This window comes from Manacus vitellinus, unplaced genomic scaffold (genome assembly GCF_001715985.3).
Source record: "Manacus vitellinus isolate BGI_N305 unplaced genomic scaffold, ASM171598v3 scaffold_0_pilon, whole genome shotgun sequence".
Classification (NCBI taxonomy): Eukaryota; Metazoa; Chordata; class Aves; order Passeriformes; family Pipridae; genus Manacus; species Manacus vitellinus.
In genome coordinates this window covers 40,613,570-40,754,927 of record NW_021938789.1, presented here as the reverse complement: position 1 = coordinate 40,754,927, position 141,358 = coordinate 40,613,570, and the positions used below count along the sequence as shown (strand labels likewise).

General features: G+C 42.2%; 7 protein-coding genes across 15 annotated transcripts in view; 6 read left to right on the top strand and 1 right to left on the bottom strand.

The window, feature by feature from the left end:
- Positions 1-691, top strand: part of LOC112841036 (sulfotransferase family cytosolic 1B member 1-like) — a 2,681-nt gene extending 1,990 nt beyond the window's left edge. For both annotated transcript variants that reach the window (XM_025894995.1, XM_025894994.1), the window contains exons 6-8: positions 17-111; positions 189-369; positions 442-691. In XM_025894995.1, coding sequence (XP_025750780.1) covers positions 17-111; positions 189-369; positions 442-554 — 389 coding nt within the window. In that variant the 3' untranslated portion in view covers positions 555-691. The remainder of the gene's footprint in view (positions 1-16; positions 112-188; positions 370-441) is intronic.
- A 401-nt stretch (positions 692-1,092) lies between these two features.
- LOC103765186 (sulfotransferase family cytosolic 1B member 1-like) lies at positions 1,093-3,452 on the top strand. Of its 2 annotated transcripts, none has more exons than XM_018072077.2 (8): positions 1,093-1,191; positions 1,695-1,843; positions 2,060-2,188; positions 2,290-2,387; positions 2,565-2,691; positions 2,778-2,872; positions 2,950-3,130; positions 3,203-3,452. In XM_018072077.2, the coding sequence occupies exons 2-8, from the start codon at positions 1,696-1,698 to the stop codon at positions 3,313-3,315; spliced, it is 891 nt and encodes a 296-aa protein (XP_017927566.1). In that variant the 5' UTR covers positions 1,093-1,191; position 1,695; the 3' UTR covers positions 3,316-3,452. The 2 variants fall into 2 exon arrangements, with proteins under 2 accessions (XP_017927566.1, XP_017927573.1); XM_018072084.2 differs by having other exon boundaries at positions 1,096-1,191; positions 1,692-1,843.
- Positions 3,453-3,881: 429 nt separating this feature from the next.
- Positions 3,882-6,214, top strand: LOC103766237 (sulfotransferase family cytosolic 1B member 1). Of its 2 annotated transcripts, none has more exons than XM_018072094.2 (8): positions 3,882-3,952; positions 4,456-4,604; positions 4,821-4,949; positions 5,051-5,148; positions 5,326-5,452; positions 5,539-5,633; positions 5,711-5,891; positions 5,965-6,214. In XM_018072094.2, the coding sequence occupies exons 2-8, from the start codon at positions 4,457-4,459 to the stop codon at positions 6,075-6,077; spliced, it is 891 nt and encodes a 296-aa protein (XP_017927583.1). In that variant the 5' UTR covers positions 3,882-3,952; position 4,456; the 3' UTR covers positions 6,078-6,214. The 2 variants fall into 2 exon arrangements, with proteins under 2 accessions (XP_017927583.1, XP_017927591.1); XM_018072102.2 differs by having other exon boundaries at positions 3,913-3,952; positions 4,453-4,604.
- Positions 6,215-10,269: 4,055 nt separating this feature from the next.
- On the top strand, positions 10,270-22,940 carry LOC103766162 (UDP-glucuronosyltransferase 2A2). 3 transcript variants are annotated; one of them, XM_018072071.3, is made up of 7 exons: positions 10,270-11,029; positions 12,891-13,513; positions 17,408-17,556; positions 18,870-19,001; positions 19,425-19,512; positions 20,127-20,346; positions 21,578-21,854. In XM_018072071.3, the coding sequence occupies exons 1-7, from the start codon at positions 10,290-10,292 to the stop codon at positions 21,852-21,854; spliced, it is 2,229 nt and encodes a 742-aa protein (XP_017927560.1). In that variant the 5' UTR covers positions 10,270-10,289. The 3 variants fall into 3 exon arrangements, with proteins under 3 accessions (XP_017927560.1, XP_008931424.2, XP_017927553.1); XM_008933176.3 differs by lacking the exon at positions 12,891-13,513 and having other exon boundaries at positions 10,270-11,025; positions 21,578-22,939; XM_018072064.2 differs by lacking the exons at positions 10,270-11,029; positions 12,891-13,513 and adding an exon at positions 14,714-15,495 and having other exon boundaries at positions 21,578-22,940.
- A 1,574-nt stretch (positions 22,941-24,514) lies between these two features.
- On the bottom strand, positions 24,515-45,696 carry YTHDC1 (YTH domain containing 1). 4 transcript variants are annotated; one of them, XM_018072030.2, is made up of 18 exons: positions 45,587-45,696; positions 41,559-41,660; positions 40,608-40,936; positions 40,121-40,475; positions 38,766-38,855; positions 38,202-38,255; positions 37,513-37,607; positions 35,577-35,685; positions 35,360-35,477; positions 34,184-34,268; positions 32,126-32,292; positions 29,575-29,657; positions 28,116-28,152; positions 27,984-28,023; positions 27,818-27,880; positions 26,147-26,281; positions 25,309-25,516; positions 24,515-24,914 (listed from the first exon to the last, which is right to left on the bottom strand). In XM_018072030.2, exons 1-18 carry the CDS (start codon positions 45,612-45,614, stop codon positions 24,865-24,867), a joined length of 2,148 nt encoding a protein of 715 aa, XP_017927519.1. In that variant the 5' UTR covers positions 45,615-45,696; the 3' UTR covers positions 24,515-24,864. The 4 variants fall into 4 exon arrangements, with proteins under 4 accessions (XP_017927519.1, XP_017927527.1, XP_017927533.1 ...); XM_018072038.2 differs by having other exon boundaries at positions 24,515-25,516; XM_018072044.2 differs by lacking the exon at positions 38,202-38,255.
- A 28,519-nt stretch (positions 45,697-74,215) lies between these two features.
- LOC103766160 (transmembrane protease serine 11B-like protein) lies at positions 74,216-89,902 on the top strand. Its single transcript, XM_008933174.3, is given in 10 exon segments — positions 74,216-74,312; positions 82,405-82,524; positions 83,773-83,888; positions 84,316-84,383; positions 85,943-86,106; positions 87,097-87,135; positions 88,178-88,358; positions 88,586-88,851; positions 89,196-89,338; positions 89,741-89,902. Coding segments are annotated over 10 exon segments (1,356 nt in total).
- An 8,260-nt stretch (positions 89,903-98,162) lies between these two features.
- On the top strand, positions 98,163-137,184 carry LOC103766236 (transmembrane protease serine 11E). The gene is made up of 10 exons (XM_018082077.2): positions 98,163-98,350; positions 106,506-106,627; positions 107,332-107,450; positions 120,240-120,307; positions 123,522-123,685; positions 132,779-132,817; positions 133,685-133,880; positions 134,698-134,957; positions 135,732-135,874; positions 137,023-137,184. The coding sequence occupies exons 1-10, from the start codon at positions 98,187-98,189 to the stop codon at positions 137,182-137,184; spliced, it is 1,437 nt and encodes a 478-aa protein (XP_017937566.1). The 5' UTR covers positions 98,163-98,186.
- Positions 137,185-141,358: the final 4,174 nt, after the last annotated feature.

Genomic DNA, 141,358 nt, shown 5'->3' with positions numbered 1-141,358 from the left:
TGCTCTCCCCATGCAGTGGCATATGGCTCCTGGTACAACCACGTCAAGGGCTACTGGGAGCGGAGGAAGGATCACCCCATTCTCTACCTCTTCTACGAGGACATGAAGGAGGTGATGGACTGGGGTGAATGGTGGTGTGGCAGCCGGGGGGGTGGCAGGAGGGGTGAACATCAGCCTGTGTCCCACAGGACCTCCGCCGGGAGATAGTCAAGGTGGCCAAGTTCCTGGGGCACGAGCTGTCGGAGGCGGCACTGGATGCCATCACTCGACACACTTCCTTTGAGGCAATGCGGGACAACCCCACCACCAACTACACCAAGCTGCCCTCCGAGATCATGGACCACAGCGTGTCCCCCTTCATGCGCAAAGGTGAGCAGCTCTGGGGGCTGCAGGTGCCCTGTACCCCTGGCCCCTGCTGAACCCCATCTCACCCGGCCTCAGGCACCACCGGAGACTGGAAGAACCACTTCACCGTGGCCCAGAACGAACGCTTTGACCAGGACTATGCGCAGAAGATGTCGGGCACTGACCTGCGCTTCCGCACTCAGATCTGAGGAGACACTGCCAGACACCCCCCAAATCCGACCCATGCTGGTGGCACTGTTCCTACACCAGGGGCTGCTTCCCCTCCTCTGAGACTGCTGGAAAGTAATAAAATGTGCTTCCTGACCCCTGCATGGGGTGCTCACTACCCTGTGCCTGTGTGGACCCAACCCTGCCATCCCCCTGGGGCTGCTGTCCTCTTCTTGGGCTGGGGACAAGCAGGTGTCACCCCTCAGCTGCCATGGTGGGGGGATTGCTACCAGCAGCTCGTGGGATTGCAGAGGGTTGTGGCAAAACTGCATGTGGGGAACCTGTTGGCTGGATATGGGCAGTGAGGGGTGGCCTCCCTGTCCTCCCTGTGGGGAGACACAGTCTGGGACCTGGGGGTGGGAGGCAAGACCAGCGAGGCTAGAGATGTCCACTGTGGCCCTGCCTGCCGGTCAGTGACTGGTGGCTTCTCCCTGTGTTTGCTCCTCCCTCCCGGCAGCTGCAGGGCCGGAAAACATTGCTGCCCTTGCCGCCCTGCCTTTTCCTTCTCCTCCCTGCAAAAACTGCTGCGGGGCCCCGTGTCTCCCTGTCCTCTGCCGTCACCCTCGTGGTGTCACTCTCCCAGCGTCACTCTCTCGGCGCAGAGCGGCACTGTATTAGGTGAGAGGGGTGTCCTAGAGTGCCCTGTGGGTACTCTGCCCATGCATGCTCAGCCACACAGAGCTGCATGCTGTGGGGTCCGGGTTGGTGGGTTTGGGGTACTTTTGGGTGTAATCAGCCACCTTAAAACCTTCCCCTGCAGTGAGGTATGCTGCAATAACCTCTGGGATCCAGCTTCCTGCTCCCCCGTGGTGCTGAGGCAATGGGAGAGGTGCTTGGTCTGGGTGATATTGGTACCCCATGGGTACCCCCCTCCTTGCTGGGGTGCTGGGTGTGCTCCTTTTCCTGCAAAGGGGACCCTTGATCCCCAGATGGGCCCCCTGTCCCCAGTGGTTGGTGCAGCGATGGCTGCAGTGACCTCTGGTCTGTGTGCCAGTGCTATCACTGCCACTCCCTGAGCAGGCACTGTGCCAGTTGCCTGGGCTGCTCTGGCTGGTGACTGCCCAGTGAGGGGGGGCCCCCCTCACCAGTCAGCCTCCTCCATGTGTCCCCCTCCCCAGCAGGATGGCCGATCCAGACCCCCACCTGCGTCAGCCCTGGCCCACAGTGCACGGCATTCCCATGGTCAAAGCCTTCACCCACAACTGGGAACGTGTCGACACTTTTCAGAGTCACCCTGAGGACATTGTGGTGGTCACCTTCCCCAAATCTGGTGAGTATCCCTGAGTGTACCAGATGTGCTGGTACCATGTGGGCAAGTGTGTTGTACATCTGAGGTGGGGGAAATGCAGCACATTTGGTGGCAGTCGGGACAGAGCTGTGTGGGATCCCCTTTGCCCTCTCAGTGTCTGGTTAAAGTCTGAGGGGTTGTCAGTGATCAGACACCCAATGCCACCCTGGCTGCCCCCTGATGAGTTCCTTTCCCCAGGCACCACCTGGGTCAGCGAGATTGTGGACATGATCCTGCAAGGCGGAGACCCTGAGAAATGCAAGCGGGACATTATCAGCAAGAGGGTGCCCATGCTGGAGTTCTCTGTCCCTGGGAAGTTGCCAGCAGGTAGTGAGGGGTGGGGGCTTGACCATGGACACCCTAACAGGGGCTGAGTCCTGGGAGTCTCTGCCAAAAGCCCACTGAGGAAGTGCTTTGGGATTCCCCAGGGACAGACCTGCTGGCCACCATGCCCTCACCCCGCGTGGTGAAGACCCACCTGCCGGCAGATGTATTGCCAAAATCCTTCTGGGAAAACCGCTGCAAGGTAACTCCCAACCCTGGTCTCTGCCCTGAGGGGCATTTAAGTCCCCCTGTTCCCATGAGACAGGACCCCCCATTGCTCCCTTGAGCACACTAAGTGGGCATGGGAGTTCTGGGAGCTGGAGCATCCTCCCTGTTAGGGGTCCTGCGACTGCTCTCACACCCTGTCACCCATCTGCAGATGATCTATGTGGGGCGCAATGCCAAGGATGTGGCCATTTCCTACTACCACTTTGACCTTATGAACAAGTTACAGCCACACCCTGGGACATGGGCCCAGTACCTGGAGGAGTTCATGGCCGGCAGAGGTGGGGCAGGGCACCCCTGGGTGAATGTGGGGACCCTGTGGGGTGCTGTCAACCAGTGACATCCCCTGGCTGCTCTCCCCATGCAGTGGCATATGGCTCCTGGTACAACCACGTCAAGGGCTACTGGGAGCGGAGGAAGGATCACCCCATTCTCTACCTCTTCTACGAGGACATGAAGGAGGTGATGGACTGGGGTGAATGGTGGTGTGGCAGCCGGGGGGGTGGCAGGAGGGGTGAACATCAGCCTGTGTCCCACAGGACCTCCGCCGGGAGATAGTCAAGGTGGCCAAGTTCCTGGGGCACGAGCTGTCGGAGGCGGCACTGGATGCCATCACTCGACACACTTCCTTTGAGGCAATGCGGGACAACCCCACCACCAACTACACCAAGCTGCCCTCCGAGATCATGGACCACAGCGTGTCCCCCTTCATGCGCAAAGGTGAGCAGCTCTGGGGGCTGCAGGTGCCCTGTACCCCTGGCCCCTGCTGAACCCCATCTCACCCGGCCTCAGGCACCACCGGAGACTGGAAGAACCACTTCACCGTGGCCCAGAACGAACGCTTTGACCAGGACTATGCGCAGAAGATGTCGGGCACTGACCTGCGCTTCCGCACTCAGATCTGAGGAGACACTGCCAGACACCCCCCAAATCCGACCCATGCTGGTGGCACTGTTCCTACACCAGGGGCTGCTTCCCCTCCTCTGAGACTGCTGGAAAGTAATAAAATGTGCTTCCTGACCCCTGCATGGGGTGCTCACTACCCTGTGCCTGTGCAGACCCAACCCTGCCATCCCCCTGGGGCTGCTGTCCTCTTCTTGGGCTGGGGACAAGCAGGTGTCACCCCTCAGCTGCCATGGTGGGGGGATTGCTACCAGCAGCTCGTGGGATTGCAGAGGGTTGTGGCAAAACTGCATGTGGGGAACCTGTTGGCTGGATATGGGCAGTGAGGGGTGGCCTCCCTGTCCTCCCTGTGGGGAGACACAGTCTGGGACCTGGGGGTGGGAGGCAAGATCAGCGAGGCTAGAGATGTCCACTGTGGCCCTGCCTGCCGGTCAGTGACTGGTGGCTTCTCCCTGTGTTTGCTCCTCCCTCCCGGCAGCTGCAGGGCCGGAAAACATTGCTGCCCTTGCCGCCCTGCCTTTTCCTTCTCCTCCCTGCAAAAACTGCTGCGGGGCCCCGTGTCTCCCTGTCCTCTTCCGTCACCCTCGTGGTGTCACTCTCCCAGCGTCACTCTCTCGGCGCAGAGCGGCACTGTATTAGGTGAGAGGGGTGTCCTAGAGTGCCCTGTGGGTACTCTGCCCATGCATGCTCAGCCACACAGAGCTGCATGCTGTGGGGTCCGGGTTGGTGGATTTGGGGTACTTTTGGGTGTAATCAGCCACCTTAAAACCTTCCCCTGCAGTGAGGTATGCTGCAATAACCTCTGGGATCCAGCTTCCTGCTCCCCCGTGGTGCTGAGGCAATGGGAGAGGTGCTTGGTCTGGGTGATATTGGTACCCCATGGGTACCCCCCTCCTTGCTGGGGTGCTGGGTGTGCTCCTTTTCCTGCAAAGGGGACCCTTGATCCCCAGATGGGCCCCCTGTCCCCAGTGGTTGGTGCAGCGATGGCTGCAGTGACCTCTGGTCTGTGTGCCAGTGCTATCACTGCCACTCCCTGAGCAGGCACTGTGCCAGTTGCCTGGGCTGCTCTGGCTGGTGACTGCCCAGTGAGGGGGGGCCCCCCTCACCAGTCAGCCTCCTCCATGTGTCCCCCTCCCCAGCAGGATGGCCGATCCAGACCCCCACCTGCGTCAGCCCTGGCCCACAGTGCACGGCATTCCCATGGTCAAAGCCTTCACCCACAACTGGGAACGTGTCGACACTTTTCAGAGTCACCCTGAGGACATTGTGGTGGTCACCTTCCCCAAATCTGGTGAGTATCCCTGAGTGTACCAGATGTGCTGGTACCATGTGGGCAAGTGTGTTGTACATCTGAGGTGGGGGAAATGCAGCACATTTGGTGGCAGTCGGGACAGAGCTGTGTGGGATCCCCTTTGCCCTCTCAGTGTCTGGTTAAAGTCTGAGGGGTTGTCAGTGATCAGACACCCAATGCCACCCTGGCTGCCCCCTGATGAGTTCCTTTCCCCAGGCACCACCTGGGTCAGCGAGATTGTGGACATGATCCTGCAAGGCGGAGACCCTGAGAAATGCAAGCGGGACATTATCAGCAAGAGGGTGCCCATGCTGGAGTTCTCTGTCCCTGGGAAGTTGCCAGCAGGTAGTGAGGGGTGGGGGCTTGACCATGGACACCCTAACAGGGGCTGAGTCCTGGGAGTCTCTGCCAAAAGCCCACTGAGGAAGTGCTTTGGGATTCCCCAGGGACAGACCTGCTGGCCACCATGCCCTCACCCCGCGTGGTGAAGACCCCCCTGCCGGCAGATGTATTGCCAAAATCCTTCTGGGAAAACCGCTGCAAGGTAACTCCCAACCCTGGTCTCTGCCCTGAGGGGCATTTAAGTCCCCCTGTTCTCATGAGACAGGACCCCCCATTGCTCCCTTGAGCACACTAAGTGGGCATGGGAGTTCTGGGAGCTGGAGCATCCTCCCTGTTAGGGGTCCTGCGACTGCTCTCACACCCTGTCACCCATCTGCAGATGATCTATGTGGGGCGCAATGCCAAGGATGTGGCCATTTCCTACTACCACTTTGACCTTATGAACAAGTTACAGCCACACCCTGGGACATGGGCCCAGTACCTGGAGGAGTTCATGGCCGGCAGAGGTGGGGCAGGGCACCCCTGGGTGAATGTGGGGACCCTGTGGGGTGCTATCAACCAATGACATCCCCTGGCTGCTCTCCCCATGCAGTGGCATATGGCTCCTGGTACAACCACGTCAAGGGCTACTGGGAGCGGAGGAAGGATCACCCCATTCTCTACCTCTTCTACGAGGACATGAAGGAGGTGATGGACTGGGGTGAATGGTGGTGTGGCAGCCGGGGGGGTGGCAGGAGGGGTGAACATCAGCCTGTGTCCCACAGGACCTCCGCCGGGAGATAGTCAAGGTGGCCAAGTTCCTGGGGCACGAGCTGTCGGAGGCGGCACTGGATGCCATCACTCGACACACTTCTTTCGAGGCCATGCGGGACAACCCCACCACCAACTACAGCAAGGTGCCCTCTGACCTCATGGACCACAGCGTGTCCCCCTTCATGCGCAAAGGTGAGCAGCTCTGGGGGGCTGCAGGTGCCCTGTACCCCTGGCCCTTGCTGAGCCCCATCTCACCCGGCCTCAGGCACCACCGGAGACTGGAAGAACCACTTCACCGTGGCCCAGAACGAGCGCTTTGACCAGGACTATGCGCAGAAGATGTCGGGCACTGACCTGCGCTTCCGCACTCAGATCTGAGGAGACACTGCCAGACACCCCCCAAATCCGACCCATGCTGGTGGCACTGTTCCTACACCAGGGGCTGCTTCCCCTCCTCTGAGACTGCTGGAAAGTAATAAAATGTGCTTCCTGACCCCTGCATGGGGTGCTCACTACCCTGTGCCTGTGTGGACCCAACCCTGCCATCCCCCTGGGGCTGCTGTCCTCTTCTTGGGCTGGGGACAAGCAGGTGTCACCCCTCAGCTGCCATGGTAGGGGGATTGCTACCAGCAGCTCGTGGGATTGCAGAGGGTTGTGGCAAAACTGCATGTGGGGAACCTGTTGGCTGGATATGGGCAGTGAGGGGTGGCTTCCCTGTCCTCCCTGTGGGGAGACACAGTCTGGGACCTAGGGGTAGAAAGAAGTTTACTGTGGCCCTGTCTGCTGGTCAGCAAATGGTGGCTTCTCCCTGCACTTGCTCCTCCCTCCCAGCTGGCAAACATTGCTGCCCTGGCCACCCTGCCTCTCCCAGTAAAAACCGCTGCCGTTACCCTCGTGGTGTCACTCTCCCAGCGTCACTCTCTCGGCGCAGAGCGGCACTGTATTAGGTGAGAGGGGTGTCCTGGGCTGCCCTGTGGGTGCTCTGCCTGTGCTCAGCCACGCAGAGCTGTGTGCTGTGGGGTCCGGGTTGGTGGGTTTGGGGTACTTTTGGGTGTAATCAGCCACCTTAAACCTTCCCCTGCAGTGAGTTATGCTTCAATAACCTCTGGGACCCAGTTTCCTGCTCCCCCGTGGTGCTGAGGCAATGGGACAGGTGCTTGGTCTGGGTGATGCTGGCACACCATGGGTACCCCCTGCCTTGCTGGGGCACTGAGTGTACTCCTGTCCTCCCTAATGGGCTCCCTCTCCCCAGCAGTGGGTGCAGTGATGGTTGCAGTGACCTCTGGTCTGTGTGGAGGTTCTATCACTGACGCTCTCTGGGCAAACTCTGTGCCGTGTGCCCAGGCTGCCCTGGCCATGGTAAACTGCCTGTTCTTTGCCCAGCTCTTTCGTGACTCAGCAGCAAACTAACCTGCTGAGGCAAGCTGACTTGTCACAGGGAAAGGCTTACCATGGGAGCATGAACACCAAAATGCATGAAAAGGTGGAAGGGAGAGAGCATCTCCTCCTCTCCGGGCTGATGAGCTGTTAGATGAGTCCATCATGTCTATACCCTCAGGATTTGCAAACTTGCCCATCAGTACAGAACAGAGCTTTCCCTGGGGATTCAGATATATGCTGGCAAGACAGTGTACCATATCTGCAGGTAGCTTTGGCAAGTCTACTACTGCCCTTCACTGTAGAGCTGACGACAGCTGCAGTACCTATTCTCCACCAACAATGCACAATTCCCAGCATGGACATAAAGCTTGGCATAAACCTTCTCTGATTTCTTTAGTGTTTTGGCTTGCAGAGTGGAAATGGCTCCAGTGTGAGCCACCTTGGTGCCTGTATGTTTACATGCCCAGGTGCCCCTGCAGCTTTGCAGCAGCAGTGAATAGAGTTCATAAAATCTTAAGCTGAATCAAAAAATCCAAGTGAAATACTGTAAGACTGGTATTTTTGTCCTGCAGCTGCAGGGTAGAGCTATAAAGATACTTTTGTCTGAGAAAGATGGTCATGGTGAGGCTATTTCAGCTCATTAACTTCAGCTGGAGCTTCCCTGTACCCTGGGGCTTACATGGAAATGGGTGTTTTACTGAGCGCATGCACACCCGGCTCTGCAGAATTGCTCAATCTGCTCACTTCTGCCTTCTCCCCTCCCCTTCCCCCCCACCTCAGAAACAAAGATAGTCAAGACAAAATTTTAAGTCTGCTTTCAGACCAGAAGCTGCTTTATTGCATTAAGTGAAAGGGAAAACAGAGAGTCATTTGGTGCCTCTTCAGGGCAAAAGCTTCCCTCTTCCACCCTGGTTCTGACTTTTTGAGGTTCTGGTTGGTATCAAGGTTTTCTAGAAATAAAGGTGCCATGCACACCATAATTCCCATCCAGACAGCACAATAGTGAAGAGACCCGTAAGAAAACACTAGTTTGCATAAGGGCCTTAGCCTTGAAAAGCCTGTTGTTATTTAACAAGGCTGGAGGTTGCATCACTGTCTGCAGCACTTCTACTTTGTAATGTTAGATGTATGAAATACAGGCACTTAAGACCATTTTTCTTCTGCCCCACTTCCCACTCATTTGCTGGATTTTGTCCTTTAATCCTCTCAAAATTCTTATCTTCTCTGATCTGAGTAATCTGAGTATCATCTTTAAAAGCTGGCCATGGAAACAAGACAAATTTAATCCTCTGGTTCCCCTAGTAATAGCTCTCATTTGCTACGGAGGAATTCCTTACTAAGGGATTGGAACAAAAACCTAGTTCCCATCCAAGAAGTGATCACAGCACCAAACCTGACAGAGCTCAAGAAGCATTTGGACAATACTCTCAGGCATATGGTGCAAATCTTGGGGTTGTCCTTGTGGGTCCCTTCCACCTCAGGATAATCTATGATTCTGTGATCTGCTCTAGCCCACATGAACATGGCCTTTCCACAGTTGTCGGAAAAGCTGTAAGTTTCTTATAGGACTTTACAAGATAAGCTAAATTAGCCTGAAAAAAAATATTATCTTGGATACAAAGGTCTGTGAAGAGACTGTAGTGAAATTCCTGGCTGTGAGGCCAAACTACTGGTCAAACATGGTGGCATAATTGCCCTGGATTCTGAGGGTTTAGAAAAAGCCTGGTTGAATGTTATGGATGATATTTAAAGACCTTGAAGATGCACCTTTAGATTCCTATATTTTCAGGTTATTAAAAACTTGAAAAGATCTTCAGAATCAAGAGCCACACAGCCAGTACAGGTAACATACCAACTTTAGAAAACCTGTGCAAACAAACCACAAGATTCTCTCCTTATTCCTGTTGACAGTTTATAAACAAATCTATTACCTAACAAACAATTTTGTTTAGCCACCTGGGACCTTACAGGGAGTAAAAAAATCTTTTTAGCAGTCAGACATCATATTTCTGAGCTACAAAATGCAAAGTCCTCTTGAGAATCTGGCTCTGTAATAACATTATAATATACCCTAGCATGGGGAAGACCATCTCAACTATTACAGTCCCAGAACATAACAAAGCAATGAATAAACACAGAATACATGCCTTGTTGCCACCATCCCGTATTTTATTACTTCCTCCTTGTGAAAAGTCCAGTTCAGAGGGTAACTTACTTAAGCTCCTTCTGTCTGATAACCAGTGCCACTGGAGCAGCCCAGGGACAGAGCAGGAGAGTGGCAAGGAACAGACGCAAACTGGTGTAGCAAATTGCACCTTGCAACTCACAGTATGATGCTGATGTACCTTGGAAGACTACGCTAGGTAAGAGTTTTTTGCTGCACGGCATTTGTTCCCCAAATTGTGTTGGTTTGAGCGTATCATTATCTGTGTGGGTTTCAGTTGTAATTCTGGGTCCTTGTGGTTAAGAGCTCCTTCCAGGGCATAGTGCTTACATTCGAAGGACAACTTTCCAAGTGAGAGCCATCCCAGAAGATGTAGGTTATGCTCTGAGAAGCACCTTGAGGGGCCAGACCCATGTTTGACACTTGAACTGAGCCAACAACGCAGCCAGGTTGATGGTGATGTGCCCCAGGCACTCCCTATGTTAAGAGTTGCCTGGGAGCAATTGGAAGCCACCTGTCACCTATCAGAACAAAGTGCATGTTATTATTTGCATTATGATCAACCAAATGAATGATTTGTTGCCTTCTCTCAGCATGGGAAATATCAGCACTTCCAGCATCTCACTGTGAAAAAGGATGCCACTTCCAAGCTAGCCCTGTGACGTCTCCTTCCTTGTCCTGCCTCTGGCATTGCTAGTTTATGGAAACAATGCAAGGGATTTTTTTGAGCCTCAGAGCTGGCATCCCGGGAACTGGATCCTTTCACGGCAGTGAGGATTGCTGCCACCCTGCTAACCAGGGAAAGGAGCTCCCTCAAGGGAAAACTAACTGGGTAGAAGGCAGAAAGGGAAAAATGATTCACCAAATACCTTTTCCTGTCTTTTCAGACCTGAGACCAAACGTGGGTTATAAAGGCACCACCTGTGTGACAGCAAACTCTTGCTTTTGCTAGGAGTGCTAGTAAGGAGTCATCAAACACAACACAGAGGTGCAGCATTCCTAACCGGAAGGGAAAATTCTCAGGCTATCTAGTCCTTAACTCTGCCATGGCCACAAAAAACACCGGCTCAAAGAAATATGTCCAGCTGCTCCTTCTTCAGGTTGCTCTTCTAGGGCCTGTTTTCTGTGGGAAGGTGTTGGTCTGGCCAACGGAAGGCAGCCACTGGCTGAACATGAATGTAATTATACAAGAACTCATCCACCGCGGGCACAGCGTTACCATCCTGGTATCCAACGCTACCCTCTTCATTAAACCCAAGGCTAACGCCAGGGAGAAGATTGAGGTCTATAACGTGCCCTTTGAGAAGGATCTCCCTCAAAGCGTGATTAATGGAATAGTGGCACTGTGGCTCGATAACAGGCCAACCATCTTGACCTTCTGGCATTTTTATAAGGAGCTGGGAAGAATGATCGTAGACTGGCAGAAGATGAGCAAGCTGATGTGTGACTCGGTGCTAGCCAACCCAGAGCTGATGTCTCGCCTGCGGGGGGCTGGCTATGACATGCTGCTGTCAGACCCGGTGACCCCCTGCGGGGAACTCATTGCTCTCAAGCTGGACATCCCCTTTGTCTACTCTCTACGCTTCTCTCCAGCCTTCACCATAGAGAGGCACTGTGGCAAGATCCCAACCCCACCGTCCTACACACCTGCATCCCTGTCTGAGCTCACTGACCACATGTCCTTTGTTGAGAGAATAAAAAACTTTGTGTCCTACCATCTGCAAGACTATGTTTTCCAGACCTACTGGGGACATTGGGATACCTACTACAGCAAGATCTTAGGTAAGTCTTCTGATACTTCACTTCTCATTATATAGCCTCCATCCTTATGACCTGCAGAGCTAGGAACCTGGCAGGGTCACAAAGTCAAGGGAGAGGTCTGCAAGAGGTTTGTCATTATGCCCCAAAAAAGGGAAGGAGCCACCAGGGTCCATCAGTTGCACCCACTCCGCTGTCAGGGTGCTGTGCTGCTATGCCATTGCATTGAGGCAGGATCAGGGTCTTCCCAATAGATGGATTTGAGTTTTGTCATAATTCATTTTAATGTGGAGGTTCATACAGTTTCCACACCATGAAGGGCCCTCAGCAAAGGAGTCTCAGCTTACACATTTCTCCCTCCAGTGACTGCTTGCACAGAAGGCAGCCAGGAACAGAGTTGTTTTCCTAGTCCATAGTACCATATCAAGGAGGGGGGAGCGGGTGAATTGCAAGCCAGCCTTGCCGCTCTCTGTAGCAATACTGAAATGCATTGTGGCTTTGTAATAGAGACTTCACTTATGTCACTGGTCATAGAAAACCGATCCTCTCTGAACAAAACAAGTTTTATTTAAAACATACCCTCCACCCACAAGCAAACAGTGAAAACAACAAGTCTTTTTCTCTGCAGACTTTTCTCCTGGACTGTTTTGAGTGAATATGTAGAAAAATATGCTTGTTATTAATCACATGTAATCAACAAGCCATTTCTACTACCCTCGCACTAGGCTCTTGAAAAAGACCACTTGCAAGTCTCTCAGTGTTCAAAAAACGTCCTCCGTATACCTCCATGCTGCAGGACTCCAGAAGTACACCAAATTGTGGTCATGTGCACAGTAGATGAAGTACCTCAGCTTGGCTCCTCACAGTGCAACTGTTTCCATCACCCTCATTTTCATCCCAGAAAGGATGCTCTAGGCAGCATGGAAAACATAGCAAAAGCCTTGCACAACAACATTAGGAAAACATTGTGGAACAGAGCTGGTTAGAAACCCTGTAAATAATGATTTTTAGCACAGTGAAGAGGACTTACATTATTTCTTAACTGTACATCAGAAGGGACCATAAATAAAACTGTTTAACAGGTTTTCTACTTCAACTTATAGTGCATAATTGGAAGTTAGTGGCAGGCAGGGGGCCTACAGGATCACCGACTAGCTCTGGCCTCCCACAATGGATGCTCTGGAAGAGGCAAGTTCCCTCGAGGACAGTCTTACTGGAGTCATTTACTGTGTAGTTTCATCTACTTTGAGATGCAACTCTTGAACTGCAGCCTGGGATCACCACTTTAAGTGGGCTGTAAAGGGACACTCAGTGGCTTCATAAAAGCAGAAGTGTGCCCACACAGTCAGTGAACATCTTTGCTGTGTATCCAGCTGTGCTTAAAAGAGCCAGAAGAATGAAAAAATCACCTCTTCTACCAAACAAATAACACAGAGACTGTAGTTAGACAGGCAGGAGCGCTGGGATTACCAACAGGATACTCTTTGGCTCCTCTCTGGAGCCAAAGCTGATGGCTCTTGCGCTGCTCCTGGGGAAGCAGATCTTCCGGCTTCAGCAAGGTGTTTACCACCAGAGGGTGCTAGATGGTGCCAGCCACTTATTGCTCTCCCCGCCCTCCCCCTCTCCCCCCGGAAGACATGCTATTCTCCAGCACAGGATTTCACGGCACGTACCTTGGCTCCCTGCCCTTGGGACCAAGGCAGTGTCACACGTGCCCAGCCCAGCTGAGGAGCGCTGCTGCTGCTGCTGCTGCCGGTGAAGGAAGGCCGCGGGTGCACTGCCACACAGGGCAAGGCTATGGCAGGGAAGGAGGTGGCAGTGCTGTGGCTGCTGGGCGTGCTGGGCTGGGCCTCCGGGGGGAAGGTGTTGGTCTCGCCGGCTGACAACAGCCACTGGCTGAACATGGAGTTCATGCTCCGGGAGCTTGTGCTCCGGGGCCATGAGGTGACTGTGCTGATGCCTTCATGCTTCCTCATCTTCAACCACACGCAGCCCTCACCCTTCCACTTCGAGGTGATTGAGGTGCCGATCACCAAAAAGGAGATGGCTGCCGTACTGGATGAATTTTTCTATTTTTGGTTTTACGAGGAGAAAGTGCTACCATTCTGGAAAAGTGCTTACAAGATAGCTCAACAATTCAAAAAGCTGGAGAATGTAACCAAAACCATTTGTGATGGGGTCCTGAAGAATGAGACGCTGCTGGAGAGACTGAAGGCATCTGCCTTTGATGTCCTTTTGGCAGACCCACTGGCACCCAGTGGGGAGCTGTTTGCTGAGAAGCTGGGTATCCCCTTCGTGTATACCATCCGGTTCTCCTTAGGCAACACAGTGGAGCGGCTCTGTGGGATGCTCCCAGCACCTCCTTCCTACGTACCAGCTGCCCTAAGCAGCCTAACAGATAGGATGACCTTCTGGGAAAGGCTAAAAAACATCTTCAGCTACACTTTGCAGGATATCATGTATCATTACCTTCTCTGGGGAGGCTGGGATCAATACTACAGTGATGTTTTAGGTAAGGCTGCTCTCTCTCCCAGAAATTAGATCTGCTGTACACACAGGAGTAAATACCCAGAGCTGAGAGGTTAAGGCACAAATTAGGAGCAAGACAGCCCTGAACTCACTCTTCTTCCTTCAAATTCCTGTGTCAAGTCAAACAATCCAGGCAAGTACAAACGTTGCCCATTAATCCTGACCTGCTACACTAGTTCAGCTAAGTCCATACAGGCACTTCTAGGATAGGTAAAACAGTGCTAAAGCCACTTGAAACAGAGCTCATCAGTCATATTCATAGATGAATCATGACAAATACTAACAGAAGCAAAATAATACTGTATACCCACCAAACACTAGTACTAGGTTTGGAAAGCTATGCAAGAATCCTACCTGTTTTCTCCTGGCACCCTTCTTGCTTGCCAGCTTGTCTCAAAATGAGAGATAATGGCCTCCTCTGGTCTTTTAAAGGCCTGGGATTTCAGATGAACTGCAATTTGCAGTGATAAAATGACCTTTGCAGATACATGGTTCTTTGCTTTTCTGAAAGTATCTAAAAAAATACTAGAGGGTAGTTGTATTTATTTATTAGGTGTTTTAATTATTTTTGTAAATAATAGTTGCATAATTATTTTCCCATTTTTGCTCTAAGTAATTATAGTAACACTTAAAAGGAAACAGGCCAAACATATATGCATTACTGGTGGGCAGATAAAATGGTATTATTTCAATATGAGACTTTAAAGTGTTTTTATTTTTATTTCACTAGTAAGGTGAATTCTACTGAGAGCTAAGCTGTTAAGATATCCTACTATTAGTATCTAGCTGTGTGTTTTTGATGCTTATCCTGTTTGACATGATACGAAAATCTTGTGCTGGCAGAAGCATGGTTTGGTGATCTGTTGTGTAAGTCTCAGAGATGTTTGGATCTTGTGGTGCCTTTTTTATTGTTAAATGTGGGGTTTAACATTTAAGGCTTCATGTGCAATACCTGTTTTGTTAGTTTGCGTGGGCTACATGATGGATTTGTGCTGAAAACAGTGTTGACAACACAGGGATGCTTTAATGCTGTGGCTCTGCAGGAGACTCCAGAACGGGATTTGCTGCTTGCCCAATCCTCCTCCTATGAGCGTTGTGTTAGGACATGCCCTCTTGCCACGCTTCCCACTCTTGTCACCAAATGTATGCCACTTTTATTGGTTGGCTCCAAAGTGTTTGCACAGTGAAGCAGTGAACTGCTTCCTGTTCAGTCAGTCCAGAGTTGTACATGGAATGCTGAGATGATGAGGCCAAAGTTCCCCTGGCTGCTCTTGGCCTATGCATGCTGCTGGAGTACTGGCTTTTGTGGGAAGGTGGTGGTCTGGCCCACTGATGCAAGTCACTGGATCAATGTGAAAGTGCTGCTGCAAGAGCTCGTTCTCCGGGGTCATGAAGTGACTGTGCTGGTGCCCTCAACCAATCTGCTCATCAACTACCAAGACACTTCCTCCCCCTTCACCTTCGAGGTCCTGCAAGTCCCCTTTAGCCAGAAGACCCTGGATGCTCTCATGGAGGACTTCCTCAATTTCTGGCTGAACGAAGTCTCTAATGCCTTCCCCTGGGAGGTCATGTGGAGGATGAAAAAGGACCTGGAGGAATTTATCAATATGTCAAAGCAAACGTGTGACACCTTGGTGACGAACTCTCAGCTGATAGCAAAGCTGCAGCAGGCCAAGTTTGATGTTCTGATTGCTGACCCCCTGTCTATAGGTGGGGAGCTCGTTGCAGAAATCCTAGGCATCCCTTTTGTCTACAGCTTCCGCTTCTCTGATGGGAATGTGGTAGAGCGGCTGTGTGGTGGGCTCCCATCCCCACCTTCCTATGTGCCTGCTAGTACAAGTGGGCTGACCCACCACATGTCCTTTATGGAAAGAGTACAGAATTTCCTCATTTACTTCTACACGGATTTATTTTCCTTGAAGGTTTGGCGTGATGAATTGGATGAGTACTACAGTAATGTCTTAGGTAAGGCAGCTGTTGAGTGATTTCTTCTCTTGCATAGGTTGTGCCTTTTGAATGGTTTGGGACTTCAATGCTGTTGTGTCAAAATACTGTTTCTCAAAGGTCAGCAGAGGTGGCAATCCTGTTTTGTTCATAGAGGCGCTGCTTTCCCTTTTAGGTCTGATCTAGTCTATCAGACATGAGAGCAGTTTTGCTCTAGTTCCTCTTGAAGATCTACAGAGCATGTAGTTCTAATTTCTGTCAATGATGATACTGCTGGCGAATACTTGCATTGAGATGTATGTTCATTTTAGAGCTTTCAGAGGACAGTTGCTGCCTCTTCATCTTGATGACGCCAACTTCTACAATTAAGGATGGTAGAAGATAAAGGCTGGAGGGCAAAATCATTAAATGTAAGGCAGCGGTGACAGCTCCATTAGCACCACTGGGATGGAGTTAATCCTGTTGTAACTGGGAACACTGGCTGTCTCTGGACAACTGCAGAGCAAAAAAGCACCCTTCATTCACATGAAGTATCTTGCAATGCTGCATAGTGCAGGATATTGAGCATGAGTTCAGATTCTTGAACAAATAATACTACAAACTGTCATCTTTCCCTTTCATCCACCATTCAGAATTTGAAATGGTCTTCTTAAATTACATGCATACCTGAAAATTTCGTTCCAACACAGTACAACTCGGGCATGATTCAAAGTCTATTAAATAGACCTTTTAGTTAATGGACTTTGAATCTTGTCCAGAATATCTGCCAGTTTAGGCAGATAACGAGTGAACAGCAAGCACAAGGGCATCTCTTCTGTTGCCGTCCAGTCTCTTCCTGTGTTTGCCAAGAATGCCTCTGTGCTCTGCAAACCAGTCCTTCTTCTCTGGACTGATTTTTCTTCTTAATACCACATAAGACTAAATTACGCCTTTATATCACTCTACGTGTAATACAGACTTAATTTTCACTTCAGCAACTTTGTAACTCACTCATTATTCTTTATAAAGAAAAAAAAACTGGTGTAGGTTATTACACTAATCCAGGAATATAAGAAGATGCCTGACAGATAACTTTTATCTTGCTGCTTATTTTGCTTGATTCCTGCTTGTATTAGGCTGGATTTGGGCAATAATTCATCAATACTTCTAACACTTTTACTCCCCAGTTTTGCTTTACGTAGAAAATACTGCAAAGACAACTTGCAACATGTATCTAAGAATATATATTTTTTCTGAATGGGAAGCTATAAAACATTAGATTACCATTAGATTTTTCTCTGTAGATGGATTTCTAGAGACAATGTATTTTGCATAAAAAGACATTCAAAGCATCTATGGATTTGGCCAATTTTTCCCAATATGTGTGAAAAGCAGCTGACCCAGTCCTCAAGAAAACTAGGGATGTCTGTACATGTCTTCTATTGTTGTCTGAGCAGCCACTGACTGAGTCACCATTTAAAAAATGCTACAGCACTTCATTTAAAAACTTTCCTCCTCCCTGACAGTTGATCATCACTTTGTGATTCATTTATTTTTTATTTGGAACTAAATTTTCTGTGATTGTTCTCTTCCCCAAAATGCATTTTTATGCACAGGTAATGAAGTCTTTCAGTGGCAAGAATTACAGCAACAAGACTGCATTTCTATATTACAGATAATAAATGCTTCCCACTTGTACTGCTCTAAATTAATCCTGAAGGTTCAAAATCCTTTTAAAGATTGTATTGCCTTGTTCGTGGCCACCTGCCAAGGCTGAACACAGGACAGGGCAAGGAATAGGTCCAGATTTGTGAATGTTTTCATTTTATGCGTGGTTTGATAGATTACACTGTTTGGGAGTTCCAAAAGACAAAGGTAAGGCTCCTGTTTTGCAATCTACAGATAACAAGGTCACTCCCGTGCATGTTCTAAACCTCTTGTACCTTGTCCGCAGGAAGACCCACAACGCTGTGTGAGACGATTGGGAAAGCAGAGATATGGTTAATCAGAACTTACTGGGATTTTGAATTTCCACGCCCTTTCCTGCCCAACTTTGAGTTTGTTGGAGGACTTCATTGCCAGCCTGCAAAGCCACTACCAAAGGTACTCCAGCTTTGCTCTACTGTTGGCTGATTGGTTGTGCAACAGAACAAAGACTCTCCCTGATCAACCATGCAAGCCATGTCCTGAGAAAGTTCATTCTTAAAGAAATACTCTGCTGCTGGTGGGGAGCATGGAGCTATTTAGCATCTGTCCATGTCCTTCTAACTGAGGGCTGGGGTTACAAGGTTACAGCCTGCTGTCTTAAAAGAGGATAGCAGACTTCAGCATGCGGGAACACAGTGTCTGTTTTGGGAAAAATAGGGGCTACCTCAGAGTAGTTAAGTGTAAGATTTAATTATAAGATACAGACTTGCAGCCCACAATAACATTGAAATACCTGATGCAAAAAGGCACTGTGACAGGACAAATTCTTTAACTAAAATGGGGTCAAGACTTGCAGAAAGAGATGAGTGAGAAACACTTTTTCTATTGTACTTAGTTTAAGACATCTTAAAGGGAGTAAAAGACCTGATCATTTCCAGCCTACACTCTGCTGTGAATGGCCATATTCCATTGGAATTTAAAACTCCCAGATACTGATGATGGCAACATGACAAGCTCAGGTCTAGATTATCATTCCTGTAGGAGCCTCAGAATATGTAGGCCATTTTCAGTGCAAGTTGTCTACTAAAAAAAAAACCTTCTAACTCTCTACTCCCTTACCACTCCCCTGTAGCAGGGGTTGAGACTGGGGGAAATGGATAACCATTCTCATTTGGATATTACTGCCATTTCACATGACACTAACTAAAAAAAAGGAACAGGAAAACCTATTGGCCTGATTTGTAGAAAATCTTCTGAGCAATGTGGTGTGTTGCAAGAAATAAGAGAACTGTCTTGACTAATGAAATGATGGCAGTGACTCAATGAGTCTGTGATCAGGATGCTGAAAAACCGTGTCAGTTTTTAGCATGGTCCCTTCCTGCAGTTATGTAATGCCAAGTACTTGTTCTAGGGAAATCCAGAACCATGACTATGCTACGGAGGGGGCCACAGGGTGTGGCTGGCTCATGATGGTGCCAGGATCCATTCCTGGTGCTTGTGCTCCAAAAGAAATGCGTCCTGAAACTGGTAGATTTTCTTTCCAAAAGACAAAGCATCTGTCACCTGTCTCAACTTGTCCTGCTCATTCTTGGGGAGAAACTGTTTTGCTCAGGGCCAGGTCTGTCTTTGTAACACCCTTCTGTCAGTGGAGGTGCTCGTACACCATGACCATCTCCCTGATAAACTAAAAAGGTTATTCCCTTTTTTCACAGAAACCTGTGCAATCTGCATGGCATAATTACTCTTGGTATGTTTTCTGCCTCTCCTAGGAAATGGAAGAATTTGTTCAGAGCTCCGGGGAACACGGCATTGTGGTATTCTCTCTTGGGTCAATGGTCTACAACCTAAGTGATGAAAAAAGTAATGTGATTGCCAAAGCCCTCAGCCAGCTTCCACAAAAGGTGAATTTCCTTTCAAGCTTAAAACAACTTGCCTTGTTTTTTTCACTCCTGTTGCCTTCAGTGAGACTTTTAAGTTTGAACTGGCCTGTTTTTTATCTGCATCCCTGCTGGATGTGCTACAGCCGGGACACTGGGCTCTCTCTCAGAGAGGCAGACTGCTGAGCTACCTCATGGGGAGTTCTGGCGTTTGACCTCTGAACCAAATTACGTGGAGGTGTGTCCATAGGCCAAAATACAGAGATCACTTCAGTTGATTTTTATAACATGCACATAATAATTAATCAAAGAGTTCAACTGGAGCCGAAGCTATTTGAATTACTGGGAAAAGGCACATGGGTTTGAGATAAAGCCCTACATTACATGCAATAATACATAATGGCACATTGCAGGCACCGTGTTTATCTTATTCTTCCTTTGTTCAAGGTCCTCTGGCGGTACAAAGGGAAAAAACCAGAAACTCTGGGCTCCAACACCAGGATTTATGACTGGATACCCCAAAATGACCTGCTTGGTGAGACTGATTCTATATAGGATGGACTGTATTCTTGGAAAAACTGTTTGTTTTTCCACTGAAATGGGTAATTCAAGACCAGAACCACATAACACTTGTGGATACACTTAGTTTCATAACTTAAGCTGCAGAGCTTTGCTCTTGGGAGCCTTAATTTCCTAAAAGGCTCTGACTTACAGAGCTTAGTGGCAGTTGTCTGGAAAGGCTCAAAAACACCTGTAGGCAGGAGTAAATACCAAAGTAGAGATGTACTCTGGAGTTGGATTTGGCCTCTGCAGTTAATCTCCAAGGCTTATTCTTCAAAATGCTTGACCTAAGCAAGGCTGAAGCAGGAGGCTGTTGTGAACCTGATACCATGTGAAAACTAGAACTGCACAAGAGCAGGAGGGCTGAAGTAACTGGGGTAGTCTGGCAGGACATGATGATTCACACACTGCATTAAAAAAGTATGAATGCATGAAAGCTCAGTGTGCAAGCTCTGCTGCTGAGCCAGAGATCAGGGGCTGTTCCCTTCTCTGGCAGTGCATTTGCCCCAGTGTTCTGCAGTGCTCACATCCCAGTCAGTGCAGTCTGCCACAGCTGCTGTTACATGCGCTTCTCCTTCCCTGTTCCAGGACATCCCTCCGCAAAGGCCTTTATTACTCACGGTGGGACCAACGGGCTCTATGAAGCCATCTACCATGGGATCCCAATGGTTGGGATTCCCATGTTTGCTGACCAGCACGACAACATTGCTCATGTAGTGGCAAAGGGAGCTGCAGTTCAGGTGGATTTCAGCACACTGAAGACTCAGGACCTGGTTGATGCACTGAATACAGTCATTTACAATACCACGTGAGTTTTGTTCTTGCCTTACAGTAGGCTGAGGTTATTAAAATCCTGTGCTGCTGATGTGAGAAGTTCTGCTAGCTCTTCTTGGATGGAAAATGCAGAGTAGCTGAGTTTGGGTTTCAGAGGAAAACCATCCTTCATTTCTGAGAATCAGCATCTCTCAAATAGGAGAGATCAACAATTTGATTTTCCTTATATTTTATGATCCCTTCAAGAAAAAGTTTTGGAAAGCCCAGAGCAGCTCTTGAGACAGTTCTCTGCTAGAGTAAATCCTCTGGAGGCACTAGCTGTATTAGGTCTTCTCTGTCTGTAGTCACAACAGTTCTTTATCCTACCCCTGACTTACCAATATCCTTAGGTTACCATACCTATCATTCAGGACTTAAGAGGGTAAGGAAGGCCAGCAGCTTAGATCCCATGCTAAGGCTAAGGCCATTGACAGAGAGATTGGAAAAAATGCAGAAGTCCTCAGTCTTTAGTAGCAACTCCTGTCATGTGTGAGTGACAGGTGTTCCTTCAATATGAACTTTCAAATTCCTGAAGCAAATGGACCAACACTGATGGAGGTATCTAGTATCTGAGGGAGTTAGCCATGTGGGAGGTGACCTGTAACAACCTGGATGATATCTTGTGTATCCAGCCTCCCTACCTTCCCCTTAGTTTTATTGGTGAACATGACGCCATATGACCTGGGATATCCCTTGGGTGAGTTGGGGTCAGCTGTCCCAGCTGTGTCCCCTCCCAACTCCTTGTGCACTCCCAGCCTCCTCACTGGTGGGGTGGGAGGCAGAAAAGGCCTTGGCTCTGTGTAAGGGCTGCTCAGCAGTAAGGAAAGCATCCCGATTTTATCAACTTGTTTCCAGCACAAATCCAAAACATGGCCCACACTAGCTACTGTGAAGAAAAAGCTAACTCCATCCCAGCCAAAACCAGCACACCATATTACATTGGTGCATAAAATGCTGCAAATGTTTCCATGTTGCTTTTTTTAAGGAGTATCTGTAATAATTTCTGATAACATTTCTTTGCAAAATATTGGCTTTCTCTATTAGTACTTTTAACCCAATTTTATGCATACGGGAATAAATTGGACCAGTCTCAAATATATTTAAATAAGACTGATGAAAGGAAAAGTAGGGCTGTCTACCTTCCTCAAGAGGACTGCCAGGTGCTGAACAGGTTGTTTCAGGAATCACTGAGAAATCTCCTTGGTTTCTTCCTTTTTTCTCCCCAGCTATAAGGAAAATGCTCTGAAGTTATCCAAGATACAACATGACCAGCCAGTTAAGCCTCTGGACAGAGCTGTCTTCTGGATTGAATTTGTCATGCGCCACAAAGGAGCAAAGCACTTGAGACCAGCTTCTCACCATCTCACCTGGTACCAGTACCACTCCCTGGATGTTCTGGCATTCTTGTTCACCTGTGTAGCCATTGCTGTCTTCATTCTTGTTAAGTGTTGCTTATGTTGCTGTAGAAGATGTGGCAGGATTGCAAAGAGGAAGACAGAATAGACATCTTGTTCTCATCAGCACTTTTTCTTCTCTTAGGCTGATTCAGCAAGGCATTTATTAGGATGTGCTTTAAACTGGGCATATCATGAAGTGCCCCACTGAACAGGGTCATGATACAAAGCTGTTGTGGGGAAGAGCTGCTTGCTTAGCCAGCAAATTCCTTCTGGCCTAAATAAAATTGAATTATAGTTGCTTTAGCCCTTGGGACCATGTTAGCTGATCATACATGGTCCCTACCATGGTAATTACTGCTCTAACTTTTTAAATTCATTTGGGTATATTCCATAAATTCAGCCTTCCTCTGTGTGGTACTGTGGGTCTGCAACTAGTATCCTTACCTTAACTCTGTCCTCTCCTCTAGTGTCACCCAGGCTCGATGATTCTCAACCATAATGCCTCTCCTGTCAGAGTCTCTCCAGACAGGACAGTGAGGCTAAGATCACAGGCTTCTAAAAAGTGCCCAGCTGAAGGGCTGTGATCCTAAAAATTGGGCACTGCAAGTGGCAAATGCACTGACTACTTGGCGGCTGAGGGGAGACCAGAGTCCTAAGACCATTAGAGAAGTTGCTTTTCTGGGAACCATTTATCTTTTCCTTTCAGTCTGGAGTCCTGCTGCACAGGCCATCATTCTAACTGCAACACTGCAGGGATGTGAAAACCACCTGTCAGGAACTTGCCCGTTTTAAACCCCAAATACCTCTGAGCCATGCAAGAAAAACTCTAGAGAGGGAACTTGCAAAGCAGTAACATTACAAGTGGGAACGGTGCACTGGTCACTTGCCTTGCCTGCAAAGTTTGAGGGAAAATAATGCTGCTCTTGGGTCAGGTAAGACTGGTACTAAATGCAGTACTTCTTCAGTTGTCCAGGGTGTCTACTAAAATGCTGCTAGTTAAGGCCTCCTGTTCTAGGTAAGGTTATTATGTGCCAGCTTACTTGAGAAAGAACCTGCTCCAATTTTAACTGATATTTGCTGTACTCTGGAATTGTTTTCAAACAGAACCGGCTGAGAAAACATGATTATTTGTTTACATAATAAAATTCCTTATATCTCATCAACTTTTTTATTAGCATTGTCATGTTTCAATGTGTGACTAAATCTCTTCATACTACAACATGTACAAAAGCTCAAGTGAACTGTTTCCAAATTGAAGAGGGGTTAGAACAAGACTACTGTATCTCATGGCAATTTTTGGTACACTGTTCCTACTGTCATGATGGAATGATATGCAGGAATATGCATATTAAAATATGCATAGTGAACAGAAAATAGAACAGTGTGACATCCAGGCCCCAGATCTGAAAGAGTTTGCTGTAACTGTTCACAGCTGGGTCCCCAGGCACAGCTCCATCACTAACAGCCCCAATCACCCAGTTGCTGAGATGTCAGTTCAGATGCCTGAAGGCCAGCAAGCCTTCTAGAACACTCCATAGGCATTGGTCAGACAGGGCTAACAAAGGACACTGGTAACAGGATAGCTGGGAAAAGTCAGAGAGAGAAAGTGCTCCATAGTCACTGTAAGGAGAGGTGCTTCTTTTCAGTAACCTACTCAGAAAAATTCAGCTTATCTAGTACTGAATTTAAAAAGTAAAAAAAAAAAAAAAACCAACCAACCAACCAAAAACCAAACAAAACCAACCCCCCCTCTTCATTTTTTCATTTTAGAATCTGCATATAAAGCAGAGAAAGATATCAAAGTAGGAAGGTGGTCTATGATGCATTTCTCCAATTAGACACAGTATGTATACTAAATTTGTCACACTGATCTGACCCTACAGCTAGCATGCACACCTCTCCGTGAACAATAAACTGTTTTGAGGAACCCAAACACGTGCAGCTTGTTGTGCTGCTTAAAGAATCCACACGTACTTGCACGTTGGAGGTCTAACTTTTTGCTTAACACATGTAGATTTTTACTGGAATTGTAGACTAAAATAAACAGAGCCCAAATTATTGCCAGATCTAAAAAACACATGCTTCCACAACTGCCACACTGTGGCCAATCCTGTACTGCCATTTATAAAAACATCTGCAGCACCTAGCACAGTGGAGCTTGGGTCTTTAAAACACATGCTACAGTTTGGTTTTGCTACATGATCAGATGATGAAGAAAGTTTATGAAGTCCACCCAAGCAGTGCTACTCTTACAAGTTTTGAAAATTTGGAAATTGCTAAAGAAACTGAAGAACTTTCACTACAAGTTTTACTTTTCTTCCTCCCCCTGCACCCTCCCCCAGTTTTACCATTGGCATTTTGGTTAAAATATTTCCTATCTAAGAGAAATAAAAAGTGATGCAGTTTTCACTACAAAGAACACATGGGGAGCATCTGGATCTTGCAGAACTAACACACTTCTGAGAGACAGATATGACTGTGGCCAAGGACAGCCTCTCAATAGCTTAAAGATCGTATGATTAATATGAACATGTAGGGCCTTACTAACTCTGATGAGCTGCAGGAATTGTAAGCTGACTACATCACTGTGGAAACAGAAAAGCAATTACCTTTTATTTCAGCAGTCCTTTTCCTAAATTCAGGCTTCAAATCAACTTCACCTACCACATGAACATTTAAACTGTTTTTGAACACAAATGTTTTCCTAGAACTGCCAGAATCTATCAAATCTAGCAAGCTTAGAAAATAAAGAAACCTGATGTGACGTTTTAAACATTTCAATAGTTACCAATTTATTTTTATAAAAAAAATGGTAGCAATGTAGAATACAGCAATATTTTCTGGTTCCACACACGCAGGTTGTGAACATTCCAAGCAACGTGTACATTTTGGAAGGAGACTAGACAAGAGAATTGACCAAAATGTTACTGAACATGGGAAGATTTTTAAAAAAGGCTAAAAATTAGATATCAATAGTGTCTTCTTAATATTGCTTTTATTACCGAAGACTGAAAAAAACACTTGACTTTACAGATAGGGTTAAAAAATGGGGTGGGGGAAAGAAAAAAAAGGCTGCTACAACACTGCCATACAGTCAAAAAAAAAAAATTCAAACTTCAATATTTGCATACTTGATAGCAGCATTCTCCCATCGAACCATATGAAACTACAGGAAGAAAACATCAAAGCAAAAAAAAAAAAAAAAAGGCAGTTATCCATCAGTATTCAAAAACCTAGAATGAAGTCACTAAGTAGATGAACACTTATTGAGAATTAATGAATCAATATCTACATTCTTAGCTGTTTCCAACTCTGTTCCAATAGAAACGTGAAGTTGAGTGTCAGCTTTGCGTATTTTATTTTTGGCCTATTTGAGTTTTTTCCAGTTCATAATTCATTGCATGCTTGGAATAGAGAGGGTCATTATAAATCCTTCTACACAATGAACTTTAAGTAGACAGCTGAAAATAAAATGTACTACTTGTAAACACACAAAAAAATACAAGCTTTTTTTGTTTCAAGTGAGCACTGGTTCCAGATAGATTATCTTCGGTATCTACCTCTTTCACCTCTGTCTCTGTCCCGGTCACAAATCCTCTCTCTCTCCCTTTCCCGATCACGGCCTCTGTCGCGTTCTCTGTCTCTTCTGTTGTCTCTAGGACGGTCCCGTTCCCGCTCCCGGTCCCTCTCCCGTGGCCTGCTTCTCCGACCACTGACAACTGCTTGTGTGCGGCGAAGAAAGTCGTCTACTCTCATGTCATAGTCATGCTGGGATGAAAAAACAGCTCTGTTTATTTTCTTTCTCATATTAAAAGTCCCCCCCTTATTCACAGGGCTGGCTGTACCTCTGCAGAAAGCCCAGTATTTAAAAAAACCCAAACAAATCCAAAGTGTCCAGCATCCATGAGCAGAAGCTGGGGTTCAAGTGCCAGATATCAGCAAGAGACCTGAAAGCTAAGCAGCCTTCTAAGCCAACTGACAGAAATTTAACCATCTGCCCTGTTTTCTAATGTGCCTGTAAAAAATAGCAGAACACAAACTTCTGCCGATAAAGTAATTTGTTGTGCATGAGCACAGGCAATGTGACAGGTGTGTCCTTATTCAAAGTGGGCTTCAGCATGAAAACATTCAGAGCTGGACAGCTGGAAGCCAATTTAAAACACCCCTCAGTTTAAGAGTTTGAAAATGTTGTGCTTCTACCTCACCTGGTAGAGAAAAGGTTTTCAAATTTGCTGGAAGTGTCAATCTAGATAACCGATCTTTCTAAGGAACACTACCACAGGTCATAAAAATGCAGTTTATCACAGTCAACAAAGCTCAGGTTAGGCTATAACTGGACCCCAGATTCCTACTCTAGCCTGCAGACTTGCATCCCCCTCTGTCTCTCTGGCCACTCACCACTCGTTTGTCTCTGTATCTCGCTTCATGTGGTACAGGATGATGTCCTGAGTATGGAGGATGAGCTTGAGGTGGAGGTGCATGGTGCTGATAGTAAGGGTGGTGTGGTGGTTGTTCCATACCTGGATATGGTGGCTACAAGAAAGTTACAGGAAGTTTGTTAGTGTTTCAAAGCAAAGGAATGCACACAAGGCTGAGCGCTGGTAATTAAAAACACAGGTTACTTTCAGATGGAGAACACAGCAACTAAATATATCCGATTACAGCCTCCTAACTGAATGGTAGACTACTTCCCACTAAGTTGGCATGCTTTACTACCTCTCTACCACTGCTTTTAGAAGTTTGGTCAACACACTCCCCAAAACCAAACATGCCCTCCCTCCATATCTGCCTCAACATGATACTGTACATAAAACTTCTGCTTCTTAAATGTGGTGGGTTTGGCTTTTTAAACCTATGCATATGGAATATGAATTCTGTCCAAACCAGCCAGCTCTTACAGAACGAGTCTTTTCAGTGTCACTCCTTATGAATACGTTTCTATTTTAACTGAAAAAAACCTTACTTTGCAAGACAAATTATTTGACAAATGGCAGATTTTTTTTTTTTAATAAGACATATTTTGGCTGATTTCTTCCACTTCTTCAATCAGCAAGGCCTTCCTTTCCCATATTACCAAACCATCATGGCTTACATTTTTGTTACAAAGAAAGTAAGTGGAAGTGCTGGATTTTAGGATGACTACTTGGAGACCATGTAAAATAGGGAAGAGAGGAGGGAAGAAAAAAAAGTTTCCGGAGGTTTAGCTGTGTTTGAAAAATCATTTTTCTTCCCATCTGACAAGCTCATTCACTTCCTTCAGTTATAAAAAACCATAGCTGTGTTTCAGCTGAGAAAAATCAGAGGCTACAGGAGCATCTCTACATCTGGCACTGCTTTTTGCTCATTGCCAGTATACACAAGAGCCAAAAGACTCATTACAGTTACGCAAAATCAGGCCAGACTTAATAGATGTAATCAAAATAACTTGCTATAATGACTACTCCTCCTGACACACTATCAGTTAATTTCTATCTGCAGAGATGTAGATATGTGCACTCAGGTATCTGCTCATCTGACTGGGAAAAGATTGCATTTCAGTGGAGGCTGTATACGGGCAGACTTATTTTAACTATGTTGCTCAGTCCACTTTGCTACGTTCCTGCATGCTTCACTGCCAGAGCCAAAAGCAAGCCACTGCACAGCACTAGAGCACATCAGCTCATTCCATCAGCCTCTTCAGCAAGCCCACCTGTTCGATGCATTTGCTGTTTGAGAGAAAGCCAATTACTATGGACATTCAGCAGAATACAAAATGTTATTACACCCTCTTGGTAGGCTAAAGGAGGGTTCTGCTGTTTCCTCAGAGCTTTCAGTTTCTTGTACATTCAAACCAAGGCAGAGTCCAGCTACCTTATTGTTTACTAGAATGCCAGACTACTGCTGAGAGCTAAGTGAATTTCAAAATACTTGATATTAATATTTTCCCTAAAATGTTTACACAGTTACAGCAAAGATACATTTTAGGAAAAGGGGAGAGTTGAATGCACACTGAATATGCCAGGCTCCTCTAGAGGGAAACAAAAATAGCCATATTCTATGGAGAAAAATCGAATTCAACAAGACACAAACCATTCCTTGCCACGGTGGTGGTGGTCCCATGTTGTGAAATTCCCTCACGTAATCATTGTAGGACTAAAACAAAAGACAGTAACATTAAAATTTGTGATAATTGTTCTTTGGAAGCGCAGAAAGTTGAATATAAAAGTTCCCCAAAAATCTGCATGCACCAACTTACCCCATTTAAAAACACATCTCGTCGAACTCCTGAAAATCGTCTGTTGGGAATAAAAATTTATAGAACTAAATCCAATTTATCCATATAGACAAGTTAACAGGGCATAAAATGAGTAACATGAACACACCTTACCTGTCTACTTCGGGATATCTGGGGTCCTTTATATACCCTGTTCGAACATCAAGCAGTATTAATTCAATTTACCATCTCACGTTTACACTCTTAAAAACATACTCAATAGAAACTATCCTTTTATTTTGTGCCAGCTATGAAATTGTGTCTACCTGCTATTACCCTCACTTTTAAACTAACTCTCAAAAACTCTGAACTTCTTATAGAGAGTGAAGACAAATAGTATAATGTAATACAAAAAAGTGGCACAGATAAACCCACAGGAATCTGCACATAGTACAAATAAATATGCAAGGGGGTAACTGTGCAAATAAAGACTTGAAATTTAGTCAAATGAATTGGGAATGCCGATGAATTTGAAGAGTACTGTCTCTTGGCAGTTAGTATGTAGCTGTTACTATTTACTAACTGTGCAGTCAGTAGAAAATGTTCTTGTGGGCAACTCTTAAAGCTGATTTCTTAATAAGTTTTGGGAACAACGCTACACAGAAAATTAAAAACAACCCAAGAAGCATCTGGAAAAGCCCCACAGGGAAAAGAATTCTTACAGCTTTGGTAAATCCAAGGAAGTAAGCTTTAAAGAGCTCAGTGAAATGGTGCAAAACACCAGGCATGCTTGTGCTAATAAAATAATGCTTCTGAGCTTCATTATTTTTAAAGTTTTTTTTCCTTTAAACAATGGTCTTAGAAAGAGCAGCAACAACACTCTTTTTGGCATCAAAGAAGACAGGCTTGACAGATAAATGCAGGTTCTTATGAGATTTAGAAATCTACCACTGAAATAGTGGAATACACTTTTCCAACAGCCATGAAGCAGGATTTGGTAGATTAAAAGTAACAATTTCTTAACAGCTGCTATCTGAAGAGGAAAAAAAACCTTGCACTATGACCAGTGCTGTTGCTGCACTGCCATTGCAAACATTTCTCTCTGGACAACAATACAATTCCTTTCTCAAACTCATCATTAGATCCTCTTGTAAAATGCAGGGAAATTTCCCCCTCACCTCCTCATGTCAAGGTTGTAAAAAAAACTCTCTCTGAAAACAAAACTGAACATCTACTGTCATCTCTGAACAGGGGCTGCTAGTCATCTCAGCTGACTTTCCCAGCTGGAAGTTTCTGATAAACATCTTCATGATTAGCACCTTGACAAGTAGGTCAGACCAATTCTTGTGCCCATATTAACAAAGCATTTGAGAGGATCGTTCACAACAGTGTACACATTTCTGAGGCTCTTACAAAGGGCTCAGCATAGGTTAACTCAGCTCTCTCTCAAACCAGTGAAACAGTGTCACTGACTTGTGTGAGAGATGGGTTAAATCAGCAGGCAGCACTTGGGACAAATCACATTTTTATATCCCAGTTGTATCAATATTTTACTTTTGAATGAATGAGGACATGCTAAAAGAGAAAACATTTGTGAACTGGTGCACACAAATCTTCAGAGTAAGATATTAACCTGGTCTTTGGTGAAACTCAGGGGCATAGTCAATCCTTGGTTTCTTTCTGCTGTTATGAATATCATAATCTTCTGGTCGACGCCTACACAAATTAGATATCAAAGATTAAACAAGGTTGCTTGAAGCGTTCGTCACAGCATAGTTTGAGCTACCCAGGATCTCAATTTAATAATTCTGAATTCCATTTGCTTCAAAATATTCTACAGCTTTAAATCTGAACTGATATAATCAGGAACAGCTCAATTACATACCCTCTACTGTTACTTTCTGTCTACAGGAATTTTGGTAGTTAAGGAAGGAACTCTACCCAACTATACCTTCATATCAAACAAAAGGTAACAAATTTGTCTAAACCAAACTCAAACTTAGGCATTAACATTACACTTTTCACATTACATTTTGAAACGACCTATCGGATAACAAAAGAGTTCACAGAACATTGCAGTCAGAGGGCATGGAGACTGCTGCATTTGATAGCTATGGGGTAAAGAATTCTATGAAAGGTCTATTTCCATAACATTTATAAACAAAACTCTGTATGCTGTGTGAAATTGCTTCTTTCACTGTAACTTTCCTAATTGGGTAGGCCAGTTAAATTATTTCTAATAATTTCTGTTCTAAGCAATTTACCAGGAATGGATTGGTACATTTTACAGAGTTTAGGAGTGCTTAAGCTTCCTGATAATTAAAATAATTACGGCTCCTTTCTATACAAAAGTTCTTTGACAGAAGAGATGTTAAGAACTCTTCCTTATAAAGGTACATTCCAGTTGCTGTTATGTTTAATAAAGAACTGAAAAAGGGCTGCTAATTTTGTTTCGTCAAGGTACATAAACATTAATGGGAGACTCCAATTCTAACATAACAGTGTTTCTAAACACAAAGCAGCTAAAAATCCATTCCTTCCCCCACCCCAGCAATATAATTTCTTAAGACAAGACATTAACACTTTCTTAAATCACTTAATTACTGTGCAACTTGCTGGCTGAGTAACAAGCTCATATAGCTTTTAGTTATAAATAGCATAATTTCTTCCCCCCTCCCCCACTTCCCGACTTCTGTCTTTAAAACCCACCATACCCAGTTACTAAGCTTTTTAAAACGGAAGCAGATTCTTTACTATAAGCAATAAGCCCAAAAACCAAAGCAGTTGCATCTACAGCAAATTCAGATCAAAGAAAATAAAAGCTGGTGTAAAGAATAAACATACCGCTTTCTTGTAGTTTTGAGAGTGCATTTACGACCGGTATAAAATATGATAGAAACAGTTCATATAGTAGTCCAACTACTGACTTTAAGCTGTAAGCCACATACATAAATGGAGGCCCTGGCAGGCTTGAGAAGGTGTGGTGGTGTTATATGTATAGTTTGCAGTCCATTGCAAAACCTTCACTTGTATATACTTTATTGCACTGGAAACCTCTTAGCTTAACTCCAAAAGCCATCTCGGTGTTCAGTCCTTTAAAGCCAAAAATAGGGGGGTGCTGCCAGGTTTCCTCCTACCTACTCGTTACAATGTCCTTTTTTTTTTTTTAAGCTCAAGGAAATGGGGACTCTTGTTGGGGCTCTGTACCTACCACAGGACGTTTCCACAAAAAGGAAACTTAACCAAAGGTTTCAGCCCAAACCATACATCAGTCTGTATGCAAAGTGGCTACCACGGGGAAAAGGTGTTTGGCAGAAGGGCTAATATCAGTTCTTTGCCAAGACTTCTCCAATTCTGTAACAAGTTATACCCCCTTTTTTCTGGAAAATGATGTTAAGTTCATATAGCAGTGATCAATAACCATGTCGATCCTCTAAAAATATTTTAAGTCCACAGGTACTGCCAGCATCTGGAAAGGTTGTAAATACAGACACAGCAACAGCCATTCTTTTTGGTTTGTTGCCGGGTCTCCAAGGGCCACTTGATCCCTTTTGGGAAGAACCTACTGTTTTCAGAAGCTCAGCAAGATGTGTGAATTCAGTGGTTACATGTTAGAGAATATTTGGCAATGGGGTTAACACATCACGGTGACACAATTTGAAACAGTCCCAATAATGCTCCTCTTGAATATCAAAATAACTTAAATATTTTATCCTCAAAATGAGGCGGCATCTTCTGCAAAATTCTAAGTGATCCTTATAAAAGTCCCATATTTGATAAGGTTTATCCAGAGACACACCTGAAAGAAAAGGCTTTTACAAGATATTAACACATTTTTGGCATATAAATATTTCCTCCTCTCCATCTAGCCTGCTCATAATCAAGCCGAGCTTACCTACAGCTAGCATTACATGTTGCATTAGCTCAATAAATGATCTAGTCTAAACTAGAGACAGCACTTTAAGAGCTTTTTTCTGCAAAAGCAAAGATCCCCATTTTCCTCTTGAAAAATGACAGACCGGGGAACCATGTGAAATCCTCAATGAAGCCACAAACTTGTCCATGCAGCTTGATTTGAGGATTTTCTCTCTTCTTTATCGCAGGGAAAGCTTTGACGAATGACATTCCTCCATCACGTTATTCTGATACATGTGCCTATTATCAGTCCAAAGAACGTTTCTAACCTTCCCACGTCCCGAACGGGGTCTCGACGGGATGGGCGTCCTCTTGATCGGGGTTGTGAGTGCATTCTTCTCTTGTGCCTCATTTTATGAATGACTTGATACAAGTCAATACTTTCATCGGGAGGGAAGAGAAGACAAAGTTGGGTTCCACATTCCGGCTCAATTTCCTAGAATTAGTTAGAAGTTCAGTAGTGGTTTATAAACTGAAGAAATGAAACTCTCCCCAAATACACTGACAACATACACTTAAAAAAAAAAAAGGACACTTTGAAGAGATTTCAGTATCTCTAGAGACAGCAAAATTCACTTACATTACCTTTCACTCTTTAGCCACTACTTAGAATTTTCATAAATTAGTCCAACACTTGGGGCAATCATATCTTCCCATGAGACATACAGGCCACATCACTGTTTTGCTACAAAAATCAGAGGACTGTTTTTCATCACAAAGAAAATGATCACCTATTACAGAAAGAAAAGTAACAGACGTAGGAAAAAAATCCACTCCAGCTTCACATATAAAGCCGTGGCCTGATGAAGTTGACTATTACCACTCAAAATGAGTTCTTTGTATGATAGACAGGTCCATGAGAATACCGACTCAGTGTTTGACATCAGTTAAAACAAGTAATTTATGTGTTCAGGATTATTAGGAAAGGAACACAAAACAAGAAAATCATTATACCACACTGGAAGTTCATGTTCCACCCACACCTTTAATATTGGGTGCAGTTCTGATCCCTGCATCTCAAAAAACAGGGGGACAGTAGAAATGGAAAAGCTTCAAAGCAGGGCACCAAGAATAACTGAATGAGTGTAACAATTCCTACATGCAATGACTGAGCAGGTCGTTTCTCTTCAGCCTGGATTAAAAGAGAAATATGTGGTGTATGGGGAACAAGGTGGATATAATGGGACCGTTGGACACCACAAGTTATTTGGAGGAGAGAAGGAGAGAGATCAACTTGCTTATTCTCTCTTCCAGTACAAGAACTTGAGGCTATCAAATGAAGCTAGCAGGAGCCAGGTGCAAAACAATCCAAAAAAGTGCTTCTTCAACCTGGTGACTAGCAGGCCTGCGTAATGCCTTCCCAAATGATGTTGTAAAGGCAGAATTTCAATGTACACATCCTCAGAAAAGAGATCCATTCAGAGTTACATAAATGTAAATGGATAAATGACAACCGCTTCAGGAAATAAGCAGAGCTGAAATTAGGGAGAGCAAGCATCAGACAATGCTTGTCCAGAACTAACAGTATAGTAATCTTATGAAAAAAGATGAAACCCATGTCCAGATTGTAACGGTACTGTGAAGTGGACAAAACATCCAAAAAATATATTTCCTTGACCATTTAAAAGAAACAAAGCTAACTGAAATCTTTTTTTTTTTTTTTTTTTAAATTCACACTAAACTAAAACCAAGACCAATACTACTGTTTTACTTCTGCTACACAACAAAGCAAACGCATGTAGGGGCAAAACAATGCAGTACAGAACTGACATTTTCCTTTAAATATGGGGATTATACAACTCCCATCTTGTTGCAAGAAAGCAGAACCCGTTATTTTACCCAAGGCCTGGTTACTTGATGACAGCAGCTACATATCACACTCTGATATGTCTGACAAGACAAAGAGCCACCCCCACTTAAAATTTGCTTAGCATATACTTTTTAATGGCAGTCTACCTCCTAAGCAATAGTTCATATAAAAAAAAATTGCAATGCAGAACACAGCTGGAAACACCAGAACTTGTTCTTAAAAACTGATGCTATATGGTTTGCACACCATACAATGCAAGGCACGTTACATTTCAAATCCAAAATATCACATAGTTTTGAAGTAAACACTGTTAATCACAAAGATGACAACAGAACTGGCACCATATTGTTTTCTTTTTCCTTCTTCCACAACAGCATTAGAATGAAGCAGAGTGCCTTTGCTACAGCACTCTACTGCAAGTAACAACTGATCTAAAACACTCCTAATCTGCACATACAAAGCTGAAAGCAAGCACTAGAAGATACAGGTTATAGAAAAAAAGTAATAATTAACAAACCTGTCCATCGCGTCCAATCTTTACCGGTTTATGTTCGTTCCAAGGATTGGTCAGGTGAGCAGACTTAGTGAACGGCAATTCCCGCCTAAATATGCAAGTGGCACCATTTATAGTTTTGCCTCTGTTTTTCATTACGGAAAGATTTAAAAACGCATACAGCAGGGTATTACATACAAAACAGCATTGTTATCCTTTGCACTGTCAGGTCTCTGAATGTATTCTTATGTATTATGCATTGGTAACTAGAGATTTCACTTCGACTTCTTCCAGTATTAACTAATATAGTCCATACTATGTCAGACCATCATTTCAAAGAAAATTCTTTTGGTCTTTGTGCACTATCGAGATTGTGCTTGTTTATTATCTCACCATCTGATTACACTGACCAGTCTCTATGTGATGTGGTAACTCATGGTACCTACTGAAAAAAGTCTCTGAGCATGTGACGTAACTGTGAAGCTAGAACTGCTTTGAGCTGGAGGTGGGAGTCAATAGCTTCCAGAGGACATTTCCAACCTAGATTTTTCTCTGATTCGAAGTCCCACTTTAGTCTTTCAGGTAGTCTGAAGTGCTTGTACAACCATGCTACTATGGATCTCACAGGACTACTATAATTTTTTTCTTTAAGAGAGTTTTAAAACCTTTTCTGTGAAAACATACTCGGTTACATCAGTGAACATGCTGCTCACAACTATTGTACAATAGTACAATACCTGTACTATTTGTTATTTTACAACAGTAGCATTTTCTTTGTTCAGTCAGATAAAGACAGATTTGTCCTTAAAGGATTTTTTCCCTTATATTCACTGCTGTCTGTTCAAGTGAGCAGTTATTTTACTCAAACACTTAGAATACAGTTTTCTGGTTTCAGTGCAAAAGATCAGTGAAGGAATGCAATCAAGTGTTAAAAAACTGTTTATATTTTAAAAAAAAATATTCTTTCTATAATGCATTGTCTATATTAAAAAAAAACCATGTACTTTCCATTGCACATGCCAGGTACAGACCTGAGTCTCAAGGAGAGTAAGATGGAGGCATGGTTTGGGGATATTGGAGGACACATCTCTGGTTGAATCGAGTTTCAGAAGGATACGGTCAGCACTTGAGTGAGTAACATGCAGAAGTGGTATTATAATGCCTTGTTACTGACAGCAACATAAATGAACAGTGATTTACCTGCAAATCCAGTCAATTTTAAAGACACCTCCCAACATTTTTGCATTCATTCCTGCAGGCAGCACCCAGTGTATAGGTGATCCTCCATGATGGGACTCTGAAGACAATCTTGCAAACCCTAAAGGATTTCATATGAATTGTAACAAAGATACAACAAAAATCTGTGCCACATAAAACTCACTTTCACTTACCTTGATAATAGATCACTTTCCCTTACCTTGGAATTTGCCACTCTCTCTTACAGAAAATATCAAAATAACACTCCTTGCTGATCTAAATGCAGCATTAAGCTTCTTTTCATTCACTGGAAGCGTTGACCATACTCCCTAAAACAGAACAACACCTGCCTCACCACCAAAACATAAGAGTTCATCTCAAGTGATTTAGCTAACAGAAATTATAGTGCAGATGAGGAAAACAAGACCAAAATAGTGTACTGGGATAGAAGAAAATGGAAAGAGAAATGTATTGCTAAATTCATGTCCTTCAGGAAATATTTTTAGCCTGTCTTGTGCTAAAACTTTTAGAACACTGGCTTTTCAATGTTTTTTCAACTTTTCTTGAAAGATGCTTTGAGACCATCTGTAATTACAATGGAAACATTATAATGATGGACAGATACCTTAAAAATACTAAAGGCAAAGGTTTTCATGTATGTTTTAAGTGACATTGGGAGTTCATGTATTATATAACACACACAAATTATGAAAAACCAGAAGCATATATACTTAAAGGTGGGCAGACAGACATTGCAGATAGTATTGCAGATTTGTTGAGGGCAGTTTGCAGACTTTAGAACTGTTTCAGTGAAAGGTCAGCAACATGAAAGATACCAGAGTAACACTTTAAACTGACAATACAACCACTTGGTTCAGCCTTCCACATCTACAACTATTAGCTAGCTCTTCCATCAGCCATTATGTAGTCATGCACGATAAAACCCAATCTGTTTTAAGGTACCAGCTGAGTTGAGATACAGAATATCAGTTTACTGAATTACTCCTCAGTCCATTCTCTGGGCAAACAAACTTGAGCCTCAGAATAGGATCTAAGATCTACCAAAGAAAATGTTCCTCCCCTTACTGTTTTTAGTGAAGGTGTGTTAACAAGTCCTGCTCTGAGCTCAGATCAATGTTTGTTTGACTGGCAATTCATTAGTCACCAGATAACCATTTGGCTTTTTTACTAGCTTTCAGTCAGATTACATGGCTTTAGGCTGCTTCTAAAGCCCTGCTGTGAACTAGAATAACTTATTATATTGGCACTACAAAAGCAAGTTTCACAAAAATGCAGTGGCATAGCACTGATGCTTATACACTGAGAAAAAACCACCCCCTCCAAAACTTTAGGAACAAGGATACTACTGTAGCTCTGAGCATGGATGAGGCACAAAAAGGATATACTCCTTTACAGAACTAAAGCAAAAACCAGTCACAATGATGTTCACTGCAGAGATCAGACACAAAGGTGGGGGCAGGGGTACAAGCCAAATCTGTCCAGGAATTTTGAGATATGTTTAATCATTTTAATGCCACCCTATTTTAGAAAAATCTTCATTAATAGAATAGCCTACTCTGTGTATATTGTGTAACAGCAAATAAGATATTTTCTCCATAAGTTGTTCCATGCCAATACAAAACCACTAGAGTGGCCTAATGCAACAGACACCTAGTGCAATTCCTCAACAGCTGAAGTCCAGTGCTCTGGAATTCCTTCCAAAGAATTCCAGCACTGCCAGGCATACATTTCCACAGTAAGGCTTCAGATCCCTGAATCAACTGAGAAAAATTACCTTTACAACATTAGACAAAAGACAAAACAACCTTCTGAACTTCCTCACAGTACAGTGATACAAAGAGAGGTGTTGATGAAGGGGAGAAAATACCATCCCAGCATTCCTGATGGAGGTTGGCTTAAGACCTTATCAAAGAGACCCCGCGGCCCCTTTTTAACTCTACTCTTACCAAGATAGATGACTGACAGTCTAGAAACTTTTCTAGGTTACAGTGGAAGCAGAAGAAACCAGGGTTAAGTAGCTTTTATCTCTGCACCTACTGAGATCTGATGCAGAAAATAATCCATCTCTCTACATGCTCTTCTATCCTAATATAGTTATCTTTGAAAACAAAGTTTTTGAAGAAAATTCAACATACCTTTGCTTTAGCAAGCGATACATTTTCATGGTTATTACTTTTGATGAGAAAGAATCTTGCATCTTGGAGAATGTATTTAAGTTTACTTGTTTGGTCTGAAAAAAACAGAGTATCAAATAAGCTGATGTGCAAATACTTAGTTACCAAGCATGTTGCTTTGAGTGTAGACAGCTGTTTGCTTCCTTCAAAATACACAGTATCCCACCCAATTCCTACCTATATATTATCACAGCCACCCAACTTGAAGTCTAAGCTGTAGAGCACAAAATGCCAGGGGAAACAAAAACAAAAATAAAACTTAAGATATCCAGGTAAAGAAAAAAATAAAATCAGCATGATTCAGTGATGTTCCGATATACAGGCCTTATTTCCTTGCTTAAGAGTCTTTGAATAAATACTGGGTAACGCACACAACAAGTACAAGTTGTCCAACAGAGAATGCTGAAATGTTTTCAAATTTAAGCACTCTCTTTTCTAATTTGCTGCCTCTGCAGGGAGCAAAGTGACTGAACTTTTTGCATATCACTCTCAACACATGCAAAAGTAGCTCAAGGTTCACTTATCATGCTCAGAACAATTACGTGCTCAAATTGATTTATATCGGAACATCACTACTTACGGGTAATTCAATCAACAGAGACAATGGCTTGCTATGGGGCATGCATTAAAAATTCAAATTTAAATGATACCTTTTTGGACAGCACGAACGGAAGATGATAATTTCTCATGCTTCTTTTCTGAACCTGTGTTTAGCCAAAGTACATTTGTTCAGATTGAGCCTTAATAGAGATAATATACAATTTCTACAGCCTTGTCACATACAATTTTCATTCATGACAAATTATGCTTTCTGGCGCGCACCCACACACACAAAAAATACTATTCAATGTGCACGAGTGTTTTGTTTTGGTTTTTTTTTTTTGGTTTTGTTTTTGGGTTGTTTGGTTTGGGATTGGTTTTTAAAATAGTATTTGAACAATTTCCTACTCAGAAAACTAGTCACTGAATCATCATCTTCCAAGTTTAAAAAAAAAAAAAAAAGTGAAAATTCCACTTAAGCAACAGAATAGCATTAAAGTAACAAGAAAGCCTACTCCCCCCGAAAGGTATCCACACACAACATGCCAGAAGTCAATACCAAATTATACAAAGCTACATACCCCATAAATCTCTACAGCCAGTTACATTTATTTTAGATTACACCTTAAGATTTGATGCAAGTCACGATGACAAGCAATAAAAGGAAAGAATACCTGCGTACGATTCTGATGCAGAACTTCCACTTCTGTCAAAAACAATGGGAGAGATACCTCTAGCTCTCTTCCTCTCTTTCTTTTTCTCATCTAAAAAGAAACCATAACAAATAAAAGCAATATTTTAAACACCAAGTGTCAGGCAAAATTGAGAATCAAAAGTACTGAGACAGGAAAACATCAGTAAAAGTGAAGTTAGCATTTGGCTTGCACATTAAAATTGTGGCTGTTGCTGCAAAACTACCATGCACAAAAGAAGCAAACGCTAATTACTTAAGCTTTTCATTCACAAAAGGAAGATGATCACCACAAAACTAGTAATTCTAATGCAATGTTTAGAGACAGAACTTATCTTCCTGGTGTTTTAGTAAGGGTGGGTTAGCTCTTCTCTCCAGCCTTCACCCAAATGTGCAACATCAAGCACAAACTGTGTTGCAATAGTGACATGGGCTCATTTGCTCAGAGCTCAACAAAACGGCAAGAGATAGGAAAACAAAACACTGTGGCACACAGGCAATTATTTCCACTCTAAAAATGTGTTATGTTATACCACAGGGCTTTTTAGAACAGTTATTACAGCTTCACTTGTCTTTAGGTTACACCTTGCTGTTCTCTAATTCCAAACAGCAGAGCTGAGCTAAAAAAGGCAGCATGTTAAGGAGGATGACCACCTATGGAGACTTCAGACAAGGAAGATACACAATAGGAATCTTAACAGGATTGCAAGTTGCTTTCCTAGAAAAAACAAACAACGAACAGCCAAACCCAAAAGTATTTACATAATTAGCACTTCATATCTGTAAATTAGGACCAGTCATAATATAAAACTGTGAAGCATTTGTTTCTAGTTTCTGCTTAAAACATTTACCTCCTTCTAAATTTGCCCTAATAGCTAATATTTTCAACTTAGGTTTACATTTTCTAAGCTAAAGGCAGTCACTATTTAAGATTGAACTATACTTCCCTGGGGAGGTAGTGCTTTTATTACACCAGTCTGCCTGGTCACTCGTTTAGATGAATACTGAACAGCTTAACAACTTAAAATGAATTGTGTGGGAAGCTAAGCCACTAGGTACTCAAGAAAACACTAATTTTAATGTTTCAAAGCATTGAACAGCAAGGTCAAATCATTCAAGAACACTATGAATCCTCAATATGGTAATCCAGATATTCAAAAGTTTGGGTGTAAGAAAATACCACTTTCTAGTGCACTTTTTCCTTGCCTATGGTATTTCATAATTAACATCTTACTGACTTATGTTTACTTTTAACATGGTCAGGAAGTGGTTATTTTTAAAAGCAGCCAAACTTTCAATGGCAAGGTATTTCAGACTAGCATGCATGTTGCTGCCTACCTGATGCATCTGAACCAGACCCAGATCTGACTGACCCATCTGTGAAAGAGGCAGATTCAGAATCAGAATCGCTGGCTTCACTCCGTGTGTCATAGTCATTTCCTTCCTTCTGATCTCTCTCATCCTGTTCATACTCTTCTTCATCTTCCTCCCCATCTTCTTCCACTTCTTCATCTTCCTCCCCTTCATCATCTTCCTCCTCTTCCATTCCTTCCTCCTCATTCTCGGTGTTGCCTTGTTCAGAGGAACCACTACTGCCAGTCTCGTGATCTGAACAATATTCCTCAGAGTTCACCTCTTCTTTAGAAGAATGGCTAGATCTGCTTGGTCTTCTATCCACATCATGCCTGATTCTCTGATGTTTAAAGAAAAAGTGAATCAGCAGTCATATAACATTGTCAGGATGCACACACAGTCCTAAGAGAACGTGCCTTATAAAAGTCTCACAAAACTGCTTCATTTATAAGGCAGCAAGAATATTTAATACCTCTGAACCATCTGGTGTAGAAGACTTTGCCCTTCTGTCAATATCCCTCTTCCTCATGCAGGTTTTTTCTGGTTGTCCTTTATAAGGTTCCCTGGAACTGCTTGTCATGCGCATCTTTCGATCAGCATCTGGGCGCTTGTTTCTATCAGACCTCTGATACTCCTCATTCTTGTATTCTGATACTGGTTTTCCTTTGGTACTCACTATTCTCTTGTTATTGCTAACTGATGAACTAGGAGGCTTTGGCATCATCTGCCTCGATGAATGCACAGAAGGTTTTTGCCTCTTGCTTTCAGCATTTTCCATCCTGTCAGTTTTTCTTTTTGATCCTTAAATAGAAAGAAATATCAAGTTCAATGTTATTTCCTGTATCAAAACAAAAACTGCACAGAGGCTCCTACTTCCTCTGTTTAGCTAATTCCCCTGCTGCAGTCACAGGAAGCATCTCCCAGTTGTAGGCTTTGCAGCAACACTCAAAACTGCTTCTTATGAACAGCTCATGTTCCAAAACATGTATTTTCTTTATAAGAGCAATCCTTTAGGCTCTGGTAGGTGTTTTCTAAATTTTATATATGAGAATTCTAAACTAAACGCTTATGGAATTGGCCTAAAGCCAAATCAACAACCGAGCTGGAACCAGATTTTGAGTCCCCCTTGCTCCACTTCTATCTCACTTCATCAAACCAAAAAAGACAGTCCTTTTCTAACAGCAAATGAATTCAAAACAAGCCAGACTCAGCAATTGCTTTTGAGACAAAAGGAAACAGAGTTGACTGTTTGTTTGGAAGGTCAGATGAAAAAGCTCATGTCCTGGAAATAAAGACTTTTAAAAAACTCTCACTCCTTGAATCAGGTTACAAAATCTGCTACTCCAAAGACTTTAACTATAGTGAGATAGACATTTTTTACCATTTACGTTCCTGCAGGACATTCACTACCCAAGTCACCTACCCTTTTTCTCACTTTTATCTTGCTCACTATCAGGGTTATACAACTCATCATCTTGGTCAGGAGCATCAGTCAAAATGTCATCCAGAACATTCAGTTCACCATCTGAAAATACACAAAAAAATGTCAAAAACAACTATAAAAAGTCTGGACATGTAAACTACAGAAAGAGTATTTAGAAACCCAAACATTTCCTTTAGGGTTACAGATCTGCCACAAAGCAAAAATTAACATCTTGATTTATTTCCACAGTTTCAGCTGGAAAGAGCAAGCAAAGCAAATAAAAGAATTAAAATACAACACAGGATGCATTTAGACCTGTGAATAAGATCCAAGTTGGCTCCTCATGTCACACAAGCTTTGCAGGAAAGCTGACCTACAAATGAAAGCTTAACATAAAGTCCTGTACAAAATTTGAGAAAAAGGGAGACTGGGAGATAGTCTGAGTGCCACTAGTAAAGAGGAGGGACCCTTATCTCTTCTAAATCCTGAAACCTGCACCTTAAATTATTTCCCTTCCTGACCTACTATTTTTGTTGTCATTGCTGTGTTAGGAGGGTGGGGTTCCTGGTTCACTTACAAATAGAAAAAAACCGCAACAGAGTAACTTAACAACAAGAATATAAGTTAGGTCACCCCACCGAAGAAGGGGAAAGCCATACTTATTTGTTGCATCATTAATTCTTGAGCTGTTCTGAAAAAAAAAACAACACCACAACTAATTCACCTTGATCAAAAGGGCAAACGTTTAAGAAAATCCATGGTAAAAGCAGTAAATGACTACACTTGGTGACACAACTTTTAAAATCTGTCACTGTTTCCAACTGATTTACTTTGCCTGAAACCAAAGAGGATATATGGTGATTCTAGCAGAAGGACTCACCAGCTTTAAGGTAGCAGATCTATGTTTCAAACACTTTAAAAAACAGGAGCGAACTAAGCCTAAGCACATGAAGGGAAAAATAATAAAAAAGATATTAATTTTGGAACCTCCTGTTTCTTCTCCTAAACTCCAAAATTCTTAGTTCTTTTCACTTTATGATCAATTCTATTTTCTGTACTCATGAAAAAGAAAGCAAATTCCAAGGATTCAGCTAGTTGACAGTATCTGTAGAAGATGCAGGTAAGGACTCCTGTACTGGATGAAACTGGGGCAACGCAGAAGTCCTCCACAGTTTGGCAACTTGTCTATCACAAAATCTTGAGCCAAGACACAAAAGAAGTTTTACAGTTTGATATTAAAAAAAATACACAATCCACATAATTAAAAGTTAGTATTATAATTGTCTCTCTACCATATACTACCAAACCTGAAATCAGCATGTGTGCTAACTTTCCTGCTGGCACTTCTCCACATTTGCAGTGGTAGGGGAATGCGAAGTGATCCCTGAGCTGCCCAACTGGTGTAGCTAATGCAAAGGAAGCTGTGCAGAGAGAGGTGGATCAAACCTTTCCTGGCAATTTATAGATGGCTGGCATTCAAATGCAACACATACTTGCATCGTAATGCTCTTGGGAACAGCCCTTTACGTTTGTAGACACCTATATATCCACAGCAAATATTCTTGCTGTTACTGATAAATTCAGATTCATGGGTGTGCAACTGCTAAACACAGGCTGCAATTCCCTGGCTTGCATTCTGCTTCCCCACAGAAGACTTGGCAAGTCCAGAGCACAAGATTTTTTTTACTGGATACTAATGAAAAAGAGGTGCACTAGGATTAAAATATTAAACATATCATCCATCTCAGATCACACATATTGAACGTCAGGTTTATTTCCCTCTTGGTGAGACAGCACCATACTTGAGTAAATGACATTTAACCTACCTACTGCAGTAGCATTCAGAGGTGGTAAAAGACTCCTCTATCAGTTCATTCAGAAATAAATCAGAAGGAAAATTTAACAGAAAATGCAAGTCTGGCACACACACTCTGATAAACCCCTTCCACGTTTGATGGGCCTCATTTGTAGTTGGAACCTTAAACAAGTACGCAAGAGACAGGAGCAGGATAAGTTTCCCCCATCCCCTTCTGTAGATATATTGACCTGTTTTATTTAAAACCACATTTCTAGATTTATTTAGCAGCCTGGTTCTTGTCTCTCACTTGCATTGGACATACTGCTCAACTGACTTCCACAAAATGATTCCTCTCACTGAACTGCCACTGCTAGTGTTCAACCTGATGAGCTAAATTATCTCAGAGAAGTATCAGGAAAAATACAGAAAGAGAAAAACGGCAGAGGACAGATTTTTTTACAGTTCATCACCACTGAAGGGAAAAGGACCAATTGAGTTCTTTTCATTACAGATACTCCAACAGGGCTCTCCTGCAACTTATCTTTCTTTTGGATCCCTCCATGAACAAATGTAACTCACCCAAAACAGCAGTAAAGTAATCTGGGAGGCCACTTCTTCCCTACTGGCCGCTAGTGTTAGATCTATTCACCAGAAGGTCCAAGCAAAAATCTGATTTGGCACACAGAGAAGATACGACCAGATGATTTCAAACTAAACGGGTCTGCAAGCTTTATTTCTACTTTTTTAAAGCAGTGAAATAGCATTTCTCTTCCAAAAGGAGCACTAACAGTTGAAATTTCAGTTGCAAACAAACATGCATCAACACCTGCTATTCAGTCAAAAAAATTCTTTTCATAGGATAAATAATTAAAAGCAAATTAAAGCACAAAACAAAAATATCTCATCTGCTACTCATAACTTGACCCCTGTCAGTGACTAAAAAAAAACTAACAAAAAAAATATTCGAGCCCAAGTGGATAAATAATTATATGAACAGAAATTTATAGATGACAACAGCAAACATTTCAAATTCACTGCTCATCCGCAGTGGCAGATCAGATCTGTTTCAACACAACCTGATTGCATCCTAATTTACCAAATTTACAATAATACTGCATTAAGGATCAAGCACCAGCAATAACTTTATTTATCAGTTCTAACACAATCTATAGGGAATTTTCCATGTGATATAGTTTCACAATAAATATTAGAGACAGTAAACTTTCACCACTCTGACAAAGCTGTTTTATGGACACATGTCCTGTAAAAAGCTTTACATGAAACCTATTACCCACAGAAATCCAAACCAACATAAAGCAAACCACAACACCATAATGATACTTTACCTTTTTTATAACTCTGCCACTATCTGCACTAACGACCAAATGGCAATTCTCTACATGTAAACTTTCGTTTTGCTTGTTAAATGGATTATTTTGTGAGGTGTGGCTGACATAATCTCTCAGATAACAAGCGGATCACTTCAGCTTCCCTGCATAGCGGCAGTCGGTTATAAGAGCTGTGATTATACTATTCCAGAGCAATTATTCCAGATTAATTAAATAATCCAGATTATTATTCCAGAGTAATGGCTCCGGAAACGTCAGATTCCTCTAAGTCAAATATATTTACCCACACTGCCCAGAAAGCAGAGCTGACTGCAAAAAGCCAAATCACAATTCTGACCATTGCCAAAATAATATTCCAACGCCAGCTTCTGTTTAGTAAAGTAACTACATCCCTCCACGGAAAATCCTGCAAAAAGCAAGCAAACAAAAAAAAGGTCTAGCGATCCAAGCAGAAATAAATAATAATAATAAAAATAAAAACAGCGGATACTTTCTGCGAGAAGACATCAAGGAGTAAGTCGCTGCCGATAATGCAAAACTTAGGGCCCACGAACTTATCCCCGCTCCCGCTGCTCGAGTCACCTTGCCCCGAGCCCGCTGCCGCCGGGACGCCCCGTTAGCCGGGGCCCCGCCACCTCCAGCACCCCAGCGCAGCACAGGAAGAGCTCCCCTGTGAAAATCGCTCTTGAAGACTCACTCCCGACCCCGTCGCCCCTCCGGGAGGAGACGGATGTCTCCCGGCGTGAAGGCCCAGCGCCAGCACCCAAGCTGGCCCCGGGGAGGAGAGAAGGCTCGGGCGGGGGGAGTAACCTTCCTCTCCTGCCCGAGCCTTCCCTCCTCCCCGGGGCCTAGCGATTGCCCCCACTCCTACCGCCTCATACCTTTCTCCTCCCGGCTATCCGTCGCCATCCCGCCACCGCGGCGAGCTCCTAAGATGGAGGCTCCCTTTTCCTGCACGTAGCGCTTCCCTCTTCCCACAGGGCGCCGCTTTGTTTACGCTCCGCGCGTCACAGCGGAGGGGCGGGCGCTGAGGGCGCGCCCGCCATTTTAGTCCCTGGCGTTGCCCCTGAGCTGTTTTTTTTTTTCCCTGACTGGGGGAAAAAGAGGTGTAGGGAAGGGAAGAGGTTTCTGCCCTCTCAAAAAAAGAAAGAAAAAAAATAATTCTCGTCCCTGTACAGCTATGTGTAGTGTGCACAGAATGGCTTAGGCTGGAAGGGACCACAGTGGGTCACCTGGTACAAGCTCCCTGCCCAAGCACGGTCATCCCAGGGCACATGGCACAGGGTTGTGTCCAGGCTGTTTTATCGAGTGTTGGAGCCCTTCCTGAAAGCCTTGAGTGGGGCAAAGTGACCGTGGTTTCCTCTGGTGTTAGGTGTCACTGTTCTCTGGGTTTCTGTTGTCTTTTAGCTTTTTTTTTTCCCCCCCTCTTTCTCCTGGTGGTAAATCCAGAGGAGGGCCACCAAGTTGATCAGAGGGATGGAATACCTCTCCCATGAGGAAAGACAGAGAGAATTGAGACTGTTCAGTCTGGAAAAGGGAGGGCTTCAGGGTAACTGAATTGTGGCCTTACAGTACCTGAAGGGAGCCGACAGGAAGGACGGAGAGAGGCTTCTCACAAGGGCATGTAGTGATAGGACAAGGGGGAAGGTCTTCAAGAGACTCAAGAGAGTAGATTTAGAACACATATTAGGAAAGAATTCTTCACTTTGAAGGTGGTGAGGCACTGGAAAAGGTTGCACAGAGAAGTTGTGGATGCCCCATCCCTGGAAGTGTTCAAAGCCAGGTTGGATGAGGCTCTGAGCAACCCGGTCTAGGGCAAGGTGTTCCTGCCCAAGGCAGTGGGGTTGGAACTAGATAATGTTTAAGGTACCTTACAACCCAAACCATTCTGTGATTCTATGAAATATGAAACAAGTGTGTTTCATCCATCCAAATTATCTTTTACTAAATGAGGGGTTAGGGTGTCATCCTTTCCTACCATAACCTAGATGAAAACTTTACCACCTCCTCTTAGTTACCCTTTCAGGCAGCTTATGAAGAAGCCTGGCCACTTAGGTGGCATTCAGTAGTTTATTGGCACTTACAGGTCAACCAGAGGATCAGGCCCACAGCATGGATTTAGGAAAGGCAGGTCCCGCTTGACCAACCTTATCTCCTTCTATGACGAGGTGTCCTGCCTAGTGGATGAGGGAAAGTGGATGTGTCTACATGAACTTCGGTAAAGCCTTTGATATTGTGTCGCACAGCACTCTCCTGGAGAAGCTGGCAGTCCATGGCTCACCCAAAGCAACAAGAGGCTTGCTGGAGACCTTATTACTGTCTACAACTACCTGAAAGGAGGTTGTAGCAAGGTGGGGGTTGACCTCTTCTCCCAGGCAACCAGTAACAGGACAAGAGACAATGGCCTCAAGCTGTGCCAGGGGAGGTTCAGTTTGGAGATCAATAAGAATTTTTTCATGGAAAGATTGGTTAAGCACTGGAACAGGCTGCCCAGTGACATGGTGGAGCCACCATTCCTGGAAGCATTCAAGAAACAACTGGACATGGCACTCAGTGGCATGGTGGTGTTCCGTCAAAGGTTCACTTCGGCGTGTATGCCTGTGCTCCTGGAGTGGATAGGTTGGTAAAAATGTCTGGTCAGCACTGCATCTGTTGGCTAGCTTAAGGGAACCAGTGATGAAGGCTGGAACACAAAAGGCACTCTAGTTGTTAATGTCTATCTCACTTCAAAGCTGTGCAAGCAAAGTCTGAACAGAGGATGAAAGTATGCCCCGAAGAACTGAAATATTTTTGCAGGGAGATGATAAAAGATGCGGTGAGGTGAAAATTATGAGGTGATTGTGAAATTTACAGAAATAAATGAAGATACTTATTCTTCAACTTTGTATCAGCTTCTTGACCTGATTAAACATGGTTATTGCTGTAGTGCTATAACTGAACTGATTCAACATTTTTTCCATGAGCCTTTATCCAGTCTCTGGAGTATTGTTTGGTCAAATATGTGTGACTTGACAGTAGTAGTTTTACTTAACCTCTTGATTCTGTAGTCAAAGGCTGAAGCAATTGTGTCTCTGTTCCGATGACATTGACTGTCACTTGGGTAAGCTGCTTGTAGAATGACCTTTCGGCAACTGCTATGCACACATCAAGTGCATTTTATGTCCGTCATTTATGAGCAATATCTGAATTTTTAAATTGTACTAAAAATTACTGTGTAGTATTAACTTTACTGCATGTTTTGTTACCTATATAAAAATAAAAAAATAAAAAAAAAGGTCTATTTGCATGTAATGCGCTAGATGGTGCTGTTAGCACGAGTTAAATAAAGAGCTGCTGTTTGCGCCAGTTTTTGTTTCTTTTTCAATCTGCAGGTGTAGTAAGACAACTTTGGAAAGGCTGTCCTTTAAAGCCAATCATGGAACTTTTTCGTGGGTTTAATGCCTTTCACATGACACAAAGTTTAAATATTGGTAGCATGAGTCTAGCACCTTTGCTGTAGTATGGTGTGGGTGTGGGCATGTGTGTGGGGGTGTGTGTGTGTGGTCTGCAAGTGAGCATAGCTGCTGATGCTTTCCTAAGGGTATAGTGGCTCTAGATAGACCAGACCGTCTCCAGAGGTCCCTTTCAGCCTTAACCATTCATATGTTTTGTTACTGATGGGCTCTTGTTCAAGATTTACAGGGCAAGAGAGACTCCTTACTGCAGCAAAGCAGCTGGTAGCTGTAGCTTCCCATGTGGATTACAATATAGCAAATCCCAATGGAAAGAAGGGGGAAGAAATGGTGCCAAGCTTGACAGTGTTTCCTTTTGGATCTTGCTGTGCCAGAGATTTGAGAGATACGGTTATTTAAAGGTATAGCTAATTGCTTTGCCCAAACCTGTTTTAAAGGAGTGTTGAAGAATTCCCTTGGTGTCAGCCAAATGCCTTTCAGAACCAGGTTACTACAGCTGCTTGGAAGTTCTCCCTTTAAAATGGTTTTTATAACATCTTAATATTAGTCGATTTGTCCTTCGTTTTTTGTGCAAGTAACTACTGATGGACAGTCTCTGAAGACTGTGTATTGGAGATGGGCCACTGCTGAGAAATGGCTATGGTGGCTGAGATTAATTGTATTCTACAATAGAGACAGATTTGGGTTTGCTTTTATGTCCAGCCATTCTGCTGTCTCTCAAGACACTGAGTGGGGATGGTTGCTGACTACTCAAGAGGTGTATTTTTGAAAATTATTTTTTTGTAGGCCTGTTGCAGTCTGTATAACTTGGAACTGTGGAGAACCAAGATGAGGTGGGACTATCACTTTCGTAAAGTAGGTTAATGTGTCTAAGAATAAAATGCAAAGTCCACCGATTTTGAATTTGTCTTCCAGGTTGGAGGATAAGACTTGTTACTGCTCCTGCTCTTCTCAAAAAACAGACTTCTATGATGCAAGTCAGCAGGGAGAGCAGGGAGCCATCTGTATAGCTGCATCCTGATATTTAAGTCTCTGCTGATACACCCATATATTTGGCTGGTGTTACCATATGTGTGATTCCCATACAGTCTGATATCATTCATGAGCACTAACCCTTGTCATCTGCCTACAACCTTGAAATAGTAAGGTGCAGGTTATAACAAAAGTTTCCTCTGCTTTGCTTTAATTTTCTTATGCATAAAAACCTTTCAAAAGCCACCCTATGATGCCTGAAAGTCTTTTGGCTATGTCAGCCCATGGAAGATGTTTACAATTAAAAAACCTTTCTTGATTTTTCAAGAAAGCTTCAGAGAGTGCTGGCAAACACTTGTTGGCATAGACATCCATGAAGTATTATTTGTATTTGATTTAATTTCTGATTTGCACTTGAGGTCGGCTGTAGGAGGTGCTAGTGCAGAAGTGTAGCTTCTGTGTGGTTCTTGTTCCTGTACCTCAGTGCGCTGACATGCTTCCTGTTTACAAGGCAATAGCTGTAGTCTGGACTGACTGTGTGTCAGGGCCAGGTACTTCGGGCCAGGGAGTTTATTGGTTCACGGAGTTACTGCTGTGTAAACAGGAAACTCCCAATAAGTATTACTCAAAAAATTATTTTTAATTAGTAAGTTAATAAGATGGAGAGGGACAGGGAAGGGAAAATTAAATTCTTGGAAGCCAAGAAGTTTTTATTCCGTCTCCTAAAATATATGGGTCTGGCTGCTTTTTCCCATTGTTTTTTCTGGTCGTGTTTGTTGCCTGTTCTTTTTCCCCCTCAGGCTTCTTCCTCCTACCCCTCTCCCCTCTCCACTTAGGTGATGTGGTTCTCATGCTGATAGTGTTAAGAGTGATATCTATTTTTTTGCACTGGGTTTCAAGAAGGGTGAGATTTTTTCTTAATAAATAGATAAAACCTGATAAATGTTTTGGAAGTGCATCTTGTAAGACAGACTGACCCTGAAGAGTTGAATAGTCACTTCGGTGACAAGCAAGTTAGGACAAGGCTGAATTTGTTGAATGGTCCCACTGAATATGGTTTTGCAGAGAGGGACCTAAAGAATCTGCATTTCACAATGATCACTGCAATTTTCACTTCTGTGAGCACTTCCATTGTAGAGAGCAGAATGTTTTTCCAGTGCTTGCCTTCTCAAATCCGCTAAAGTAGGGTTACATGATACAGCCAAGGTGGTCAGTGTGTTTCTGCTGTAGGATGTGGTGACCCTCTCTTCTATCTTGCCTGCCCTTTGCTTTCAGTTGTGCTGCCCCCAGTTCTCATAATCATCACTGACATGATTTAAATTGCTTATCTGATATAAAAGTTTAATTTTTCTTTAATGGATAACTTTCCAGAACGTGAGTTGAAATAGCTGTTCAAGAAGCATGATGAACACAGAGAAAAGGTGACTGTCCCCTTTTGGCAGCAGTGAGTATTGTTTAGATGTCCTCAGTCCAGCTGCAACCTGGTACAGCTTTGTGGATTTTCTAGGTCAGTCTCCTACTGAATCAGAAGGTGGCAGCATCTTGCGTTTGGTGCACATTTTGATTCCAGACCAACGTGAACTATTTTATTTTCTTTGCTGCAGAAAAAGGGTCTACAGTGGTTATGGCTAAAGGAAGCGAACTGCAGGGTTCATTCAAGATCACTGTCATGAGAGTGCTGCTTGGGATAGCCAGAACTTGTGTAGAGATGGCAGGATTTGTTCAGGGTGATATTTTAAGTGGTAAATTTTTACTCCTTGTGTAGTGTCTGTTTTCTTGGGAAACAAGAGAGGGTGTGAGGTTGCAATTACATGTCATCCCTGACATGTGTTTCTCAGATCTGTTTTTGACATTTGCATTTGCTTGGCCTGAGTTCAGCTGGGCATTTAGAGAACTATGAGTGCTCCTGCCTGAGCCTTACGGTATCCACAAGGACCTAACCAGATACATGAAGTTAAGCATGGTCTTATGGTCCTTGCTGAATTTTTTTACAGTTACTCTTTTTTGCCAGTGAGCCCCATACTTGGAGCTCAGCTTACATACTCTGCTGCACTGAAGGGATGAGGTATGTATTTGGTATTCTCTACTCACTCCCTTCTGCTGTGATTTACAGTTGCTGAAAGTACATCTCTCTTCTTAGCTGTCACCTCACTGGAAGTGTATGAACAATTACTGTGTGGTACAAACTGTCTAGCCCAATTAGACAGGGTTTAAAGAACAAGCTTGACAAGACTAGGTGTCTACATGGTAGTATGATAGACCCTATTATTAGCTAGATAGCCCTACCTTAACTTATCCTGAAATAGATGAATAGCACCCTGATGCAAACCAAGGAATTTTTTTGGTCACAAAAATAGTGTCCAGGGCTCTGCACACAGTTAGTATGAACACCCATTGGCAGCAGCACAGTTTAAAGATGTACACAGTGGACAGAGCTTTCAATAACATCATGGAAAGAGCACACGTCAGGCTTCCCTGTCTTGTCCCAGCATGTTTTTCCTCTATTCTGTCCTGAGAAAGAAATGTGGAGGATTTTACTTTCTGATAGTACAGTCTTTCAAATAAAAACTGCAAGAGAGGCAGCACCATGTGATGTTTAAGTACCAGACTGTAAAGGTCACCTTTTCCAGCTCTGCCTGTCGGTGCCAAGCACAGCGAGGCTTTACCATGCTGACAGTTCTGAACATCTTCTGCAGAGAGCTGCTCAGGGTTAAAGGTCTAATTAGAAGACTGAATGTAATAATTGGGATAATATGGCTGGGAAGTCATCTTTAGAGATAGAAGGAAATTTGTGTTTAGTGAGTTTGTAGGTTTTTTTCTGTTAATAAGTAGTTATTTTTTAGCTTAACCAAAGCAAAACCCAGTTACCTGTCTACCTGTAGCAGAGTTACTGGTGTCTAACAAGGTGTGAGCATAAGTGTCTTTCTCAATAGGGGCAGTAGCCTCTTTTCCTACTCTGTTCCCCAACCTCTCTTCAAGTTCTTAAACTTTCAGAGCCTGTTGAGTTTGTTGGGAAACACTGTCTGCATTAATGGTCTGTCTTTGAAAACAAGGTTCAAAGTAGCAGTTGCTCAGAAGTGTAGACTATTAGAAGCAATATCCAAGGGGAATTGAAGGGCAGGAAGCAGCTAAGAAAAAAGTAATCCATCTCATAATTGGAGAAATGTTTGTTTGGTATGCATTTCTGGGTTTGGGTAGAGGTTGTGTATAAATCCGTCTCTTGACCCCAAAAACCTGAACCAATATGAATGGGACCAGATGTTATGTTTGTTCTAAAAAAAGGGGAGTGTGTAAATAGACATTAGCACTTGCATAAGGAGTTACTGTCTCATTCTGCACATGTAAGCATGTGGATAATGGTCAAGTTGAGACGTACATTTTACTGTGGCAGGAAATACATTTGCTCCAATATTGTTTCCTCTGTACATCTGCAATCTTTATGGTCAGACTTCTGGTTGTGACTAAACATCTTAATTCAAACTACAAAAGCTGTGTTGATTTAAGAAGTGGCTTACTGTGGTTGATGGCAGATGGCTATAGTGTGCATCACCATCGGTAGATAAGCTGGTAATAGCCATTTGTGTCTGAGATAGCTTTTGCTTCTGTGATGGCTGTAGTTTTTTCCTATGATTTATACTCATGAAACAGGTTGCCCTGTTCTTCACCTCTCATTCCAGCACCAAAGGAGATGTTAAGGCTGTGACTCTCTGTGTTGTCATTACAGTGCAGGTTTTGGCATGTCTCTTGCTTTTGTACTCTCATTGTCTTCCAAGTGAATCACTGCTGTTATCTGGTATCACACCCTATTTTTAAGCCACAATGCTTTTCTGTTTCTAGGGCCGCTGGAATACTCATGTTTCATAGGACTGGACTTTAGACTTGCTCATTCTGTGTCCTGTTTGAATTATTTTAAGTTTCATAATTTTTTTCTGTGTGAGTTTGTTTGTTTATCAAATGATTATCTGTGTTACCCTCATTGGATGCTTAGAATCATGAGTCAGATAGCAAAACTAGGGGGTTTCATAGATAAACATTAGAGCTATAATAGAAACTGGGGCTGAAAGGATATTGCTAGATCTTCTGATTCCTCTTCCACCACAGGCATGATCAACTACAGTTTAAGTGCTCCTGATTGTTTATCTACAGAAGTTTTAGAGTATCTGTAACTGAAGCTTGGGAGAACAGGTTGGACAATTATTAAGAGCTCAGACACCATAAGGGTGGGTATTCTACTGCCTTTGAGTTTTAGAAGTAGTAGGATTCAGACTTCGATGCTTTACCTCACCATAAATGTTAAATAAATGAAAGTCAATTACCAGGAAGTATCTTGTCTACAGTAGATGAGTAGTAAGAGGTGAAATAGTGGGAGGAAATGATTGGGCTCTGAATCAGTGATCAGAATTAGTATTGACAGAACTGCATGAGATCAAGTTTTGATCTCATATAGTAGGTTTCAGTATAGCACTGAAAAAGTTGAAGATCAAAGAATTGTTCATCCTTCTCAGGAAATTGTGCATGAATTGGATTCAAGAAATATTTCTTATTTAAGATGCTACTTCTCAACCTGTTCATGTGTCCTTCTAGAATAATTCAAATCGGTAACATTTTAAATTATGCCCTGAAGGGCTTCTGCACATTTGGAGCTTTAAGTTTCCCCAGTTATGTGTATACCTCTCGCGCTTCCCCCCCCAAAAAACCCCCCACCATTTTAAACCAGGATACAATGTGGATGACCCCCTCTCCTTGTATGGAGTGTGTTTGCAGTACAGTGCTTTGGCTGGATAATGTATGTGAGCTAACTCTTAATGACTGAGTCCTGCTGCTGGAAGCTGAGGTGCCACTTGTGTGGCAAGGCTTCCTGTGGGGCTTGCTAAGTCTTGATGAAACAGCGATTGTCAGGGAGACAGCACGTGTGTCAGACGTAGCAGGAGGGGCCTTAGGCAACTCCTGTGCCTTCATGGGGTTTGTCCCAGAGAGGAGCTATTGTGGGAACAGGTAATGAAGTGGAATAGATTTGAGATGAAGGCAGTAGTGTTTCAGTCCAGAAAAACTTAAGAACTTAACTTGATCTTTCAGATGTTTTCTGGGAACATCTACTCACTTAATGTCTCCATACAGCTCTGATGCATATGAAATATGGCTTATCCTTTTCTTTGCAACCTTTCTCTCTGTCTGTTATTGGACTAATCTGCTTCTGCAGCTCATTGCAGCTGTACTGAGAACTGTCATTTGTTTGGTCTCCTTTCTGCTCCTCCTCTGCCACCTGGCTTTCTCTGCAAGGCACCAAGTTCTGCTGCAAAGCAAGGCAACTGAGTACAGTTCACCTTCTCTGACCCAGGTGTAGAAATTCTTCCATGCTGAGATGTTTTTTTCAGGCACAGCTTGCTGGGCAATTATTCAGATGAGTCATAATACACAGATCTAATTTAATCTGCAGGGTGGTTTTGAGTTTGTCAGCACCGTTGGGTCACAAGCTCCACTCGTCTGCTTTTTTCTGACATAGGATTTAATGTTTCGTATTTAGGACACTTTTACAGGTCTTGGAATCCTCAGGCTTGAACTACGGGACCCAAATGAGCATATTTATGGGGTTTTGTACTTCGAGTTTTGGCACTTTATTTTTTTTTCCCAAGAAGTACTTTACATTTTCCTGAAGAAAGTTAACACAAGCCTGAGGATCTTCTGTTCCACATCTCCTAAAGTGAAAGGAGATGCAGAAATATGAAGTCTCACTGCATTGACTTTATTTGCTATATCTGGTTTAGAAACTGTTCAGCCAGCTGGCTTCTGATGTGTTGAAAAAACTACATATTCTTTTTGTTCTCTGCTCTTGAAATCCCTGGCTATTACAATAAATTTTTAATTCACCTGTAGTTTTTTGTTCCATAACCCTAAGTTGTCCTAAATTTTCTTTAATCTCACCTGCATGACTCCTGGTTCCCTGGTTTGTTAGGGGTAACTCTGTCTTTTTTGATTCTAAGGGGAGTTGACTCTGGCCAGCAACTAACCCCCAACTGATGGCTCAGGCCCACCTGGCAGGATGAGGGAGAGAATCAGAAGAGCAAACACAAGAAAAACTCTTGGGTCAAGATCAAGACAGTTTCAATGAAGGGGTGTGTGTGTGTGTACAACAACAAGTGGTGTAAAAGCAGTAACTTGCCACCTTCCACAGGCAGTGGAATGCCCAGCCAGTCTGTAAGCAACAATTATTTTGGAAAATACGACCCCCAGGACTTTTGGCCAAACATGATATTATGTGGTGAGGAATATCCCTTTAATCAGTTTGGGTCAGCTATCCTGCCTGTGACCCCTCCCAATCTTTTGCCTACCTTTTAGCCTACTTACTGGCAGGGAGGGGAAAAGTAGATTGGGAAACAGAGAAGGTCTTGTTGCTGTGCAAACACCATTCAGCAATAGCTAAAATATTTGTGTGTTATCAACACTGTTTTGGTCACAAATCCAAAACACAGCACCATATGGGTTGCTGCGAAGAAAATTAACTCCATCCCAACCAGACCAAGTATACCAGATCAAATATACACTGCTGTGATAGTAGTCTCTGCAATGAGTTAAACTGTTTTAATTGCCTCCTATTTTATTTTATAACCTACTAACTGCTGCTTTTGAAGTCTTTTAAAATTTTTATCATGTAGCAACATGTTAGTAATTCTTCCGAGTATTGAAGTAGAAATAATAATTACGTGTGTATGATAGGTTAATTATCCTAATTACAGCTTCCTTAGGTATTATAGTTGCTTCAAACGTGGATATATTAGATAAGAACTTGACAATCCAAAGAGCAGTAAAAATAACTTTGCTTTGGGAACAAAAATATTTCAGGTTTTTATATCCTCGCAAGGTCATTTTTTTTGACAATGCTAGTTTACTTCAATTTTAAGGCTTCTATATTTTTTCTTAAAAACAAAACTTAAAAGGACCTTTTTTAAAAGCTGTTCTGTAGGGAAAAGCATTAAAATATTTCAGTATCTGAACTATTCACTTCAACTTGATCGATTCTACTTTATTCTGCTTGTCATGCCTATAATATTGAGATGTGGCCACAGGATATTTTGTTCAACTTCAGTAACTGTCTTCTACGCCTAAGTCTGACAAGGTGGCTGCGACACTGAGGAATACAGAAACCTTCAGATTTGGTTCCTGATCATGTTGTCACCTCATCTTGAACGGCTGGATGACAGCTGTCCCTCTATGGAATACACATTCCCAGATTTTGTGGACCCCTTGGTTCTCAGCTGCCCTTTTTCTGTGGGAGAGTGCATGGGCCCTGTTTTGTGGCTCAGCCACCTTACAGTACTTATGGGATTATTTGTGAAAGGTACTCGATTCGGTTCCTGTGTTACCAAGTAGATCACATCACATCCAGGTGCTTTAATTTGATCAGTGAAATAAAAACTCTTAAATGGGTGGAGTTAGATTGTATACAGAAATATGCACAGTATTAAGGCAACCCGGACAATGTGAAGTTTGGTTTTCCCAGAGGAAAGAGGGGAACAGTACAGGGTTATGAAATCTAATGCTTAGGACATAATCTCTGCTTGATTGGTAAGTGGTGAAAGGGATGCCAGAGCCTTGGGAGCCTGTCACTGATGGGGAGATGCTATAGAGTTGGGGAGCAGGTGACCACACTCCTTGTGATAGAGCAACTTCTTTGGGGGAGGGATTGTACAGGGTTTGATGCAATCCAGAAACCCACCAGAGTGACCAGAATGAGATCTGCAAAAGGGAAGAAGTCTCTTAGAAGGGACCTACCTATACATCTGTTTTATTTTTTTTTTTTTTTTGGTTTTGGTTTTGTTTTTTATTTTTGCATAGGTGCTTTACTTTTCCTGCTTAAAAAGTTAATTTTTCTTTCTAATAAAATTTGCCTTTTCAAGTTGAAAAGTCTTCTAAATTTCTGCAGAGCTTGCCACTCCAGCAATGCAGTTAGGGGGGTCATCTTGCCAAGTGAGATGTGTTACAGATAGCAGCAGACAGCAGGCAGCCTGCTTGGCAGCCCCAGCTGGCCTGGGGTGCACAGGCTTCTTGAGAACCTGCTGGCAAGGAATGCAATGGCTTTCCCTTCTGCTATTGAATGGGAGAGTAGGATTTGGTTTTCTTCCGAGTTAAAAACTAGACAGTATTAGTGGATTAACGGGCTAGAGGCTTTCTACTTTATTCTAGGATCAGAGGCTTTAGCCATTAAGCAATACCTGCATGCCTGTCTTAGCTCTTGCTGTCTGTCTGAATGGCTAGCACTCTTCACAGAGCCAAAGTCAGCATTTCTGCTGCCTTTTCAAAATACCTGCTGTGTGCAGTGAGGCCAAGGAAGTTTGCTTTGTATGTGTCTTTATCTGACTGGCTTGGTCAGGGGTGTTGGCTTTGTCATTGATCACATCTTTCATGAGAGTTGTGTCTAGAACACCTGAGTTCAAACTCCAGCCTTTCATCAGTACAGGTGTAAATATCATCTCCCTTTTGTGTGGGGGTATGGAACAATTGAGGGTAAATACAGAGGAAGTGTGATGATGTTTTCCCATTAGAAGCCAGGCTGCATATTTTTTCTTCCAATACCAAATAGGATGGATATGATACCAGTCTGGTACAGATCCAAAACCAGATCTGCTACTTCACTTGTAGGTCAAAAGAAAAATAGAAATACTAGAAGTGGGTATAGTGCCATGACCAGGTCATCTGCTGTGGGAGATACCGTAAGGATATGCTTGTTGTTTCTTCTTTCCCTTTTCCTCTACAGCTTTATGACATAGTTATCTAAATGCAAGTTGGGTAAGACCAGAACAGTTGTATCTTACAGTGATCCAGGTTTAATTAACATGGTAGCTTATCTCTTAGTGGCCAATGTCAGTTGTGCAGGAGATTATGTCCTTGGGAGATCCTTGTTTTATGACCCATTTGCTGATTGCTTTGTAACATGCTAAGTGAGGATTTCTGCAGTGTTGCCACAGCTGGAGAAAAATTCCCTCCAGTTACAGGTGACAGTGATGTCAGCCCAGAACTGCCCTGTTATTTAAAGCTGGATAGTCAACTGCTTGCTACTTTTCATAAATATTACAGAGCTGTTTGTCACAATCATATCTTACAGCAAGGTAGTAATTCTATAATGTGTAAAAAACCACTGTAAAATCATTGCTTTTAATTTGCCTAAGTGCCTGTAACATTCGCGTTGTTTGATAATTTTATAAGTGCTGGAACTTAAACCTGATCCTGCAGGTGTTCAAGTTGTGCCTCCCCTCCGGTGTGATATCTCTGCCTATGTGTCATGCTGTCTTAAGGAGTAAATGCCAGAAAGGAGGTACTTCCATTTTTCTTGAGAAAGAGTGAGGCTTGTAATGGCTATAGGTGCTTAGAAATGTTGGCAGAGATGTCAGAAAACACAGAACGATTAAAACTATCGCACTGCATCATTCCCTGCTGTTTAAGAGGCATGTTTGGTTGCTCGCCGCCTTGCTAGGTGGATTGCTGAGGTTTTCAGGCCTCAGATTTTTCATCTCATTCCCTCTTGAGGTTCAGCTAAGAACCTGACAGAAATTTTGATGCCTGTCCCACTTCTGCTCTTGTGTTTATTGTTATATGCTGGTGGTCTCTGATTTGCCAGCTACCTTAGATGTGGGGAAGCAGCATCTTGAGAACCAGCTCAAGTTTTAATGTGCTAACTCTCCTTCCTAGCTGCTCTCACAAGTCTGAATCCTCAGGATAGGAAGCTTCTGTTCTCCCTTTCCTCCTGCTCCACTTCCTAGGAGTTTTTTTTGAATGTCTGGGTGAATATTACCTGACCTTAGTAAGTGGTAGTAGAGAAATGAATAAAATCAAATTCTGCTCTGCTGACGTTTACATTGGGGAGAACACGGGAGATAATCTATTTCTAAATAAAGTTCCAGAGTACAAACTTCCCCAGGCTGGTGTGAAGAATTTCCTTAACTTTTTATTTCAAAAGCATCTTCAATTGCTACTCCTTTAATAGTCCAATAGTCTGTTGATCCTACTGACTTTCAACATAACATCCTGAAAGAGGAGTTATTATCCAGTTTATGTGCTGACCAAACTCTTTGTTGAATCTTTACCTGAGCCTTCATTATGTTGGCATTTTACAAACCAGAGTTTGTTATTTTTGCCATCTGCATTTGGAGATATCACCAGCTTTTTGAAGCGCATCTTCTTAATAATCTCCCTTCCTCTGCTCTGTGTGGTCTCTTTTTTCCCTTTATGTATAAAGCTTTTTATGTGACCAGAGAATAAACTTGGTCCAGACTTCCAGCACGGTGACCTTAAATGACCTTCATATTTCTTATATTTCTTATTTCATTCAGTTGTCAAGACCTGATGGGAGACACTAAGAATAGGTCCAACACACCCACGCTGCTGTCACTTGGAGGACCGGATGTGTGGCAGACATCCTGCAGGTAGCATTAAATTGGATAAACTGCATTCTGGAAGATGTCTGACCAGCTAAGATCAGTAGAGGCTGCCAGAGCTGCCTAAGAGGCAATAAGAGGGAATAAATTGAGTAATTAACCTGCAGTGGTGGTACTTATCTGCTTCTCTTCTTGTTTGGGTTGATTCACTATGGCATATGTTAACATGGTTATGTATAGGTACCTATAGAAAATTCTGCACACACATGGGTACATACTCAGTCTATACAGTGACTGTCTCATGCTTGGAAAAGTCGTCACAGGGGTGGAATTGCCTCCAGCACTGCCTTTTTTTCCTGTTTCCTCTTTTGTCAGAAAGAATCAAAGGTTGATATAAGCTTTCAGTCAGTTTTGTAGCATCCTTGCTGTGGAAAACTACCGCAGAAGAGGTCTATGGACAACCTTGGTTGCTTCATAAGGGTGTGGAAGGAATGACTGGTGGTAGCCCATGTGCAAGAGGCAGGGGTGGCTCTTGGAGGAAACAGGAAGAGAGTGGCTGGTGTGGTGCTAGAGAATCTGAACAAGGAAACTGGCTTATATATATTGTGTTGGTAAGGGAAAAGTTAATATATTCATTTAGGTGCAGATGAGACCTAGAATTTATCTAAACTGGGTTTTTTTGTTCATGTGAAAGCATTTCTACTTTATGCATAAGATGCTTGGACCAAGGAGGAAGAATAGTTCTTCCTACTACAAGCTATGGCTGAGCAACAGCGTGAGCTGTGTCAGTAGCAAATGTGGCCTTTCTTAATCCTTTGCAGAGCTGTTGTGTGGGTTCAGGGTTTAAACACCCAGCTAGAGTGGCTGAAGACTGATAAGCACAGGTGGAAGCCATAAAACCTAAGTGAAGTTCGCCTGTCTTCTCATACCAGACCTCACCTTTCTGCCTTCTTGGGGATGCTGGTTTTGTGCTTGCTCTTGCTGAGTTTCCCTCTCCTATCTCCTGTCTTGTAGAGCTGGGAAGTAATTAGCTAATGCTTGGCACATACTTAGTAGTGACAGTCCTGGATAGTGTTTGTAAGGTGTAACAAGAAGGGGCTGAGTTGAAACTGTCCCTGTTAAATTGTGGGTACTGTGGGCAGCGATACTGGAGCACATTAGTGGAGCACTAAGTAGATGTATCTCCAAATCAACACCTTAAGAACCTTAGTTTATTGATGTGGTGTATCTGAATATGAATTGCCTACCTATCTGCAGTATAAAACTGTACGTTCCAGACAGATAATCTCTGAGTTTCAGGTGTTCAATACCAGTACACAGGGGTCCCAGGAAGAGAATGTCAATCAGAACCACTTCCAGTCAGAGACCAGTTCAGCTGTTGGGGTTATATGATCTAGCAACAGTAAGCACTGGTGTTTTCCCAGCTGGAGCCCAGTGGCTTCTTGTTCATGATGGATTTTCGTTGTTTGGCTTCTCTTTATTGAATGAAAATGAAGAACTGAAGAGAAATAAACCACCTTTGGTTATTAAATATGTATAGATATAATATATATCGTGCATTAGTAACATGCCATTGCAAGCAGCAAACTGAATCCTTTTTGCCTTTCTGTACAGAAATTTTAGATGGTTAGAATCTAGGTCCTAGTGAAGTATCTTTGAAAAAAAGCATGTTTTGATACTCTATTCTCAGCAGACTTTTTCTTAACCCCTGTCTTTGATATTTGTTCAGACAGTAGCAGCTAGTCCTCTCCATCCTGGAGGTGTAACTGAATGTAGCTCATAAACAAGCTGTCACTTTAAAACCTGCAGTCTACAGAGGAAGGTAGTGCAGTTGTCACCAGAAGTGGAGGTAGGGGGAAGTCAAGGAAGACTGATTTTCAAGACAGAAAGGTGGAGACCTTCATCTGAATTATAAAGCAGTGCAGCATACGGTATTCCAGTCATGGATAATGTTTAGAGCAAAGCAGATTGCTTTACTTAACAGTTAGGAATGTCTAATGAAGTCCTAGTAGCCTAAATGATACAAATGAGTCTTCACTCCTCACACAATTAAGTTTTCCATGTTACTGGCAAACATTACACAAAGAGTAGAGTAACACAAGCTTAGATTTTCTCAAACTGATTATATTCAGATTTTTGTCAGGCTTTGGTAGAGTGTGTGGGAGAATTTTGCCTGTTAGGTTTTTATCTTGCATCTTGTGGCTAGTGACAGACTTCCTCTCGCTGTTACAACAGCATCTCCACCTCTTTCCATCGTTAATTAAGAGAGGTTACATATAAATGAAGTAAACTAGTCCTGGGGCTATTTCTGAGAATGACCACAATGATACAGGACATGCAGGGGAGACAGAGGGAAAAAAAGATTCATGGTTAACAGGTTTCTCATGTTCTCTTCCAATATTTTTTTTATTAGATTTTCCTTCAGGTTGGGGGAAGGAGTTCATAGTTATCTACCAATAATGCTGCAAAGGTGCCGCACCCTAGTGTTACAGGAAGGATGGTTGGGGACGCCGGAAAAAGAGGTGACCTTTGGATTGCTTTTGTTCAATATGGTACAGCTCAGCTGAGTCATGTTGACTGCATGGTTGTTTCTGTCCCATCACAGCACAAAGCAAGATTATATTAGCTTAACATGTTGTTATAAATCAGATAGAAGTAAGTTCGGGTTATCCTGCAGTTTAGAGACTACGGTTTAGCAGGTCGCTAGCTAATGTATGGTGACTCAACTGATAGCAGGCATCTCTCCTCAGCTGCAGGTCCTTTACAGGACCACCTCACAACACCTGTGCCTTGTGATCCTAACTGCCAGCATAGGGGGTTAAAGACAGGTGGCTTTGGAAGGCAATCTTGTGTGTTCAAACACAGGACTCTCAAAGGTGCTAGGTTAGAACTTGCTGCTTCTTTCAAAAATCCTTGGAGCTATTTGTGTAGAAATGTCTGCTTAATTGCCTACCAGCTAAAAGCTTTTGTTTTTGATGCAAATTTAAATCTGAATGACTTTAGCAGTGTCTCCTACAGGTTGTTCTCAATGTAAGGATCCTGGATTATTTATGGTATAAACAGTACTTTCCTACCTGGTCATGTCTGGGAATTAATTTTCCTCCATCAGCACTGAACTTGCAGGGAGATTATCTGAAGTGCACTGTGCTGCCAGTGTAATGGAAATTTCTGTCCCTGCATTGGAAAGAGCAGTGTCCCCTTGGGTTTGATTCAGTTGTCATCATATTGGCTTCTAACACTATCTGAGACACCTTGGGGTATCTGCAATGTCCTCTTGGGTCTGGCACATAGGATTTGGTCAGACCCTTACCCTTCCTGAGCAGCAGCTGGAGCCTGTGTGTGATGCAAACACCAGTGCGGGCATAGAGCTGCCTGCTCTTGGCTCCTTTGGTCTTGAAGAAAGACGCAGAAGAGCCAGTCCAGCAGCACTTGACTGCTAGGCTAAGGGGGTAGGGGATTTGATACTTGTGAATGTCAGCTACTGGTAGTTTCACCACAAGTGTGTCAATGTTTGAAGCACACCTAGTAGTAAGAGAGCTCCTCCCCTCCCTCTGTAGCTGGAGATGTTGGAAATTTCAGTTTTCCTTTTCAAATGGATTAGCACTCATTCTGGTCTTGCTGATGGCAGGGATGACTTCAGTTAAGACATTTTTGAGAAGTCGTGGCTTTTTTGTTGAAGTCTTTTCTTTCTCAAAAATCCAGGTCTTGCTGACTCATGTGGGAATGTCATGTATGGCTGAACATCTTGAATACATAGTCGTTATCTCCAGCATAAGATTTAGGGTTGCCAAGCACTTTCTAAGTGTTCAGCCTGGGGAATTTCTGGAGTATTTGAACTAAAACACTGTTTACAATGGATGAGCACTAGTCTGTGCAAAGTCAACTGCCAAACTCTATGGAGTCACCCCCATCATTGCAAAGGATTAGCTTTGTGGACTACATCAGTGTGAGCGAGTATTACTGCCTTCCTCACTTAAAAATCATGCAAAATTCCAGGCTTTTGCATTCTGCTAGTGCTAACAGCTCTGTTAGATGTGTTTTGGATCAAGCATGGAGGGCATTTACATGGCTTCAAGTTGTAACAATAAGGGAAAGAGATTTCCTGTTATTTATTAGCAGCCAAGTCATATGGTCATGAATGCTCTTGGCTAGAACGTGCATTGCAACACTTGTTCGTACAAAGCAATTCTTCTAGAATGGGTGCAAGACCAATTTCTGGTTGATATTATGCACTGGTCCTGACAAATCCTTTATATTCACCTTGAGACCCTTGAGTGTGTAAAAACTGAGAGGGCTTCACAGATGTTGCATTTGATTAGCTGACCGGGAGGCCATGTGCTGGCCTGAGCTCACCTTGCAGCAAAATTGCCTTGTTCTCTGTGCCATGTTCTGTGTGCCATCCTACAGGGAAGCCACCCTTTTAGAAAGGCAGAGAACAGAAGAAGGGTGAAAAGTCACCTTTTGTGAATGTTTTCCTCTCCCGAACAGCGCTGTAGTTAGTCTAGTAAAGCTCAGAACACTTCTCTCTGTGGCTTAGCAATGAAATCTGCTGGGTGAGCTGACACAGGTTTATATGTACTGATTTATATGTACTGATTTCTTGCTGCCCTGTGGCTTCATGCTATCAGCTGTGAGGTAAAGGATAGTTTATATAATTAGAAACCATGCAGTCAGTTTTCCTTAAACATCATAAATCCATTTTTTTCCCCTTCCAAATGATTCCTTTCCTCTGCTTCCTCCACTCAAGCCCAGAGAATCTGGCAAAAAAAAGACTAGTCAAGGTGGAGCTAACTTCTCAAGGATGAGCTACCACCCAGGACTACCAGTGAGATACTCTCCTCCCTCTAATCCCCTGCAGCCAGCCAAGTGTTTTGTCCCTGCCATTGAAGACTTTTGTCTTTTAGAATGTTGAGTAATGCCATGCAAAACAGCACTTAAAGTGTCATAAACAAAATGAATGCATCAGGTGCAATCACAGAATTACAGAATATGTCAAGTTGGAAAGGACCCACAAGAATCATCGAGTCCAACCCTTAGCCCTGCACAGGAACATCCCCAACAGTCACATCATGTGCCTGAGAGTATCATCCAAATGCTTCTTGAACTCTGTCAGGCTCCGTGCTGTGATCACTTCCCTGGGGAGCCTGTTCCAGTGCCCGATCACACCCTGGACGAAGAACCTTTTTCTAATATCTAACCTAAACCTCCCCTGACACAACTTCAGGCCATTCAATGTCAAAGTATGGCTATTTTCAGGAAAAATGCATAGCTTGCCATGTAGTTTGGGGCTGCTATTCCACTGCATGGTTTGGTGCTTGCAGTATTGCAGATTTTCTAATTCCAGCCAAGACTCAAAATGAGGTAACAGCCCACACAGATTTTGATTGTCTGGTTCTTGTCTTCTGTGTCTTGTTAAACTAGACTTTGAGCTCTGTCTTCTCTAGTTCTTACCTTCCCCTTGTAAGAATGGCATTCCATTTCTTTCATTCTCTTGATAAACCTTTTCATGTCTGCTCTAGGTATAGTTCATCTGTGGCAGTAAAATTGTACATGATGTTCCAGGGGTAGTCTGTGTTTCAGTGCATAGCATACTACTTCTGTCTCTGAGTAGCTCATCTGCAATATTGACTAGATTTGTTTTCTCCTTTTTGATGGCTGGATCATAATACTGGCTCCAAGCCATTTCTGGATTGCCTACAGCACGGTCAAGTATCTTCCCCTCTTCTGTGGGTGATCTTTCAGAATTTGAGTTGTTGTTTAGCCTACAAGCGTTGATCTTGCACTTCACCCTATTTCATACTACTGTATTTACTACTAGATTTACTTTTGAATTAAATCCTGATTTGTTTCCAAATCCCCAGGATCTACTTCAGCCTCTGTGTATGCTCATATTAGCCTGAGAGCTTTCAGAGCTGAATCTTTTCTCCTTTGTCCTTACTTGTAGTAACTATTTCGATGAGACCATGCTGTTAGGTGTATCAGCTCTCTAAACTCTTTAGGATGCTCTCTTACAAGCAGATGACTGGGGGCTGTGCCTTCAGAAGGGAGTGTGGGTGCAGAGTGTCTCACACTGTGCACACCATCTTTCTCACTGTCAGTGGAGCACAGGGGTCACTGACCACAGCAGCACCAGGCCCTGCAGCAGGCCCTTGACTTTCCACTCAGTCCAGCTCTGCTCCCCTGCCAACTGGGAACGGGGAGTGACTTCTGCCCATTTGGCTCTGAGGTGTTGTCCCTGCATCCCTTGCAAATGTCACTAATGTCTCTAACATTAGACGGATGGTCTCAGAATTTTCTGACTTGTTCCTGCACAGGCACAACACAGGGGCTGGCTTGCCACTGCCAAAACTTGTCACCTTGTAGTTGCTGCATGCTGGAGTGTGCTGGCCTGGCTCCCTGAACACACGGTGCCTTGCAGTGTCTGTGCATAGCAGAGATGATTGAGAGAGATGAAGGCTTCTTCTGTTTAAGTCCAAGAGCCTCATCTCTCCACATGTAAGGGAGGTACCCAGTCTGTTTGTAGCATGCAGATACAACCTGAGAAACACAGCTGTCACCAGCACTGTTTGATTCCATGTCCACACCCAAATGCTTTGTGAGCCTGACTCCCTGCACCAGTGTTCTCTTTTTTTAGCAACCCAAATCAGGGCCTGGCCCACCCAGTTTCAGCAGGCAGGAAGGATGAAACATCCTGAGAACCCTGCCTGACTGCAGGGAACTCTTCTGTATGCTCAGCACAAAGATATTGCTGTGTTGTCATTGCAACCCTATTATAGCTAAGTATTCCATATGTGTGTCTCCTGCTTTAGTGTAAATATGTACAAGTACCAGAGGGAGGGTAGTCCTCTTATATCCAAAAGAAAAAAAAATCCTTAAAAATGCTGTGTTCCAGCTAGTGAAAATCTTGAAGCACAGACTGTCAATGTTTGCAGTGGAAAGTTGCTCTTTAGGGAAAGATTGTGTCCCACCTTGTGCACTATTTGTGGTACTGAGTGTAACAGGGTACCCAAAGCATGGTCTGCACTTTTCTCTGTTTCCTGCAGGTAATGAAGCTCCATTACCTTACTAGACAAGTCATCTGTGATTGCTGCTAATCTTTGCTGCTGGGACACTTAGAGCACAGGAGGGAATTTGGATCAGTCTACCAGAATAAGCCCTCTCTGGGCTTATTCTCACCCTCACCTTCCATCTGGGAGGTGCAGATAGTTGTATACAGCCGGGGCAACACTGTTCTTGCTGGTGATGATCTAATGCAGCTCTGCACAGCATGGACAGGAGCAATGAAACGCAACATGGATTGTGTTCCTCATATGTTGGTGGCTACTTGCATGGTGTCTTTGCTCCGTATTCCTTGAGTCTGGTATCTCTGTATTGTGACTGTGACGTGGCCTTTAGTGTGACAAGAAGGTTTCTGAGTCCGTGAAACTGCAGGGTCCACTGGGCTAGTACTGAAGAGCTGTTCCTCTTTGCTACCCTGCAGTTCAAACATTGATATTCTTTTTTATTCCTCAACTTTTCCTTGCTCCTTTCTGGAGGCATGAGAATAATAAAAATTTCCTTTTTTTTTCCTCTGCTTAGCTGAGTTTAGTTTCTTGTTATTTGTAGCAGCCTCAGCCTACATGGGCAAGTGCTCCAAGGTTTAATTTCCAGTATTTTTGATTCTCATCTTACTGTTCCTCACCACCCCTTTCCCTTTCCTGATTTAGAAACCATAGCTGTGCTTGAGATCATGTCCACTTCTATTTCCTTGAGTCTCCTTCATTCCACTTCTATTTCCTTGAGTCTCCTTCTTCATTACAGACCATTGATAACCTGGAATTATTCTTGTCCTCTCATGGACATGTTGTTAATTTCATCTTTTGCAACAGGAACAAGTTAATTAAATATCTCTTCAGCTTTGTAAAACAATTGTGTTAAACAGAAAACACAAATACCAAATATCTTTTCTTTTTGGAGTCATCTTTCATTCCCTAGGGATGTATATAAATCCAAAAACAAATTATAAGGAGGGATATTTTTTCTTAATCTCTCTGCTCCTTTTCCCCTTTCTTACTTTGCCTTTAAAAAGACTTGTAGCTTAGTCTCCAAGCACATGTGTTGTTGCCTGTATCTGAATAGTCACCCCTGAAGTAATGTGAAGAAATCTTCAGCTAGTAGATATTAGCACAGCTCAGTGCTGGGTAACCCAGTGAAGATGATTTGAGTCATCGATAGACCTGCACCAGCCTATCAGTTCCTGTTCTTGCACTAAGTCCTACCCAGGCAATTCATTACAGCAGCAGCCAGTTGTTCTGGCTTCTCTGTGTTTCAAGAAGAACTGCCCAAGGAGAGGTTAAATACTGTGGTGATAGCATGTACTGTGGCCAAGTCTATGTCTCAATAGCATTTATGGAAGAAAATGAGAGCTGTCGTGGCAAACATGATGAGGAGGAGTTACAAGGGTTGCTGAAGCAATTCTGGTGACACATTACTAGAGCAGGATCTTGTTAACGGATTAGTGTTTAAGACAATTCTTCAGCATTCTGCAAGTCAGGGCAGTTCTGGATAATGTACATTTCTCAATTAGGGAAGAGATTGACAAGGTAGCAGGAGGCTCCAAACAAAAAAATTTCTTCACAGTAATTTAATAAGGAGGAGGGTTTTTTTAGGATTAGCCCAAGTGAGAGACTGAGTAAATGCTGCTTGACTCAAGCCTTAGATGAAACTATACAATTTGCTCTTAAAGGTGCAGGAAGAAAAACAAGATGGAAAAAAAAATCGAAGGGTCACAGATATTAAATAATTACTGCTGCATCCACTGGCTTTGGATCCCTCTCCAGCTGTTTGCAATAGGCATGAGTTCAATTAAGTTGGTAGCACAGCAATAAAAAAGGACAGCTAAAGTTTGAAGTTTGCTTATGCAGTAAGCTCTGCTGTAAGTAATTTCCAACTTGTACATAAGCTGTTTGGACTGGCTGCTGCCAAACAGAATCTTGGATATTCTGTAGCTTGTGCTAATATAGTTTTAGCAAAGCAACCTATCCTGTTGGTGTTTTGTTAGGGGCAAGTCAAAGCAGCGTTCTAAAAGGAGGAAGTTACCAAATACCTTTTCAAAGCCTGAAACAGCACTTACCTTGGTTTGCTTGTGGCATACTTAGTGTATCCTTTATGCAAGTAATGAGAATGAAGTCATAGGATGTGGGATTATTTAGGTGACACTAAAGGTGACACTAAATGTACCAGAGCATTTGTGGACCAGATGGGATGTGAGCACTTTGTGGGGAAACTCCAGTCTCTGTAAGCTATGTAGGAAACTTTGGGCTTAAGATGAAGCTGTGAACCTACTCTGGGAATCAGTCACATGTCTACTCCTTTATGGATTTTCTTCTTTCTCTTTAACAACAGAACCATGGTTAATTGAGTGACATACATGCTTTGCTACCATAGGGTGTTTCTGCTCAGACACTATTAAAAAAAATTTTTAAAAAGTCTAGTTTTTAATACGTTTTTCCAGCTTCAGTTCCTGCAGTTACTGCGCCTGAGTTTTACTTTAATTATCATGTTCAGGGAGACCTGACCTCAATAATATTATCTGGTTTGGACATACCAGGTAGATTAAGACTCAGGCTAGAGCAGAGTCCCAATTTGGATTGAAGGCTTCAAGTTCCAAGCATAAACAGACGATTAATAAAATAAACTTGGCAGTAAATCCTCTGGCAGTGGTAATCAATCACAGCCCTATGACAGTCTCAGCTACAGCAGCACTACCAAGTGAAAAAGCAAATGTGGATGAGGGTCCTTGCATATTGAAAACTTGTCTCCCAAAGTTTCATAATGAAAGATACTCCCTCAATAAAGTCGGAAAGGAAAGGTTTAGTAGCTATTGTTTGTGTGTTTATCCTGATAAAGGATGTTCTCTTCTGGGAAAGGACACTCAAACTTAGGGACAAACCAAGTCATAAGGTGTGTTGGGTGTATACTGTGGTTTTTTCCTCATAGAAAAGTTTGAATATGCCTTTCCTGAATACTTTAAAAGAATTATTTAAAATGTATTTGTGCTTAATATTTAAAATATTGCTAATATATTAGTATGCTACTAAGAAACTTGTGTGCAACCATGAGGAAAAGCATACCCTATGGAATTTGGACTTGCATTTGCAACAATGGGTAGCAACAGAGCTGTGTTGCAAACTTTTTTGTGACTTTAATTATACAGGCCTAACCTTTTCCATTCTAATTTGCACAGCCTGTAGGCAGCCTTTCTTTCCCAAATTAGCTCCAGATCACAACTGCAACACAGCTGCAGTGTCCTGCACCGGAGACTGAACTCTCTTTAACTTGTGGCTACAAAAGTATGGTGAGGTCCTCACTTCAAGAACTCTACTGGTATTGACTTTTCCTTCAAGGAAGAGCAATTTGTCTGGCAGGGCCCTCTGTAAATGCAAATATTCTCTCAGGAGGTTTCTATTCTAATGTTAATATAGGATTGTTATGAATAAAGTGGGTTTTGTTTCCTTGGCAGGTGCCTTGGTAACTGGGCAGCTTTGAAGGAGAAAATATGAAGAACATGCTTGGCTCATCAATCACTGATGCACTAATGTCATCCCAGTGTCCATATGTGAAAGAAAAAGTAACTCTCTGTCTTGATTTCAGGTAAGTGCCCACTGTATACCACACCTCACTTGCCAAGTTTTGGGAGAATCTAGGAAAATTACAGTGTCTGAAATTCAATGTCTGAAATTAATTTCAGAAAGGACAGTGGCAAATTTCGGTCATGTGCAAGGTATGAGGTGCTGTTACCTTAGGCTCTTTCAGATCAGAGAAATGCCATCCAGCTTACCAGAGGGGCTAGAGCCCCTCTCTGGAGTCTGATGTGTCATCAAATACAGACACTACGCAGAGAGGGCTTTCTGTAGCCAGGAGTGCTGGTCGCAGCAGAGCACAAGCTTCCTCTGTACCCGAGCCTAATGCGCTGTTGAGTGTTGAGAAGCATGGTGCCTATAGTTTATTGGCAATTGGACTACATGATCCTTGTACTGTTGAACTATTCTGATGAGAGTGTGCCATGGTTCCTTAGCTGACTAAGAGCAAAGACACCAGTTCATCCTTCCTGTGGCTACTGACCTAGCTAGGCAGGTCAGACCACATTTTGCTCAGAAGACAGATGGGGAAAACATCGATTCCAAGTTGGCAGTTGTTCTATCACAGGACTAATAGTACTTTATTGTTGTCATGAAGGAATGCCTGGCAGTTGAATGAACTAGATCCTTGTGGAGTAATCAATGGAGGACACCTAGGGAATTTGAGATACAGCAGTCAGATTATAGTGCTTCCTGATAGCTTTTTTTTAAAATTTCTGGTGCTTTGAGTCAGGGAGTTCTTGGATCACAAAGGTGAAATCATCATACTTAAGAACTCTATGTGGCATTTTCTTCCCTGAAAGATTATTCCCTTTGAATGTGTAAAATATTTGACATTTTATATTCCTTGCATGCATCAAGGAGTCATGTACCTGACCTGATATTATATGACAGTATTTTCTTTTTTTAAATCTACTGCTCTTGTTTGAAGTCCCAGAGTTATTGTATGAGAAGAAACAGTGAATAGTGTTTTCCTCTTCACTTTCACTACTCCACATGTTACTTTCTAGACCCCTATCCCTTCCTCTACACCTTTGTCAGGTTGCACAATCCTGGTCTATTTGGGCATCCCATACATAGAATCTGCTTTGTTCATTTGACCAGCTGTACTGCTTCTTTTGGGACCTTTTACTGTTACTCTGTATCAGAGATGGGCAAATGGACTACAATTTAATGGAATATTCAGGATGCAGGTGTAATGTGGATTAATGTTGTGATATAACTTTGTTTTCTTTTGCTTTTCTGTTCTCTTGGTAAGTAGTTTGCTCTGAGACCAACATGATGTCTTGAAATAGTCTCTGTCTCCACAAAACACGTACTTCAAGGTTCTCCTTTTAGGGGATTTTTATAATTTTGTATGATTCCTGTCTTAAAATTCTGCATGATAGTAGTTGATCTTCTGCCTTTGGGTGTCTGTAGAAATGGTGAATCTGATGCTGATATAGTTCAGGCAGAAAAATGATAAATCAATTGCTTGTACTGGTCAGGACTGAATCAAGATCTGCTTCCCATTTTGTGGATTTCCTAGCTGCTTGTGCCTGAAACAGTTCTTCACAGCATCTAGAAATCCAGTATTATCTGAGTGATTATTGTAAAATATTTCACATTTTACTTCAGAGTAATTAAAATAATTGGAACAGTAGTTCCCTGGGATTTCCCCATTCCACTGCCTTCCTGCCCCCATGTTTCCTTTATACCTGAAGTGTCCAAGTCCTTGTTTAAGGTAAGCATTCTGGTTTTGTGCCATCAATGTCTTAGAGAATTCTGAGAAACACAGAAAGCACTGTTTTGGCATTCTGCCACTGTATCCTGTTCATATCTGACTTTTTAAACTTCTTTTGTTTATTCTTTTACTTTTGCAAACTTCTATCCCATTCTTTACTCGAGGTTGTAATATCTACCATAGGATTCAGAACAAGGCATTCTGTGTGCATCAGTCTGCTTTCTCCTACTTGTCAGTTTGAAATTTCTGTATGGTCTTCCTGATGTGGAGTACAGATCCTGTTTCCATCTCACTTCTGGTGGAAATTTGGTCATCCTTTAGTGGGCCTAATCTACTCTAGAAGCTCCCCAGTCCCTGGTGAACCTGAGCCTCACTGCCTTACTCCACTGCTTTAGTCATGCATTGAGACTTTGCCTCCTCACCAGCTGGGTTATTGTGGGGGTCCTTGTCTTTTGCATCTTATGTCCTGCTTCCAGAATCTCTTTGCTTTCTTTTATGTGGTGCCCAGTTAGACCACAACACCTGACTCCTTCCCAGCATTTCCCAGCTTGTCCAAACTTTTTTTGAAGTTTGGCAGTGTAGCACCAGAGGGCACATCAGTACACTCTCTCTGGAATCAGGAACTAAATCTGTTTGGTACCTGGCAACTGAGCCACATAAGGCTGTTTCCTGTCCCTTTTTCTCTGCTGCAGGGAAGTCTTGTCAGTCCAAGAAGATCCTCAGACACCTTGTGCAGAGATGGGGACCATTGACCAGGAATATTACATCCTTTATCACTTTAGTGCCTTTCTGTCATGAAACTAGGGCTGGAAAAGCTTTTCAGTGCCCTAAAAAAGCCTCCTCAGTTTTACCTCTTTCCTTAAGCAGCAATGGGGTTTTTGCCTGCTGGTGAGACTGTTCAGGGATTGCCATGTTGGCTCTGTGTTGTGTGTTCTTCCACCTATGGCACAACCAAGTCACAAGAAAGGACTCTATGTCTGAGGATCATGGGGTGCCTGGAATTAATATGTCTTTGCACCACCTACACACAGGTCAGGTAATCATGTGACACTTGATACTTTACCCTGGAATTGTCACCCTCTAGCTAGGCTTCTGACTGCATTTCTCTTGCACATCTGGACTGACTCAAGTGTTCCTATATGGGATGGTGGTGCAGCTTCCAGTTAAAGAATTGAGAAGCAATTACATTATATGTGTCATTAACAACCATATTCATCCTGTTTTGTAATAATTTATGCTGAGACATTGACTGAATTTAAATTATGAGAAGCTGAGGCTTATCTTAACCTATGTTTCATTCAAAAGAAGCTAGCCTTCTCTGAAAGTCAGTCTTCCTGTTACTTGGGTATGGACTTAACATAAGGTGAAAGGAAGAGCTCCAGACATGTAAGGTGTATTTGCATCAGCGTGTTACTAAGCTGGTGATCCCTGAGCTGTAGAGAGGTCAACGGAAGGTCAGTAAGGTGGAGGAAAAGAGTCCCTAGAGGTTGAAAAGTTTATTGCAGCAGAGCAAAGCAAATATGTGCCATACATGTATCTTGTGATGTTCTGTCTTTACTTGCCTTCTGAAACAAATCTTTGTGTAGGGCTATGTGGTAATATATATCTTCTAGTAATTTTGGTGGTACTGAGAAAACTTAAAACTGAAAAAAGGATTCCCAAGAAAAGATTGAGAAATGTTACTTTAGGTTAACTTTAGGTTAGAGTTTGTGCTTGTGTTAATTGATTGCCAGCTAACTTGCTGTCACTAGCAGAAGTGGAAGTTCTTATTTAGACAACCTGCAAATATTCATATCAGAAATGTTTATGACACAGAAGAATTTTTCCAGGACAGAAATGTGTGGGTGGCTAGGTGACCACAATTAAAATTAGCACCTAAGGAATTAAAGAAGAATGAAAAAATTGAATTTAGCTGTTGCTATGAGGGCAAATTCTTGTCTAGCTGAATGTGCAATTTCAAGGAAGTTCAAGGGAGTTTAGAGGCACATGCCACTGATTCTCCATCCGTTTATGTCGGGTCTGTATCTGGTCTAGGACTGAACATTGTCTCTTTTGAGCATGAAAATTTTATGCATTGGTCCTGCCCATAATTTCTGATTTGTTCTTAATTATACCAAAGAAGGAAATACACTCCGCGTCCTTGCAAAATTTTCATGGCTTTCTGATTTGGGGTGTTGCAGGGTGTAGCTAATACTCTGAGAAGGCTTCGGGATTCCTGGATGAAGGGTGTGATGAAAGAAGTGTATTGTTATTGTTTTAGGGGAGGAATCATGCTACTGGGTAAGCCTCTGTCACTGAGACTTGCTGGACTTGTTTGTTCTGACTTGCCTATGACTCCTTTCTTTCTTAATTCAGGAGATAAAGCCTCAAGTCTATGCTGAGATGCTGCACAGTGTGTTGTGGCGTTCAGGACAGTGCATCTCCTGGACAGAAGAGCTTCTTGCCAGCCTCTCAGTGGTAGCCAGAGGTGAGTGCCACAGGCTTCTGTCTTGCTCCTTGGTAGCTTGGGCAGCATGGCTATATCGTGTGTAGATTTATAGGGCAGTTTGAGCTTTGACCGAGAGTGTGGGGGGAATGGCACCAATTCTGAGCTTGCTTCTGATTTGATCTGCCTTTCATGCATCAGTAATCCTTCTGATATTTCAGCCTTTCTCCTCAACTGAAATGCATTTGTTTTCTGAGAATTCTGCAGCTCCTCTGCAGCATGGTGTGACAAACTGGGGTGGCCTATGTGGAAAGCAGGTGAGAGTCATCTTACTGTGCCCTGACTCTGATCTACTGTCTGTGCTTGTGCAGTTAAAATGTGTTGCAGTTTCAACTGCTGAACTAGAGGATGAGAGGAGTACAGTTGGTAATAGTAGCTTCTTGTGCTCTTGTTTATTTTCATGGACTTAGTGTGCAGCCAGTGAAGTGTTAATCTGTGCAGAATCAGCTTGGAAACACACCAAATCTGGCACCTGACTGTTTCTCCCACCCTGTCTTGGAATGAAAATCAAACTGAAAACCTACAAAGACTACAACTACTAGTGTGGTGCCTCGTTTTTGGAGTAGATTTCAACCAGTCAAAGAAGGACAAAGGGAGGCAGGCAGAGCTACTTTTGAAGGCTGAAAAGCAGAGATCTACTGCCATAATCTGTGACTGCCAAACTAACAGAACAAGATACTTTTCTATGACCAACACAGCTGGAAATGGAAATTGAAGTGGTAAAGATGATGTAGAAGTTACAGAACCTTATCCTAAACCAACTGTAATCAGTGGCTTGTACTTAATTTTTTCTTTACACTGATATTGCCTCTGACATGTTGATGGAGATTGTAAAGTCCTTATGCAGTGAGTAGCCCTCCTACTTCTATTAAAGCTGATTTCAGAATACGAGAATCTTTTTCAAGATGTTGGCTGTGGGAGTCAACTATAGAAAGACACATTATTGATCAAGGGTATTTCAGTTGTTGGCAATCCAGTTGTGTCCCACAGACCGTTGAAATGGTACAGGAGCCTAGCTCTATTCCAACAATTAAAGAGCTCCTAGCTTCCAAAGAGTTGTATGCAAAATGGATGAGAGAGTAAGGAACAACAAACCTTCTGTGCTAATTGCACAGGTGATCCAATAATCAGGGAAGCCTGTATAAGCACCATTTTTCCATGATGGATATAGTTGCTGGTAAGACATCCCAGAGACTGAAATGCTGCCCTTGAATCTTCATGTAAGTAATAAGAACAATATTTGGAGCTGTTGTCTTTACCCAGCTGAAATGTGCTCTTGGGAAGCAGCAAGACCTTAGCAAAATTGGAGGGTTAAGGGGAGGAGCTCAATTAGTAAGTGGCAAATACATTACTGATGCTTTATCTGACTGCAGAGTGGTGGCATGCAGCACCTACTGTTTTTGTGGGATGTTCAAGGGTGTGGGGAGATCAAGCTGATTCAGTGTGACGCATAGAAGAACATACATTTTGTTTCTCTCAGCAGATCCCTTCAATGTTTGGAAGTTTTCCATTGTATCAGAATTGTTTTAGGAGAAATTAAACATTGAGTAATTGAGACTGGTAGGTAACTGACCTCATCCAAACAAGGGTCTCACAGTACTTAGGCAGGCACTAGCTTCTTCTGTTTCAGTTCTCAAAGAGTAGAGGTTGTTCCATTCTTTTAAGTACGTGTATCCTGAGTATGCCACAAAAGAGCATAGGAGACATGTTAGGTTGGTGTGGTTGCTTGTGGTAAAGGTGGGAGTGAAATCAGCATATCTTGCTTTGTGGCCCTGTGCTTTTGCTACAGGGCTCCTGCACTAAGCCAGGTGCATTTCAGTTGCTGCCATTGCCAACCACCCTGCCAAGGCAGATAGATTTAGGGACCTAGTTCGGATTTTCCAATCTCACCCACCAGGCCAGCAGATTAATCTGTTCAGTTGCCCTATGAAGAGTGTCTAGTAAGAGTGATTGTAGACATGTGCCTGAATCCAACATTGACTGGAAAAACCAGACATGGCCATAAATGCGGAGAGATCCTCCTCAGCAGATGTGCCACCCAACCTCTGCCACTGACTCTTCTGAGAGTACTGGATTATCAGTTAGCAGGTGTATAATAATAAAAAGTGCAATAATAAATTCATTATAGGAAGGCAGCAGCAGATCACATAGAAGAGGTTGCGTGTTTTCGTCTATGCAGAGTGTGGCAATACACTTCAGTAAACAGTTGGTACCAGAAAACATTAATCTAAAGGCAAATCTAGTTTGGAGTGCTATGAGGGCTTATCTCAAGAAGTAAAAGAATGTCGAGGGCAGATCTGTAAAACAGAACAGGGTAGCTGTTCCCTGCTTATCCAACAGCTCAGTGACTAGGAACACATGATAAAGTTATACATCCTTTTCTTGTCTGAGAAGACATTTTCTGATCAGTTTGTTGGTATCTTTTGCTGAGGCTTTTGATAGCTCACAGTAACTCAACCAGGAGAGATGGATAAGCTCAGTACAGTGAATCAAATCCGTCAGGCAGAGGTGGGAGCTGAACATTCATTAATTGCATTGTGAATGAATATAGTAACATTTTAGGGAGTCTGGTACATGATGAGAGAGGAAAAACAGTTTGTCACCTGTGTATTGTTCTTGTCTTTTGCTTTTGGGTAAATGTTTCAAATTCGAAGGTAAAGAATTCATTTGGTGCTGATCAGGAATCTAACTTGAAATCCTACGTGTTTTCTAGTTGGTTTCACAAGGAAGACCAGACAATTTCAGCTCTGTCAAATTTCAGTGCAACTCTTCTTCCTAATGTGCCAATATCTACTAATGTAGCTTTATTTCTTGCCATATTTCACTTACTAAAGTATTCTGTATTGAAGTTTGATTTAATATATCTCTATCTAAACATAACTTTAGTGTATCTTAAATACTTAATTCTATAAAAACATAGCTATTTTCACAATAATTCTTTTGGATTTTTTTTTTTTCAGTATAGAATAACTTTTTGATGATCAAACCACAATGTTTGGCTCAGAGCCAAGGTGTGTAAACTAGGAGACTTAATAGTTCGCTTTTCCAGAGCCAAATTAACTGTGATATGAAATGGAGAGGTGCTGCTGTCATGGATTGTCTTGGGCCCTTTGGGAATGGTGCATATTTTCAATGAGAACAGGGATTTTTCGCCGGTAGTATTGCCAAGATAAGCAGTTTCGTACTGAAATAAAAGATCTTGGGTTTGAAACTTCTCACGAATTCACTGCAGACTGAGAGCTGCCAGACATAGGCTGTGAGGAGTTGGTTTTCAGAACAGAGAGGATTTGGCTTTCCAGGTGTCCCAGTGGAATTTGGATGCTGATCTCTTGCTAAGGTTTGCTCCTGCAGTATGAGAGTTATCTCATTCATAAGAGGGTGAATGGATTGGTGTTACCTGAATTCCCTTTTCTGCCCCACTAAGAGTTAGTTTGTAGCTTACTGGAGTTTGGGCAATAAAAAAAGTGGAAACCTGTGATATAAGGAAGCAAGACAAGTGGGATTGATTCTGGAAGGCATCTACACAGACAGCTGTGGTATTGGGGCTCTTCTGAGGAAAATGCCTATCTATTAAGTACTGCCTCTTTGCCACAAGAAGAAAGAAATCATGCAGCCATGGTTGAAGGTGATGAAATAATTTCTGCTTCTGCTTTCATCAGCACTGCAGAGGATCAGTGCTTCTCTGACCAGTGAGTGTTGATGGAGCAGAATTTGCTTGGTTACTAGAGTGCAGAGAAACCATGTCTGATTCCTAAACAGGGGGTCCCACCTGCCACTAAATTATTTAACTATGGAGCTGGATGTCCCAAGCACAGGAAACCCTGTCAGGTGGTTATTCTGGTAGAGCATGACAAGCTTGCCCTCCATGGCACAATAGCAAAAAGGCTACGGGAGCAAAGACCTAGTTGGAGGTGTAACGTGTATGAATAATGAATGCACTGAGTGGTCATAACCTGAACAAGAACTGGCTTTCACTAACCACCCTAGCCTCTGTCTCAACAGAGCTAGGCCAACCTAGTTGTGAGATAAAATAGACAAAAAACCCCCAAAATATGGGGGCTGCTGAGCTGGATTCTGCACACAGACAGTACAATTGAAGGATACTGGCAATTGTACACTGTGGGAGTTGGTGAGACTTGGTCCTTCCATTGCAAAAGAAATTTTTTTTCCTGTTCTGTTACTTATCTTAGCAAGATGGAAGTTGAAAACATCCTGCTAAAGGGAGGAAACCTTTTTGGTTTTGAAAAGATATTTCCACTTTAACTTGTATATCCTATATACAAATATATACCCTACATACATATTATTTACCTTTATGGGGATGTTGGTTGACACCATGGGGGTGTTGGTTGATGAGAAGTTCAACATGAGCAGGCAAGGTACACTTGTAGCCCAGAAAGCCAACCATGTCCTGGACTGCATCAAAAGAAGCATAGCCAATGGGTTATGGGGTCCCCAGGATAAGAAGGACATAGACTTGTTGGACTGAGTCCAGAGGAGGGCCATGAAGATGATCAGATGTCTGGAACACCTCTCCTAGGAAGACAGGCTGAGAGAATTGGAGTTGTTCAGCCTGGAGATGAGAAGGCTCTGGGAAGACCTTATAGCACCTTCCAGTACCTAAAAGAGGTCATAGGAAAGTTGGAAGGACTTTTTACAAGAGCATGTAGGGATAAGATGGGGGGAATGGCTTTAAACTGACAGAGGGATTTAGAGTAGACATTAGGAGGAAATTCTTCTCTTTGAAAATGGTGAGACACTGGAACATGTTGCCCAGAGAATCTGTGGATGCCCTATCCCTGGAAGTGTTCAAAGCCAGGTTGGATGGGGCTTTGAGCAACCAGGTCTAGTGGAAGGTGTCCCTGTCCATGGTAGGGGGGTTGGAACTGGATGATCTTTAGGGTCCCTTCCAACCTAAACCACTCTGTGATTCTGTGATATGAAAGCAGAAATATATGGAAGTGCTTCCTTTAAACTGTTTTCTGAAAAAAAATTCAAAGCGAAATCAGTATCAGAAGTGGAGTAGGCTTTTATTCCTCATCTCCCATGTTTTTTTTTCCTCTGGCATTACAGTAGTTCCTGAGGTATCTGTTTCCCCTTGCAAGTCTATATGACCTGTAGAGAACAAGCAGTTCTGATATGTTGGAGGAGAAGCAGGTCTGTGCTGCCAGTGTTTGTTGCTGTAGCCTGTATTTGCATGAAAAGGAAATAGAGACAGACTGTTGGAAGGACAGTGCTGCCTGTGAGAGCATGAGTCCCACAGGTAGTGAGATGCTTGGTTTTCTGAATCTTAAGCTTTTGTAGCTGAGGCATAAAGCCATATCTTGATGAAATCTGTATACATTTCAAGAAACACAGCAGTTACAATACCAGAGTACTGTTGCCTCAATATTTGCAGAGTCAGCCACATGCTGCCAGGGCTGTGCTGTGCTTTTTCTGTGCCAGGAGCAATGAAGGAATGGTGCTCCCATTGCCATTCAGGTGGAAGCACACTGGGGTGAGGACAGTTGCAACACAGGGAATCAGTCTGATTGAGATGGGTGGTAGGGGCTCAGGTTGGAAGCAAAAACTCTCCAGTGAGGAGAGCAAAATAAGATGCTAAAGCAGCATCTTTCAAGCATGAGAGGTGGCTAGCTAAGGAGGGGCAGAGGCATGTTGCTGAAGTGGGCTGTTCTGATGAGCCAAGAGGCTTGCCCTTGAGGGTTATAATTCACTGCCCATGAGGTATGCTGCAATTCCATAAACTGGGACTGTGAAAGACTGTGAACTGTGAGATGAGTGTGGGAGTGCTTCATGGGAGGCTGCAGTGTATTAAAGAAACAAGCAGAACAGTCCCACTGGTCTTGGGTTTTTATCTGAATCTCTCCATCAGTTAAACCCTCAGGGTTAATGGATAGTTTATACAGTGAAAGTCTAGATGTTGAGAAGTCAAGGCCTCACTGGAAGTGGTTGAGTTCCAATGTGTGTTATTTACGTGTTTTTACTGCAACTTGGATTTTGCAAAGAAAGTAACCTTGGCCAGCCTGGGATTTCAGGCTCCTATCAACTGCCCTGAAGTCAATTTTCAGAGCCTTGCCATCAGGGAACTGAGCCACTCTAGTGGGGAGAAAACTTGGGCTGTGCATTACCAGAATAGAACTTTGCCCTGTAAAGTAGGAACAACAGAAGGATAGGTACTGGGCTTCTCTGTAGTATGTGACTGAAGCAGAAGACTTATTCCTGGTCACCTGTCCTGTGTATTTTGGTAACACTAAGCTGCTGGTTGTGTCTACCTGCAGTTGTGATGCTGGCTGAAGCTATCCTGTTCAACTTTTTCTTCCCAGTATGCCACCTCTTTCAGCAGGTAAAAATTAGCCTGCTTACCTTCTTAAGTAATGGACTGGACTGAGATACCTGACAGCACTCTGACTAGCCAAAACCAAGGTTTTACGTGAGGAGATTAAACTTTTAGTTGTTTTCAACTCCCCTGTCACTTGCTGAGCATACCTTGACTGTCTGCAGACCTCTCAGCTGCTGCCTCTGTAGTGCTATCTGGTCTGTTGCTGGGATTTTTTGTCGCTGCTGTCAGTTTTGGGTTTTGTTTTTGTTTGCTTTGCTTGCCATCTCTTGCTTGTGACTTTACTTGGCTTTCTTGTCATAAGAGCAGAGCATATAACACCATTCTACTCTCCCACAACTTCACTGTCTTTTCCTCTTTGGGATTTGTGCACCATACCCCTGCTTTCACTGCTCATCTGCTCCCTCAGATCATTTCCTAAGACAGAACCTCTACTGGTATCCTACTCTGCTTTTACTGTGACTTTTTCTTTGACACCTTATAGTTAGAAAACCTGCAAGACTTATTTTCTCTGTCTGCCTTTCTGCCTCTTCTTGCCCCCAGCTTCTCAGATGTTGCTCAGAAATGACTGTGCCATGGGCCTGAAAAGGGGAAAACAGCATTTAATATGTCTGGTCCACAGAAATACAAGCATGGATCAATGGGTTTAAAACATTGTGGTGACTAGCCAGCTCAGACCTCCTCCCCAGGGCTGGTTGCTGCCATTTGTCACTCCAGGCATGTCTGAGAGATTATCTCACGTGTTTTTCTGTTACCTTGTGCTAATGCAGATCATGATGTGGAGACTCGGTGTGTGTCATGACAATTACTACATAGTGTGCTGTGGAATTACTGGGGGTCTTAAATAATTATGCTTAGGGTTTTGCATCATCCTTCTACAAAGTTACTGAGGACATGTGCAAAAATACAGTTTTCCTACTGTTCTTTTGCTTAATGCTGCACTGGAGGACATAAATGTAGGAGAAGGGCTTATATGCCTTTGTCCATGTGTGAGTCAAGTTCTCAACTCCTTTACAGATCTGTTGTTGACTTTCAGCAAATCCCTAAGTCTGGGTCTTGTTGCCATGTCACGTTTGCACAAGTAGCTCTTTCTCTCACAGACTGGCAGGAGACAGTATGTGGTCTCTTACAATGTATATGTGCCTTTGGTGCAATAAACCCCAAACCCTGTAGGGAATCAGTGAATATTGCTACTCATACCAACTAAAAATAACCAAAGCTGTATGTTATATGGCATCTCTGGTAGCCTAGAGTATCCTTGGTGTAGAACATATTTTATCAGTCATGAATTATTACGTATTATGTTCAGTTTAAGCACCTGTGTGGGCAGTCCCCTACACTTGAAATCTGTATAATATTTCTTGATGGGAAATTGTCTCTACAAGCAATACCTGCAAAACTCTTTCTCAGGGTGTATGTGAGGAAACTGAGGAAAGTAAGAACACAGGAAATTCTCACTAAATATAAAGAAAAGTTTTTGCCACGAGCATGGGCAGAGACTGGACCAGGCATCCTGAAAGACTGGGATATCTTTATCCTTGGAGATATTAAAACCTTGACTGGACAAGGCCTGGAGCAACCTGCTGTAGAGGGACCCAGTTTAAACAGGCGGTCCAGGGTCCTTCCCTACCTACCTCATTTTGTGAGGTTTTCCAGCTGAGCTAAGCTGCATACTCAGGATGTACTATTGTCTTTGTACTAGAGCTGAATTTCTCCCTGTTGTTTTCTTCAATACAGGTAGTGATCCAGATGGACAGAGCAACGAGGCGTTTAGAGCCATGGAAGATAGCAGTCATTGTTGTGTCAGTGATAGTAGGCTTAGCCCTCATCATTGGCTTGATTACATTTTTTTTGTGTAACGGTAAGTGCACCACTCTTTTTGTTGTCACGAGTCTTCAGGAATCTGTTGTGTTTCACCTGCTACTGTTGTCTTGTCTGATCATTTAAGTATATGATTCACCCCTAGTATAGAACCCCCATGAGAAAACTCTCTAAACCCTATTCAAGATCTGAATTGATTTGAAAACCTGCAAGAATACTTGAAGTACCCTTTACTTGAATCAGGGATTTCAGTTTTAACCCTCTATTTTTTTCTTGTTTTGCACTGGCTCCTCCACTGGTATCCATGGTGAACCAAAGGATAGCAGTATTCTGTATAAGCCAGAGGTCTGTCTAGTACTCAGGCTATGCATAGTAAGCTTGGTATTGAACAGGGGTTTTGTAGAAACTTAACCTGGCACCTCCAGATGAGAATATTACAGAAACAGAGAGGGCAGAGCTCCTGGGCTTTTTGGAGCTCAGGAGTCAGTCCTGATTGCCAAGGGCTCAGTTTCAGTAGCAGATCACAGAATTGTTAAGGTTGGAAAAGAACTTTACGATTACCAAGTCCAACCATCTTGGCTCATGACTTGAAGCCCAGTCATTCCATTCCCAGCCACTTGGCTCATGAATGAAGCCAAGTCATTCCATTCCCAGTCTCTGAGATACAAGTGTGAGTGGTTTTGAAATGCCTTCCTGCTGGAACGGAACTAATCATGTTGTCAGCTCACCAGGAGTCAATGAGGTCGTGGCTTGCATTAGGACACTAGAAGAAGCAGTGGCAGAGCTACATCTTAGCTTTGATTTTTGCCAACCCTATGTTTTGGGGTCACTCTACCATTCACTGGAGAACCAGATTTTAAACATAACCCAACTGCTGAATGGATGCAAATAGCTCTGTGTCACCTGCCTTTCAGAGGGTCAGGGACATGCCAGAGTGCAGCCAGGGAGGAGTGAGTGTGTCTACTGAGTCAGAAGGGACATATGTGGGCTGGTTTGTCTTATGCTGTGCTCACCTCAGGCCAAAAAAAAGAAAGACCCCAGAGAAATGTTGTAATGGGTATAATTTACAGTTACTTCAGATGGTTCTCAAAGAAGAAATGAGCCCCTAGCTGGTTCATAGAGCATCAGCATGGTCCAGATCCCCCTTTTCCCAAAGTGCTGCTAAAGCTGTAATCCCACAGCTGATAGGATCACAACCAGAGCCTGAATCCCTTGCTTGTGCCATATTCTATGAGGTACTGTTCATCTTTGAATTGAAGCAACTGCCTTTTTTTTTTCTCCTCTGTAGATCAAGACAGATATTACAATGTGTCTTTCTTAATCACCAATGTCAACTATGACCCTCAGTATGAAAGGCAAACCACAGATGAGTTCAGGAACCTAAGCGAAGAAATTGAAACCATGGTAAACTAAGATATTTTTCTGTTCATGCCTGGGCTATGGTGAGGGGTCTTGCAGTTGTGTGACTGGAAATAGTCAGAGGTGATTTTACCTCATCCTTACATGTCTGGCCTTACCTGTCTAAACCTTGCTGTAGTGGGTTAAAGATGTGTTGCTGACTGTGTGCAAGCAGATGGTAAGCACAGGTGCTGTCTGTTCCAGCAGCTCTGTGGTGAAACCGGCAACCATAGAGCAGAACAGACAGTGAAATTGGCCAACTCAGCTGTTTATTTTGGATCTGTATCCTCTGATGGAAATTTAATGGTAGCTTTGGTGTAGAGGTGGAGATCTGAAAGCATTTTCTTGTGCTTCAGAGGCTCATGAGACTGTTATATTATGAAAGCATGTACTTATTACAGGTGTATTTTAACACACCCTTTTCTTTTAACAGATGTCTGAAGTATTCAAGAACTCCTTTCTAAGTAAAAGGTACATCAGGTCCCACGTTGTCAGTCTAAGGTAAGTAATGTGGTGGCCTGGAATAAGCAGGGATGCTTGACCATATGGAGCATTTTGTGTTGTTTATGCTTGGGTTATACTGGCAGGATGAGTAAGCCTTGTCTGGTTGTCACTCTCCTGCAGTGCTCAAAATACTGAGGGCTCAGTTGCCTTCAGAGGTCAGCAAGGAAGAGAAATCTGGCCTTATACTTCTGCAGGTTGATTCCCTGAACACTAGTTTTTTGTGACTGTGATGCAGTAACTGGATTATTGAGTGATCTTTGTCTTCACTACTAGTTAACAGCTCGAGAGATGCCGAGTAAGCTCTTTATCATACTTATTGCTTCCCATGAAAGCTTGGGTTGGTGTTTACCATTCTGTATGGTGTACAGTAGGAGAGTACTATTCTCCTCCCTCTCTGGAAAGGTCTGAAGGAATAAATGAATCCACTGTGAGATACATAAATATAGACAAGGGAACATAGGCATAGATACAGTAGACAGAAGGAGGCAAGTGGAACATACAGATATAAATGTCCTTGGTGAGAGGTTTTAAGTCTTTCCTCTGCTGTAATTACGCATCACTCTCAGTGGTAAGAGCCATTGCTTCCCTCTCCTTCATGCTGCCTTATTTTGGAGTTGTATTTCCGTAAGGCTCAAATCTACTGTGGAATATTTTTTCCTATACAGTAAAGAATGTCAAACTTTCCACAAATATCCTTCTTCACAGCACTTCTGGGCTTTCTTGCCTTTACCTGTCTCTAGATGGAATGAGTAGTTTGCTTAAACTGTTCTACATTGTTTTCTGATGCTGGTTCCTTCCAAAAGCCTCCCATAGTGTACATCAACTGAAATTGCAGAACTGGGAGCTAGACTTCAAGAGATTTCTTCACAACTTTTAAGTTGATTGAACAGTGTATCTCTTCCACTCTTATTTTCACTACAGATACCTTGTGCAACTAGGCACTGGAGCAGCTTAGCTGCATCTCTGCTGTCTTTTCCTCAAGGCTTTGTTTGCATTCCTTGAGACTGTTGCTTTAAAATATTGGGCTCAACATTTTATAGTGACAGCAAGTGATCTCAAACTACTGAGTATGTTGTATCTAAATACAATGGATCAAACTGGCCAATAAATGGACAAGTGACTTAAATGGAAAGAAATGCCAAAAGACCTTTTTAACTTCTGTAGCTCTAAACTGGATCTTTTGAACGGCTGTCAGGAATGGCATGTTGGATATCTGTTGAAGGGTTTTAACTTGCTGTGTTGTTACCATTGCCATTTGTGTCCTAGTGACCAGGATCTGTGTAGAGGCCAAAGGGAGCAATCCCTTCTCTGCTTCTCAGCTCTACTGCTTATAAAAGTGTCCAGAAAATTCCCTCTGATCATTGTCATAGTGAGAACCTTTGGCTGCCTGCTGACACGTCATCACCTTCCTTTACTTGTGCACAGCTATGCTATTTGTTCTAGATGTCTGTGCAAACCAGACCTGTTCTCATATAAACAGGCAGACAGTACAAAGCAGAACCAAGAGCATTAGTGGGCAAAGAGGACAACACCACTCTGTTTGTGTTGGTTTGTAGCCCAGATCCTGGTGGAGTGCTTGCATCTGTTGTTCTGGTATTTAAATTTGCCTCTGCTGACAGAGAAGCAACGACCTGGGGTCATGTCAACCGTGTGTTGCGCAGAAGACTGCAAACAACCTCAATGGGCTTGGATGTTGACCAGTCTACCATTAGACTCACAGGCAAGTGCCTTAGGTTTGTGTTTTCAGCTAGGAATTGGTTCCTCATACTTTGCTGTTCATAGTGTAATGAGTTTCACTTTAGTATGCAAATATGGGCTATTCTTGTTTTCTTTTTTTTGCCTTTTCAAAACTGTATGTTAAGCTGACAGCCTGGGAACTTGGAAGAAGTAGCATGCAAAGCACTAAAACACACAGGTACTGATTTATGGGTGTGAGCTCTCCTCTGTCCATTAGAGGCTTTCTCTGTATGACCTACTTGTGTTGAATGAGACAGACCCTCTCAATTCATCAAAAAAACAACTTTGTGACCAGGGATTCACAAACTACTTTAAGGCACACATTGAATTGAACAAGAACCTGTATCACCAGGCACTGAAAGCAGAGTCCTCAAGCTATTAAAAAATGCAAAGATGAGATGGTTCCCTTCTTCACCCTCTACCATTTCCTTTGCTTATTTGACAAATTGCTGTGTTTGTAACAAAACATGAGGTTCCCTGGGCAGTAATCCTCTCCCATGAATCTGTCGCTGGTTACCATCTGAATCTGGCAGAGGGGGTTTTGTAGGAAAGAAATTGAAAATGTTGCAGTTTAGCTCCAGTCAGTCTCAGCACTGAGGATTTATGAAGACTGTTTTGACCACCTTGCCACACTAAAGCTGAAAAGATGCCTGTAAGTGTTAAGTACATATAACATGCATGTACTGTGCATGTTATATGTGTAGATGTAACTTGGACCTACTTGCAGTAGTAAGCCACTTTGGTTAACCTTGAGCTAAGGCAAGAAAGATATATCCTGTGGCCTTACACTTTCAGTGACAAACAAAAGCTTCACTGAACTTCTCCAACACAGCACATTACTCCTTTTACCATACTTCACTCCATGCAGCAATGCAACCCATTTAATTTGTGTTTCTGGGTACAGGGAGGAAGTCTGTGCTAAATCACAGAGCATATGAGATATACTCACTGTGGTATTTGCTTTTCATTTCAGAGTTGAATAAGGAAAAGGGAGATAACCTATTAAACAACTGTAAGTACAAATGCTTTATAGTAAAACTTCAGGGACATGGTTCTAGATGTTCTGTGTTTACAAAATCATGATGTTTTTATGAAACAAGTTGAAAAAAGAACTTATTTCATGTACTAGAGCAGAAGAGAGTGCATGAGACATGGAAGATGCGCTCATTTTCTTGTAGTCTTGCTGGCTCTGTGCTGTTTGTAGAATAAAGCATTCTGAACTGGTGGCGGGAAGCACTTGCTTTGATGTTGGTTCTGGGAAGTTGGGGATGTGGATAAGCTGCTGTTAGCAAGTTTGCACAAGCACTACAGTTGCTCTGGGCCAATAAAAAACATTTTCCCTCCTGCCCCCTCCTCCATGCAGAAACATTTGAGAACGGGTGTCTGTCAGATTTGAGCTAAAAGGGCAGAGGGTGGGAGAGGGAGAAGAGCTGATCACAGTGAGAGCAAGGCAGTGACTCAGCCCTGGAGATTGGTAGGTTCTCAGTCCATCTCTTGTTCTGTGCTCCCCCTTGAGGTCTTAAAGCTCCTATGGAAACAGGGAGAAACATAAGTACGCTCCCAGGGGACTGCATCAGTCCCCTGCATAGTCTCAAAGAGTTTGTATGTTAGTTTTCCATCTTCATATGGACCCTGAGAATTGGATCTAACTTTTTTCAGGTGGGTAACATATGATTGTGCAATTGGCACAGTGGCTGTAAGTAAATTTTTGGAGGAAGAGGACACTACTTTTTTGTTGCTGCTGTCAAGGCTAATTTGGAGGTGACCTGAAAAAAATCCTTTCTTTCAGTGTCTCAGATACACAGCCTTCAGTTCCCATGGGAGTACATATAGGCTGGTGTGTCTGGAAACTGGCTTAATGAAAAAGTACTGACTCTTCTATCAAACTTCCTTGTTTACCCTGCATCTATCCTGAGTCACTTGTGACCATGACACTTGGTTTCCCTGCTTTAGGTGAAGGTCATCTCTTGACAGACACCCTGCCCTGTTACATGTGCGTGTGCAGCCATGAGGGCCTTCAGTCAGCTAAAGCAGAGCTGTCTTTTCTTTGGCAGGCTGTGGAATACGGAGAGAGGCATTCTCCTTCACAGGAGTGGAGAGAATAATTGGTGGGCAGCGTGCGCGGGATGGAGAATGGCCATGGCAGGCCAGTATTCAACTCGACGGGACCCATCGCTGCGGTGCATCGATCATCAGCAATACCTGGCTAGTGACTGCAGCCCACTGCTTTAGAGAGTAAGTCATCAGCGTCTTTCTGATTCTAAAGGCCTTAGGACTCTTGGGTGCTCTGACCTTTTTGTGCCCCTCTAATGTCTGTATCTGCTGAAAGATAATGAAGTTTGACTCTTCTCTTTCCTTAGGCAAACCTGATCACATTGCTTTCTGATGCTTAAATGCTGATGCTAAGCTTCTTTGGGGATCTTGTTTTGTGTGGCTGTGACATAACCTCAAATATCTTACAGAGGAACTAATCCTCGGAGGTGGACTGCCAGCTTTGGGATTCTGCTGAGACCTCCAAAACAGAGAAAACTTGTCCGAAGAATTATTGTTCATGAAAGATATGGTAACGTTATCCTTGATCACGAACATGATGTGGCTGTTGTGGAACTTGCATCTGCTATTGAGTTCACAAGTGATGTGCACAGTGTGTGTCTTCCTGAAGCATCTCATGTTTTCCCAGACAACGCTTCCTGCTTTGTCACAGGTTGGGGAGCTTTGGAGAATGATGGTGAGTGTCTCTTGCCTTCCTGTGCCCTGTCTTTCCAAGGATATCAAGGATGTATCTTGTAGCCTACAGTTGAATTTAATACTGAAATATGTACAAAAAAGCCTTTGTGCATTATGCTAAAGAGTATCTGGTGATGATGAAAGATAGAGAAGGGTTATGTTTGGGAACAACTGAAGGATTTTGGTGGATGGGGGAACTTTCTTATTTCTGAGACATTGTCTAGGTAGATCCCTTAATTGCCTGTGATGGTAGAAAAGCTGTAGGAAAATCTGTCTACTCCTAATCTTTGCATGTTTTATGTTGCATACTCTGTCTGCAAATTGTTGTACCACTTCTCCTTCTAGGCTATAGTGTTAATCAGCTTCGACAAGCAGAAGTGAAAATTATAAGTACTGAGATCTGTAATAGTAGACAAGTATATGGTGGAGTGATAACACCTGGAATGTTGTGTGCTGGATACTTGGAGGGGGAAGTGGACGCTTGCCAGGTAAGTTTGTTTATAGGTAATAATAATAAGAAACTAGGTGGAGTGGAAACTTATGTTTTCTAGAAATAAAATACACTTTAGGGAGTCTGAAGTTTATGGGTTTCAATATCTCGACAGATGCAAATGAAGAGCTGCATGGCTCATGGGCTGAAGTCTGAACTTCAGTGCTTGGAGTTTATAATGCACCTATGAGAGAATACAAATGTAAGGGAGTGGACTGGGAGAGACTGAATTAGACATGGGCTGTCAGCCTCTGTCTTGCCAGTAAACTGTGTGAAACTTGAATTATAGCTGAGGTCTAGAGAAAAATACCTGTCAGTTGTAACGCAACAATTTAAGACTCGGATTAGTGAGGTGAACACTGTTTGCTTTGTTCTTACCTGTTGACATTTTTCTCCTTAGGGTGACTCTGGTGGGCCACTGGTACATGTGAACTCCAGAGGAATCTGGTATCTTGTGGGAATAGTGAGCTGGGGAGATGAATGCGGAAAGCCAAATAAACCAGGAGTGTACACACGAGTGACTTACTACCGAAATTGGATCCGCTCCAAAACGGGCATCTGAAACCTGGAGCAGGTTAAGTTCTGTGGGCTGTGTACAGCTATTCCTCTGACACATTCTACTTTGTGGTCACTGTCTAAAGAGCTGCTGGCTTAGCTTGTGGTCATGTATCCAAGCTTGGAGTAGTCTAGGACTTGAAATTGGTTTGGTCTACAACCAGATAGGAATGGACTTTATTCATGTGACAGTTGTTTGCTCAGGAAGTAGTCTGTCAGAGGGACAACTACCTTCGTCTATATGCAATATACGGACCCTGTTTTCTCCATGGTCAAATGCCTTGGCTCAAGCTCTGATACCCAGGCAAAGTGTTTGAGCCCAAACAATCATCTACCAGCATCCAAGACAAGTTATAACTGAAACGTGGCCCATCCATTTGCTGTGTGCTCACAAGGCCCTATCTATCCATAGACAAGCTACAATTCAGCTCTTGACTCCAAGGCTGCTGCGCTTCTGAATTCTTGAGCTTTTTCCTGCATCATTCCAGGGAGTGTACTATAATGAAGAATGGAAGATAGCTTAGAGAAGTCCTGGTTCCTAACATCGAGTTGGACTCTTATTTAAGCGAATAGAGAATTTTTCCTTGCTGTGTTTTCCTGAAAATGAATTTGTGGAAAACACCAGCTTGTGTCCACCTTCTTTGACCAAGTGTATGCGTGCCCACTCATCGCTTCATGTAAGCAGCCTCTACAACAGTATTTGCCATGAGAGTGGCTGCTGGACTTAAGACCGAAAACCACTTTATGTTCATACCAGTCTGTTGTCACATTAGAGTATTTGGCTGAATTAATTTCCATTTTTAACTATCCAGATTGTATTTCTCTGAATAAAAGCCCTTTGCTTTTTGTGCAGGATGGACGATTGTAACAATATTGGTATGACCATTGTCAAAAAAACCCGTCTCAAACTGCTTATTTTTGTGAATGCTGTTCTCAAGTCTTTATTATTGAATATGTGCATCTTCAGCTGTATCCTGTAAAAAAAAAGAGGTTTTTTATTACAGTGGAAATACCCATCTCCTTCAGAGCAGGGCAGAACTCCTGACTGACTCACTAATCTTATGTAAAGATCTCTCTCTTCTGATGGAAAGTAGGAATTGCCTGTGTTGCATTGTCAGACTGTAGCTAACTCATTTGATCTCAACCACACAAACCTCATATTCTCTCTGACTTGATGTTTTCAGGAGCCCATGTTTCTGTCTGCCAGGTAGGTCTCAAAGACTTTCTACAACTCAGCAGCAGAACACACTAATTCCTGGTGAAGATGCTTTTCTTGGTGAGTCTGCAGGTTCTCCAACACTTTATGTGCTGTGGACTTAATTGCTAGATAATGAGCCACTCAACTGCTCTCTTCTCCCTCTGTGGTCAGAAGAGGAAGAACTTGGTAGAGGAGCTACTGGCCCCACTGCCAATACTTGGAGCTGGTCCAGTGCACCAAGAAGAGTCTTACACAAGAAAATGCTAACAACAGGCTTTTCGTGTGCTCTTACTTAAAAAGAATAGGAGAAAGGCCCCCAGTGGTTACAGTCTTAGGATCAAAGTGTTGTCCAAGTTCAGCACAAGTCAGTTGACATAATCAATGGCAGTTCAGGGACCCCCTCTGACCGTGCAGCTCACTGCAAATGCTGCCAAAGAGAGCAGCAATCAATCCAGTTAACAGAAATATTTTGATTACACATCCTGTGATCTGACTGTTTACCAGTATGTAGATCCATACTCTTCTAGAGACTCACTGGAGGTACTGGAATATTTGGATCCCCAGAGAAGGTCTGCAGCTGTTGTATGTTCTATAGTTGTGTATACCTGGCATTTAATTTTGTTTTTTGCAGGGAACTTTTCTCTTGGAATGTTGTGAGCTTCAGAAACAAAACTTGGTGGCTTAATTTCTACATAGGGAGTAAAAACTGTCAGACTGGTTCCATAGGTCCGAACCCAGCAAATCTCATTTTAGTCCCTTCAGTATAACATGACTTTGAAGTATATTGATTGTAAAGGAAGCTCAAAATCGATGTATGACAAGTATATATGAATTTTTTTTTCTTGGCAGTAGCAATTATCTTACCAGGATGATGAATGAAATTTGGTCTTTATGAAGAAAAGCATCATTACAAGATACCATGGATTTCCAGTTTTCAAAGTACTCTAGGCTTGGGTTTTCAAAGTGCAAAATGGTTTCCCCATCCTGCTGGATTTCACTGTAACTTGAACACTTAGAGTTTTTAGTCTTTAAAATACCAACTTTCTGGCTTGGTTCCCCAAAACAGGTAAGTAGATGTCCAAAAAATTAATTTTGCATCTGCAAACTTTCTGATTGTGCTTCTTCTGGGTACAATATCTGAAAGCCTTAAGCATTTGCACTGTATCAAGTGCTGCAGTCAATCTCATTCTCCAAAGAGGTGCACACAAGGCTGAAAAAGCGAACTTGTCATTTGCTTAAGGAGCTGCAGGTTCTGAGATCTACCTGATCTGCCTTAATGCCAAGTGCCAGCACAGTGCAACCAGGAGGATGGGGGTGAAGAGGACCTGGTATCTACATGGTATATGTTTTGGAAGCCTTTATTTTGGACTGCCTTGTGGAGTTTTTCCTTGTAGCAGCTGGAAAATTCTGATCCGGTTTCCTCTGGAAGCTATGTAGTTGTAGTTTACATGCTCTGAGTCCTCTTGATGATGCAAAGCAGTGTAAATGGTGACTATCAAGAAGAGCACTTAAAAGGACATCCCTCATCCACTCGGAATGTTGGTGTGGATGAATGTGACGGGTCTGAATCCCTTACTTGTGGCAAAAATACGCTGATCTCATCCTTGTCTGGCTTTTCCTGAGGGAAATTATGGAAACCTGAAGCCAAAACTTCTTATCTGGTTTAGGTGGTCTAGCAGATTTGTATACCTTTTAAGCTGCATTCTCACCTATTTGTGAGGAATGAACATTTTCACTCAAGGCAGAATGGGATGTATCTAACTATACAATCATGCATGACGCACAGGAATGTAATTTATATGTAAATTTAATAAAACCTGTTAAATTTACCTTCTGTTTTCATGTACTTGCTAATTTCCTGCACCACAGCAAGCTACTGTAGGTTGGAGACTCCTCTGTTTTAGAATGTGTTACTATGATCCTATACCATGGATTTATGTGCTGACTTTTATGTAGTCTTAATCATCTGACTTTACTGACTTGTTTGAAGAGTATAATGGGGAGAAGAACATAACTATTAGAAGAGCAAAACGTCATCCAGACTTGGACAGAATTTACCCACTTGGCCAGAGGTTATCCAAATTTATGTGAAGGTAAATAGGTCCCATGTCATCCACTAGAGGGTGAATCGTATTGTACAAGAGCCTTAAGCTCTTGGCTGCTGGTGGTGCTCTCTCAGCTAAGTAGAGAGGAGCAGGAGGACAAGGCACTGTGTTCTGCTGCCTTGGATGATGCAGAGATGCCATATGATATTCTTGCAAAGTCTGGGGGGGCTACAGCCTTTCAGTTTTAAGCATAGGCATCTGCAGCACTGGGTGAGTTTCAGCCTTTTCTCCCATCAGAAAGCTGGCATCAGATGCTCCCCTTTAAGTACGTTAAGTACAGCGGGCTATGGCTGTGAGAGCAAGGGGCTGAGCAGGTTTTGTCTGCTTACCTGCAATACCAAAGCCAGAGCTTTGTCCTGTGGAAAAGTAGACTGGAAAGGTAAATTGTGAGGTATTTTTGGTATCATGGGTCCGTTTTCTGAGCTCGTCAACCTTCTTGAAAACAAGATAGCAAAGAGCAGCAGTAATTTTGAGAATTTGATAGGATGGAAGGTTTGCAGTGGTATGTGGCTGCTTCTTGCTTTGATGTCCCATTTTGACAATTCCTGATGATTCTTGTGGATTGAAAACACTGATCAGATTTCTTCTTGTTCCTTTCCTGTCAGGTTGGGAATCTTGGTACAAACTGTACCATACCCGGAGCTAGAGGAGACAACCCAAAGAACCCAGAGAAGATGACACCAGGTCATCTTCATGCTTGACTCTTAGATGCCATATCCAGCGCTGTTATCCCAAACTTGCCTGGCCCTGTAGGGCATGGAAGGGAAAACAATCCATTCTGTGCCACCTAGGTAGAAAACAGGTTACCTGAGAGTGAGCTCAACTAGAAGGTCTCACAGGGAGGCAGCAAACCAAGCGGGACCCTCATTTGGTACTGTGCAGTCCTGCCTGATGCATGCTGCATTTTTCAGTGACTAATCTCCTGAACTGTGTCTGAAAGGACAGCCAGAGTCAAAACAGCTGGGGGATGGAGGTCTTGAACATGATTTTCCTATGTCAAATTTAGTCTATGAAGTCTTGAAGGCTAATGCAGTGTATGATAAATCATGAAACCACTGGATCACATGTAGGATTTTGTATGCTGCTCCAGAGTAAACTAGAACAGGTAATAACTCTTGTAGAAAGTGTCTCAAAGAGCCAGACTCCACTTGGCTTCCACCAGGTAACTTAGCTGCTAACAAATAATATGAAATCAAATCCAAGCTACCTATCTTCTGCGGATGTAGAGATGTAAGAAAAGCCTTGTTTTGTGTATGCTGCTTTCCACAGAGATCTGTCTAAGTGCTCCCAGTCAGTCCCTCTTGCACTTCGGATGTGTGAAACAATGCTGCTCTTCTTTTGTTTAATTTGATCTGTGCCTGTAAAGGATTTACTTTTATTTTCATGGGCCTTGTTCTTTGTAGCCTAGTCTAAGTACCTCAGACACTGTCTCTTTGGAGATGCTGTGTGCCTTCATAGGGAGCAGAGGATTCATGCAGTGGATGTAGAGACTGGTTAGTTACCCTGATGGAAGAAAATGCAGGCTGTCCTGTTTCACTGTACCAAGCAGCAGCTCTGTCTGGGCAGCTCCAGGGGACAGGCACACGTGTGCCACCTTTTTGCCTCAAATGGGGTGACAGGCTATGAATTCTTTTTTAATGACTCTGGCAGTGGGGGACTTCTACTGTCTAAGGGTGTTGCTGGTATTTTGGGCTGGCATCCCTGGCTGCAACTCAGACGGGTGTAGCAGTTTCTGTTACAAGGGCTGGAAAGAGGAACTATTTGGAAAGCAACCAGGACAGGATCCAGCATACTTCAGAGCTTGAGGCCATTTCTATAGCATCTGAGAGCCTCCATGTGTTCAGTATCTCAAAGCTGATGGGCACGTAATAAAATCTGACCCCAAGTGAGTTTTCAAGGCTCAGGATAAGGACTTGGCTTCTCTCCCAGCCCTTACGTTGGCTCTAGAGAATCATTCTATCCTTTTAGTGGATATTCTGGTTTTGTTTTTCTACTTATCAGTTATTAACTGCCATCAGTTATTAAGAGCCTTACCAGGCATTTCATGTAGTAAAGGAAAACATGCGATAATAAACTGGTGAACTTTTTCTGTCAAAACAGTAAAGTTGTGCAGCATTTCCACAGCTGAAGTTAAAAAGTATGAAGAAATGTAGCTCATTCAGACCTTCCCCTGAATTTTGAAGGCCAAATGCAAGACATATTTGTGTTTTTCAAGAGAGGGAGGCCTGAAGCCATAACTGAGCTGTCAAGGTGTGCTGATGGAAAAATGAGTGGACCAGGGAAGGATTTCATTGCAGTGTACCAGTTTCGTCTTATCAGATGCTCACAGAATCACAAAGTAATTTAGATTGGAAGGGATGTACAGAGGTCACCTTGTCAAAATCCCTGCTCAGAGCAGCTCTAATTATTTCAGGTTGTTTAAGGCCATGCTGTTTAACAGCACTTCTGTCAGTTCTGTAAAATATCACTGGCAAGAACAATCACTTCTCAGTGTAAAAGTAGCGACTGACTGTTGTCTTTGGTTTAAAATTTGTGGCCTGGGTTGAGTAACTGGCAGACAATTATGTAAAACATCTTTGCTTGTAAATTCCGAAGATGTTATTGCTACAGGACTGGCCAATGGTCTTTTCTAGAGGTATTCTTTGTCTTTACAGCCTGTGAGCCTGTGTAAGTATGCAAACATAAACCAAGGAAGTCTATTATTACCATTCTTAGGCAAGCAGTCTGTCTGACCGGCTGGGCTGACTTTGCAGGGTTAAACTGAGAGAATGGTCATTACATCTTTTTACACTTTCATTCACAAAATCCTGTGCACCCACATTCTCAGATTTCCACCCTACACTTTGACAGCTAGTTTCCGTCCTGCTTCCCTAGTATTAACCAAAAAGATTAGTAATTACCTAGCTTACTGAATAACACCCTAATACCACGCACTTTGCAACTTGATAATTTATTGTTAGGAAAATTATTCCTTAATTATTGTCTTTTCTTGGCCTGTCTGTACCATTGTTCCTGGGGGACATGTATGTGTAAATTGATTTTGCATTCTGATGCAAAACACTGACCCAGGCAAGTGTATTTCCTTGTTTCACACTGTTTGGCAGGACAGCTCATTTTACTGGTTAATTAATTTGAAAACAAAAGCAACCTACTTAAAGTTTTATTAGGCAGATTGCAAAAAATTCTTGATTGTAAGAAAATGGAATAATTTCTTTGTAATACCTTAGTTATTCATATTCTGGAGTAGTAACAGGAAGGTCTGTGCTAGTGTGATCTGAAAGTTACCAGAAGTTCATTCAGTTCATTCTGTTATCCAAGACCTTTCCTCTAGCACTTCTTCCTGAGACCCTTTGCAATTCTAATGAATGCTTTTCATTCTTGTTCAAGGCTCAAGATTTCAAATAACTCTTGTCTCAAAATCTAGATGTTTGGTAAAACCTACTTCTCCTGTATTTTTTGGGTGACCCAGGTGGTTAGAGTTGGCCATTGAACTTCTGCACACACCAGGAACAATTCTCCGCATCTCACAGGGTAAATGTTTCAAGGGCCATCTTTTTCCAGTGTTTCCCAGTGTAAAAAAGAAAAAAACTCCAAAGATTTCTAAGGTATTTTCTTGACTCCTGCATTGAAGTGGTTTGCAATCAATCTCCAACACTCCATTAAGTGCTGGAGTTCCTTTGGGGGGGTGTGTGTTTCTGGGTGGAGAAGGGAATCCTTTGTGCACAATCTTTTTTGAGTTTTACTAATTTTGAAAAAGAAAATAACAGGGCGGGGGGTAGGCCCAGGGAGAATATTAGTACTTGACAGGTACACGTGTATTCAGTCAGTAAAGCCCCAAATGAGGCAGGTAACTGCAACAATGCCCTTTCTACAGGGAGTGAGGAGAAGCCAAAAAATCCAATTGATTTCATCAAAGCAAAGCAAGAAATCAAGGTCAGAGAAATAGCAGATGCTCTGCAGCAGTGATCAACTTTTCTCATTGTCCTCAAAATGGTCTGCCCACGTGCTTATAAAATGGCATTGAAATGCCTGTGAATGGGCATCTTTGGGGAAAGATGGAAAAGGACTTGGTATGATCAGGTAAAATTTTCCTCTTGCCTTTTTTTTTTTTTTTTTTTTATTCCCTCCCTTTATATGAGCTTGTTTCTGGAAGATAGTAAGTGTTTCCATAAAAATGACTGAAACCTTGAGACTTCTTTGGAAAATCAAATGCTTCAAACTTTTGGGCACAAATGCAAATGCATCAAAACCCAGAAACCAGAGGTTTGGTTTCTGGTAATTTTACTTTCCGGTTTGGGATTTTAGATGCAAGTGCAGGTTTTCTCACTAGTGAATCTCTACTTTTTCCCTTTCCAGCTGGCTCTGAAGAAACACATTTGTGCTTGGAGAAGGGAATTCCAAGGAGATTGGTGGCCCTTTTCACAGAGTAAGCATTTTCCACAGGCGGGGTTATGCCAACCATTAAATGACTAACATGTAATTAGGAGGCTGGATACTTATAGTTGTCTTGTCCCTGATGCCAAGGGAGTCCAGAACAGCTGTGGATGAGTGAGCACCAAGGTAGATCAGGCTTGGCTGACCAAGCCATTTACATCCATATTTGTTTTTGTGTTGGCTATCTCAGAAGAGAAGTGACTTAGCGTTGCGGTCAGTGTGGTGCCTCTCCCCTGTGGGTTTTACAGCGAGTGTATGGTAGAAGGTGCTGCTGCTCAGGAGACAGAAAGTTGGACAGAAAGGGAGTGCTGGAAAAGGGAGATCTCACGCACTTCCTGTTCCACTGTAGTGAAGAACAAGTCTTCTTGCTTGGGCCGGTTTATCTGCTCACTCCATCTCTGCCTGCCTGGGGAGCTCTTTGATGCAGAGCTGATCTGAAGGTTGCAGTCTCCTTATCAACTCCATGCTTACCTCTGTTTGTTTTTATTCTGAAGTTCGTTCCCTCATTTTGCAATAACCCACAGGGTGCTGGGTGTTGCGCCAGCTGTGCCTCAATGAAGGATCTTCATTCAACACCTTTCCCTCCCCGTCACACCAGTCAATGCGACTCCTGCATTTTCCAGCACCATTCGCTGCGCAGACCAGACTTTAGCAAAGTCTTCGTTGGCGGTCAGAAAGGCTACCAGACCTACCGGGACCTACCATGGGACCTTCAAAAGTAGGTGGCATGTTTTAGCTCAGCTAGTCTAACTTGAAGGTGTAATGGTGGTAAAGGATACTGTCTATGGGAAAGCTTTAGGATAGATATACAGAAGAGAAATCTGTTTGTTCTCTTGCCTGATTTTGGAGCTCATTGCTCTGTCGCTGCCTCTGTCTTCCTCTTAGACCTAGGATACATCAGGGATCTGTCTGAAATGTTCAGCCTGAAAAGGGGCATTAGAGGGAAAGCTAAACAGTAAACTGCAGGCTGAATGGGAGGTTTTGGAGATTGTGGACTGGATGAAAAGAGTAACATGTGGCTGGAGTGAGAAATGCCAAGGGAAATCCTTCTCTACCATGGCCAGGAGCACAACCATTTGCCGTCCATTTAGAAAGATGATGTGATGGCTCAGGTTGACATTCACCTTTCCTCCCTGTGACCATCTCATCCTGCCTCCAGCAGGCTTTTATTGCAGCAGTGCAGAATCCAGGAAACTCTTTTGTGTCAAAATCAAATGCAGTAACATGATTTTTGGAAACTATGGGTTTTGATCAGGTCTAGTTGCAATAACATTTCCACCAAATCCTGCAAAAAATCCCAGTCAATTCTGTGATGGCAGCACAACCACATGAGGGGAACACTATAGGGGTTCATCATTCTGGTTTTGGCCCTTGTATTTTATAAGGAAGAATCCATATTTCTCAGGAGTAATGAATTACGAGGTGTTCTGTTTCTGAAAGTATTTTGTGCAGTCAGAGATGCTGGACACCCTTAGTTTTGTTTTACTGTAAAAATAATTAAGGCAGTGCTGAAAAGTTCAGAGTATTTTTACAAAAATAAGTCTTCCAGCTGCAACACTCTACTATGCTCTGTTGGGTCAGAGTAGAGATTGTGTCACAAGTGTACAGCAAATGTCTTGGAATTTATTTCTGTTCAACACACTGGGTTCTGGATTCACATGGCAATGGGGGATACTCAGTCTCCCACGAGTTTTTTTCTTGTTGTTGCCTCAGAAGGTGATGAAGCTTAGAAGTTTGATCTCAGAAACAAAATCCCAAAGAATCTGAAATATTTTTTTAACATCCTAATTATTTGGCTGGATGGCTGAATTTTTGTGTGGATTGTTAAAAATTAAAATATTACTCTCCTCTCTGGCATTGCTTTGGGCAAATGGCTGCAGGTGATTGCAAGGTACTACTTATTTTTCCATCCTCAGTATTTTTAAAAATTGGATTTTCTAAATAATTTCTGGGCATGCTGAAATAGAAACATTGTTTCTGGATGGACAAAAATTATTATTGATGCATACTTCGGTGTTTTTTCTCATTTTGTGGGAACAATATAATTTTAGTCAATACAATGTCGTCTTTGCCAAGAGAAGATGGATTTCAGCTTTTTGTTCTGTGTTCCCTAGTGGTACCCTGCTCAAAACCCCAAGATCCCCTGCCCTGTTTAATATCCACAAATTAAAAGTTATGCCACTCTTACTGCCAGGTGAGGAAGAAATCCCCATCAGTTGTGAATACCAGTTTGTGTGTGTTAAATAAAGAGGGAAAACTAAGTGAGAGTTCTCTACCTAACAGAACTGAAAAGCCATGTTGTTTTCTAGTTAGAGGTAAACCTAGTTGCCAGGTCTTGTTGATGTATACAGTGGTGTAAATAATTTTAATAACAGAGTGCTAGAGGGTAGTTAAACGACATCTGAATACAGTTTCTTTACCTCCTACTTAGGAAAGAATTTAATTGTTTAAATGGTTGTTTAAATTATTATAAAATCTAAAGTACATTAATGAAAAATCTGTGTTGGATAGTTAAATATTTTCATGTTTGGGAAGGGGTGGAAACTGCCTGGTCTTAATCAAAGCCCCTTTGTAATCTGTTAGATGCCCAGAGTTCTTTGCTGTGCAGGGATGTGGATCTGAGTGTGGAGCTGTAAGCTTTGCTGTTTGAGCTCATCGTCCTCTGCCTTAGTCCCATATAAGAGTGGTGTTTCAGTATTAGGTTTATCCAGTTCCAAGATGCCTCTTTTCAGAACATTTCAAGCTCAGTTGGAATGTGTGCTCCCTAAAATCCTTCAGGAAGCAAAGCTGCTAAGGAAAACTAGGCGGAGTAGACAGCCTTGCTGGTCTTGTCCCTCTGTTGTGCTGTGTCCTGCAGTCTGGAACGCAAGTGCAATGTCCTATCTGTAACTTCCTTGTGAAGATCTTGTGCCCTGACAGGGTGAGGTACAGAGTAGCTGGTGTTGTATATGGTAGTCTAAAAGTGAATATGCATGTGGAAATGCAGTGCCACTCACACCAATTTGTCATGCAGTAGGTGAGCAATATGAATGCAAATTACAGACTGTTGAGGTGTAGCAGGAAATAGATACCAGCCCTGGTGCAAGAACACTCATATGCCATTGGCATTAATGGGAGTTAACTTTGATTATTGTAGGAGGCAGATGTGGTTCCTGCCTGGTGCCAAACAAGAACTTATTCTGTCAGTTTGTCCCAGAGTACATCCTGAGTTTAGAAAACCCTAGGGAAATACTTTTGATTCCGGTACACTCTACACCTGATTTGACTCATAGAGAATTGCTTCCATTTGTGTTTTGTTGCCATATGTGCTCAGTTTCTGGCCATTTTAGACAGGAAAACTAGAATGAGACAAGATCTTCTCCTGAGCCTTAAAATCTAGTCATGTTCATTCACTGAGCAAGCCTCAGTGTAAGATGCCCTTTTCTGGCACCTGCTATTCCTCTTAGATGATGTTTCAGAAGTGTTTCATTTATTGATTTTTTTCACAGGCGGTTTTATGATTGAGCATTTTGGGTCAGCATAAGATTTTAAAATCAAGGCATTCTGCTTCCACCACATACTCCTTCCGTGTTTGTGTTTCTGATTACATACAGATCTCCATTTTAAATGGAGCCAAACTAACACAAAGCTTGGGATGGCTTAGTTTGACATGCTTCTGATATAAGACAATCTGAAAGCTTCATGTGGTCTGTGGACAAACTTGGTAATGACAGGGGGACAGATTTTACACAGAACTGAACATGGAAATTTTCCAATTTCTCTACTGCTGGACAATTTCCTGGGGTTTCAGTATCAGCTGAACCACTTGTCTAAGGATCTTTCTCTAATTTCAGCAGCATTTTTCTCATGAAGAAATTTGTGGAAATATGTTGCTAGATTACAGCATCTCACTGTTTATCTACCCAGCCTAGTTATTGTTTATTGTATATCCTGGTTTAACCCCAACCAGAAATTAAGTAACATGCAGCCACTCACACACACCCCCCACCAGCCCCAGTGGGATGGGAAGGAGATTCAGGGAAAAACCAGTACTGAGCATGATGCTCTATGGTATCATGGTCAACTGTCCTGGCCATGCTCCCTCTCAGTTCCTTTTGCCCCTGCTCACTGCCAGAGCGTGGGAAACTGAAAAGTCCTTGACTTACAATAAGCACTGCTGAGCAACAACTAAATCATCAGTGTGTTATCAACATTATTCTCACATTAAACCTAAAACACAGCACTGCACCAGGTACCATGAAGAAAATTAGCTGTATCCCAGTTGAAATTAGGACATAAAGTATAAAATACAGGAAAATGTATTATTGTCCAGAAATACAAGCTTCTAAACCACAGGGGAAGTTGGATACTTTGGGTCATATTCTGAGTAGACATAAGCTGTCACAGACTGCGATGATCACAGAAGGGCTGGTCTGTTGTATCAGACTTGCAGAGCTCCTTCGTAGTGATGTTCAGTATAGTTTTCATATACCAGTAAACATATTTAAGTAAACAAATTAAAACACATTAGTATCCTATTATTTGTGTATTTGTATATTACAATTATTACTAAGGCTGATAGTGGTTTTTATAAATGTTTTTTTCCTCCAAACACCTTAAGAGAGAGGTGCTACACGTATTCTAAAACAGTGGAGAAAATTTGTCAATCTAAGTATGCCTCTCTTATACGACTAAAAACAAAGGACATATAATAGCCCACAAGAGATCATCTCTAGGTGACTGTTTTGGGCTTGGCTTTTCAGCTGTCTGTCCTGTCAGCACCTTTCTTGAGCAGACACTGTCAGTGAGTGTATGCCAAAGCAGAGCCTGTGCTGTCTTTCCTGGTTCATGCTGACTTAGCTAGACATGGTCTCTGATATGAAGCTCACTGCAGGTAATGGAGGGTTCCACAGGTGTCCAAGTGTGCTTTCAGCCCCAGTGAGGAAGATTTTGAGGTTTTTCCTCTGAAGCAGACATTTTGACTCATAGAAGGCAGTTGTAATTCTGCTTCTTTGCAAGAAGTGAATATAAATTCCAATAGGTAAAAGACGCTAACTTCTTTTGTAAACAAACAGTTTCAGGCTGGAGTGAGGCAAGTGCACACATGATTTATTTAATGAAGTGTTTATTATTTGTTTACTGAATGGTACTCTTAATTTTTAATTTTTCTTTGACACTGATTTTTTCTCCTGATACTCCTCTGTTACAAAACGTTGACAGACATTATCAACTGTGTCCTTCTTATGTCTGTCTTGTAAAATGCATAACAGGAGGGATCTCTCTGGCTCTGTGTTTGTTGGTGTGAGCTCCTTGTTGAGGATAATGTTCCTGGAGGTCTTCTCTGTGTGTGATGGGAAGGAACACAAGTACGGAATGCAGGGCTCCAGATTACCTACTACTGTTCAGGAAAGGTCTCAGCGGGTATTTCTAGGAAAATGAGTCAGTTGGAAAATCAAGGCAGTGTTTGGAATTATTAGAAAACAAAGAGAGGAGAAACAAGTAAAATTGTCATGGCAATGTGAGCAATTTTATATCATTTTTTGTTGTTTCTCTCTGTCAGCAAATATTTTGCTCCTCTTCCTCATAGGACAAATCTTAGTCTGGGACTTGGCAGTCTTCTGCCAAGAGATGAAACCCAGTCTGTGATTGCAATGTGTTTAAGATTACTGCATGGGCATGGTTGTCTGGGAAAGAGCAGAGTTTCTGGGGAAGAGGGAAGGACCACTTAAGCTGCAGACAGAAAAGCCCTGTCAGAAAGCCCTCTGAAGTCAGTGGAAAGCTTTCAGCTTCAGGTATTTGGTTCAGGCTTAAAATTTTCATTTCCATTTCTGCTCTGGAGGACTTCAGTGATCTCCCCAAATGGTGTGTTTTTAATCCTACTGTGCATTTCTAGGCTACGCTCCCTGTTCCCTCTCTTGGAGGCAGACAGTTCCAAAGGAGTTAAAAAGGACTGTTAGACTCTTGATCTGAGAAAATAAATTCCCACTGTTGAACTTTATCAGCTCTCTGCAGAGTATTCAAGCCCTGACACGTCATCACATGGATTGAAGCTGTTTCAGTTCTGGCATGGTTGCTTCTCTTGTGTGTATTGAACCCCTGTAAGTACTGTTCAGTTTTACTCAGTGGGACATGTTGTCAGATACAATAATTAATATTTGAGGAATGAACCTCAGGAGATACAGTAAAGCAGCAATAAAGCTCAAAGTTAATGGGAATGGAAAAGTATCAGTTCAATGATCTTTACGGGTTTGTCTCACGGATATTTTTGAAAACCTGGATTTGAAATCCTCCTGGTCTGCAGAATGTCTATTCAAATGGGGAAGCATCCAGATGGTACAGCCTAATCAAGGATATTTTGCTCAAAAATACCTTTTGTTTCTAAAACCAATTTTTTTTTTCAAAAGAAATTAGGAGCGGAGAATAAAATTTAACAGGTGTTTCATGCTTATGTGTAAAAGGAAGGGAGAAAGTTTATTCAGACAAAACAAAAAGAAAAAAGACATCCAAGTTCCCAACAGTAATGCCCCCTCTCCATTAAGTGACTTTCTAAGATGTATTTATCAAACAGCTTCTTGTTTGAGGAAATTCAGTTTAGAAGCTGGTGCTGAGACCCCTTTGCACCTCTTTGAAATGATGCTCTCAAACAGGTTTCATGAATTAAGTGAAAGTCACATGTGTGAGTAAAATTACACACGTGAGTAACCATTATGGACTGGGGTTTGTCTTTGACAAATGATAACACAGAACTTGAAAGAAGAAATAAAGAAGAAGAGTTATAAAAAAATGTTACAGTATGTAAAAAAAAATGCTGAAAAGGTTTCAAATTTATAGTGCTCTATTTAACTGTGTCCCAGTCATGTTACTTTGGTCTGAAACCGCTGTTTTGCTGATATGATAGGCAGTAATTTCTTCAGGCTCACCTAGTGCGGTGTAGAGGTGGCATTCAGCCTTTCAAATGGGCTTCTCCAACCCAACATTTTGGTTTGGGGCTATGCCAGGATCATTATAGCTGAAAGACCTTCTGAATGTTTTCCTTCTGTGCAGCTTAATCAAGACAACTACCTTTTAAATGACAGTATCTACAAGAATACAAGAGTAGGTTATCTTAAGTTAAATGCAATTTTTTTGGTTGTTTTGTTGGCTTTTCCTGTAACTTTGTCTCACTTCAAACATAATAGACACATTTGCAAAGCATATAAGCCATGCAAAAGACTACTAGCTGTAGTGGTGGGGAAAAAAACCCAACAAACTGTAAAACAACAAATGCACATGAAAAATTAAAGTTGAATTCACCACTGACTTTATGGTTTCACCTAAAAGCTACTACTTAGAAATATTCTTATTAACAAGTCCTGACTACTTATACTTGCTTATTTTTAATTTCTCCAGTTAAAGTTCTAAGGCAACTTCCATACAGTAGTCTGAGAAATAATTTTGGAGCTCTTAACAAGACTATTTAATTTGCTTTTTTTTTTTTATGGATTCACAGATGCATTTTGAATCAAACTCGATGAGAGGTTACTAGGTGTTTTACAGGGTGGCAGGAGGGAAGGAAACACTAGATAGGAGAAGCAGGACAAGTCTCAACAGATCTGAGTGACAAATTATTATTCCCATTCTCATTCAATCAAATATCATGATATTTGGCCTAAGTCAGTTGTTTTCCAGGTCACAGTAATAAGGCTGTAATTGTAAGGCATTGCAATAGAATTAGAATGAAATATCAGGACCCACTTCGGTATTTATGTACCGTGCACACTGTGCTTGCTGTCTTTCTCCTGCACTGCAAACAATTGCAGTGATTGCTTGCAATTATTTCAACTTATTTTAATGCATTTAAACTTCTGGCTCATGAGATGTATGTTCTGGGAGTGAACTATGTATGTGGGAACTCACTGAGGTGTCTTGCAGCCTCAGAAGAGGATCCCTGCAGCCTGTTTTCCTATGGTAGGCTATATCTTAACCTGAAGGTGGGTATGTCTGCATGAGTGAGGTATCTGACTCTACAATTAAGAACTCTTTGCCAAAAATTGTTGCTTCCTCTTCTGTGTTTTTTGTAATAAAGTAGAAAAATGGCTTTAAAGATCCTCAGGTGTCTTTGAGTTTATAGACAAAGGCAGAATTTGCTGTAACCAACTTTTTTCAGGTAGTTTTTGTTTAACTATAGTACTGACTGTCCATTGACTTTCCTTGAGTTAATTTGGATTAGCACCTGTAATTAAGAGCACAGCAGAGAGAAGTATCTGGTGAGGTTTCCTACCTGTGTCTGCTCACATGTCCTTGCCCTTCCCTGTCATTCTATCACTTCAGCAAATACTGCTTGAAGCAGTGTTTTCTTCTTGCTTTTAGATTCAATCTAAGCAAAACAGGAAGCAAAGGTTGGCCCTCTGAAATCTCTTTCTCTTTTTTGTCCATCTCTGCTTTGAAGGCTGAAATGGGTTGAGCAGCTTGAATAATGTATAGATATGTACTTAACAAATCAGAGGGTGCTTTTTACCAATTGCTGTATGAAAGTTCACCTAGCTGAAGATTAAGTTTTATTCTTGCAGATATATAGTCGGGAGTCACATAAGAATCTTAGCGGGGCTCCTATTTAATTTGGCCCTAATAATAAAAAAACCAAACCCTCAAACCTGTCTGTGTTCTTTGACTTCTAGCACATCCCAACATCTATTTCAAAATAGTCTTGAGTCACGGTTTCATTTTCCAGGGTGTTGAAGGGTGAGAAGTCAATTAATATTGCTAGGAAGAATCATGTGGACTCATCAAGGGAGAAAACTTTACCTTCTTTTTTCTTTTTTTTTTTTTTTTTTGGGGGGGGGGAGGGGGTGTGTTGTTAAATAGAAAAGAATATTTTACTAATTTCTCCCTTTGTTTTTCCTAATTTTCCCCAGAATTCATCAGTCAGCTATTAAAATAAGACATCTTGAGCCCCGGAAAATTGCTCTAATTGTTATTGGAACAGCAGTGGCAGCAGCTATCACCATTGGTCTCCTAGTTTATTTTCTGGCATATGGTAAGTTTTACATAATATATCACTGTTCCTATGCTTAGTGCATTTCCTTTGTGCCTGTTGTGCTGGGAGTTTTCACCAGTCTGTCTAAAGCTCACTTGGGGAAAAAACACTGATTTCTCCAGACCTCTCTTTCCTTCCTCATTTAGCATCTTTGCAGATCTCTTAGGAACATTTCCTGCTGAGCAGGGTGGTTTAGGGCTGTGGTTTATGTTGGCTTTCACTTGCTTTCACTTGTTTCACATTTTTTTCATGATCTACTTCTGTGATTAAGTCAACACATAAGTCTTCTGGTCTCCCTTACATGAGTGACAAACAGAGCCTTCTGCATGTCTGTCTGTGGTGTTTTGCTATTCCCTGTTCCCGATCACTTGCAACTGCCTGCCAGGGCTTGGTGTTGAGTTGGCAGGCCAGGAAGAAAGGTAACTGAGCAGGAAGATGAAGCTTGTGATCCCGTGTGAGCCCCGAAGTGCTGTTGGTTGGCCACAAGTGTAACTGTTGGGGAAACTGGGCTTTGATCACCTAACTCAACTGAGTGCTTGCTACTGGGCTCCTAGCTTTTGGAAGCTGTATTTGAATGGGTTGGATATACATGAAGGCTCATCCACTTCCTAGATATCTGGATATCAGTCAGCCCCAGGTGTTTTTCTAAAGTTCATTCATCTTGGTGCTTCGAGTACTGCCTATTCCTCTTCTTTCCCTTACAGATCAGAAGCTGTTCTATTACAGTGCCAATGTAAAACTCACCAACATCCGGTACAATAATGAATTTTCCAGGCAGTCCTCAGGAAGGTTTAGAGACCTGAGCGAGAGGGTTGAGAGACTGGTAAGTTTGGACCGTTGTGCCTTTCCATGAAGAAGTGTATGATAGTACAACAGTCATTAATGTGAACAGCACATTCTTGACCACAGGTGTCTGGTGTACCCTCTGCCCCCACAGTGAGCAGAATGGATAGCATGAGAGTTGTGATCACACCTGGTAGACCAGGCACTTCTCCCTCTGTGTGTTCTAGTGTGTCACCTCTCTCTATCCCTGCAGTGGTGAAGTAGATATTGACAATAATGTCGTCTTCCTCCTATTTCACTGATCAGTTGTGTATGTTCTCTTTTGCTGCCCTGAGCCTGGCTTTGTGATTTATGTCCCATTGTCTCTAAGGACAGCATTCTTTTACACCCTCTCCTTTACAGGGTGGGGAACTATACCTGTTGGGCTGTGACTGTATGTTGAGAAAACAACACACAAGCCCTTTTCCTGCGCCTTTGGTATGTTTTGTTGGGAAACCCTCCCACAAATAGCAGAGGCTGCTGAGTGGCTCTCAGTCATAGAGTAGCTATGGAAATAAATAGACACATTGCAATTTCCTTTCTTGTTTTCTCTTTGAGACACTACCCCACAAATGCTAATTACAGAGTTCATCTCTATACAACAATAAGCACGTGATTGTGCTTGTATCTTTTTGTGTTTCACTCATCAGAATCCGATGCATATCTCTTACCTCCCATTTGGCAACCACGCACAGGTGGCCAGTTCATAGGACAATTGATGCTTTGCTCCCCACTATCATTTAATTTAGGGCCATATCACTTGTCCACAACAAACTGTGAGCTGCGGTGTTCATTGCTCTGCAAAAGTAGGGTGCTGTGTAGGGATCTGGCAGTGCTAGCATCTCTTCACAGATCCACTGTTGAGGGCCTCAGAGATCTTAGTTATCCTCTTATCTGTGTGCATTTGTTTTCTTTCTGCCCTCTTTGTCCACTGGGGACCATACCATATTTCCCAAGATGAGCTTCTGTTGCATATCTGCATGTATAGAGTCTTACACAAGCTGTGTTCACCCAGGTGCTACTGCTTTACAACTATTACCTAATAATTGCAGGTTTTTAACCTTGTGATATAGGACCTTGGAGAGGGAATGTTCCCCCTGACCAAGAAGACATTGTGTCTTGCTGAGGTGGAAGGAAAGCAAGGACTGGGAAGAAGTCTGAGGAATAATGCTTCATCGAGTACAGTGTATCCCTTTCTCCCATTCCATTCCCTCATCATTTTTTAAAACATGTGGCTACTTTGGCAAAGAAACACTTATTTTAGCTAAAAGGTTCTTTCAGACAGTCCCCAATGCAGTCAGATTTCCTCTGAACATGGCTATCAATTTAAATGCTTAAATGGAAGCCAATGCTTTAGAAACCCTGTCTCCTCTCTGGGTGTTAAGCAGTTCTGATGGTAGTAACAGTAAATACCAATGCTGGTTGAGCAGTGAGAACCATTATTTCAGAGCATGTTGATTGTACCTGATAAGTAACACCATAACAAACATACAAAGAACTGTGTTGCCTTTCCTTCGTTCCTGTGACTTTCTTAAGAGTTGTCTTTAATTCAACCATTAAATTCTACCTTCCTCTTTTAAATTTTATGAACTCTTCGCTCTAATTTTAGGTCAGCTTATATAAATGGTCCCTGGCATAATCTTTGACTTTTTGTGGTTTTAGCTCCAGATGTTCCATCTAACAAGGATTTGTGAGACTGACAATTGTCCATAAATTTACTCAAAGCAACTTTGTACAGTAAAGAAACAATATGTTGTAAGTCTGATTTTATAACAGAAAAACTCACCTTGTGGTGATTAAAATCAAAGCAATCTTTCCAGACACGCACATATCCTCTTGATTTCTTGTCTCAGAACATCTGCATTTTTATTTTGCAGATTTTCACACCATCTCTTTAATAGAGGAGGAGATAATTGAGTTCTTTATCACATTTTCTGATTTGTCTGGATTTACTGAAATCCTTTGCAGTCCTTCCCTGGCTAGTGTCAAGATATGGATGACCAAGCCTTCCCATTGTCATAGTATTAAGGATACCTTAAGCTCATGTTGTGAAACAGTGAGTCAATGAAGATAAATGCAATGTCTTTCTCAACACTTGGTGCAAAGTGAACAGAAGTGAATCATCTCTGATAATCAGAAGCATTCAAATTACCTGAGTTAGTGCAACTCCCTGACAAGTGCTGCCTTCTCTGATCCCTTCCCTGATGCAGCCTCCTTCATTTTTCTCCAGAACAACCCTGAAAGGAGCTCTTTTCAGAGTTGATGTTTCACCAGGAAAAATGTGTTTGCTTCCATAGGGAAGTCTACAATGCCTTCCTTGGGATTGGCAGGAAAGGTCTTGGTGTTTGCTTTGGTTTCCAGATTTGAATAGTAACACCCATTGTGTGAACAACATTCCTGACTCTTATCTCATTGAAGGTGGGAGGGAATGCAGCCAGATCATGCCAGAGAGCTGATGAAGCTGGTGCACCAGTCAACATCTCAGGGCTGACTGGAAAGTCTGGAAAATGTCTTCTGGGGTGGAGCTGGGGGGGACTGAGGAACAGATGATGAAAGGTCTTTGCTCCTTGAGTGGCTTCCTGCAAGTGGCTGTGAGAGTTCCCTTTGTTCTCTCCTGAAAAAGCAGACCTGACTGAATGCCACTGGGAAAGAGATATTCCAGCGCACCAGAGCCTCCTTGTTTTTCTAATTGGGCAAGTCCTTCTTCCCTTGCCAAGCTAAAGTGCACTGTGCCAGACTGTCCCCTCTTACACTGGATAAAAAAGGCACAGTCACAGCCTTATGATTCTTTTGCCAAGGAGCCGCTATTTTATTTGGGTTCACTTATTGTGTGGCTGATCTGCACAACTTTCACCCACTAGTTTTCTCCACCTCCTGCATCAGACTTTAATTTTTTTTCTTTTCCCACAAAATCTATTAATTCTTTTGGATTTTCCAAGAATGCCTTGGACACCCTAACTACTCTCTTGTGAAGAACATCCTGTGGGGAGATTTTCAAGCTTTACTTCTTCAGCCTCTCTGGCATGCTAAAGTCTGGAGAGAGTTGAGACAGCCAGATAGACCTGGGTGACTGGAATGATCCCAATTGCCTACTCTGGGCAGCTGCAGTAACTGCCCTATGTGCAGGAAGAAGGGTGAAGGGGCATTGTATCCACTGTGGAAAGTCATCTTTGATCCCAGGAGAAGATGTGCATTCAGGAGAGCTTGAAATGAGCCCATCTCAATGGGAATTGTCTCAGCTGAAGGCTGGCAAGTTTCTAGCTGTGAGAGAGAGGTGGATATCAAGCAGTCACAGCATGTGACCCCGTTAGTGCATTTCTGGTTGCTCAATAGAATCAGACACCAGGCTTTACCCTGCCCACCAGTGATTTGTAAATGCACTTGTTGGGTCTCTTTTGCCACTACAATAACTTTCTGATACTTTCTTCTGGAAGCTGTGAGCTTTCTCCTCTTCAATGACAGTCTATGCAACCCTTCTCCTTTCCCAGGCACCGAGTATTTCCCTATCTCCTTCTCTGCCCAGAACTATTCCCAGCCCTGATGTCAGGCTGCTTCTCCCTGCCTATTCTACGTGTCTCTGTCAAATCTTGTGTTAGACACTTTACCCTTCCCAGCTTTTGCGGTTATGCCCTGTCTGTTATCCCCTATTACTCCTGCTCCCATGTGATGGTAAGCCAGGCTGGAGCTGGGTGGGTGAATGTTCCTCAGGTATGAGTACAGCGTGGCTCCCTCCTTGGCTAGTTGGGTGGCTGGGGGAGAGGTGAGGTGTTTGTTTTCCCTCCTTGAGTGCCTTGAGCCATTAAATGGATGGGCATGGATTTCCCCTGTTGTCTCATAATCCACAAGGCACCTGGGCTATCCTTTCCTTCAGCCATCTGAAACCAACACAGAACTAACTGGCTGGATCTGGGTAGAGTGGCTGAGGATTATATTAAAATGATACCTGGATACTTCCCCTGGGAAAATACTGCCTATCCAAATATTTCTATTGAATTGATAGAAATTCATCAAGTAATTCATACCTCAGGACTCAGTATTGTGTGCCAGGATACTTCTTCTAGAAACAGACATCTTGTTTCACTGACATCAACTGACAAGAGAATCTTCTGTTCAGGGAAAGTTTTTAAGTTTTTAATGAATACAGCTCTTGAAGTTTGTCCTATCTGATAGAGCTGAATTAGTGTGGGTTTAATTCAGAAATAATGTCTCTACTGAGTATTGCAGAGACACTTGTGATACCACAGGAAAATACTGCAGAACAGTCCTGATGACTCTGTCTGTTCTCAGTCAGTTGAATGGCTCACTGCTGAGTCCCTGTACTGGGGAGGAGGAAGGCAGTTTTCTCCCTTGGCAGATGATGATTTTAGAGGTTACTAACACACTTCTCTCACTATAGATGAGGTGGAGAAGAAACAGAGGAGCAGGCAGGTGCCATGCACCTCCCTTCCCACACCTCTCTCCAGTTCTTTGTGCTGCAATGTGGATGAGGATCCCAAGAACTGCCAGGTGCAGCATTTGGTACTCAGTTCTCTGCAGCTCTGCACTGTCCCTACTGCTTTGTGGTTCAGAAAGAGGGCTTGTCAGCTGAATCCAATGCCTCTGTTTAGCTGCCCTCTGGCTACCACCTCAAAAGACACCAGTGGGGAGCAATGGGAGCTCACTTTGTCTTCTGCATCTTCAGTAGCGCAGATTCTCATCTGATTCAGCACAATTCAGCTATGACCAAGAAACAGTTTGCTAGCCCCTTGGCACTGATATCTCCTCTGTGTAGACAGGGAACTGAGTTGGAGAGACAATTGAAAGGCCAAATCCATAAAGCCACTTAGGCATCTGGGAAGAGATCTCCGGAGATAAAAACGAATTTTTCAAGTGCCTATGGGTAACCAGGAAAGGATCTGCTTAGTTTCTTTGGCACACTTGGATTTTATTTACTCTCATCACAGTACTTAAGTTGCTTTGTGTTTGTTCTCTCTGAACCCCCATATAGCCATCTATGCTTCCATGGAAAGCATAGCTTTAACACCTGATAACCTTGTGTGGTGGAAGAGTTAGCCTTCAACCGGATGCATTTAAAAGAAAGACTCTCTGCTTTATAACCAGGGATAAGCTTGCAGTCATCCCAATATCGGGAAATATCTTGTATCATGTGAGTTGTGAACAACTTACTGTCACATCTGCAGGGCTAGAGGGTCAGTCAAAGTCCTGACTAGTGTTTCCATCACAGTTGAACTCGAAGCCTAGCTGAAAACACCAACAAGAGTGGTGAGTGAGCAGATGAGACTGCTGTTTTATGGCACTTGGCCTTTTCAAGTCAGAGATGCCTCGAGTTTTTCTGGGGAGCAGAAGTGTGTGTGCATTTGGGAGAGAGAGAGAGAGGTGAAACACAAATTCCTTCAGAGCCAAGAGCTAGCTGCAAATCTGGCTGAAACCATGCATGAGGTGTGTTTGTCACACCTTGCACGTGGGTGTTAAGGTAAAGCTCAGAAGCCTGTTCCTTGCTATATCAGTGCCTTATGGTCCTTGGGCTGGAGTAGATCCCCAAGGCAGTATTTTTGAAACACTTCTAAAGTTTGCTCTGGGAGACCAGACTTTGAGGATTATTTTAGTGATGATAACTAAACATGCCCCAAGAAAGGGGAGTATGCTGAAGTTCAAGGGAGTCTAACATGACTCTCATTTTTACAGTAAATGGAAAAGTGTAACTATCTACAAGTATCATGTAACTTCATCTGCTGTGTGTGCTATTCCCCCTCAAAACACTTATTTTTCCCTCTCAGCCCCTGAAACAAAAGAAAATTTAATATAAATTGGACAGATCACAGAAATTATGGTATCTGCAGCAGCCAGGTCTTTCCAAGGACTTTTCTGTCTTGCGGCACCCAGACCAAGCTCAGTAAGAATGTCCCTGGTTGTAATAAATTTCAAAAGAAATTTGGCAGTGTTTGCAGATAAGGATCGCAAAATCTAAACCCTAAGCCCTTATTTAAACCCAAGCATTCTTAGACTCTGTATGTGCTCCCTCAAGTGCTTACTTAGTATTGATATGAGTTGTAAAGAACTGCACTTTTATTGAAAGGTTATCTTGTACATCACTAAAGGCAATTTTATTTACAAGTGCATCTATAGTACAAAAACTAGAATAATGAAGCTTTTTAAATGAAATTTTTTAGAGATTTTTTTATAATAGTCTCCCTTTTTTCTTATTCTGACAAACAATATTGTAAAATGGGAAAAAAAATCTTTTATCTATGTAAAAAAAATATATTTAAGGAACATTTTGAGAGAAAATATACCAAAATAAATGTAGCACATTTGACAACTTCTGCTTTATAAACTTAATTTTAAGGCAATGGTTCTTATAAATAGGAAGCCTTGTCCTTGGACTAGCATGGTACAATCGGGGTGCCCTCTATGGGTGACTGCGGCTAGAAATAATACAGAAAGGATTTTCCATGGTAATTCAGCCAACTGGGAAAAAATGGCAGTGGATCAGTGGCCAAGATGACAAACTGATGACTTGTTTATTTAGGTCTGGAATTAGAGGTTGACAGCACACTTGACTGTCAGTATGCATATATACAGGTGTGGCCTTAAAGAGGTAGGTGAAGTGCTGTACACTGAGAGAGGAAATAACTCACAGAAAACACCCACAACTCACTTGTGATGCTTTTTTCAGAAATTCCTATTGAAATTAAAAGAAGAAAAAGACCCCTGGCACATGTATTGATTTAATAGGAGAGATGTTTTCTTGCTTTAAATTTCATTTCCAGTTTTTCCTGTATCCATGGGTCACAGCAGCACAGGAAGCAAAAAAAAATATTGAGGAAAATATGAAGCGTTTTCAAATGCTGGTGTGAGCTGATGCAACATAGTGCATGAAGCTGTAGCTTAGTGTTTTTCATCACTTGTAATATCTCAAAATGTTGGTGTGCTCCACCTAAATTGCATGAATTTACAGGATGAATGGTTAGTTATCAAAAATGTTACTAATATCCAACTTTTTCTCCCACTTAAATTCAGCAATCCTTTAACTTATTTGATTCTTTGACTTATTAAGGAAATATAATTTTCTCAAATAATAGGCATGCTAACTGATTTTTCTTTTTTTCATATTTTTTTCTTGGTCCATCAAAGCAGAAGTTCTAATAAGCACATACAAATCCAGAAAAATCATAAACCAACCCACTGCCAATAAATAAGTAACTTTAATTCAGTTCCAGTGTGTGTCATAAAAATCTAAAAAATGCGCACAAGGAAAATGGATGCGAACCTGAGCTGGAAAAGGAATTCAAAATGATGTAAAGGGCAGCTATCGATAGTGTGTATGATTAAGGGTAGAACCTTATCTTAATTATATATCCACAATCCAGAATTACTGCATTGTTTGCAGGTAATTATATCAATGAAGTGATTGAAGATGTGAACTGCTGATCAAAATCTGGCTAGTCAAGAGAGTGGTTGCTTAGTACCTGATGTTTTCAAAAGTGAGAATCCAAATTCAATACTGAAGTTGTGTGGTTGATGGTATCTGGGCACTTGCAAGCTGAATACACCACCACGATCTTCCTTAGATTTCATAAAACTGTTCTTTTCCTAAGAGGCATTCGCTCTTGTATTTCAGCTCCTTACCTCTAAGTATTACTTAAAAATACCCAGTGGGTACAAAGTCATTTTCCTGGGAAAAGTGTACTATTTGGAGGGCGTGGGGGGGAACTAAATGCAAAGACCTTCTCTGGATATCAGCACAGGTGGTTTTCTCTCCAAATTCAATTTTCTCTCCAAAAGTTGGAAAAATCGCCTCTCTAAGTGGACAAAATTTCAATAGCAGTGTGAAAGTTTTAGGAAGCTAATTATGGATAATTGAAAGCAGGGAGTAGGAATGGGAATACTTAGGTGACCTTAATTCCAGCTGTCACTAATACACATGGCTATAATGAAACAGTCATGTCATTACATGCCTTTGAAATTGGTTGCACTAGGCATGAGCATGGTACTTTAAATCCTGACATTAATGCCATGTATTAGTCCTCTTAATTTCTTTTATCTGAAAGACCAATCTTTTTAGGAACTACTGTACAAGGACAATTATTCCTCTTTTGCAGCTAACACCTCCAGGAACCATCCAGCTGAACACCTTATTTTAGTGCATTCAGGCAGTGCTAACTCAATCCTCAGCTTCAGGAGCCTGGTCAGCTTAAACCCTGTGAAGAGTTTGTGATACCATTTGCAGATATTTGGGGTCACACGGCCCTTGCCTGCTGTGACACATGCTGTCTTTGTGGATGTGTGGTTTCTGATAGGAAAGTCTCTGATCTTCTGGTTTGATGGAGGCACATGGACTATTACACTCACTCTCCTTCAGGTCCATTTTCTTCACCCTGGGCGAGGACTGTGGCTGTAGGGCTATTGTGTAGTAATTGATATGTCTGCTTCCAAGGAGAGTGTGATGTCCATATCCTGGTTTAGGACACTGCCAGGTTCTTTTTTTTTTTGCTGCCCCTGTCATTATTTCTCCTCATGTCCTCTCCCAACCCCTTAGTTACAATCAGGGCAGGAAAAATGTCAGGTTCTCAAGGGAGCTTCTACTGGATTTACATTATGAGCAGCTCTGGGGTTCTCAGCAGGTTGTGCTGTAATCTGGGGAGAGTCACTGAAGCAAGTGGCAGGTTCCAATTAATATTTACAGTCAAAGAGCTTTAAAAATCACTAATAATAGGCTTTACACCCTAAGTAGCTAGTGAAGTAAGAGGAAGAATGTAGTATGAGGATAGCTGTTGAAGGACTGAACTGGCAGCAGGCAAAAATGCAATACTATTGAGCAACAAGATGATTTGTGCTCCCAAACGGACTGAATGCTTTTGAATATCCCATGCAAGTAATTCAGTGGGTTCAGCAAATACTTAAGAGGAAAGTTCTATCAAACTAGATTTAAGAAAACGTTTTGATAAATCCTGTTACCCTGAGTGCAGTGACAGAGCAGCGTTTGGTGGGAGAAAGCAAGGGCCTGACACTGCTCACCTTGCTGGGTCCCTTCCAGACCCAGCTACACATCTGGGCAAGCCCAGCTCATGTCAGCTCCATACTACACCAGAGCGAGGGGATCCCTGTCATGTGACCTACTTCCAGAGCTTAGGGTTTTTTTGGGTCCCAGGGAGGCAGGGCATATTGGGTGACTCTGAAATCACAAAAATTTTAGTAGGTTACTCACAGCTCTCAGAGGGTTAGGCATGGTGCAACACAAGAAAAAGTGCATAACAATGAGATCTGGAGTTATTCAAAACAGGATAGGAAAAGAAGGCTTGTTCATCAATGTATAAAGCAACTTCTGGCTGCAAGGAAAAAGGAAGAATTTCTGTGGCTAGTTTTGTACACGTGGGATTTTTTGCCCTTACTGCATCTTTGGTACTAGCCACTATTAGTTGCTATATTGGATGGGCCAGCATTCAGGAATGAAGTATAGTTTGTCTTAGAAAATCATAGTGCACAGAGAGAAGTTTAGTAAAAAGGATAAAGGATACGAAATTAAACTGAGGAAATACCAGACGTCATTGAGCTAAACTAGCCAGCAAACATTAGCTTAAAGAAAATCCTGTTTGGACAAATGCTAAAATAAAAGCTGTCAGGAAAATGCTGCTCACTTGAAAGGAACAGGACTTGGCACTTGGTTAAGAATGCTCATAGACCTTGCCCACAGCAGCAGCAGCAACTGTCACCATTGAGCTGCTGCTAGACAAGGACCAGGAAAACAAATGAGATGTACTTAATCAGTGGTGAATTTAAGGGATCTGGTCATGATAGTGTCACTTTTGAGTGTTGTAATCAAATCAAAATCTTTAAAATGAGTGTACATGCTTCTCTCAAGCAGGGCCAGGTCCCACCTAGTTACTGGACAAAGTTCTAGTTGCTTTTGCCTCCAGGATTGTGACTCAAGCTGAAAAGAAAGCTATAAGCAGGCTGGAGAGAAATGTTTATCAGAAGATGAACAGTAAAACCTGATACAGAACATTAATCTTTGAAAGTTGATATCTGAAGTCACGCTCCTACATCTTTTCCTCTTGTATAAACTCTGTATGAATATAAAGATTACTGTTAATAATTCAGTTACCAAAATCATTGTTGAAGGAAAGAAGAAATTTGGGTCATATTTGTCAAAAAATTCATCAGCAGGTGAGAGACAGGGGCCACAGTGCAGAAGTTTGGGTAGACTTTCATTCCTGATAAGATACAGCAGATCACAAAAGTGAAAAACACTAGGTAACGTTTGAAGGTGGTAAAGGCTCTGAAAGGCTCACTGAAAACAAAACCACTCTCCAGTGACTTCTTTGTCTGTTGGTGATGTAATACTAGGGCAACTCTTAAGGATGGGAAAGCTAGTGACAAGTGGGAAGTGTGTCTTTCTCAATCAGATATGAAAGAGAAATGGAAGTAACACAAATCTAGTAATTTTGGTATCATTTTAAATTGCTTGCTTCCTGCTCACTCCATAGAACTAACTACCATACTCCAAAGAACTAACTACCATCCATTTTGGATTTAATTTTCTGAAAACAATGTCTGTTGCAGATAGTTCAGTTGCATTTGGACTTCCTAGATTCTTTTTGTAAAAAAGCACTGTGCGGAGTTGTGTTTTGTCAGATGTCACTGGAAGTCTTTGTCTCCTGCAACACGAGGTGTTCCTGATCAGACTGTCTGGAACATCTTGGAAGTGGTCCAGGCTGAGGAGAAAAGGAGAAAACTGGACATGCTGGGAGTACAAAAACCACAGTCACGTGAGCTGCTTAGGCTGAAACAAAGATACATAAGAGAATGGGTGACAGAAGTAAGGATCCCTGTATCTGCTGTAGAAATGCAGATGGAAAGTTTAGGAAAAACACTTGCCATCTGAGACAGTACAGGTACCTTGGAAACACAGCTGTCAAGAGGAGATAAAGGATTTGAGAATGTCATACTGACTTAACCCTCCCTTGCAAGGGATTGTGAATTCTTGCCCTCTTCAGTCCCAAGCTGAAAGTCACTCTGCTTTTGCTTTACTTGTTAGCAATGTAGAAGCCTGAGGTGTACTTCAGCCCAGCTCAGGGCTCTCTTTGATTGCAAAGCACTCTGCAAAGAAGTCGCTGTCCCAGAGATCTCAGAAGTTCTCAGAGGCAGTGCAGTCAAAGATAGCACATGCCACTGCGTGCCACAAAGCTGGCAGTGCTGCTTAGCTACATGCTTCTACTTACACAATCATCAGTGAAGCAGTTAACACTGACAGAAACGATAAGCAGATGTTATAACTAAAAACACCAAAGCAAAACAAACCCCCTTTTGCCTAATGGCAAATACTTCCAATAACCAAGGGGGATAGCGGTGGAACAGGCTGCAGAGTTACAGGAAATAAAACCACTTTATTTCTAACTGTATGCCTTGTAAAGTGTAGTGGTAGTAGCTGGACATCTGCAAAGCAATAGGAGAAAGCACATTCTGCATATATACAGTAGTTTGCTATAGGTGATGTATTTTTCCATAGAATTTTGTCTGTTCCAAATGCCAAAGTAATTGCAGATAATTGCCAGTAACAGCAAGATAAAACATCAGCTCAATGTATGACAATTAAGAAAGTTTCTTTTTTTTCCTTATTAATGTATGCTTAAAATAACCTTAAAAAATAAAACATGCAATTTTCAATTTGAAATTATTCTGCTTCGATATATCACTGTGTAATGACATGAGGTTTCATCTTACGACAACCAAGGCTGGAAAAGAGGTGTTTCGTGTTCCTTGGGAGGAATCAACCCCATATTTCATGCTTACATGCTTGTTTCCATATCCGAAAGATTTCAATGTACTAGAAGTTTGAGAACCATTATTTTTCAATTTCCTTTGGAAGACAGAACATCTTGAGACTTGGGTAAATCAGACTGCCCTTATGGACTAAAAACTACAAAAAAGACTACTTTCATGATGTTGTAAAGCATTTCTATGTATTTTTTCCTGTAATGCATTTGATGTTTACAGGATATGTTCAATTTACTGTGTCTTGCTGATAGGAGGAGTTGCTGCAAAACTCACTAGTGACTTTGCTATTTCTCAATCCTTCAGTGATTCTGAGCCATTCCTGGCAGAATTTCATGCCATGTGATATCACACTGTGCTGTCTCAGTCTGATCACGCAATCTCGAGATGACATTCAGCCTAAAGCAGGATGTGGTTAAGCAGGCACCAATAAAGATGTCATTTGGAGACTGATTCCTTATGAGTCCTAGATTTCCAGTTTCTGATGAGATTTGCTTGACAATTCCTCTAGCATGTGGAAAATTACAAGGGTGATAGGGGGACATAATTCGAAATCACTGGTAGCTTTGCTATAGATTTCTATAGAACCAAGGATAAATGTTGTATCAGAAAGAACCCCTACAAGAGAGGCTCAGCAGAGCACAGCATACTCTATCCTTTCTGTGGGCCATCTTTAGGAGGCTGTGCTTTGGGAGACTGCAGCAGTGTGTCCCAAGAATATTTATATATTTCTCATTATGCCTGGGATTGGATGAGGCAGCACTGTAGTTGCACACTGATGTAGTCACAGGACATTTAGAAAAATCAGCTTGCTTTTTATAATGTGCCTTAGGTCAAATGGGAGATGGTTAGGAAAGGTCTGTAACAAATGTTATCTAGAGGCTGGGCTGGATTACATTTCTTGCCTCTGTAAGCTGTGAGTTTGTAACTGAATACTATTTTCTGAATGCTCCTTCCAGCAATATGTCTGTTTCCCTCCTTTTTTTGTTATCTTATATTTTTCTTTTTTCAACAGATCGACAAGACATTTTACAATTCCATTTTAAGGAAAAAATACATCCGTTCACGCTTAATCAGAGTGAGGTATGTGAGATAATAATAAATGCAAGCAGCTGAGATAAAATGAAATTTACAACAAGCCCAGCTAGATCTGACTCAGTAAAGTGTATTGTATGTAACACCAGAGCATAATCCCTAATTGAGTATAATCTTGTTTTGAACCATGCCCTCCTTTTGGATCTTGATGCAGAAGACAAACTTCAGTCAATCCAAATTCTATACAAGTTTGTGTTCAGATTTTGAGCAAGCTTTAGCTAATAAAGCAAACATAACTAAAGCTATCTAAAAATAAAAAGCATTTACAAAACTATTTCCTTCACTGTAATGCAGATGCCACTTCTTATATTGCTGTTTTCCTGAGCATGCCAAGTAAAATTGGGCTGTGCTGATTCAGAAGGTCCCACTTCTCATTGTGGCTTTAAGAATGGGCATAAGTAGGTGCCTGGGGAATAGCAGCAGCACAACAGACGTGTTGATTGCAACAACTGCTCCTTGGTATGCTCCCTGCTTTCGCATATTTACCACTTTGGATTTCTTGAAGTGGTTGTGGTTTGTTTATCAGCCCTTGGTGCAGTTATTTTCCAAGGACTTGTCCACTGTCTCCTGGACTCTTTAAATCCATGCACCTCAGTCCTTTAGTAAGGACTTGTGAATCATTCAATGATTCTTTAGATCATTCAATGGTCCTTAGTTCTTGTACTGGAAAAGGTGATGAAAAGTTGATCACTACCCCTCCTCTCCATGCAGTTAGTGATACTGGACACTCCCATCATATCCCTTCTCTCTCTTGTATCCCATAAGATCCACTTTTTTTTTCAGTTGAAATTCCGATCCTATTTCGCCATTCTTTGCAGGAACTGCCTGTTCTGTATCTCTTTCAGGTCTCCTGTTCCTTCTTTTTGAGATGAAGGGGTCAGACCCGTGGTTGGGATTATCACTGAGCAATGCGGCACTTTTTTCCTCTTTTATTCTCTGTTTAACTGCTAAAAGCCTAATGTTTAATTTGATTTCTTTACCACTGTTGAATGCTGAAAATGACCTTTTTGTATATATGTCTATTGCAATACTAAGGTATTATATAACTGTCTATTGCAATACTCGGGAGAGTGACAGCGCCCATCGCTTTGCATGTAAAACTTGAATGGCTTCACTATCGCAGGCTAAAGCTGCAAGACTAAGACCTAATAAGATCTAAAGATCTAATTCTTGTGAAAGTATTTCTTCTTGCTCTTACATGGTTTGTGACATCCTGCCTCTTCCTCTACCTTAGGTTAATCCCCAGTTACACGTAAGTCATTATTTGAATGTAGCTTTAGGGGTATTTTTTGATACTAGAGTGTTGCAAGTGTAGACAGGGTGATTTAAGGATCTGAGAGAGCAATTTGTAGGGACAAGTAATATTTTTCATTACTTCTTGTTCCCAAGGACAGACTGAGGTACTTGCTGTGGTGTTTGCTGTGTTGGATGCAAGACTTGTATGCGCCAAAGCTTGTTTGCTTTTTCACATGTACAAGCTTTATGCCTCTTCTAGGGCTCAGACTGCAAGGTGTTTTGAACAGGGTCATTGGTGTGAGTTTACTTGGAAAGTACTGTGCATACTTTTTGTCTCAGTATAAATAATGCATTAGTAATAATGACTACTGCTCACTGAGAAAGACAATACTAATTTGACTAGGTGTCTTTGGCTCTGGATCTTTGCTATATAATAAGTGATTCAAGGTGGGCTGTACTTACCCGAGGGTTTCGAGAGGCGTGGTGTGCTTGCAAGAGTTGATACGGTAATTCCAGTGTGGCATAGCACAGGAAGAGGAGTGGGGGGAGAGGTGAGGGAACACCTCAGAAATGCAGAGCAACACCCACAGTTGGATCAGATAATATCTGGAAAATAAATGGAGTGGCAATCATGCTGAAGTTGGCACAAATGGAAAAAACAGTCTGTTGGAAAGTTCGTGTATGACTACTCAGTCTCAATTATGAGATCCTTGAGGCAAGGAGTGTGTCTTTCTGGTCAGCTACAAAACACTTGGCATGCTTTGGTGTGCTCATTAACACATGGCCTTTTACTTCCCTTCACTGGCAATATTGGGAATGTCTGTTTCATATTGGGACGAGTTTGTTTCAAAGATCATAGCCTGATCACATGACTTGTATATAAGCTACCTGTCTTCTACTTTTTTTCTTTATATAATTATGAATTTCCAAGACAGTGAGATATAACTGGGACATCTTCTCTTTTGCTTTCCTGTCTAATGACAGAGCAACCTGCTTGTAGCTTTCCGCCTGTATGAAGTAACTGTGATTTCACCTGCTGTGGCTTGTGTTATTGCTTCTTGGCTCAGGTGGGAGGAGGCACAGAAGAGAAGTTTCTCAGTGCAAGCTCTTATCTTCTCTGTGTAATGACCAGGGATAAGCCATCTGCAACCACAGAGCAAGATTTACTATGCCAGATTAGATGCTTTGGTGTTTGTAGTCTAGCACTCCATCTCTTGCAGTATCTGATGCTCTAAGGAAAAAGAAATACTACTACCAGGTGAATTCAACCTGTTAAAGATTTCCCTCCCTTTTCTTTCCTGTTATCTTACATAGAAACTGTGAAATTGTGTGTCTCAGTGTGGGTGCCATTTGTACTTTTCAGTGAGGTGTTAAAGGCCCCTTCTGTGATCCATCTCTTTGAGTGTAATAAGCAGATTGTGGGTATGCTGCCGAGTTTCATTAATTGTTGCACAACACAAGGTTATTAGGAACATTCTCCCAAGAGGTTGCAGTAGTGGAAGTAGGCTGTGTGGTCTTTCCCCTTTGCTCAAGTACCTTTTTGATGATGATTGGAAATTTTTATTCTGTGTATATACAGGGCATTGGAAAAGTCGGTTTAGATACCATTAATCATCTACCTGATGTTTCTGAACTGCTGTGTATCCAGCTTTTCATTGCAATCAAATTGGTTCATTCCTTCCTACTCATGTCCCAAGCATGTAGTCAGCGACTGCTTTTTAGACTCCATTATAAAATGGGTCTGGCCATTTGTTGACAGAAAGTATCATGCCTTCTTCTAGCCTATGATATGTTTGACTGTTCAGCATTTGCTTGGATTTCTTTTGGAAATTCCTTCTCTCAAAAATGTACAAACGTTTGAAAACTTATCCTTTATGTTACACTGCCATTGCTACAGGAGCTAAGACAAAAGCTAAGAAGTGCAGAAATGGGCTGAAGGTAACCAGACTGTTTCATTGGTTTGTAGCCCAGATGCTGATGGTGTGATGGCAGAGGCTTTGCTCACATTCTGGTTCTCCGCCACGGATTCTAGAGAAGTCTTGAGACAAAGAGTTCAAAGGATCTTACGGAGGGGACTGAAAAAATACACAGGGCCTCTGAGAATAAATGTCAGATCTTCTACCATCTCAAGTAAGTATATTACATCTCTCTTAAAGGTAGTTCTTGTCATTTTCTAATTGGTGGGACTTGATTTTTCTCCTTTTGATGATAGCTGTTACTGAGTCTGAATAACAGTCTTTCCTGCTAATTAAGTTAGAATAAAATCAGCAGCAATCTATAACCCCCATCCCCAAGTCTTTAAAAAATGTCTTAAATATGAATACATGGGAGCAGTTCTGTGACTTTGCAGTACAGCCTCAGCTCTCCTCCAAACTGCAGTACCAACTTTATGCTACTATCATGGTAGTGAGTAGGAGCCTTACCACAGTGCTTCAGCACACAAAAACATAGCCATGCTCCCTATGTCTTTGCTTCTCTGAGGAGCCTGAAAATGCAGGAAGTATAGTGGAGAAACAGCCAATGCACTGAAAAAATAATATTTGGTGGGATGATCAAAATCCTTGCAAGTTCCCCAGGGTAAAGGGAAAGAAAGGGAAAATGTTCTTATCTACGTGACTTCTCGGCTGAGGATTCTATCCCCTTCTTTGCAAAGCAGACCCGCATCTGCAGGATATGAAAATTAACTGCACTATCTTCTCCAGTTCTGCTACAGAATTTTTGTGCAGGTGTAGACTCTTGTCTCTGTCTTGGCTTCAGTTATATGTAGTCAGCAATTTTTCTGGGTGTCAGACTTTTCAAGAATGAGTTGCTGGTTGACAGAAAGAGTCAGATACTTGTTCCTTTTTTTTTTTTTTGCAGATCTGCTTACTCCAAAGCGCAAGGGTGACAGTATAGTATGTAGGTTGGTACTTGCTGCTTGCTTTTCCACACCAGACTACTTAACTCAGCAGAGATATGCAGAGGCTAGACAGCTGTATTTAGAGAACAACCTGGGCCAGATTCCATGCTGGATGGATCCAGACTTCCTCCCACTCAGAAATAAGCAGGAGCAACTTCTTGTTCTGCCTCTCAGTGTTTGAACTGGGCACATTGCATTGGGGTAATGCAATGAAACTCAAATATGAGTTGTTACACACCTGTTGTTTCTTGATGGCCAACCAGCCTTCCTCATTGGAATGGGTTAGGATAATAGGTGACATCCCTCTGGGCAAAGAATCACCATTTCCCTGCAGTGTTGTTTAAATGCCAGTAGTTCCTGTTCAACAAAGTGCACAGGTAATTTCTCCCAGACAGAAATACTGCATGGGCATCAGAAAGATTCAAAGAGTTTTCAGGTTTTTTTAGACAGCTAGGTCATGGATTATTGAATTTTGAATCTTCAGTTTAATTTGGTGCCTAACATAAAGGATAAAATTGTAAGGAGTACAAAAACGCTTGTTAAAAAAAGACTGTGATCTTATTGAGTTATCTGATTAGCTGCTTTTATTCAGTCTGGTAAATGTAGGAAGCGACTCAAAACTGTTTTAGTTGACCTCAAACTGCACCAGGGCTGTTACAGTAACTAGTAGATAGTTAAAACATTTTCTGATATAATTGAATCACAAAGTTTTCATTAAATATTTAGTCTCAGTAAAAGATGGCATCTCTGTGTTACTTTATCAAAGCTGTGTGATAAACTTTGTGTTGCTTTTCTTATCTTTCCCAGCCTAACAATAAAGCACTGACTACATAGGTCAGCTACTCACTACATTGTGCAACTGTTACGGGTGACACAAAAGAACATAAACAATACTTTGACATTTGTAAGAGACAACAATAAAAGGTCTTCCAAAAATATTTTTGATCTTTCTTTGCTAACATGATTTCAGCAGTGCTATGAGACTTTGGCAAGCTACTGTTAGTGTTGCCTTTTCAGAAAATCAAGTTGACTCAAGTGAAGAGTATAGAATGGAGCACTCCTCTGGTTTCAGAGAGCATGCAGGTCTCAATTTATAGGACTGGTCTTATTCCTCACACCAGGGAGAAGTGACAATTTTAAACAGGTCCTAGAAGTCCAGGGAAGAATCTAGGTTTTGCACTTCCTACCTTTTTCTTCCCTCCTGAAATATCCTGTCCACTATTAGTATTTAAACCAAGGAAACCCCAGATTTTTTCCATGCTCTGCAGGCACCTTTCTAAATCTTGCTTCATTGTACCTTTTTGCCCACTGTAGCTCTTGCTTATCTTGAGGCAATCCCAGAACATTTTCATAATGACTTGTAAAAAATCATTAACCTTGTAAAAATCATTAAATAATCACCTTATCAAAAGCTTCTGATTTAGGGGCCATGATATAGCTCAGTTTAGCTAAGCATGGCTAACTAGGTAAACAAATGCAGGTCAGGCACTTATTTATATTGCATGTTAGGGGGAGTCTGATTAAGGGAACCTCCTTAAGTCTTCCTCCCCCAAAATAATCACCTTGTTCAACAGCATGTCTCAACCTGTGCTTCAGTCAAAAGTATTTGCTTGAGAATCAGCTCCAACAAACTCCTCCAAATTGAGTGCAACACTTGGGACCTTCAGCTGCAGTTCAGTGCACCACTACAACATTAAGTAGTCTGTCAGCTCAGGGGCACGACTTGCTTTGCCTCTGCATTTCCAAGGATTGGAAATAAAGAGGTGAAAAAAATCCAAACTGTCAATGTTTTATGAGTTAATTTTTTTTCAAAAAGAGGGCTTGATCATACATATGTGAAAAAATAGCAAATGTGCAAAACTTAAAGGAAAACAACATAATATTGTCTCTGGTTTGTCTCTCACTAAACAGTAGATTTTCTTTACATAGGGCTGCAAAAATATGTTTCTGTCAGGGTATCTTCAGATGTATTACTACTGAAGTTCCTGTTTTCTTATTTAGCTAGACATCATAGTCCCTTGGTCAAGGACAGTGTATGCCCAGACATTCCTTCTGGCTTTGATAGAAAATAGGAACTGATAGAATTCTCTGCACTTGTGTACAAACCCCATAGAAACCCAAATATTTTTCAGTGAAGAATCAAGCAAACTAAGTCCTATCTTCTCTGAACAGCAGTACAAGGGCCATCAAAGTGAGATATCAAAGTGTCAGATGACTTGGAAACACCCATGTTAGGACTTGCTCTTCCACTGGCACCGCAAGAAGATGTTGCAGTTTGTGCTCTGTATAGTTCTGGCATCAAAGAGGTCTCCTACAAGGCTGATGTATTTTCCCCATGGTTTCTTGGTTAGAGGTGGAGTCACCTGACAGCCTGGATCCCTAGGAAACACAGTGTAGAGCAGCTTGCCACACTATTTCCCTTTGTCAAGTAGGTTGGAAGTATCCCAAAATGTATTTTTGGGAATGTACTTCTGACGTCAGAAAGCAGCTGGTTGCAAGATCACTGGCACTGTCGAAAGTGAGTAGGAAGCATTCCCACCTGTTGCACAGCCAAGGATTTTGACCATGAACAATGAGTCATGAATTGGTTTTGATCAACAAGTCAACTGTTATTGTTTCTATTTATCTGGAATCTGAGGCTTGCTAAGGCTCCTAACAACTGCAAAGTACAGAACCTGGCAGACAGATTCTTACTTCTTTATGGAGTCTTCTGTGGGATACATGCAGATGAGTGTCTGACAGGGTTGATGAGGAATGTGTCACATCAAATAATGTATATAGCAGTCTAGATTTTTGCATTTTACCAGCCACAACAGCAGCTTGGGGGAGTAGAACCGGACATGCATCTGTATGTTGAGAAGCAGTGGAGATCTGATATTCCTCCACTTTGATACCTTTAGTTTGGCACAAGGTGGTACATTTCAGTAAGAGTCTAGAGAGGATGATTGAAATGTATTTTAAAATGAATATTTTGCAAGGACATGCTTGTGATAAAGGAATTAAGCAGAAGCCTGACTTCTCAGATGACCCAGACAGTTTAATTTAATTGATTTTCTCACTCAAATCTTGGTTTTCCCTTTCTTTGCTGTGCCTGCAGAGGTTGCAAGTGATTTGGGCTGCCCTTAATGTAGTAAGACCTTGATTGCAGCTGGGACATGAATGTAGGTCAGGAAGAAAAATAATGCTAAAAACCATATCAGTTTGGATTCATGCCATACAGGTGGTACATAGCAGACCCCTTCTCGGTCTGCAGGACAACCGGATGGACTTGTAAGTATGCTGTGAGGTTGGACCTCTGTCTGCCACATGGACAGAACTAAGATGTGGTTGATGGGAGATGGTGGGGGTGGGGGAGTCATATATGTGAGGACAGGTCCAGTGAACATCAGTAGGGAGGGAACAGCTGGGTGACAGGGACAATTAGAGGCACAAAGCATTTGTCTTGTCTCTATCAGGTTACTCTACCTTACTGAAGGAATGAGAATTGCATCACCTGTATCTAAGCCATGTTTTGCTACTTCTACCAGGGTGCCTAAATCTGGGGAGGTAATTTCTCTTGAGAGAGCAGTGAGAGTATTGGAAGGTTAGTGGGGAGACATTTTAGGATGTGTGTACTACATAACCACACAAGAGCATGACCTTCCTGCTGATCCCAAAGCTCGTGTTTTGCCATCTTTCAGGAAATTCCTGCAGTTCTTTTTGGGTACAGTTTCTGGAACACAACTGAATTTGCTCTTCCCTGGTCTCACTTCCATTTCCCTCCAGTACTTCAGATCTTCGTAGTCTTTAATGTAATTAAAGAGCATTAGAGCAGAGCTATTATCCCCACCTCTGTCTACACTGCAGGACAGATGTGCTCTGTGACATTCCTCTCAGCTGCCCAGGTTGGTGACCTACTGAAACTTGCCAGGGATCCTCTTTTTGCCTGTATGCACTGTTGTTACCCTACATAACGCTGAACGAGGTGAGCCTCCTGTTTCTGATGCACCTGAGAATTTTGTAATTCCTTTCAAGGTAGTTGTTATTAAAATGTGGCAAAGGACAGCAGGAAAAATGCTTCCTCTGTTCCCTGGTGCATTTCATAAAGCTGTGCTTCAAATGCATGTCCAAGAATGTGTCATGCCTATTGAAGCACATACTTTTCTTATTTATGTTTACAACCCTCTCCTCCCTCTCCTTTTAAGATACTCTCTACCTTGTCTTCTCTGAGTGAAAACACAGTTTAGACAAGCAAGTTGTGGGAACTTGATGTAACAGAGGATGAAACATGCAGTTTGCCTTTGAGACTAGAAGTTATGTTTTCACATATAGAAAATCACATGTGGAACCCTTTATAGAAAATCAAGTTTCTTTTGGGAATCAATATCTGTGAAAAATTATGTAATTGGGTAAAACTGTATCAGATTTTTAAAACAAATTTATCACCTTTAATTTTGTAGCCATCTCTGGCCCTTTCTACACTGAAAATTCATAATATCCTCTTATATTATATTTGCTTGCCTTGCTTGCACTATGCAACATAATGTCTGATTCTCTTATGTCACAGGGTTCTGCCTGTTATTTTCTTTTTAATATAAACACTGAACTCTGTGGCTAAAATGAAATGAGGCAGCAGACAAAAGACTGATTCTTTGATATCAGTGACACTGATATCATTTAGAGACATGGAAAAGTGAGCACATTTTTCCATAGGAATTTCCAAATCCTTCAGAGATAAAATGTCACATTCACTCTGCAGGTAGTTATGAACATGCAAACATTTAGATGGCTGCCAAATAGATCCACAGACTTTGGGCCTTAACTGATTATTGCATACAAACAGTTACCAAAACAAAGATGCTTTCCTGTTCTTGCTTACTGCTCTTTTCCTTCCATGTTTGCTCAAGCACATATGTTGAGGAGTAAAAAAGTTATTTACTCATAATTTATTAACCTTAAATAGTAACTGCAAGTCACTGTTCTCACTGGTCAGAAATTAAAAACTTAAGTGTGTTGAAATGTGTTTTAGAGTTATTCTGTTTACTAAATTCGCAAATAACTGTAATAACAAAATTACCAGTTGGAGAACAGAGCCTTCTTCTGAAAGATGCAATCCCTAAATTGTATTTCGGTAGATTGCTGTGATTTTAATTTAAACATTATTTTTCTCTTTTATGTTAAGCAAGCTTGACTTTAATAGCAAGTTCCATTTTACAGGTAGGCAATGCATGTTCAAGTGGAACTTGTTCTTGTTTACAGTAGAAGCCTGAACGCTGTTTTCCTAAATGTGGCATAAACAACTACTTTTGCAGCCATATGTGGTTGGGACAAGAAATGACACTTTAATTGTTACTAATTGATGCTTTTTCTTGGTAGTGCAAACAACTAGGGCAACTAGTAAATGAGCAGGGCTGCGAAATTGTCTCTGGAGCCTTACAAGTGATTGCTTCAAGGCAGGGCTTACAACACGCTGGCTGGCACAGTGCAGACAGCTGTGCTCTTGACCAGGCCAAAATGTGAAGCCAGTAACAAATACAGGCAAACCTCTAGCAAGGTTAGCCAGTAAGCAACCTGATTTTCAGCTGTATCGTGTAACCCAAAGTGCTCCCTGCTTTTGATGGGATCTACTGTGGGCTTGGCTTATATGAAAATAGTGTCAGTTAATTCAGGTTTCCAAACACATGTGTGTGCTCTGGGTTTGGCACCTTGGTGTTTGCATCCTGGGTATTGTGCCCTTAATTTCACCTGTCCTGATCTGCATGATGGGTTCCCAGGCCTGCTACCGGACAGACCTGCTTTCACCTCTTAAAAACTCCCTTTATTTTGAGGCTTTTTCCATTGCTATGGTGTTTTCATCAGTACTTGTGTTTCAGCTCCCAGTGTGGGATAAAGCGTGAGGGTACTTTATATGGCAAATCTTTAAATCAATGCAATGCCCCTCCCCTAGTGAATACAGCACTGAATTTTCTGATAGGTGTCACTGGCCTTTTTTGTCCAACAGTGGGTGGATAGGATAGTACATCAGCTGCATAGTAGGGATTTATTATAAAATATGCTGAAATTCAAAGGTGTACAGACTTGCAGCGTATGTGTGTAAGACATGTTTCTCCAATTACACAGAAGTCAGTTCAACTGGAAGCAATGGGTAAAATTTTGCCCATGTGAGGTTTGTACTTTTTTCCAGGTGCCTCATAAAAAAGGCAAACAGAGATATAGGCAGGTGCCTTGCAGAACACCTGTGTGACTCACAGCAAAACTCGATGCAGTGAGAACATGCCAATTGAATTGCTTCCGGCACTGCACTTGAACAAGCTGGTTGCTCCTTTTGTCTTCTCGATGAGCTTTGCAACATAATGTAAGTGTTAATAATTGACTGCAGGCTTTATAATTAGGTATTATGAGGTAAATGTCTCTCCACCCAGAGAAAAGCTAAAAAAACATTGTTATCAATATTGCACTTACTGGCAAAAGCTCCTCTTTCATTTTGAATTACTTTTGTTGGTTTCTTAACAGTTTCCATCTAGAATGTATTACTGATTCAAATGATGAGCTAGTTCTGAAGGTTGTATGAATTTCTAGGAAAACACTGGATGCTCATCATAGTTGAAATTAAAAAGTAGGGACAGATTTTTCAAAGCACTTCTTGCCAATATGAACATACAGGTGAAGTAGCCAAATCCTTCGCATAGCTCAGCAAACAGTAGTATTTATACCTCTGCTGAATCCTTCTGCTGACCTAGCTTTTACTCTCTGGTATCATTACATTTTGATGTAAGGGATCTTGGAGACAGCAAGCTATATTACCCATAGAAATTCACAGAATACAACTAGCATTCCTGAGATGCAAAAGTACTTGCCCTTTTAGTCTTTTCCTCCTTCCTTCATATGAGTTGTGAAAGTACAAGTGAGAATTTTTACTTGTACTTGAAAGGGGACCTTGCAAGTAGTTGCTTGCCCACTAGTAAAACTTAGTTATCTTTATTATGTGAACTGTTCCTGTCCATAGTGAATAAGACTGTGTTGCTTTATAGATGTCCAATTTTACCTCATCTCCTATCCTTACAAAATAAAGCAGTGGTTGCATGCACATATGGCAGCCCTAGGACTGCCTTTGCTCTGTAACATTCCTTGCAGTCAAGCTGTGCATGTACTGGAGTTCTGTTTGTTTTCTTTTCCTATCATAATCTGCTTAAGGTTACATTAAGAAACGAATGAGTACATGTCTAGTACTGGTGGATTGCAAACAGGCAATTCACCCTGCATACCTGAAGGAGTGTCAAGCCCGCAAGCAAAACACACGTGATACAAACCCAACAGGTGACAACTGTGAGCCAGAGCCCTTTGCATTCAAAAGAAACTCCTCCTGACTAGGTGTGGGTTTGGATCAAAACTAGAATATTATTCTGTATAGCAGCAAAGAGGTATGAAGTTAGTGGAGAAGGACAGGAATCTGCTGAGAAAGGCTGTCCAGCCATGAAATATTAACTTGTTGAAGCTGTACAAGGATCTATATAATTTAAACAAAATTATAATCTATGTAATTTAAAAAATGTATTGAAACTGTGGGGGGTTTAAAATGTTTTTATTATTTTTTAATATACATGGTATATAGTAATACAGTATTATTTTTAAAATAGTTTGAATGCTGGAAACTACAATGGTAGCTGTAATAAAAAGCAGCATTCTGGAAGGAGGGGGATAGTTTTAGACTTTGAGCCAATGCTTGTTATTGTCAGCATGAGCAGACTGTATTGTTGATAAACATACAGCTTGCATGTTCTGTATTTCCAGAACCTGCAGTGCCATGTAATAAATTGCTATCAACTATTTTAGTATTAATAGTGTACCAATAAGACAGGAGAAAGGAGAGTGAGCCGTTGCAATTGTAAGCTCACATTGCTGCAGTGAAGGTCACAGAGTGAGAGTACCAGACCTCCTCCGGCCCCCACACTACTGTAAAACACAGCCAGTTGATTTTTTTACAAAAAAATGGAGCTTTAAAACTTCCCACTGCAAAAATTTCTCACCAAGAAAATTGCGGATCTCGAGTAATACAGGACTTGTTTTGTCTCTACTCCCCTCCAGAAACATCAGGGTCCAGCAGGATGAGCAGGATGAGTGCTTGTTCCTCAGAGGATACTGGCTGAAGAACAAGCAGCAGCACTGCAGGGAGTGCAACAGCTAGCATAAGAATGTGATCACATATGAGCTTCACTGGTTTCTCTAGCAGCCCCTTCAGCCATGCCTCCTGTGGTGCCCTATACTCCAGGCACCAGATGGGACAACCATGCAGATGGGAAACTTTGAGCTATCCTGGCCTTACCCTGACTGTTTGTTTTTTTCAGATGTGGAGCCAAAAAGAGCAGAAGCCCTCTTTAACGATAGTAAGTAAGGTTTTTTAAACATCAGAAATGTCCCGTTTTTAAAATTGGCATTAAGAGTCTCTGAACACTTTTCCTGGCTGGCCCTTAAAAGCTTTTTCTTATCCCCCTGTCTAATGAATGTGACTTTGTAGTACACATAGATGAACTATGTGTTTGGAGAAACTGCTCAGTTTATAAGGAAGCCTGTTTTATTAGTGTCTTCAGCTGCTCCTGAATATCCTAAGTTTAGTTGCTGAATCTATGGATATTTCCATTTCTCTCTGCTTTTGGATGATAATACTTTTCTGTGTCATGGATGCACACCATGCTGAAGGTGTCCATGCCTTTGTCACCTCTGACTGGAGTAGTGTGATGCTCTTTGCTGGAAGTGCCTCTCCAGGTCCACTTGCAGACTTCAGTGATCAGTTACCTGTTTCTAGGTGACATCTTGCTGATATAATTTGTGTGTATGCATGGTAAAAACCTGTGGCTCTGATCATTCCCATCTTATATTTTCCTTTTTTTCTGTTTTATTCTAATGACAAATTACCTGGGGCATTAAAGTTGGCAATCTCTATATTTGGGAATTGTCTTTGATGTGTAATGAAGGTTTTGATTCCTCAATTGGGGTGCTCATGCAGCTAAGCCTGAATCTTTGACCATCGTGGCTTTCCATAATAGTAAGGTGTTCATTCAGGCTTCTAACAGAATGGGTTGTGCATGAGGAGCTCTGATTTGGGGGTTGATAGATGGTATGTTTTCTTGTTGATGTCAATACTGTTAGAGGACCTAGATGGTATGTAACTTTACATATGTTTTCCCCAGACATCGGCAGGAATATTTACTAAACAGCAGAACAGCTAATACACTCTTTCTCCTTTTTGACAGTCTGTGGGTTACGGCAGAATAGATCGGTCAAGTCAATGGCAAAATCGTCATCGTTGCGAATAGTTGGCGGATTGTCTTCTGCAGAGACTGGGGACTGGCCATGGCAAGCTAGTTTGCAGTACAACAACATCCATCGCTGTGGTGCAACACTCATCAGCAACACGTGGCTTGTATCTGCAGCTCACTGCTTCAGAGAGTAAGTTCCCGTCTTAGAATCTGTAGCACAATGTGCCCCTTGTGTATCAAGTTATGTGGCTTTCCAGATTTGCACCACACCCCTGACTCTTTCCCAAGGGAACAATTTTGAAGGAGAAAAGTCAGGATTAAGCAGACCCATCACTTGAATATTTCAATGAGAAATTAAAGGCTGACCCTTTGGAACAGAACTGGCAATTGTATGGGTGGAAATCAATAGTCACTTGGCATATTGAACAAAGAAGAGCAGAAAAGGTAATGTGACTGAAATGGTGGAGGATTTGTTTCCTGTTGCACTACATATTTCTTAAAGGTGCTCCTTCATGTTACATGAGGTTTCTGCCACTGCAAGCTACTACCAGTAGTTATCATCCCATCTTCCTACCCCTCCATTCAACCATGCAAGCCCAGCATTTCTTTGTTTAAAGCATGGCAATTGTGAAGCCACGGGACATTGTAAGATGGAACAGCTGATGGAACAGATTATCAATGTGCAAAAACGGTAACAGAGAGGAAGAGTTTTGTAGCAGAAGAGCTTTTTGATTTGATGAACACCCTGTGGCCACACAATGGTTAGATCAGGGTTAAGGAGCAGGAAAGGAGTACAAGACTGTGGTTGGGGAGGGAACACAGGATTGCCCTCTTCTACCAGCAGCCCGCAGTTCCGTGGGAGACACTGTTATGGAAAGTGATGGAAGCCATCAGAATCTAGTAGGGAACCAGCTTGAAGGAGCTTTACAATAAAGGTACCAACAAACTTGAAGTCCCAAACACATATACTTACAGCAAAATACTTACAGCACTCTTACTTTTTTCAGCATGACTCACCCTCAGAAGTGGACTGCTACTTTTGGAGCTCTTTTGAAGCCACCAAGCTTGAAGCGATCAGTCAAGACTATTATTATTCATGAGAAGTACCTCTACCCAGAACATGACTATGACATTGCACTTGTGCAGCTCTCTAAACGAGTCGAGTTTACAAGTAGCATACACCGTGTCTGTCTGCCTGAGCCATCTCAGACTTTTCCCTACAATATTTATGCTGTCATAACAGGCTGGGGAGCACTTACCAATGACGGTGAGTCCTGAGTCTGCCAGGTGACCTGCATGGTATGTAACCAGTGGCTCTGATCTGCTACTGAATTGATATAACTTCTGTAGCCATATGTTATATGGCAACAAGCCTAATGCTTTGTCTATAATCAATAGGTTTGTTTAATCATAAGCACCACTTTCTTGTTCTAAAGCTAGAGTGGACAAAGGCAGAGCTACAATCCACTGAGGCAGAAAACAGGAAGAAGGCTGTTCTGTTTTCCCAGCCTTTCCATTTCATATTGTAAATTCATAAGACATGTAGTCCAGCCCTGCATGTATTTATATAGAACCTAAAAAATTATTTTCCCAGCACTAGTTGGAAGTTACAGATAACTCTGTGGGCTTTCAGGTAAATGTGCAGGTTGAGCTGCAACTTACCCAAGCTCACGCCCTTACCAGGCCACACTAAGAATAGATTTAGCAATGGAAAAAAGATGTCTTCACTTCGTATCAACTGCCCAAATTGCTAGGTAATTTGTGTTCTGTGGTACCATACGGAATATGTAAAAAATATATGTCTTTACACTTAAAGCACTATGTACTATGCAATCATTTCTTCTGTCTTAATGATATGGTTCCCAAATGATTCTATGTACATTTTCCTTAAGGGCCTAACCTAGACAGATTAACAAGCAAAACCTCCACAGTAAACCAAGCCAGGCTGGTCCTCCATCAGAGAATATTAAACACTCTTCCTGTACCTTAACTACTGCAAAGTAATTCTGTTGATAAATATCCAAACTGTATTTTCTCTTAGGTCCAGCTCCAAATGCTCTTCAAGAAGCAACAGTGAAACTTATTGACTCAAATACTTGCAACAGGAAAGAAGTGTATGATGGGGACATAACACCCAGGATGTTGTGTGCAGGATATTTGGAAGGAGGAGTAGATGCTTGTCAGGTAATTGTAGCTGAAAATTAGAATGGAAAACTATTTCAATCCTGGCTGCAGTATCTGGTTGACCAAATCTTAATTGACTGAAATTAAATTCTGAACTGGAATTAAATTCTCACTGAAATTAAATTCTGGACTGGAGCATATCATAATAGATCTGTTATGAAGTGATCTTTGGTAACGCACTTGACTCAGTGCAAGGAAATCTGTCTGAAACAAAGATAACTATAAGGAAGCTAGGTGTAAGAGAATGGGAAGGAAATGTGTGGTGCAGGTTTGCAAATGTTGCAAGGAAATGCTTATGTTCAAAGAAAAATATTTCCACAATGGTCACTTTTAAAAACATAATTTCTATATATGTTATATTCAAAGATTGTCTCTTAAGTGCTGGTTCAAAACAGGCCCTTTCCTGAATCCCAGTCCTACAGACCTTTACCCAAAGAAAAGCTCCCTGTAGCATAAGTCTGGGAAGCTCATTCCTCTGTTCCTGTCTGGCTCAGCATTGAAGACACCAATGCAGAAGGGTGCACCTACTGTTCATTTCAGTAAATCATTTTAGTGGAAGTTGGGGATTTGGTCTGTTGTATGAGGATTGCCTTGCAGCCTGTAAGGTTTCTAGTTTATCTATTATTACCATGTCACATTATTAATAGTGTCTGAATTCAACGTTTGAAAGAGGTTAACATCTTAAGGAGACTAAGCTCCTGATTAAAGCTCCAAGCAAAAAGGAGATCCAAGCTCCTTTTTGAAATGTTATTGCTGCATGTGACTAAAACAATTTAAGAATAGCAGTTACTGTTAAAAAAAAAAGTTCCTGCTGGCTTAAATTGCTGCCTATATTTGTGTTTCCCTACTTTGTATGAGGAAGAAGAAAAGGCAGGTGCGAAGCAGTGTTTCACAAAACAGAAAAGAAGCTTTTTTGTTTTTTTTTACTGTAAAACTATGGAGACAGAGGTCAGGAGGTCTCATGGCAAATAGGAAAATGCCACAGACTTCTGATTCAAGTTTCAGAAACAGCCTAGCTCCTGCACAAATGGCAGCTCTTGAAATACTGCTTGCTTACTTCTCTTATTGGATAGGTCCTTCTGTCTATGGAGAGAATTATGTTTTCTCGTCTGATTAATTAAATATTTTTCCCCCTCCTCTTTCTCCAGGGGGACTCTGGGGGACCACTGGTTACTCCAGACTCTAGACTGATGTGGTACCTCGTGGGAATAGTGAGCTGGGGAGATGAATGTGCCAAACCAAATAAACCTGGAGTTTACACACGGGTGACTTATTTCCGTGACTGGATTACCTCAAAAACGGGCATCTAATTCAAAAGTAAAAAATAGATTTAACTACACAGACTACGTGTAACTCATATTTATCTGTAATTCTGAAAAGTTTTTTTTTAATATATATATTCCTATATAGTTTTGGTTGAAGCAACCTTAGCCCACAGCAAGCGCTATCTTTGCTGTCAGAGATCCTATCCCCTCCTGAATTCATGTTAAACATACGAGATTGTCTGCCTCATCTTTGAGCCGTGAAACTTTCTCACTTGCCAGAAATTATGAACTGACATCATTAAACTAACTTTTAAGCGATACCAATTTACCTGCTTTATAAATGCAAACATTTTCCATAGGAAAAAAAAAGAAATTTTTCTTCAGCTATGGCCAAAGTCTGCAACTGAACCTTCTTCCTCCAGTGAAGCAAATGCTGTCACAACTGTGTTTTTAGCAAAGTGAACCCTTGATTATTAGTCTTGTTAGAGGCTATCATCTGCACCAACTCCAGCTGAGACCCCGGATGCTCACCCTGCTTGGTGGCCTTGGTAACTAACAGCGGATCAGCAGGACTGAGGGTATGTCCTAGCTAAGGAAAAGTAGGATTTCTGTGCTTGCAGTAGATAGGAAGGGAAAAGAGAAAATCTTGATGTTCTTATTTCACAGCACATTTTTAACAGGAAATTTTTATGTGGATTCTGTAAAGTTCAAGTTACTTGAAGGTATTATGGTGGAAGTACTTCATCACAATGCTGTGCTGCTACCTCTGTACCTGTTGTCTTCTAGATCTACCCTGTTCAACACCCAATTTGCTTAAGATGCAGAAACATAAGCTCCACCCAAATTGGTAAAAAGTGTGTCCTCATGAACAATCTCCCCGGAAAGAAATAGGGCATTTAAATTTGTGTTAATGGAGAAACAAATATTCACCACAAACTGGAAACTACCTTTTTTATTCAAGAAACAGCATGCTTTTCCAAGGGCATGCCAGCCAGTGGAAACCATCTCACTGCAATGAAAGCAGTCTTGCTTCACTGATGGATTCAGCTCTGCCATGAATGAATATGATCTTGAATATGAATATGTCTTATGAGGATGAAGAGTAATTTCATATGAAATAACAGTCCTGATAAGAACTTCAGAGTAAACACAATCCTTATACACCGACGAAGCACTTTTCCTACCTCTGTGCATGACCTTTCATGGATTGCTGGTGGAAGAGGGTCCTCTAAAGCCCAGGTCTTCAATATGAGGATCCAAAATGTCACTCCAGTACTGTCATCTGCAGTCTTTGAATGGCCACTGGACTGCTCAGGCTGTGAATGCAGGACTCACAAGAGTCTGTATGAGACATGAATGAAACTGCAAGTCCCACAGCTGCACCTACTACAGCTGAAAATTTCACTGAATCATCCTGCCTCCCCTGCTGTTCAGGACTGGATTTCTCCTCATTCTTCCTACTGTGCAAGCTCTCCAATAATCAGCATCCTTGGGAATGAGATGTTTGGTATTTCTTGAAAACTCACACCCTGAATTACAAGTCTACATATGGATGGAAAAGCCTATGTTTAAGCCTTGGTGGTGGAGGAAGAGGTTGTCTTATTGCTGAGTTCCTTCCAGTCTTTCTGTATATCTTTTGAATTTTGGTAAAAGACAAGATGCCTTATCTCAGAAAGAAATCTACTGAAGGTTTTAGATTGGTTTTGCTTTTGAAACAGTAGTACCTTTATTCTGATTTTCCATGTCATTATAAAATGAAAAGGATCTTGGAACAGTTAGGGGGATAGTTAGATGCAGTTTCCTTAAGTTATTGATGAAGTTTGTAATTTATGCACTTTTGAGTTGCTGCTATTTTTCAACCAAGAATTTACTCTAGGCCGGGTTCAGTTACAAAATAGAAAATTCATTGAGTTTTGAATTAGGTCACCTGAAAACACTGTTTTCTTCTAGTGTTCAAGTCCCTTTTTTTGAAAGCATCCTTTGGAAAGAAAATTATGTCTAGTTTTTTGTGCCTCTTATTGCTTTGAAAGTGAAAATTATGACAAGTGCCCTTCCTTACAATAAACTCGTGAATTGAGATAGAAGGTATACAGTTCACTTTCATCGATAGCTGGGGCTCTGTTTTGCACTTAAATCTATCTTTTTGCATAGCAAATGAAGGGGCAACAATAAGGAGGTGAGGCCCAGACTAGACACAGCCCCGAGAAACTGGTTCCTACCTCACACTGCAAGTGATGTGTATATGCAATACCTTTAAAATGAGAAAGGCAGCCTTTATTTCAGATTTTCTCGCAAGAGGCTAAACAGCCAAGAGGTGTGTGGGAGAATGTCTACCTTACTCAGGGCCCTGAGCCAGCCAGATGCACTTTTCATAAACTTTTAGCAAACTGTCTGGCCTAGGTTTGTCTTATACTCCGTGTCAGTGTTTTATTTATGATGACTCTGTTTGTTTTCTGCCCTACAATAAAACAAAGAGAATATTGTGTGATTAAAGAAAAGATTTTTCTTATTGTCAATGTTTAGATTTATCAAGGATTTAGACAATATAGAAGCAATGTTTCATAACATTAAATGTATTTAAAAACAACTCATCCTTTTCTGTCCTTTTGTTTTTACTTAATAATAATCAAGCTAAATCTGAATATGACACAAAATAGACTAATCTTCCTTATTTTATATAAAATTATTCTAGAACTGCAGCTCTCTGTTCATTTCCTGTACTAGGAGTGGTTTTGTTTTTAACAGTGGTTGGAGCTTTGCAGACGTTTCAGCAAAGACAAGGTGGGACATTTGCTTCTCTAAAATACTCAGAGGTGAATTTCAGTTAAGATAGAGCTTTGCAAATTTGAGAATGGATCTGAAGCTTCATCCAAGAATTCACCAGCTTGCTTCTGCCCTTCCAAAAACCCCTTACCTTTGTGATATTGCATTCCTGGGAACTCGTTGTGGGGAGCTCTATGCAGCTGGTACCAATTCTCTTGAGATTTCCCAGGTAGATCTAAAGCACCAAAAAATGTGTTCCAAGCTTCTGCTTATTCAAATTGAGTTGTTTGAGGCTTACTCAATCCTACTGTTCAGCTTGGAGCAGAAGTAGGAAAGAAAGAAGTGTCTGATTGCACAAGGCCTAGTCATGTGATCAGGTCTAGTTGAATGACATCAATCTGCTATTGGGATGCCTTATGTAAGTAAAGCTTGTAGAAACTTCAATTCTGTATCTGCTGTTCCTGTTAACAAATTAGAAGAGTTGAGAGCCAAAAGCCATTATTTAACCCAATGAATGTTTATCTGGCAACTTTCAGCCTGTGTTAGAGACGCACAGGCATGGAAAAGCTGGCTCTTGCTTTTGGAAATACATTCAAGCACATCTCAATGTGAAATCAGCTTATGTAATTGGTGCCCTTGTTTATCTGGATTTATCAACATTATTAGCATGGTTTCTAGGAAGGTGTCACTTGCTAGAGCAGCTTTAAGTGGCAAGATCCTTTGGCCCACCTCACTGGGAAGCTGGAGTCCTTTTAAATATGCCATCAAAACACTCCTACACTGCATGTTGTGCCAAAAAGAGGAGACAAAGCCTTGCCAGGCAGCACCTTGCTCCTTCAAGAGCTGATGGCAAGCCATAGCCTATGGCAGGATGTTTGGAAACCCATTGAAGGATGTTGATTTAGATTTATGGTAATTTCTGAACTGGCCTATGTGCTAAACTGAAATATGTTTGCCTTAGTATTTTCAAATAACACATTTTTAGGTAAAAAAATTACAAGAGTTTTGTTTTCTAATTTGCTTATTAACTATATTGATCAGGGAAATTAATGCATCTCCCCCCCCCCCACCAAATCCCCACTTTGGGGTCCACATGAAAAACGTGACATCTCACATGGAAGTCAAGAAATTAAAAGACTAAAAAAAAAAAAATCAGTGTCTTGGATTTTCTCACCAGATGGAAAGGAGATTTACAGCTATTTCAGCTTCAGCTCCTTTTGAAAATACTGACTCTAAAGATGTATTCAATACCTGCATGCAGAATGAATCTACGGTGGATCTACAGTGGTGCACATAAACTGAAGTTACAGAGATGTGGGACACGAGTAGGCTTGAGTCTGGAGCTGGTGGTTTTCTCCTGGCCACAGCCACATTCTGCTCATTGCTTCAGTAAGTCAGTAAACTGAGAGCACTGTTTCCTACCTTTTGCCAGTATCAAAAGCTATAGCTGATTTTA

Excerpts from the sequence above, each read along its gene's own strand:
- LOC103765186 (XM_018072077.2), top strand. The coding sequence starts at position 1,696 with ATGGCCGATCCAGACCCCCACCTGCGTCAGCCCTGGCCCACAGTGCAC. Across the intron at positions 2,388-2,564 it reads TCTGGGAAAACCGCTGCAAG|ATGATCTATGTGGGGCGCAA; the intron begins GTAACTCCCAAC and ends ACCCATCTGCAG. Across the intron at positions 2,692-2,777 it reads GGAGTTCATGGCCGGCAGAG|TGGCATATGGCTCCTGGTAC; the intron begins GTGGGGCAGGGC and ends CTCCCCATGCAG.
- LOC103766237 (XM_018072094.2), top strand. The coding sequence starts at position 4,457 with ATGGCCGATCCAGACCCCCACCTGCGTCAGCCCTGGCCCACAGTGCAC. Across the intron at positions 5,634-5,710 it reads TCTACGAGGACATGAAGGAG|GACCTCCGCCGGGAGATAGT; the intron begins GTGATGGACTGG and ends TGTGTCCCACAG. Across the intron at positions 5,892-5,964 it reads GTCCCCCTTCATGCGCAAAG|GCACCACCGGAGACTGGAAG; the intron begins GTGAGCAGCTCT and ends ACCCGGCCTCAG.
- LOC103766162 (XM_018072071.3), top strand. The coding sequence starts at position 10,290 with ATGGCCACAAAAAACACCGGCTCAAAGAAATATGTCCAGCTGCTCCTT. Across the intron at positions 17,557-18,869 it reads CTGCAAAGCCACTACCAAAG|GAAATGGAAGAATTTGTTCA; the intron begins GTACTCCAGCTT and ends TGCCTCTCCTAG. Across the intron at positions 20,347-21,577 it reads ACAGTCATTTACAATACCAC|CTATAAGGAAAATGCTCTGA; the intron begins GTGAGTTTTGTT and ends TTTTCTCCCCAG.
- YTHDC1 (XM_018072030.2), bottom strand. The coding sequence starts at position 45,614 with ATGGCGACGGATAGCCGGGAGGAGAAAG. Across the intron at positions 28,024-28,115 it reads AGATATCCCGAAGTAGACAG|ACGATTTTCAGGAGTTCGAC; the intron begins GTAAGGTGTGTT and ends TATTCCCAACAG. Across the intron at positions 24,915-25,308 it reads CAGAGACAGAGGTGAAAGAG|TTTCATATGGTTCGATGGGA; the intron begins GTAGATACCGAA and ends TTCTTCCTGTAG.
- LOC103766236 (XM_018082077.2), top strand. The coding sequence starts at position 98,187 with ATGAAGGATCTTCATTCAACACCTTTCCCTCCCCGTCACACCAGTCAA. Across the intron at positions 107,451-120,239 it reads GCGAGAGGGTTGAGAGACTG|ATCGACAAGACATTTTACAA; the intron begins GTAAGTTTGGAC and ends TTTTTTCAACAG. Across the intron at positions 134,958-135,731 it reads GGGAGCACTTACCAATGACG|GTCCAGCTCCAAATGCTCTT; the intron begins GTGAGTCCTGAG and ends ATTTTCTCTTAG.